We start from the raw sequence: 144,179 nt of genomic DNA on the forward strand, positions 1-144,179 counted from the left end.
TATTTTTAAGAAATTAAAAAGCAAAATGGACAATAAAAATTAAAAAAAATGCTAAAAAATGTTATTTGTAATGACGAATATTCAGCCCTTTCTTTCTTTCTGTGGGTGTTTTTATCTCCTTGCTTCTGTCATTCAGTATGGTGCATGCAATTTTTTACATTGCCCACCTTTCTTGAAAAATTTAAGCCTCAATCACACCAAAAATATTTTCTTTCTTTCTTGCTTGCTCATGCCTTCTTGTCTGGGCTTCATGTGGCATCCCTGTGTATGCATTTCTTGAGATTAATTGCTATATTAAAAATAAACCTATAATAACTGTCGGTTTAAAGTAGATTTGAAATGCAGAATATAATATAACATTAGCATCTGGATCTGCTTCGATGCCCTTAAACATACATTTTTAAATTGATTTCACAAGAATTTTGGTAGCTAAAAGCTAAAAAAAAAAAAAGCATAAAAAACCCTACAATGTTCAGTGCAAACAGCCAATCAGAAGTGCAGAATGAAACATATCAAACTGATGATGATTGGTGACTGGATCTAACCAGCTCTTCTCTCCTGCTCCCCCCCGGCTCGCATGCAGCGCTGAGCTGTAACGAGAACGATGGCGAGTCCATGGACCGGGACTCCCAGTACAGCTCCAGTCAGAAGACGAAGCGCATGCGGACGTCCTTCAAGCACCACCAGCTCAGGACCATGAAGTCCTACTTCGCCATCAACCACAACCCAGACGCCAAGGACCTCAAGCAGCTCGCCCAGAAGACCGGCCTCACCAAGCGGGTCTTACAGGTAACCACAGCCGTCTTTCCCCCTCACACTGAGTCCACGCTTTGCTTTGCTCAGGGGGGCAGGAGACCAACGCCAACAGGGGTGAAGGAATTTCACTTGTTTCCAATGCAAATCAGCCAGCGTCCAACTGTAAAATATATGAAGTGAGGTTTTCCTCAAAGAAGCCAAATCAGCTGCTTTATTTTAAGATAGTGCTGCTTTTCATTCCAGTGAAATTCTTGGAAGACTTTCAAGAAACAAGCTGAACAAAATCACAAATGGATTCTCTTGCTTTCTTTTTTCTCCTTGGTGTCAAAAGTAACTCTTTGAATGAACTTAATAAAGTCTTGGAAAGTATTTCCACATAATTAAATGGCTGTCTTTCAGTGTTAAGCAAATTTGTTGGCGCAATATAATTTTGTTGATTTGGAAGAACTCAATTTAGTGTAGAAGTTTGACCAACCCTAATAAATTAAGTTGACCCCACCCAAGGAAATCAAGTTGGACTGACAGAATTGCTTAATGCTAAAAGAAAGACATTTAACCATATGGTAATAAGTTCCACGATTTAATTAGATTCATTCAAAGAGTCATTTTTTGAGATGAAAGAAAAAAAGGCAAGAAAATCGTGTTTCCACGTGAGAAAATGGTATTCTCTCAGCATTAAGCAATTCTACTGGTCAAACTGAATTACACTGGGTTGGCAAATTAAGTTGAACCAACAGAACTGATTAATGCTTAGAGGTCATTAGAAACACTGTGATTTAAATAAGTTAGTTGAAACAGTTGAACAACTTGAACAAAATCAAAAATGTAAACTGTAACTAACTTTGAATGAACTTGATTAAATCATGGTACATATTATCATATGACTAATGGCTTTCTCTCAGCATTAAGCAACATTACCGGGCCAACTTAATTTACCATAGTTGACTTTACTAATTTATTACGGTTGGTCCAACTTATTTTTTATGGTAGTAAAATAACACCAGTAAGTGAAGGTCATACAACGCAAGAAAATTAAGTTGTTACAGAACTGCTTAATGCTGAAAAAAAAATTAATTTAATCACATGTACTACATGTCTATGATTTAATTAATTAAGTTCCTTCAAAGAATAACTTTAGTGTGTCAGGTAGGACTGCGTAAAAAAGTACAACGTTTATTTGTGTTCATATATGACGGATACATTTATATTCTTCTGCTTTCCACATGCTTTCCAGCACATGAAATATGAAGTTATTGTACAGTTTATTATGTCTACCTAGCTAAATCCAATGCAGTCAAACATAATCAAAAAAGAAGAAAGTAACTTACTGACTTTATTGAAAAGAGTTTCTAATTTCCTCTAGGAAGAACAAACTTAAAATTCAATGTGTGTGTTGATATTAGAATGCAAATTTACCTGGAAATGAAAAGAAAGCCATAAAAACCAAAATCTCACCTATTACAGTGGACGATGTGGTGTTATGGTGAGGACTGAGGGATGAGAAACACAAAGCTCTGTAGTACACACCAAGAAAGAGAAAACACAACAGAGCGTTTGATTTCCACAAAAGACGACAGCAAATTATCTAGGGGACTGAGGAGAAGAAAAATGAGACAAAAAGGTTTCCGAATCAAAATTTTTCTGAGAAGGAAGAAAAAAAAAAACATCATCCCACTGCTTTAATTAACGCTCCCAGAAAACAAAGCAGTCGTTTTGCTTTGATGCGTTCGAGTTTTCATGCCTGTTATTCCAGCTGAAGCGCTTCTCCCTCCGCCCGTTTCCCCATGGCTCCGTCATGATTCCATCGCTAACACGCCGCAACACGGTTCGCCGCCTCACTCACTACATCTCAGATTTTTATTATTGAAAAAGAGAGCAAAGATTAAGTGTTAAAAAATTCAAACGTGAAAATAAATGAACATCAGGGACACTGAGGAGCTGGATGTTGGTTGCAAAATTTGGGTTCACGTATGGGTTCATGGGGTCCTTCACAAAATGACGAAAAAACATTAATTTCATTTCCATTTCAAATATGAGAATAGACAGGTGCATTATTATCTTTTCACAGCCGGGACTCTATATTTTCATGTGCAAACATAAAAGGAAGGGTCTTATTTTTCTGAGGCTCCCACTTTCTTTTTCTCTGTGACTAGCCTTAAAAAGTAAAGTCTTTTTGTACACAGTGGAGGAGCACCCTGGCTTTGTGTTTTTAAGTGTTCTTCTATCCTTGACTCCAGTCTGAGCATCTGCAAACAGACTTGAAACAGACACGAGGAGGAGATGCTCACTGGTGTGTGCTCTTTACTAACAGCAGAAGCAGGGAGGAGGGGTGGAGGTGGAGATAACGTGGCTCTGCTGAGGGGTCTGTGGCATCAAAATGTTTCGAGGACAATATCAGTATTTTCTTTTTTTTGCATATTTTAGCCATTTTGCTGCAAAATTTCTCAGGTCTAAATTAAACAACAAAATGTCTTTCATTGTCTTTAAAAACGTCTGGTGAACATTTTTAGATCTGATGTTCCTATCAGCAGGACGAAGGTGCATAGCATAGTATAAAGGGCAAGAAAATCCCAGGTTCCCAAACTGCAGTGTCTTTATAACCCTAACCAAGACGTTTTGGTGCTTAAACCTAACCAAACTGTGACTGTCACCTAAAATATTTCTCAGCAAGTTGTAAGTTTTAAGTCTAACCGCATGTTTATTATTGCTAACCTGACCCTGGATTGAGAACATGTGCACTTTTCATGGCCAGGCAAGGCAAAACATGACACCGTCACATGTCACAGTGGACCAGTGGGTCCATTACATGATTTGGTGTTATACCAACTTCTCATAGACTGTTTTTTTCATCTGTGGCAACTTGGGTTGGGTTTGGTTGAGCTGAGGCACAAAAATGTCATGGTTTGGGTTTGGGAAAGAACATGATTTGGGTTAAAATGCATTAAAACTGGCCACAAGAAGGCAGGACTGACTGTACACATGTGACATATTACATACTTATAAAGTAGATTTGGTTAATGTATTAGCAAACAGCTGCTGGTGACTTTCAGAATGTCAGTCCATTATTTGCTCTTCGTTGTTTTTCTCTCCATTTTGGTCTCACCCAGTGCCTGAAAAAATAATCTGGCTCTTTAGCAGCTAATTGCTCCATTATGTTCACCAGCTACTTGCTAACTTTGTCTGTCCGCTCTTGGTGCTTGGCAGGTAGGTCTTACCAGAGCTTTTATGTTGAAAACAACCCTGGAGAAAACAGCAAGATGCTAAAATGATCCATAGAGTAGAGAACACGCAGCCATTTGAGGCATTGTTCATTAAAAATGTTGTTTGGTGCAGCTTTTCAGTTAGAGACTGACCCTGGTCATGGGTAAGCTGTACCAATGTTTACTGGTAGGAAACAAAAACAAACATTCCAATACTACCATACTATAAAGTATGCCAGAATCCTAATATATTATATGGCAAAAATACCATGATGTTCTATAGTACTCAGTCGCATTTGGCAGTATGCAAGACAACATGCTCCTCTGGGTATTCTGACCCACAATCCCCTGCACAGTGGATGATATGTCACATTGACTAAGCAAATGACAGCTCATTAGCTGCATTCCAAAATTACATCAAAATTCACTCTATGAACTGTTACAAAAAGAGAGTCAAAGTTCAAGGGAATGTCCCAATAAAGTCACATGTCCCAACTGTACGCATACTGCATGCAACAGTGCATACTTTGTAAGGGCTGCAGTATGTACTAAATGTAAAAAGAATGTGTGCAATTTTTTGAATGCAGCAAAAAAAAAAAAAGAAAAAAAAAAGATCTGCATGAAGTCGAACCCATCCATCTCATCCATCTTTTTGTTTTGAGGTCACACTTCTTCTGCCTTCACCCCTGACACAGCTGCTAAAGATCCTTGTCAGAAAAATGTAAAGATAAGTCTTATTTAAAGGGGCAGTTCACCCCAAAATCAAAAATACATGTTTTCAGCCAGGCTTGTAGTGCTGAGTTTTTGAGGTATCGGCCGTCAAGATGTCTGCCTTGTCTCTGGATTAAATGGCACTCAGCTTTTGGTGCTCAAAGCAACAAAATAATGAGTTTGAAAAATTCAAAACCAGTGTCTTTCCAAACATCATGACCCGGTTGCTCAAGACAATCCACAGGCCTTGTTGTGAGCAGTTTCATGGAGGAACTGCTTTCTTTCTGCAGTAGAATCTATCAGAACTACATTAAAATCTACTGACACTACTTTCTTTCCTCAAGAGAGAAAGTAGTTCCTACATAAATTTGCTCACAGTACGGTCTGTTGATTATCTTGAGTAAAGACACATTGGTTTTTATACATATTTTTGATTTTGGGGTGTAATGTACCTCTAAGCATTTGAACAAATGGATGATGCTGTTTTTCTGAGGACAGTCTCAGCTATCATGACCTTACAACTAACAGTTCGCCAACACAAACCACAGAGTATGAGACATGTTTTTTCCACCTCTCAGGCAGCCACACAGTGGGCCTCCTTTCATTTTATCACAAAATTATTCAGACTGAAAACATGCTTGAGACCCAGTAGTTAATCCATCATGTGAGCATCATGTCTGCTGTGATTAGTGTCACTTTCATTATGGTTGTGTGCGGTGACGTAGTTATAAAGTGCAAACAGAGCTGCAGAGCCTGCACTGTGTTAACATGCTGCACAAACTAACAGGAGTAATAGCAGACGTGATGTTCTGTGTGGTCATCAGGACAAAATACATTTCTGTAAGAAACTTCATTTCCATACAGAGTCTTTAACCTGCATGGAAATTAGAACGGTGCTTCAAATAATAATAATAAATCAAATAGCATGCTTTAGAAAAATGGTTGCCAGTGCTGTCAAGTGTGTAAATGATTTCTCAAGTGTGGTCAGTTTGGATTGGCATTTGTGAGTCAGGGACATGTAAATGTGTTCTCAGTGCAATGGAAGAAAAACCACAGATAACTCAACACCAACATGTCTTTTTAGAGCTGTGTCCTGGTTACTCTTCATAATCCACAGACCTTGTAATGGACAGTTCTCACTGGAAATAAAAAAAATAATCTCTGTGGGTTATCTTGAGCAATAGACAAAAATGATACTGCAGAAGTCTGATTTCTATTGGTATGAGCTCCACAAATGGTGGAGTGGTGGAGTAAAACAGTAACTTTCTGCACAGCCAGTAGATTTTGTGTAGTTTGGGTGAACTGACCCTTTAGGAGCCCCTGGTAAATGCTTTCATTTGAGTGTTTAAATGTTATTTTGTTGAGCTTTACATTTTTTTGAGGTGGGGTGCACGCCTGCAGTTTGGAGAGGCAGCAGGAGTACTGGTGTAGGAAGCTAAGCAATGCCCTGCTGTGGACGGGGTCAGGAGCAACATGTTTTTTAGTGATTTTAAAAAATAATCTATATCAGTTTAAGTGTATGCTATATTAAGAATATTTTCACTGTTTTACCTTGCTGTCAGACAACCTTTTCAGATGGGAAACTTAAGTTTTATAAGCTAAACATCGCTTTCTCCAAAGCAACCAAACTTCATTGGCAAAAACAGTAATTTTACCTCACAGAACAGTGAGAGAGTTGCTCATCCTCCACTGCCTTGATTGGTTACTTATTTTGTGTTATTGTGTGACTTGGTGAACCTGAACAAACCCTTTTAAAACACAGAAGTCACAAGATAGCACAAACAAACAGCAGCGGGAGCTCAGGACAACTGACATCTACTGAACGCAATACATTGACAGTCGATAAATACCTCGTATAGCCACCCTTCAAATAATCTGAACTATCCCTTTAACACAGTATCAGAAATGTCATGGCTGTCATTGAGTGTGGTTCTAACAGTTTGTTATTTTATTTCTACAGGTCTGGTTCCAAAACGCTCGGGCCAAGTTTAGGAGGAATCTGCTGCGGCAGGAGAGCACCGGGGTGGACAAGACGTCCGACGGCTCCACGCTGCAGGGCGGGACGCCGTCGGGACCGGCCTCAGAGATCTCCAACGCCTCCATGAGCCCCTCCAGCACCCCCACCACCCTGACAGACTTGACCAACCCCACCATGCCCACCGTTACCTCCGTGCTCACCTCAGTGCCGGGCGGCATGGACGTCCACGAGTGCCGGAGCCCGTCACAGACCACGCTGACGAGCCTCTTCTGATGGACGGAGCCCTTCGCCACAGCCTCACCCCTCAGCCCTCCCCCCTCACCTCTCCCGGATCTAAAACTGAGCACTGTTGACTCCTTCGAACATTAAACGGATTAGTAAAGAGAAGGTAACGGAAACATTAAAAAAAAGATTTCATTTTGCTCTGAGCCCATTAGAGACTATTTGCATAGTGAGGCGGCCAGCCTTACAGATGGAACAGTTGTTGTTATTTTGATGTTGTTGTCTTGTCGAGAACTGAGGAGACTTGATTTGCATTTTTCAATGTTTACAGAAAGAGACTGCGGGGGGAAAAACTGCTTAATTTTTGGAAATTGTTTTTTTCCAGCACAGTATTTATGTTGTTGTACAAGAGTCACTGTTAGAAGGATTGTAAAAAATTCTTTTTTTGAAAATCTGAGATTAAACACAGGTTACAATATCCTACGACTGCCATGTGCCTTACAGTCCATTTTATCTCTTCTCCGAACTCGACCATGGTCAGAAAACAAATGACAGGACAGTGGTGAAGACCTCAAAGTGTGTGTGTGTGTGTGTGTGTGTGTGTGAGAGAGAGAGAGAGAGAGAGAGAGAGAGAGAGAGAGGGGACAAAAGAAAACACATTCTTGACTCAATTAGAAGTACAGATTGTTGTGTTAAAAATATTCTGGTAAAAGTAGAAGTACTGATTCAACTTATTCTACTCAAATAAAAGTGAAAAAGTACAGGCTCTGAAATGTACTATAAAAGTAAAAAGTAGCCGTCTTTTATGTATATTTTTTTCCTGTTACATAATTTTTTGTCCTGTTACATTTTTTGTCTCATTACGCTGCTTTTGGTCGTTACGTCTTTTTCATTGTTTTTCGTCTTTTCACATCTCTTACATAATTTTTGTGTTGTCACATCTGTCTTATTACGTCTTTTTTGTCTTGTTGCGTCTTTTACTCCATTTTTTGTCTTGTTATGAATTTTTTGCCTTGTTATGTCTGTCGTGTGTGATGTGCATTGATTGATAGACCAAGGAATCGTCTTTTCTCTGCGTTTCCATTCATCTTGGTTGAAATCAGTCTTGATGTTAGGAAGGTGACATGCATTGATGCAAAATAAAAAATAATCACTAAGTCAAAAGCATTAAAACTAAAATGATACACTAAAGTCAAAAGCTGGAGGTTATCAGAGCTTAAATGTTTCATGTGTTCATTCATTACAGTTAAATTGAAATTACTGATTGAGTCAACTCAAATATTTTCACTAAATGCTCGTTCACCCCTCTTGTTGAATTTTAAATATAGAATTCCATTATTTACGTTCAGTAAAGTTCATATTAATTTTAAAGTCTGAATTTAATAACCACAAAAGAAAGACAGTTCTACTGGCACTCAAGGTAGTAAAACGTCTAAACACATTTTAAGTTTTCAGTGGTTATAACAATTAATTAAGTTGAGTATTCGATTTTACATGTGGTCGTGAGCGCTGTCAAATCTCCAACCTAAAGGATAAAACAAACCATGAAGTAGTCAGACTTCTTGATCTGATTTGTATGGGATGTAGTTTATGTAGTGTTTTACACATTTTGAAGGAATATTTGAAGTGGGACTGAGAATTTTCTCATAGTATTTTGACAGTGTCGATGCTGTAGGAAGATATCTAATATGATAATCTAATATCCTGCTTGAGTTTGCATCAAAACATCTCAAGTTAAAATAAGACAAATGTTTCACTGTAAATCATTTTGATCTGCCAAAAAAAGTGAGTCAACTGACCTGAGGTTAAATAATTAGTGTAAAATTCTTGAGTTTTCTGAATTAACTGAATTAGAGACAATAAGTCCAATAAGCTTAATATATTAAGTTGAATCACTGACTTCAGTCACACAGAGAAACACAACTTAACTCTTAAACAATGCATGCTGGGAAAGTGTTAGAAGAATTCATGCTTATAAGTTCTTAAGTGATCTGAAAATAAAGAATTTTTAGTTAAATTAACTTTAATGATTAAAACTTTTCTATTTACATCAAGTCAAGATTTTAGTTGATTCCACCAAATTCTTGTATGATTTTCTATGATTCTTCCTTGCTCATGGAGATTTTTGTCTTATTCTGAAACAAATTAGGAATATCTACCATCAGGGTGCAACACTGTTATGTCTCTCAAGATAAGGCAGATCATTCCACTGAAAATAAGTGGAATCATCTCACTTTATTTCAAGTTTTAAAGGAAGTTTAAAGGAAGTATTTTAGTTTATGCTATGAATGGGAGGAGACAATAATCAGGCTCAGACTGCTGTAACATTGTGCTGCTTCTGCACATTCTCACATCTCGCTTCACGCATTACTGTGGTACCCTATGATATATGAACACTACCAATTATAACACTTCTTTTCAAAGATAATTTGTACCTCCAAGTGGAAGTGTACTTCATCGACTGACGTGTATACACACAGTGGTGCATTGCTCTGATTGGTCAAAGGGATTTGTGGTAGGCCTACAGTGACGCCTCTAAACCAGAGCTATGAGCAGAATTGCAGTTAAGTTCAGTCACTGAGAGCTCCTAAAAACATGTCAGTGCAGTTAAAGTGAAATCCACTCTACTTTGTTTATGCATTTTTACTTCTGGTATTTTGACACTTGCATGCCTGCAGCTCAGAATTGCTCACCTGTTAAATGCACATTAAGTTTGTTTCGTTTTAAGTGAAGTGAAAAAGTTGGTGCATAAATACAAAGTATGATGAAGGCTTTTACCAAAAATGATGAGTTAGGGCTTCCTTTTCTTCACTTCTCCTTTTACTCCTGCGTTTCTGTATTCAGTTGCGTTTTCTCTATCTGTGAATACTCCTCCAGAAAAATGTAAGTTTTTGAGATGGAATTCCTGCATTCTGGTTACTTTAAAAGAAAGAAAATAACAAAATAATAAATGCATACATATTTTTCCTCTTACCTGTAGTGCTATTTATCCATCATTTTGGTGTGAGCTGCAGAGTTTTGGAGATATCAAAAAAAAAAAAAATTTTGAAAAACCCAGTGTCTTATTTCCAAAAATCTATCTAAAAAGATAATCCACAGACTTAGTTGTGAGCAGTTTCATGCAGGGACTACTTTCTTTCTAGTAGAAAGCAGTTCTGGTAGATTCTACTGCAGGAAAAAGTAGTTTGTCTACAGTCAAAACACTGCAGCTCACACTGAAACTATCTAAATGGATAAATAGCACAACAGGCCAGGAGGAAAATATATATTTTCTATTTTGGGGTGAACTGTCCCTTTAAATACTTATACATACTAATTTTACTCAGGAAAGAATACAGAATAATTCCCCCTCCTGTGTGAACTTGGGTGAATCTCTGGCATCAACTAAAATTCATCAGTTTTCATTCATTCATTATTTTTTTTGCCCCTGTCAGTTGTTTTTACAAAATACAACAAATGAGTTTTTCTTTCTCTTTGTTGTCTCCTTTGCGTGCTAGGAGATTGCGAATGTATTGTTGTCTGGGATTAAACAGTAGACTTTTAGAGTCGTAGGGCTTATACACTTTGTACAGTATCAGAAACATGTTTTGATAAAGAAAAAGAAAAAAAAGAAAAATTTCACATAAGCTGGAAGAAACAGGAGAGAATTGTGTGACCAGGAGTGAAAAACAGGAGTCTCCTGGGAAAATCAGGAGGGTTGGCAAGTGCAGTCTGGGAATGAAATCACTATCACTGTAAAAGAAGGCAAAGCAGGTTTTGGAAAGTGGGTACACCAGATTCTTATGAAAAATACCTCTGAAACTGCAGATACGATAGAGATGTTTGTTCGTGTAAGAAGATATTTAGATTGAACTAATCAGCTTAAATGTCATAAGCGCATAACTGCACATACACAACCAGGCCTTGACCAGGTTCACTTATTAATCTTCATAGTCCTTGTGCATATCTGACCTGACCTCTGCAGGCTCTAAAACCTAAAAAAAACATGAGATTGACTCATTTATCATGCATTCCATACGGTGAGAGATATATATGTCATGCATCACAGCAGGAAGTGTGTGTGTAGGTGTGTGTGCATATTATGTTTGATTATCCCATTTCACGAGGACCGTTACATCCAACCGCTTTCACCAAATGTGCCACTAAAAGAGAGAAAAAAGAAACTTCACTCCCCCGATCACTTAAAATAAGCATCTGTGCCAAAGCTGCGAGCGATAGTAGCTGACAGCCTTCCCGAAAGTGTAATCATAAAAAATCTGTTTTCATGAGCAGCTTTTCCTCACTCTGCTGGAGCAAAATGTGTTCAATTTTCTCCTGGCTCCACGCAGCAGCGAGGACTCGGAGCCGATCATAAAGGTAGGAATATTTTCCACTTAAAAACTATCACTTTACAATGCGTTCCAACACGGAAGTTTAACAAGGAGGTGGTGAGTGGGTGGTGGAGGGAGAGGTCTGGAGAATAGCAGTCTTTACACTTTGTAAGCAAAACATGAATTATAAAAAACAGACTTTAACTTCCCCTGCAGTGCATAATTAGAAATGGGTGTACATAAAAAAAAAAAAAAAGAGAAGAGTTCCTCGCAGCACACACACTGGGTAATTATCTCTGCAGAGGTGTGAGCAGTTTGAGGACGTGACCGCTGACAAAACAAACTCTGAGCGACAAAATGTGTTCATATTCTGTCCAGAGCGTCGATCTCTACAGGTCTGTCTGCATGTTCAGTAACAAGTATGTGTGTATGTGCATGTGTGTGTGTTTGGAGCCCTCACTCCAGGAAATCAATCAGGTCAAACAAACATATGGATGTGTTGGCCGAGCCGGCTGAAGCTGCATCTCTGTGTGATATAGGGACAAAATATAGTTCAGCTATAAATTATCAGTGTTGAAAAAAAACATATTTGGCCGCCTGCTTCATGTTAATGTGTGATGTGAATTCGATCCAGTAATTGCAGAGAAGGAAGAGCCTTGGCAAGCGTCACAGAGAAATCACACAACAGGCTCATAACTGAAATTTTACTGTGTGTTAATGGATGTGTATGTTTTTATTTTCCCAGGAATTGTTATTTTAAGGACAATAAACTGTGTATTAAGGATTTTCCACAGCAGATGGGGAGGGTTCAAGACAACGGCTTTTACAAAACCTGATGCTTTTTAAAGCCAACTCTGTCTACTCTGTCTTCAGTATCAGTTCAGTGCTTCAACGGTTTCAAACGCTGCCTACTGCCAGTCTGTCTGTCAGTTCAGTATGAGACAGCCATCCATCCAGATTTGACCTTTCACTTTTTATTACTGAAATCCAGGAAAAAACAAAGATAAAGCAGAAGATATTAAAAGATCATGCCAAAGTTCTTCTGTATTTTATTTTATTTCTAACCGATGACATTTTTCTAGTGTTTTAGATTTTTCTGTGTTTTTTTTTATCTACCTTCAAAGAAGTGAGAGGTTTCCATTCATTTCCCTACGTCATGAAAAGATGCAGATTCATTTACCACCCAGGTGTCAGTAGCCGACTATGCTATTTGCACCTGGGTGTATATGACTGAACATGGCAGAAAAAAGCAACCAAGCATAACTCTAACCAAGTATTTTGTTTGCTAAACTTGACACTGAAAGTAAGTTTTAACTATTTACATTTTTTAAAAATTATTCTTTTCAGTTTTCTTTGGTTAACTTTGGGAGAAGATCACGTTCAGAAGATCATGCCATGCAGTAAAAGCCACATTTGCCAAATAGCATCTGCCAAAATTAAAATTCAATACTGAAGCTAAAGTATAAAGCTTCAACACTACAGCATTATGAATGCATCATGTCCACCACATATAATATCATATAACTTGCCATGCATGATTCTAAACATTTATGAGGAGTTTTATAAAGCATTATATACTTTACAATGTCTTATGAATTTGCTTATAATGCATTATAGACATGACCTTCATAGGAAGTGTTGCCAAATGCTTTTTGGGGGATGTTCAATCCCCCAAATGACCTATAACTTTGCAATAAGTTGTGGTGCATGATTATAAATATTTACAAATAGTTTATAAAGCCTTACAAACACATTATAACATCTAATGAATTTTGTTTATAATACATTATAGACATGACCTTCAAAAAAAGTGTTATCAAATGTTTTTTGGGGGGGTATTTAATTCACCCATATGACCTATAACTTTGCTATAAGTTTTCATGAATGATTATAGCTATTAATAAATAGTTTATACTGTCTTATAAACATATTATAACATCATGTTTTAATGCATCATAGACATGACCTTCACTGGAAGTGTTACCAAATGTTTTCTGGGGGGGATGTTTAATCCCCCCAAATGATCTATAACATTGTTTATGATCTATAACAAGTTGTCATGTATGATTATAAGTATTTACAAAGCGTTTATACAGCCAACACATTATAATGTCTTATGAATATACTTCTGACGCATTATAGACATGGCCTTCATAGAAAATGCTGCCAAAAATTCTAATACAATGTGATATGCATATGCAAATATTCTGCAGTCATGTAAAATACATGTTTATGCAAAAACACAAATATAGAGCTTTGAAGGTGTATCATTAATAGACCAAAAAAACAAAAACATCCAGAGGTGTTTAGGAGAATTGAAGCATTTAAGCTAATAGTTATAAACAAAATAATAACAATTGTCATTATTAATCGTTACGACACTACCATGGATTTGATTGCATAAATTGACCCTCCTAACTACCAGTCTTCTCTGTGGGATCTGCTTTAGTCACTGTGGAACTGGAGCCACATTCACATTTGCATTTCAGGCATTCAGCTGGCGCACGTCTGCAGAGTGACGCACAACCACTTACAGCTACTTACAGAATAGCAGAGGAGGCTTAAATTCCTGGATCACCAACATTACAAGCAACCAACAGTAAGTAGAGCAAGGGTCAGCGTGTCTCTCTTTCTCACACACACACACACAGATAGAGCTCTCCAGCCCGTCCTGATTCACGGCCTGTTCTCCCAGCCCAGCTTTCCCAGAGGAGCGGGTGCCAGGCGGGCTCGGTGCCGAGGGCTTTTAGGTCTCATGTTAGGTGTTTGAGCCAGAATCTACGGAGGATGCCAAATACGTTGGCCAGATGTACCCACACACTCCTATAAAGTGGTGTGATGAAGGCTTTAATAGAGAGGGGCCAGTCTTAACAACACATGTCAGGCAATATAGAAACACTGGGCCCTGTAAAGTTTACTATGCAGGAGCACTGCCAAGTTTTTTGGTTTGCTTTTTTAATATATATTTTTATTTATGTAACAAAAACATGACATAAATCACCGGAAAGCAAACAGAACAATAAACACAGAACAAACACAACACCAATTTCATACTACAACAGACCAAAATACACACACAAACACACACAACATCAGCAGGCCTAACAAAACATCAAAGGACATATATGAAAGGAAATGCCTGATCCTACTTAATATATACTGGACAATAATGTCATTATTATATGGAAAACTTGATGGACTCTGAGTGTACTGAAAAAAAAAAAAACCAAATATTTTAACTAACTAACTACATTCACTGTTATTCATTAACATTATCTTTTCTATTTGCAATACATCCTTCAAGAATAAATATATATATAAATATATATATAAACAATTATTTAGCTTTCTTTCATGTTTTGCATAAAACGTTTTTAAGACAATAGTTACATACATAAGTTTTGTACACTGGAAACAAATCTAATCTTTGAATAAATTAGTTATTAACATTTATAAACAAAACATCTTATTCCTGTGTTTATCTGACCATCTTCCTGCTTCAAGGAACCTGGGCAAACAGGAAAAAGTTGCAAGCGTTTTGACCAGTGGCTGTGCAAAAACACATCTGCACTGGTGAATTAATTAATAATACACATTTAAGAGTAAAGTAAAGAGTAATCAATGTCACACATTGATTATTTGTAGAGTTTAAGCCTTAAAACATGAGTATACCTGTGAGTGATGATCACTGTTTCATACCCTGACTTGAGCAACGTAACCTCCATGATAAAGACATTCAGTGCCTCATTATCAAAGGTGTGACAATGTAATTTATTATTTTACAAAAAGCCATATAAAATCATTCTTACAAAAGTATTTTCTAAACCAAAATATAATAAATATGAAAAATACCATCACTTACCTCATGGCCAGTGTCTTTGTCTATGCACACCACCATTTAGGAATTCTATTAAATGATATAATATAAATATTACATAATATTGTTTTTGAATGATGGCATGGAGTCAGATGACCTGAGTACTTGACCCCTCCCCTGTCAGTGTTTCTCATGATATAAAGTTCAGCCACCTCATACTTTTCAACAATATTAATATGAACTCTTTTCCTGCCAGCCAGCATGACCATTTTTGACAAAATTCACGGATTTTTCAACACTCACAGAATATTTACTTCTTTGAATATGTTAACATGAAATATATCAAATGCAAAAACAGATCTTCAACTTTCAGAGACAAAAAACGTTTTATTCTAGCTTCATTCATTCTTTTTTTTTATAAGCACTTAAATTTTGGTTGGTTGTACTCCATGCCCCGCCCATCCTCCAGGATACATAAACCATTTAAGGGTTAATAATAATTCAGAATCAAATAAAGCAGCAGTTTAAAATATATTTTTTTCTCTCACATAATGATCAGAATTATATTTATGACTGTTTGTCGCTGTACCATCACCCAATACCACAAAGAAAAGGTGTAGTTGAAAGTGAAGTTTCGTAGAAAAGATCTAAGACTAAGATTCCATCTGACTCAGCAATAATATTTTCTTATCAGGCAAATAATTGAAAATAATTTTTACCTGAAAGGATCTGATAAATATGCCCACCGCTGTTTTATATATCAGCTTTTATTTGTCTCATTTCTTTTTAACCATCTCATATTTCTTGTAGTAGACAGATATACAAACAGCTCATTCATTTTTTTGATTGCAATCTCTTTCTAAAACTGAGATCAACTGATTACATGAATGAACAGATCAAACCATATGTTTTGGTGATAGGTTGTAACTCATGTTTCCCCATTTTCACTTTAACACCACAATCAACAAAAGTTTTTGTTTCTTTTTGCAAAATATAGTTTTCCCTTCATTCACATGTCAGAGTTCAACCATATTATTTGCTGCAGTATTTCATGTTTAATGGAGGATGAAACTGAGAACACAGCCATCTCTCCATACATGGATATGTTTCCAACCACATTATTCATAGTGTATATGAGCTGGCTCAATCTGTAGGAAGGGGAATCTGTGTTTCTTTCTTAACAATAGATGGGTGCTCTCCAGTAACATATTGAACACCAGTCATCATTCAAGCAGAATTTTTGAACAAAGGAGCCATTCAAAGAGAAGCATAGAGCTTCCAAATGTAACAGTTTTAACTCACCATGATCATGATTATCATAAAAAACTAATGTTTTGATTTCTCCTGGTCTGTTACTCAAGAGAAATACAAAAATATTTTGTTCATGAGATTTAAAGGAGGTGATGGAGATGGAGGATGTACACACATAGGAAATTGTGGTACAGCCAACAAATTAACTAAGAAGATGTTCCCAAAAAGTGTTATTTGTTGAATCTTATGTATCCATCTCAGTGTATTTTTATAATTCTTTGTGCAAACATCTTCTAAGTTCTTTGGAATCATAATACAAGCAACTAAAACATTAACTGGCCTGTCAGTCCAGATTATCAGGAGTTTACATTTTATAATCTGTGTCTTTCAGTCCCCTAATTGTAAGAATCTGATATTTTTCATACTTACAGGCAGTTACAAAAAAATCCAGAGAAGTTTTCAAACAAAATTACACTTCATAGGAAATTGTAGTGTCATCTGCATACAGTAAAATTTCCTTGCATATTCCCAATTTCAAGCCCCCTTCAGTCTCCATTAGACCTCACTTTAATGAGATAAGTAAAACAGTTTAAGTGCATGCTATATTTAGAATATTGTCACTGCTTCACCTTGCTGTGAGACAGACTTTGCTGAATGTTTTTGCCAAAGGGTTTGCTTTGGAGAGAGTGATTTTAATTAACATAACGGCACTTTCCTGTCGGAAAAGGCTTTCAGATGGTGAGGTAAAGCAGTGAAAATATCCAACCCCATTTAAACTATTTCTTTAATATTTCATAGCAAAAATAAATAAATGTGATGGGACATCTTTGTTTTACTGTTTTTAAGGAGGGCAAAAACAGAGAAATAAAACTAATTAATAACCCTACAACTAGTGTCACATTGTAACCTAATTAACCAAAGATTTAACTATATTATATCAAAAACAATGAAACTGGCCTTGTTTATTCAACTTATAATTTTCAATAATATTAATTTTAAAAATAAGGCACTTTATTAATCACTCATGAGGGAAATTATTCTTTTTACACTGTTGTTATCATTCGCACAGATTGAAATACATCCACATACACACACACATAGGGCTGCACGATATTGGAAAAAACTGACATTGCGATTTTTTTAACCCTGCGATATATATTGTGATATGATTTTTTTTTTTCCAGATTGTATCATGGTTTTGAGGATCAGATCGGACCATTTTTCAGATCAGCAAAAAAGAAAAAAGTGGTGGCATTAGGGTTAAATTATTTTAAAAACGCACTTGTCTTTGATCTTTGTCTGTCTGTAATTATCACCATAGTTATGTAATGTAATAATAATGATAATAGTAATGATAATGGTAATATTATTAAAAACTTCAAAATTACACAGTGCTGTACTATGTATATACTATACATATATTAGATCATTATACACTGTACAGTATAATACACAACTACGGTCTATAGTCTGGCTCAATGTCCCGCCTACAGCAGCACATATGATTGGTTAGAAGTCATGATCAATCAATCAATCAGCAGACACACTGTGTCACAGACGGGGTGAGACAGAGCTGCAACGGTGAGCAGAGAGGAGCTGTGTAGAAGTTAAGACAGCTGATATCACCAAAGTTTCAATGAACATCACAGTTTTATGATCTGTTTCTTTGGTGATAGCATAGTTACATCAGTGAAAAAAGTTATGGTCTGGATTTCACTCAAGGCGATGTGACGACTTTTAAATCAGTCGCTCTTCACAGAGATGAGCTGCACACAGCAGTATCTGTCCTGTCTGTTCACTGTAACTCTGCATTGAGATTTCAGGTATTATAACTTATACAAAAGTAACAGTGACAGTAAAACTATGATGCTCACATGTGGTCCGATTCAGATCTGGCTTTGCATTCGTTGTAGTGAGCTGTGTGGTGCCAACGTAAATGGTCAAACAAATTAGTTGTGTTACCTCTCGTTGTGGCAACAGGTGCAAGGCACTGTCGACACAGAACATGTGTTTGGTCAATACCATCCTTCTTGTAGCCGAAATAATGACGTTGCTTCTCTTTTTTGCACCAAGTCTTCGTTTTCGGCGATTTTCTCTTGTTCGTTGCTCATTTTTCAATGTTGTTACCAGCGACTCACTTCATATGCAGGGGCGTGGTCCGCTTTGGCAAACTGATTAAGAACGATTGTGATTGGAGGATCGCTGCACGCAGTGTGTGTCAGGTACCCTTTAAATTAGATGAGAACATGTTTAGTTCGTTTGCCTCCTATATCGCAGGACCTGCAATGTGACTATTGTGCACACATACATCGTGCAGCTCTACACACACACACACACACACACACACACACACAAAAAACACACACACAAGACCTATGCATTAGTTGGATGTGTAGGTATTACATAGTTGGCACCAAGCCATGTCCATATTATATGTACATCATTATCAATATAACAATCCTGCAGAAATCCTGATTGATGTTGATGGATGACCCTCGCCAGCACGCTCTTCAGTCTATGAGCTCTACGTTTACAGAGTGCCTTAGCATAACACTGGAGTGCTGTCGGTCTCTTGGGTTTTCTGCTTGAGTAATAAGGAGATAAGAGCTTCTTTTTGAGAATCAAATACCCAATACTGTAAGAGAAATTATAACAAGAGAGCAAAGGTTTCTTAACCAAATCAAATACCCTTTGATAGACCTCAATGGGTATTCCATCTTTCCAGGTCATTTCCTTGGTTTAAAGAACAATGGTTTGAAATATTCTCTCATTTGTTCCTCCACTCGGCCCTCTTCTTAGCAGCTGATTTGCCCTAAATGCTATAATTCATTGTTTATTTTTCAAATCATTTAGCTAATCAGATTCACCAGCCAAATTCTCAATATTTAAAATCAGCTGCTCAGCTCTGTCGAGGTTTTTCCTTCAGTTTTTCCTACAAGAACAGTGAACATTTGCTTGTCCTCTACAACTACATTATGAGTCTAGACTTTTTTTTTTTTATTTTGGATTCAACTTCCAATATCTGCTCCACAAACAGTTTCCAATGTTGAAAGCTTGAACCCAATAGAATTATGGTCAGACTGTAATTTATCCTCTATTGATGCACCAATTACTGTAGAGATAAGAGAAGAAGAAATGGAAAGAGTTGGCTGATCAATTCTGCTTCCCTGCTTTTGCTTCCTTCAAGTCTAATTTGGGTTTTTAAATCTCCAAATATCAACTCTAATGCATCAACAAGATTATAAATCTTCAGAAGTACAGGTGGGTGAAAATTAATTGGAGCATTTCTTTCTCAATCTACCAAGCTGGTCAAAGCAACATTAAAGTCACCCACCATAATCATTTTCCATGTATATCCAGCTTATTAAATATTTCATCAAAATATGTGGGGGTCATCTACACAAGTTCATAATGCACAGCTTTTCTCCTTGAATTATTTAATTTAAAAGTAACTACCTTCCAACCAAATATGTGCACATGGAACACAAGTGGAAATTAAATTCCTTTTTCAGGAGAATTCTTACACTTTTTGAATATATCTGACCATGTGAAAAACAAAGTGGGCCCTCTCACTCTTTCTTCCAGTTTATCTATCTTATTACTCAATCTGAGTAATGAGTTATGATCTCTAGTTATAACTGGCAATTCCTATTTCTTTATTAAGTCGCACAGATTTTTTTTATAATTCATGAACAAGGGGTTACAGCTCAGCAGAGGAGGACATCATTAATGTTTACTGCCCCTGCTTTCACAAACACGAGCCTCTCATCAGTGAGAAGATTCACACGTTCTTCTTCCTTCTATCATGATACGGTTGGTGGTTGTAGTTTGGTAGGAATAAAATACAAACCAAATTAAAGCTGCACGCAGCATTGAACAGGCCCTCACACCCATTGTGATGTGTGCCTGCCGTGACCACATCACCGAACCGGACAACAAGGCTCTTAAGTCATGTGGTTTGGACACCACAGGAAGGAGTGTGATGCCACTTCCTGTCTCAGCTAGGTGGCACTACAGCACAACCACTAATTTTATGTAAATCAGATGATGACAGCCACACGAGGCTTGCATTCTGTTGCAAGTAAGAGGAAATTTGAGTTAATTTGCTAACTATTTACAATTTTATGTTCATAGCAGCAAATGAGAGAAATCAGTAGAGGTAGAAAGGAGGACATTTGGTCTCACTAGTTTCAACAGGACACAATGTATAAACCTGCTACAGGTGATGTGGACATTATGGACTACAGGAAATGGTGGGACATGTCATTTTATATTGCCTGAGAGTGTGAAGAAGTCTGTCTTGTGTAGACTGGACAAAAACTTTAAATACACATGAGTTCAGACCAGAGAACCAATAACATTTGGAGAAACTACAAAAGTAAAAGAGGTTATCCTCCATTTGTCTCCTCTAACATTAACACTCATAAACATTTCATAGAAGTAATTAATTAAATAACTAATCCTTGAATGTACCTGTGAGTCCATAAAAAGCCTCTCTCATGGAGCAGCTGTCTCTGTGGCCGAGGAAGGAACAAAACTGTTGTGGAGTCAGTAGTGAACATATATAGAGACCAAGTCAAACCAAATAACACACAAGAGGAAAACAAGATGGATGCCAGCTACAACTAATACAAGACAAAAACTAACTAAAGCCTGACCCCCCCTCTGACTTGGCAGCACATGGTTTGGTCTGATGAACTGGCTTTCAGATTTAAGAGGCTCCACCCCTCAGACACACCTTTGACTCAACCAGGAAGTGAATCGCCCCCAACAACCACAGTAAGTCCAAGACCGTGTGACAATGTGTTCACTCCATTTAAACAGAGTGAGGATACAAACAGATTAATAAGATTAACATCAAACAAATTGTGTGAATTGTTTGGGTGTGTTTGACTGCAGAGGAAATGAACCTGTGCAGGTGACTGTGAATGGCTATTAGCATGTGTGGCTGTTAGCATTGCTGTTAGCATGTGTAGCTGTGGTCATCAAACATTTAGCACTCTTTTTAAAGACACCACTGTACAGAGCAGCAAAATATTCTCCCCAACCCTGTACAGAAATGAACCAAAAAAATGGTAAAACTACTGGTGTTAAAATGTGTAAAGGGACATTCATCCCCAAATCTATTTTTCCCTTCTCATAATCCATGTAGACAGTTTTGGTGAGTTGCAGAGTTTTGTAAATGTCTGTCTTCTCTTGATTATAATGGAACTAAATGAAACTCGACTTGTGGTAAAAAATTAGTTTAACATCAATGTTTCTTTCTCCAGTTTCATGTAGGAACTGTTTTCTTCCTGCAGTTGTATCTACAGCTTTCAAGAGAGTTACTTTAAAAATGCATTCCAAGTTACAAATTACCTGATAAAAATGTAGTCAGTAAAGTAAGTAAATCCAAGTATCACAATATTTGAGTAATGTAGTTTGATTACTTTCTGTTACTTTTGAATTTGGTGTAGATTGTATCATTTGTACTAAACTTGAATCAGTTTGGTATTTCATGGCAATACATCAACATTCAACGCCACACCTTTCAGTGGCACACACAGATTTAACAACTAAAGTTGTTATGATGAATTCTGTAGGAGTTTGTTAAAATTCAATACATGGAAAACACCAAAATTGACCACTAAATTCAAAATGGCTGACTTTCTGTTGGGTTTAAGTTGTGGGTCCCTACAGATTTTTTGTGCATCTGGGCATGTTACACATGTGTTCTGATTTTCATGCATGTCAATGAGACATGCCACAGGGGTTGCTGTTTAGAGGGTGTGGCCAAGCCATTTGACAACGCCCACTGTCAGTTGCTATATCAGACAAAATTTCTCACCACGGCTAACGTGTGTGCCAAGTTTCTTGTGCTATCGAGCATGTTTAGCCCCTGAAAAATGCAACTAAAGAGGACAAAAAAGAAGGAAAACCCAAGCAAATCCAATAGGGTCTCACACCATTTGGTTCTGAGGTCCTAATAATTTTTCTTCTTTCTCTGGTTGGGTGTTTGATTTAGTTTGCTTTAGGTTAAGTTTGGTCATGATTTTGCATACTTTAGATCCCATAAAAATCCTGATTAAGTCCAGGAGTCACTAAAAAGTGATGTCACTCATGTTTCACTCAGGGCCTGTACCTTACGTCCTGCGTGTGACTGCTAGCAAAGCTAGAAAAACCAGTACCAAAAAAGCTGTTTATTAACTGGATGTTTGCCATAACTCTTAGGTTAATCATAGACCTCAGAACCTGATCATAACTTTTTTTAAAATCTTATTCTGATCATTGATTTACATAGGTACACTTAGATTTTTACTCCTTGTACTGCTGGTTCAGCTGCAACTGTTATACTAGAAATATGTACAACTAAAATGTATTGACATTTAGATGGATTTAATTATGCCCAACAACAAAAATCTATTCAAATCTAGGGTCTGTAATCTGCAATGTGAGTTAGTATCATTCAGCCAGTAAGGTATTACACCATCCACATCGTAATGCTAGAATCCACGTGACGTAAACGTGACGTTTGTTGTGATCATGCAGACTTGTCACCAATCTATTGTGCATGTGTGGAACGTGTCCTCCAGAGTTTGAATTATATGGGAGCTAAGGGGAGCTCGGCTCCCCTGAAAAGGACATGAGCTCCCCTGAAAGTTTACTTTGAGACACTTAGAGGGAGCTCTAAAATACATTGTTCATTTACAGTGTTACAGAGTATATTTTTTCTTATGTCTTATTTGTAGTTAAAAAACACAAGTTTGTTAAATAATGTTTAACAAATGTTCAACTTTACTGTGTAATTTATGATCCTTGAAGGAATATGAATGAAAGACAGAAAAGCATTGCCTGTGTCCCGCAGCTGATTTTGTGATTTTTATAATTTTTAAAAATGTCTCCCTCTGATAATTCTTTGATTTTGAACAGTAGCCGCATGTTGTTGTTATGTAGAATTAATTAAATGTTACTGATGGTATTAACTCTCTGTACTAGAAAGAGCATAACCGTTTTTTTACAGTAACCCTACTGCTTGACCACACTGCTGCACTCTTCCATGTATGCATGTGCATGTGACATGTTTTAAAAGCAGTGTGCACCAGAAAATAAGGCAGAAAGCCACTGTGTTATTCGAAACATGGCATCCTCAAACTCCAGAAAGAAGTATAAACAGATCTACTATGAGCCAGTGATGTCTGCAGCTGTCTGTGTACATGTCTGTTCAGGATCATAATCGAGTCCTTACAAGGCAGACTATCAATTCTCATATACATAGGTGTGAGATCAAATATACAAATTATAGAAAAACTACTGTAAAATATCACTACTGTAAAGTAAATTCGATACATCTTCATGTGCACTAAATGAGCTTATCTCATATTGCATGCATGTACTGCACAGACAGTCATGGAGCATGGAATACCAAATTTTTAGGTTGTCCCAGTTAAATCCACTTGGTCAGTTCAGTTTCAGACATATCAGCCAAAAACAAAAGGTGTAATGAAACCATTCCTGCATATCTGGGCTGATCAGTCCTTTTCCTTTCAGACGAGATGAGCCTGCTGGATGAGCCATGATTCCATTTTCATCTTTTTGAGGTGAGGTTATGCTGTCCACCCTGGCAGACAGCCGAGTGTCTGATGAAGGGTGGACAGGACCACAGCTCTAGCCCGGATTCCTCGGAGAAACCGCAGTCAGTTGGGTGGTAGGGGAGGGGTGAAGGAGTTGGGGGGGTGGCGGGGAGGGTCGGAGGGTGGAGAACTTGAATGTAATATATAATGAAAATGAGCTGGGTTCTGATTCCCTCTTCCTTGGTCATTATGTGGCCATTTAGGCCGGCTTTAGCCCCTCGCCTCTCACCCTGAGGGCCTCTCCATCTCAGGGCTAGCAACTAATTAGCATGAGGAGGCTCAGCTAACGCAGAGACGGCTCTCCCTCTGATCACATTCACTCAATGGCTGAGGACGCATGGAGAGATGAAATTAGAGTGATTAATTAGGCTTTGACACTCCGCCAAAGGTTCTCAATTTAGCGCTGTCACATCAATAAAAAAGGCATCCCCTCAGCCGCACGCCGAGGCAATCTAAAGCAAAACGACGTGGGGGTATTACCAACAATTAAGACCAATTAGTAGGAGCAACCCTCCAATGGGAAGACATACATAAACACATGACAGAGCACTTGGAAAGTTATTCCAAAGTAGCCTACTAAAGCCACCACATCTATCTCAACCTCACACTGGTACAAAACAGTATGTTACTGTTTGTGTTATAGTTAAAGGGATAGCTCACCCAAAAATGACAATTCAGTCATTATGTACTCACCCTCATGCTGACTGAAGGTCAGGTTTAGGTTTTTAGTCCATAAAGCACTGCTGGAGTTTCACAGGAAAACAATGGAAGTGAATGGTGACCAGTTTTCAAACATAAGAAAAAAGAATAAAAAAAAAAAGTAAATGCCTCCATACTGATCGTTTGGTGTAATCCAAGTCTCCTAAAGCCCCAACATGCCAAGTTGACTAAAAAATGTGTTTTACACCATGTTTTTAGCCTGAATATTCACTGTAGATCCTTAGCTTGGAGCCATGTTCATGTGTACATGCACACCATCTGAAATGGGTGTGTGTGGTGTGACGGTGTGCAAATGGCATGCAGGGACTTTAGGAGACTTGGATTACTGACTGTAAGAACAACAAGAAGACATGACATGCAACTTACAATTGCAGTTGTTTTGATAATGAGTTTCCTCTGTGGGATAAAAACAACATGGTTGTTAACAATATCTGCTCAGCAGGAAGTAGTGTGATGTTACTGTATTGTGTTATGCTTATGGAGGAGGTCAGAGGTCACACTTTGTCTCATACGAACAGTCAGTCTTGGTTTCTTTTGACCATGAAGGCCATTTTGCTCTGACAAATGACCCATCTTCTTCATGTATGAGAATGAATGTAGATTGTCTGAAAGGATTCTGGTTCAGTATAAGCTGAATTGCATATTTTGTGGGTTTTGCCCTCGTTTCTATGATGATAACATAGTACATAAAAAATTTACTGCTGACATCTTGGAACAATCTCATGGGGCAATAAAAACAAGCAGCCAGATGAACAGACAGTTTATAGAGATGATCTAAACCACTTTCAACAAACTGAAAATGAGTGACTCGGAAATATCGGGAAAACTGTGTGCATGCAACTACAGTAAATACAGCAGGTAAAAAAGTTAAGCAGGAGGAGTTTGTTGACCGGTGGACGTTTGCCACATGCTGTTTGGGTAGTCATTTATCGGGTCTTACTAATAAGTTCGGCCATTTGTTTCCAGTCATTCTGATTGTCTCACTGCTAAAGTTTTTTGCCTTGCCAGACTTCTCTGCCAGTGTCAGACAGTTTTATAAGCCTGATGATATACCCAGAACTACAAAAATGAGACCCAGGTTTTAGCCAATCAGTATTTTCCTTTAAAGAACCACCCTAAAATAAGTTTTGCACTGATTGCTTTTGCCATAATCTGTCACCTGTTTTTGTAGCAACTGTAATGTAAAGAGCACACCATTTAATGTATTTTCTATATTAAAGTCATGATGAAATGAAACATGCCTTAATCCTATTAGATCACATCCCTGGTCATATAGAGTGGTGCAGGAATGAGTCCTAAAACCTGGAATAAGTTAGCATTATAGCACCTGAGGTTCCTTTGTCTTGAAACCAGTGTGCTTTTTGAATGGCTTTTTGTCTGAAATAAAGTCTGTGGTTAACACAAGAGAAGAGAGATTTTCAAATTTGATCAATGAAAAATGAAAAGTAAGTCAGTAAATACTCTAGTCAAGAGTCATTGTTTGACGAGAACAATGTCAAAACGGGTGCAACACTGTTTCTGGATATTTATCATTGAAAGAACAGTTCATGTTCATGTCTGTCTTAAATTTCTGCGTGTCTTGATTGGCAGGGAAATATTTTTGAATGATTTTAAAGGACACTTCCGTAATCTTATTTGTGATGAGGTATTTACAAGGAAGCATCCGGACCTTCTTCCAATATGCTACATGTTAATTAAAAACTGATTCCAGTATGCTGTAACATAGAGATGATGTGTCGTCCCTGCCTGTCCTGATCTGGACTTTAATAAACAGAGGCATGAGTATAGCACATTTTACGATACGATATACTTTATTGTCCCCATAGGGAAATTTGTTTTGGACTCGATTGCTACACACAACATGCCTCCACATTGTGATAAAACAAACAACGTAACAAATAAATTGCACATAATCCACATTGCACATTACAGATATTGCACATACAAATACATTACACATATTGCACATACCCTGTGATAAAAAAAAAAAAAGCTCACTTTACTGTTAACAAAATTCCACTAGACTTGCATATCTATTACCTGGTCCTCTTAAGATTTGCTTTGACAGCAGAATTGGCTTTGACTGAAACTATCCACAGACAGTGCCTTCAGTCAAACACATACTTTTTTCATTTTGCGCCTTAATCATATTCATTTAATACCCTCGCAGCTTAAAACAAAACCTAAACATTCCACAGATCTCAACCATCCTCACCTTGACAGACAAGGAGGAGAGCTCATTTAATCCAATCCAGCCATTACCATGTCTCCGGAAAAGGACTGCCTTGAACAACCAGAGAAGAAACACTGCTTCATTATCCTCCTTCCCAGGTGACAAATCCTCCCTGAATGGAGCAGAATGTAAAAGTTTCCCTGGGACACGCCGGGCTCCTGCTCTATTTAGATATACAGTGAAGTGCTGTCAGGGCGACGCGCGGCAGGTTTGGGGATCTGCACTTAGCATGGCGGAGCACGGAGCTGGGTGGGGAGCTGCCGGGCTCTCCCCGCGGGTGCCAGTGTGAGTGCGGCACAGGCAGCTGTCAGCAGAGAGGTGGCATTTCCTGGTCTGACGCTGACAGAGGCTGTCTGCAGGCAGTAGGAGCACAGCTAGACTGACACCCTGTTTATTCACAGATGACATCCGGGCCGGGGATGGGTGTCACTGGCATTTTGATTCACCTGGCAATGTGAAAACTTCCCTGAAACACTGTGTGATGAAGTCTTTGTAGAGTACACATAACCAGAATAATTGAGGAGCTCCGGCGTGTGTGGGCCCCATCATCGCCGCTACCCGGCTGTGAGTGGAGCTAGCATGGAACTAACACGCATGCACAAACACACACACACACACATGCACAGAAAGAGAACACATTTTCTCACATAGTTCCACCCACACATTGAGTGTAAAATCTGTCCCAGATTTGCTGCCCCAAAAAACACAAAGTGGAAACCACAATTTTCTCTATAAGAGCTGTAGATATCATGAATGTTCCATATCATATCCTGGAAATAATATACCCCCTCCCCCTCTCACATGGCCTGTCGAACACCTGTCAGTGTCAGACAGAATTATCATAACAGCCAATGAGAATGTGCATGATTTAAGTTTAGGCAGATAAATATAGTGCAGGGTTTTCCTTTCTATTTATGCACATATTATAATTTTAATGTCAGCTTGAGTACTTACTATTATTGAGGTAACCTGCACCTCCATACACCTTTACTTCACTGAATTGGTCCAGGCTCCAAGGGACAGTTCTGCTGTAGACTTCTTCTGTGGGTAAACATCATGATTCTTTTTGTGGGCGGAGCTTAGGCAGAGGCAAAACAATTACCTAAACATGTTAGCCAACATTAGCTAACAAGTTTTGTTGCCTTGTTTCTAAACAATGCCTCTCCAGGGCCTTAAGTGTAATTTGAAAAAGTACACATTAACCAATAAGTGCAGACTGGCCGACCTGTACACGCTCACTCAGTGGATGGACCATCTTTCTACAACTGTGGACTGGGCGATTAGACAGATAGGGATGATTTTTGTTATTTTATTTAGCGAATTTAAAGTGGCAATGTGTCATACTTGTGTGTGCAAAAATGAGTACAGCAGTCCAAATAGTGAGCTCTAGCCATAGACTGTATAACAAATACGTTGTTACAAGTCCTGTTTAATATACAATCTACTGTTGAAGTGAGTTGTTTCTCCTTGCCCCTTCCTCCTCAGACTCTGGGAAGCTTGGATTGGCTGCAGGAGCTCTGCAGGATGCATGCAACATTGTAAATTGAGAATAACAAGTGATGATGACTCCTCCACTGTTTGGAAACAGTGTAATACAGTTTATGTACAGCTAGCTGCTGCTACGGGTCAGTTAGCTCTCTGACATGTCTCCTCTGTTTCTTCAAGCTTGGTGCCAGCTGTTGTAACAGTGCTGAAACATGTGATGAAGCAGCTCTGGCACAGTTTCAGCTTAACAGTGAAACTAACCAAGTTCTCCTCACTTTCTCTATATTGGGTGCGTCCAGATATGATGTTTTTTTCTTATTTCTATCAAGTAAAAGGAGCACCACATTATCTAAACTTGATTTTGATTCCATCTTTTTTTGGCCGCAGCATGATTTTCTTAAAAGAGAAATTTAAAACTTTATTTGCAAAATTGCATCATGTGCAATGTAGTCAGGCATGTGGACAGTTCACCTTCAATTTATTTGCATCATTGTTGCTGTTTGAAGGCCTTTAGGGAACAAAACAACAACAACATGATTAAGAAAAAATCATGGTTTGCATTAAAGTATGTGCATAAGTTATGTAACATAAGTTAATATAACTTGTGTATGGTACATTAGGGATATAAGAAAATATCAGTATAATTGAATATCATGATATTATGTTTTGTGATACTGTTTTGTGATATTTTGATACATGCAAAGACTTATGGCAGTGGTTGATTCAGTGCTGTTTAAACCCCACACCACTAGATAGTACTGTTGTTATCTGTCTTCACTGTTTTGACTGTATAAAAAAGTTAACTTTTCTGACTCAGATTTTATGTATATGGTGGTGTGTTCTTCATACAGTAAGTTTTCCTAAAATTAATTAAATAAATAGCAGTACATCACCTTGCTTACAGTATCACAATATATACCAGTAAACTGACTCCTAACCTCTGTATCGTGATTCGTATCATATCTCCTGATTCTTCAGTTGCACAAATATATCAATCATTGTAAATTATCATTGTAAAACACTGATCAACTGCAACTGATCTGAAAAGTCATTAACATCTGCAACACACCAAGATCAGCAAAGCTGTCACTTTTAGGCATCTGAGTAAGTTTATAAAGACAAAGGTGATGAAAAGGTCAAAGGTCACTGTAAATAGCTGAGCTCTGTTTGCTGTCTGTTTCATCATCATTCACAAACATGTTCCAGTGAAAGAGGAGAAGTTTATCTCTGCATTGGCAGAAACGCTATTTTTAGGTGAACTGAGTCATCCCCCAAAGCTGCTGTAATGTCCAAGTCAAACATTCTAAAGTGAAGTACTGCACTATACACACACACACACACACACACACACACACACACACATAGAGTGCCCAGTGACCTGGTGAGTTTGCTTCCGGGACTTAATGAGCTTGGAACAATCTTCACCAGGTTCTCAGTTTGGATTGGATTCCTGCGCAATAATGTACTACCAGGGCTGTACCCGACTCACAATTTTGTCTCTTAAATCAGATTCTGACATTTGATCAGAACTGTTGACGATTCGTTCATTTTGTTTAATTTCACACTAAACACCTATATCAGCCTATATGATTATGTTTTACAAGAAAGACCAAGAAATGCCTTTTTGTATCAACTGAGATGTGAAAACATCAGATTCCCACACTATTGCACCCTTAGTGTGGTGAGGTCAGAGAAAGTGAAAGTGTGTGTCGTGCAAATACTTCAGATATAAAATCCCAGTGAGTGTGTAGTGCAGGTGTCATACTGTCAGCCACTGTCCTCTATCACTCTTCTCTGCTTCCATCACAGTCACTTCTGTGGTTTGTGGTGATTTAGAGACTCAGTAAAGTTTACAGCTAAAAAACAATGGCTGAAACTTGTTTGCTGACCGCTCATTTCACAACTGCTTCAGGTTGAAATCTTGTTTCGGCTCAGGACAACGTACAGTGTGTGGGGGTCATGTTAATTTTTGTAAATCTGCGCTGGTTACATCTGGCAGTTGTGGTAGCATTTGCAGTAGGTGCTTCAGCTGTTGCCTGATGGGGTAGGACATGATTTGTCACAGTTCTCAAGAATGGGTGTACTATTATAACTCCATGCATTTTCTCCACATGCGTGTGTGGATTTCTTCTGGGGGTTTTTGTTTCATCCACTATCAAAAACATGTATTCTAGGTCAATTCTCCAGTCAGTGCCTGACCAAGGTGCTGGCTGGGAACTGGACTCAGTTCATGCGGGCTGCACTGTAGCTGCCCACTGCTCCTAACACTGGACATTAATTCAACTTGTACTCAGTACTGAATTATGATGTCGAAATTAACTACTTAATAAATGTGTAATAAATACTTAAGTACAAGTAAAAGCATAGGCTTGAAAATCTACTCATAAAAGTACCCAAAAACTACTTAATTACAGTAACTTACGTATTTGTAATTAGTTACTTCCACCCATGTATATAACAAAACTATATGATTAAAACAAGCTTTTCTCGTTACAGCATATAAAAAGAGAAGCTGGTGTGTTGTTATAACAAGAACATTTTTTTTTGAGCAAATATGTTTTTGTCATGGTGGCAACAATATGATGCTATAAGAGACATGACCCCGAGTGTCCTCATCGGTACAACAGCCCCGTCAAGCAGCACTTAGACATCAGAGCCGTGCTTTGAACTGACTAACGTGATACAACTGCATTGAAAAATGATTTCAAGCAGATCCTATGTGAGATGAAAACACATCAGAGCGTAAATAATGAAATGCAGCTTTAGCGTCTAGCTATCCACTCCGTCTGTTTGATCATCAGCCGTTGACTTTGGATGAGCGAATATACAACTGTTTCATTCTGATACAAATATAGCATAAAAGCAGAGTTTTGTACATGTGATTCCATGTAGTGTTAAACACTTACACTTAATGATTATGAGGGAATGGTTTTAAAGCTGCACTGTAGGCAACTTTGCACATTTGAAGCTCCACACAAGCAGCAAGAGGATAATTGCTGGAATAATCTGACGGCAATTTTCAAAACTTCTCAAATTCTTCAAGGTGACATTTGTAAACTGCTGAAATGCTGCAAAAGGAAAGAGATTTCATATCCTCCCCTTTTTGTTTCTTAAAGCTTGTTTTTGTAACTATTTGAAAAAGATTCTAAATTGATGAGTCCAGCTTTTTCCAGGCGGAGACAGACTATTTTCACTTGCTCTGAAGTTTTGACAATGTCACCGTCTGAATGAAGATTGTACAGTGTCCAAATTAATACAGCTGGGAGTCTCCTCTTTGCTCTGATTATGTTCAAAGCTTAAAGGGACAGTTTGGATGTTTTGAAGGGTGATTGTATGAGATACTTATCCATAGTCAGTGTACTACCTACAGTAGATGGTGGTCAGTGAGGTGCACCAACATGTCTTTATTTGTATCTGTATCTGTCCAACCAACAAAATGATCTCTCTCTATATATCTATATTCAGACAATAGACCAGAAGTGGGCGTTGTTTATACCAGAAGTTACATTAAATGACGCAAATGTTGTATTTTCTAACCTAATATTCATTGACAATTCAATAACCAGCAGAACTGAGCAATTGGAAGTAAATGTTTTTAGAAATCAAAAGATTCTGTTTAGAAATAGTAACTCTTTACAGTAAAGATATAGAGAGAAATATATGCTGATTCAAGAGAATATTGATAAACTGCAATGATGGCTTATATAATAGAGGTTTGCTGTCAGAAAGGTCTGTCTGACAGCAAGGTAAAATGGTGAAAAGATTGTAAATATAGTGTACACTTAAAGGGATAGTTCCCCCCAAAATGAAAATTCATTCATTATCTACTCACCCTCATGTCGACTGAACGTCAGGTTTATTTTGTTAGTCCACAAAACACTGCTAGAGTTTCACAGGAAAACAGTGTAGAATCTCCCAAACAATGGAAGTGAATGGTGACCAGTTTTCAAACGTAAAAAAACAAATGGAAATAAGCCATAAATGCTTCCATAATACTCCCAAATTCTCTGATTTCAGCTTCTTAAATGTGAATATTTTCTGGTTTCTCTTCTCCTTTCTGACAGTAAACTGAATATACAGGACATTTGAGGATGTTATCTTGGACTTTGATGAACATTTTTCAACATTTTCTGTCATTTTATGGACCAAACAACTAACTGATTAATAGGTAAATTGATTGACAGATTAATCAACAATTAAATAATTGCTACAGGAAAAAAGTTTGAAAATATTTTTTGACAGGGTTAATTCACTGAGAAAATTTACTTAGAAAATAACAGACAGATTAATTGAAAATAATCGTTAGTTGCGGCCGTCTACCTCATACAACCACAGTTCAAATCACCCAAACTATCTCTTTAAGTTTTGAATATGATCACAGCTGCATTAATGAGATGCTGTACACTCCAGTATTTAGGAGAAATACACCTGACAAAACTCAATTTTTTGAGAGAATTTCGTAAAACATTCATCACTCTGACTTACAACATGGGCACACTTACTTACACTTACAGCATGACTCATTTTTAAATATATTCACTATAAAGAAAGAAACGCCCAAGACAAAGAACAACATTCAATATCAGGTTAAACTGTATAAAAAATTGAAACCAGACAAAAAGAAAACAAAAAAGAGAAAAATGAAAAGAGAAATAACTCACAGGTGAGGAGAGATAGGGGAAGACCGGAATAATTACATCTTTCATTAATTCCCTTTAGACCTCTAATAGGAACATTATTTTGTCTAATGTTTACACCCAAGAAATAAATTAAACAATAAAGTTCTGTTATATTAGAGTATTGGATCCTTTTGGCCCAGTGTAACTCTAACCAACTCACTCGCAGCTTTAAAGAAAATGTAACTTTTCCAGAGCATAAATGTCCTTAATGATTTCAATAAATTCTTGTAATATAGGTGATTTGAGGTGTAGCCATTTTCCAGTTATAGCTTTCTTACTCACATCCAAAATTATTTTAAATAAATACTTACAAGCACCACAATACAAGCACTATTACCACATGTACATCCTACACTGCAGTGACAAAATGATATCTGTTCTGCCAGATAAGAAAATAAGGGTGAACATTTGCTGTGCAAAAGAAAGTAAACAAGAAGAAAATTAAGCCTGAACAACTGTGTTTCCTCAGTACATAATACAGACACACAGCATGCACAAAATGCACAAACACACACAGGAGGAGCCGGGCTATAAATAAAGTGAGCTCACAGAGCCAAGGAGCAGTGGCATATGATTGGAGGGAACATGCACATGAGAAAGGTTACAAGCAGCCAGTGGCCCATTTGTCTTGTTTGGATACAAACTACTTGATTCCCCAAATGAGTGGTGAGGAATCCCTTGACATCAGCACTTAATCACAGCCTGTTCACCATTATAAATCAGTTGAACTACTGACACCTGAACTTTATTCTGTGCACACTGTAAAGGCCACAGGCGCAGGCTCACGCTATTAGCAGCCGGCTGATCCATTGTGTGTGCATTCAGGTCAGAAAGCAGGGCACGGGATACACGCCGCATGCATCACCGCAGCTTTGTGAGTGCACAAACAATAAGATGACGAGAGAGAAAACAGCAGAAAGGATGAATGATATCAACATAGAGGATCATTTAAAAAAAAAAATACATATATATATAATAAGGCTGGAAAAGTTGTAAAAATAAGGAAACAGTCATACTATGTGCAGCTATTGTTCAGTATACAGTTTGTCATCCATCTCCAAATATTATGTTTCTTATTAATAAGACGAATAAACCAATTTATACAATAGTAGCATATCATTGCTGCTGAGGGGAAAACAAAGAAAAAATGTATTAGCTTTTAGTATAATGCATATTTAATGATCACTGTGTCATTGTGTTTCATTCAACTATTAAAATGATAAAAGAATATGAAAAACATATTTTGCTCTTGCATTACTAATTCAGATTACCTCATATGTTATTTCTAATTAATAATTTTTACTCTCACATTACTTTTGTGTTCCCAGACCACTAGTTTTGTTCTGTCCAGTGGCACTTCTAGGCAGCTAGACTGGAGCCAGTTATTTGTCAGTGGCACAAAGTTATAGCGCATGAAAAACAACATAAAATACTAATATTTGTTTAGATTTTGGCAAATTAGCACCTTTAAAAGTAGCCAAATTAGCTATTAGAAGCCCCTTTTTGCAATGTGCAGGCAGCTATCACTGAATTACTCTGATAATGTTGATTCTAAGGAGCAGATTTTCTGTGTTTTGTGATCTCAAGAAAAGATTAAATCGAAGGCAACTGGACTTGTTTATATGTTCCCTTTGATTTAATCCTGTCTTGAGATTACAGTGACCTGGACGAATGAGAACATCCATGGACATGTGTTTTGTGATGTGATAAAAAAAGATCCTGTAAGTCATCATAATGAGATACTTATTATTGCAGAATAATGATTTATTATCTCAAAATAATGACTTATTACTTCAACATAATAAGAAGCTTTCTCATTATTATTCAGTGACTATTTTGAAAAAGTTTCTCATGATTATTAAAAATCATTATATAGTGCACACTATCTAGTATTAAAGACTATGGATCAGTCATCCACAAACTTCAGATATTTGAAAATCTTCTGTGGCTCACCCAAACCTTTGATCAGAACTTTGATCAACACACAAGACTAATTGTACCAATGATGAGATATAAGATATGTTCTCATGTCAACAAATACAGTGTAACATCTGCTAAACTAGCTCATATAAATGAAGAATAACACATCATTTGTTTTATTAGTTCTGATTAAAGTTTGGTAATTTCAAATGTGTAAAATTTAAACTCTTTATTTATTTTTCATGGCATCTTAAGGTTCACCTGCACCAGCAGGCCATGGCTCACACTTTGGGAATCACTGCTATAGACTATAATATATGAACTAACTGACTTCCACTGTTGCAGTATGTAGTGTTAACAAATTAAGAAAAAATAAAAATAAAACGATCCATTCATTACATTAGTACTGTGGAGTTAAAATAATTGTTTTGATGGCCTTGTTGTCCTGGCATTTGTCCTTTGTTACCTCAAAAACTGATAACACCAAAGGCCAAGTGGCCTTAAAGTGAGAGCTCACCCCAAAATTAAAAATACATATTTTCTTCTAGCCTGTAGCACTATTTATCTGTATGGATTTTTTTGGTGTGAGTTGCAGAGTTTTGGAGATATCAGCTGTAGAGATGTCTGCCCTCTCTCTAAAATAGATGGAACTCGGCCGGTGGTGCTCAAAGCACCAAAAAGAAAAAAAAAAAAAATCCAAATCAGTGTCTCCAAAAATCATCTGTCACTCAAGATAATCCACACATCTTGCTGTGAGCTGTTTCACACTATTTTTTTTCTATTAGAAATAAAGTAGTTTTGGTAGATTCTAAAGTAGTTGCAGTAGATTCTGCTGCAGAAAGAAAATAGTTCCCACATGAAACTGCTCACAACAAGGTCTGTGGATTATTTTAAACAGCTGGGTTATGATTTCTGGAAAGAGACACTACTGTTATGTATTTTCAAATTAATTTTTTGGTGTTTTGAACACCACAGGACTAGTTCCATCTTGTTCTGTTATATTCAAGAGAAGGCAGACATCTCTGTGGCTGGTATCTACAAAACTCTGCAACTCACAAAACAGTGTAGACAAATAAACAGCAAACAGGCCAGTGCAAAAATATGTTTTTTTTTTTGTTTTTTTTTTAATTTTGAAGTCAACTGTCCCTGCTGTAAAATACCTTAGAGTTTTATTACTAAACCTCTAAACTGCTGCAAAAGAAAAAAAAACAACAACAACAACAACAACAAAAAACCCATCCCAAATAGAGCCTTCGGTTTCAAGAGTCACTTACTTTCATGATTTAAGCTTCAGAAATAAGTGTTCATATCTAAAATATTTTGCACTTTTAGGCTGTTTGTTTTGCACCTCAGAGCTCTGACTGGTCTTGTGTTGATCATCATTGTTCTCAGTAACTTGACATTGTTTGACCGGACACAGAGGAATGTGCAGCTTTATTTTTTATATTATTTCCATGTAGAGGCTGGGATTTGTTGATAGTAATACACCCTTAAATACAGAAAAGAACCAAACCTACTCATGTGTGCAGAAACAAAGTAATGTGATAGCACAAATTTATGTAGTTAAAAATCACATTTAATTCTGACACCTGCTGGGTCTCTGTGTGCCGCTGTTCACTGCTTGATATCCTTATTTTAGTCTTTTGACATCCCCTCTTGAATGGAAGATACCTGAGTTGATGTATACAACGTAGTGGTGCTTTAAAAAGGCTTTGATAAGAACTAAGATGTCCACACTGTGTCCACCCATAGAAGGACAGCGCACTGCAGAACAACAGGTTTCATGTCATTCATTGATTTCATTCATTGTGTGTCGTGTGTTTAGAACAGACTGCTCAATAGATGAGTGACAGCTCTCTCCTTTACTCACATCTGATAGGCTGAACATGAACCTGTGTATCAGAGCCAACTCCAGCTACACACAGTCTTCAACACGCCTATTGCAGAGACAAAGTGATGTCTCACTGTTGTTTGGAGACAGACTGGAGAAAAGGCATGGAATTCCATAGAAAGATTATTAATCATAAAAGTTACACTTTGCAGTAATGTGTGAGAGATGATGTTAACACTTGTGATTGTTTGATTGCACATGTGGAGATTGTGTGTGTGTGTCTTTGTCTCAAGAGCATCAAGTCTCTTGATGCATCAATGACATGGTCTGTGTGTGTGTGTGTGTGTGTGTGTGTGTGTGTGTGTGTGTGTGTGTGTGTGTGCGCTCTGCAGCAGCTTGTCCCCGGCCTGTCCTGCCTTTATGTGGCTCAAACAATAGGCAGACCTCCCAGCAATGCAGCTGGGCCTGGCCTTCCATACAACAGCACCCGTCCATACACTGTAAAACTTCACCACAGTCAAATTTACTCATCACACATGAGTGTGTGTGTGTGTGCGTGTGTGCGTGTGTGTGTGTGTGTGTGTGTTGGTCCAGTCTAACAATGTAGATGTAATGTAGTTTTATAAAAAGATGGCAGAGGGTCTCTGAGCTGCTGTGTTTCACTGTTTCCTCTTGGAAACAAGACTCTAGTTTAAAGCTCTGCTGTGGCCCCTACAGGCTGAAATACATCACACCACACTGAGAAAGGTTTACACAAAACAACTCTGATATTTTTATTTCAAATTTGTCACAGTTTGCGAACATTTTTTTATCCTTTCGGGAGAGTGGATGTGCTGAGAAAACGTTAGTCTATTCTACCCATCAGTGATATTTCTTGTGGAAAGGTATTATTTATCCTCTGCAAAGTATAAAAAACACAGAAAAATGTATGGAAATACAGATATTAGATACTTTGTCCTCAGTTTTGCAATGTAACAAAATATTTTGAAAACTTTTTTTTTCATCCCACTACATCTAGTCCAGTACATCTCTGTGGAGTCACAGGAGTGCCATTAAAAATAATACATCTGTAAAAGAACAAGAAAATAAATGTGGAAATATAAATTAGAATAAAGGAAAGAACAAATAAATGTGCAAATATACATTTGAACATTTAAAGGAATAATTATAAGAATTTTCATTTATTATCACATTAAATTTGTTCATTTATTGATTCATGTATTAATCACCTTATTTTCCCTTATTTATTTCCTTTTTGCTATTGCATGAATTAAATACATGTATTCTTATATATTTTGTTGTTTGTTTTATTATTTCCACATTTTTTTATTCTTGCTACTTTTTCCTCCACACTTTGCCTGATGGCTTTAGTAACTAGTTAGATGAATGAAGATTTTTACAGACAAAACATATGAAGAGTTTATAAAATATGATATTTGTTTTAAGTTAAACTACCCAGCAGTTCATACAAGTACAGTTCAAACCGTAAGTCCATTAATCAGTTAGTTCACTGACAGAACATTAAATGGTAAGTCATTTTTAATGTAAAACATTTCATGGTTCCAGCATCACAGATGCTGTTTTTTCCCCCTGAATAACTGTAATAAGTGTGATGTATTAGTAATAATGAGGTTTGGACTGTTGGTTGGACAAAACAAACATTGTGAAGGTGTCAGTTTGTTCTCTGTCTAAATGTGATGACAATTTCACTCTTTTCGGAATCTTTAATGTCTTTAATCTGTGTTAATGATAATAATCAGCAGATGAATCCATAATGACAATAATAATTAGTTGCAGTCTGATACAAAAATGAGCTTTCAACAACCTCAACAGTCAAATCCTGCTTTTACATGAATAACTGAGTGACAATAATCTGATGAGATCAGACAGAATAGTACAACACAGTCACAGGAGACATTTCACTGCTTTCACTACTTAAAGTACATTTTCCACAATATACTTACATACATTATCAATGCAGGACTTTTACTTGTATTTTACAGTGTGATATCACTTAAATAAATGATCTGAGTATTTTCTTCAAAGCTGTGTGTTGACCAGGACAAAAAGTAGTGAGAGGAAATGTTTGGAATGATGGTGGCAGTATGTTGTCCAGCATCGTTACTGTTCATTTCAGTCAAAATAGCAAAATGTGCCACTGAACGAGACTTTCTAATAGTTATGTACGTTTATTTTCGCTCACGTTGTTGTGTATGCTTAATGACAGTCAACTTTGACTTCATGTAAGCATTTTACTATTTCAAGTCAAATTTCCAGAGGCTTTAAAGGAACGGTTCACCCTCAGATCAAAAATACATGTTTTCCCCCTGGCCTGAGAGATGTCTGCCCCATCCCCAATATAATGGGACTAAATGGCACTCAGTGTCTCTTTCTGAAATCACAACCCAGTCACTCAAGATAGAGAGAATTCAGACATCTCTGGGGCTGATATCTCTAAAAGCTAGCTGAAACTCAACCCCTCCAAAAAATCTAGATGGATTAATGGCATGACGGGCCAGGGGGGAAATATGTATTTTTGATTTTGGGGAGGAGGAACCTTTGAATATTGGAAGTGGCCAATCATCAGACTGTACCAAGTGCCTGCCACACCATGTGGTGTATTTAGTGTTTGTCTCTGTGTTACTTCATTTTTTTTTGCCCTCCTTCATGTTCACTTTGTGAGGTCAGTTTTGTCTTTGTTGGGTTCAGTTTTTGTCAAGTCAGTGCAGCCTGAGTTTAGTTCTGTGTAGATGATCCCTTATTTTTGAAAATCCACCCGTGACTCTTCATTCCCAACAGCTCGGCCCTTGACACCCTGTTAAAAGTACTGCTGTGTGTTTGTTACACTGAGTTCCACTATGTTGACACACTGTAAATGCAGTTTGGATTACTTAAACTTTAATTCTCAACTTTCTAACACTCTTGTAAACAACGCATATATTTGAGTTTTGAAAAAATATTTTTACAGTGTAGTCACCCAGCTCCTGTACTTGGGAAAAGTTCTCGGTGATTCAACTGTCACTCATGGGCGGCCAAAAGCCCGGTGAAAGGCTCTGTGCCGGCTGAGTGGTGAGCATTTCTGAGGCCCAGGCGGGTGGGGAAGAAAGGCCTTTGTTCAGGGCTTCCCACTCCACCGGCCTGCTTTTGGGCTCTCTGGAAATGGGGCCACAGTAAACAAACAATACGTCCTGATGAATGGATAATGATGCACATGTTTACTGAGTGAGATTTCTGCAGCACATTCTCTGTTCACTCAGCAAAAAAGAGGCGCACAGATAAAGGCTCATCTTTTATTTGTGTTACATCAAAGAAAAAAAAGAATTCTTAGTCTCCATTATCAGCAGGTTCAGTTTAGTCAGAGTTTAACTGAGGGTTGATTCTTTGGTCAGTTCACATCTATTATCTAACCTCTCTGTAACAAAAATGCAAAGTTAAGACTTTTGACTCAGCTTAGACACGTAGACAATGTCTTTGTCTTTGAGTGTTTAAACTGAGACTAAAACCACTGCAGTCATAACTGGTTCAGATTTAATTTAGAAATGCTCCGATCATTTTTGCTGCTGATACAGTTGCGATCATCCATGAGCCATTCCATTCATTTTTTTGTTTTGTTTTGTTATAGCAGCTGGTGTAGCAGTGTTATAGGTCAGTGTGATATGAGGCTAAACCAGACCAGCAATACCAAACTTTACCAGTAGATGTCACAGGTGGCTCAGCTACTCCAAAGTGGAGCACAATAAGAGCCCATGAATGAGAGCAAGACCGGGAGTTTTTCACAACAGGTTCTTGCAAATGTTTCACAACGAAAGTCTTAAGGTTGTTTTATCCACTGAACATTTATTTTTATTTTTTTCTTGAGTTTGTTTTTAACATTTTAACACAAATATCTGTGCTTTCTACTCCTTATAGTTTCAAAACAGGCTTATTACTTTAGTTTTAATGTATTTAACAGGAATTAATAATAATTTTTATTTTGCACCACTGTGCACAGCCTTCCCAACATCAAGACTGATTCTAACCTAAATGAATAGAATAATAACATAGAAAAGATGACTTGTTAGTGTATCCATCAGAGCATATCACATGACAAACGTATCACGTGACATGACAAACAAACGTACAAACAACGTAACAAAAAGAAAAAGAGACAAAAATAACTCGACAAGATGAAAAAGACATAAAAGATGTAAAAGACGAAACAAAATGAAAAAGACAGGATAAAAACTATTGTAACAACTAAAAATGATGAAGAAGACAAAATAAAATGAAAAACAACGTAAAAGACAACACAAAAACAACACAAAATGCGTTAACAACATACGTAACACACAACAAGAAGAAAAAGACATGGCAAAAAATGATGTAGAAGACATAACAAGACAAAAGAAACAAAAATGATGAAAGATGATGAAAAACATAATACAAAAAATGTAACAAAACAAAAAAAAGTAAAAGATGAAAAGATGTAACAAGATGAAACCGACAGAGGGAGACGCAACCCTGGAGAAGTGAGGTTCACTTAACCTTTGCAAAGAAACAGTCAGTAGAAATGTTTTAGGCAAAAAAACAATCAAATATTTCAGCAATGAAATGTCTCAAAATGCTGGACGTCTTTTTAAATTGTGTAAATATATCATATGTGTACGGCAATGTTCAAACCAGAGAAACCCATAATTTATTCAAGGTAATGGTGCATTTCCTGCTAGCTGTTTCTAGCTAGTTGCTAGTTGCTATAAGTTGTGGGAAAACACTGTGTGATGAAGTGAGTCTGAACTGAACTGTCCTCACTAGATAAATGAGTCCAGATCAGAGCTTGACACCCGGCCGGTTTGGCCTTTATTGTTATTATTATTATTATTATCATTATCATCAGCAGTATTATTATTTATTTATTTTCATTTCTCTCTTTCACAATTTTGTCATTGCCGGTTCAAATTCCCCTCATGTATTGTCCCTGTGACCACCACCTCCTACTGTTTGGTACATAGAAGGAAGTTTGTTAAGAAAAATCTTGGGCTTTACTCGAGTTCAAGCTATAATATGCTATTGAAAGACAGGTTCGAATTGGGTTTGGACAGAATTTTGTCAGGCTTGGGCCTTTTCGGGCTCAACTTCTCAGGCCTGATTAAAGTTCTAATCCAGATTACATGTGCAAGCAGCTTATCCTGACACATATTTCCATTTAGTGGGCGTAGTAGTTTTGACAGGAGAAGTATAAAGAAAGAGAAAGTGTGCATTCAGAGAATGGACAGTGGGTGGATGCTCAGACAAACACAGGACCAGGATCCTGAGGTTCATGTCCCTTGGGACATGGAAAGTACTTGTGGAGTTATTAAGTTTTAAACTACTTAAGTTTCATGATGTATGTCACATGACATTGTAATATAGTTATCTTAACCCTAGTTTTTATTGTTAAAGCTAACCAAACTGTGTCCATTTTACAATGTAAACAACATATGTAATTTCACGTGACTTAAGTCTTAGCTAACATAGTTGAGGTCTGGTAAACCTGTTGCTGCCAGTATTCCTGACCTGTAACATCAGTCATCGGTCACTGACCTCTTCTGTCCTGTAGGGATGAGGATGTCTTGAAACATTACTTTAATAAAACTTTAACATTACCTTGTTCATGAACATGATTCATGGCTGAGTCATGTGAGAAAGATTTTCATGGAGATTGTTTAACAGTGAAGACAACAACTCCCATGATCCCACACTACTTCATAACATCACATTACATCTTTTGTTGTCAGCAAGCCAGGTTTATTTATACAGCACCATTCAGAAACAAGGCAATTCAAAGTCCTTTACAGGAGCATAGAAATATGTTAATATGAAAATTTTAAGAGCACATTGAAGAGACAAAAGAAAGTCAGTAAATAGTTAAAACATTACAGTTACACTTACAATACCACATGTCCTGTACATGTGGTGTTGACAATAAAGAGACTTTGACTTTGACTACAGGAATTGCATTTGAAAGACATAAAAACAAATCAGTGGCCTGTGATGCTGTTTGTCATCTAGATTTTTTTGGTGTGAGTTTTAGATCCAATAGAATGGGACTAAATGGCACTCAACTTGTGGTGCTCAAAGTGCCACAAAGAAAAAAAAAAAAAACCTTGAAAAATTGTAAAGTAATGTTTTTTGTTTTTCTAATTCATATAATGATCATGAGCCAAAGGCTTATTTGTTGACTTAATTTTTTAAATTGACAATTGTTTTGATAATCAATTTATCAGTTTGATGCTTTTTTATTTCTTCTTCTTCTTCTTCTTCTTTTTATAACTGCATCTCAAAATAAGTTATTACTATTGTTATTATATTATATTTACTGTATTAGTATTACTATTAATATATTATTATTATTATTATTATTATTATTATTATTATTAGTAGTAGTAGTAGTAGTAGTAGTAGTAGTAGTATTAATTACTACTACTACTACACACACACACACACACACACACACACACACAACCTGACAACCTCACATCCTACAGAGGATCTCCACCCTGGACTCTCACCCATATCATCATACACACCTTTCTGTATGTCTATTCTGTTCATGTCACTTTATTTTGTCACACCTTTTTACCAATAAAAGGAACAATGTTCTAGTCCCATTATATTGGAGAGAAGGCAGACATCTCTGTGGCTGATATCTCCAAAACACTGCAACTCACACCAAAAAATCTAGATGGATAAATAGGTCTACAGGGCAGAGGAAAAATGTGTATTTTTGATCTTGGGGTGAACTGTCCCTTTGAATTAGAAATCTTAGAAGGACTTTGCAGCAGAGGCCTGCCAACACTGATTGAGTTCTTGTGCACTCCATCTCACTTTATTGTCATGAAACACATGCCTGTAGGGAATAGAGGTGTTTCCCAGTTTATCAGGAGGGATTAAAACATCAGGTAGACAACATCAACAGATTGGAGGGGACTGCAGAACATCTCCTTTGTCCTGGACAGACTGGGGGAACTAGGCTGTATTGTTCTGTGCGCTGCACATTGGGAGGCTCGGGGTCTTTGGCGCACCGGAAGAGAGCCTGGGAACAATAGGCCGCACACAAATCCCTCTCCTCACCTCACAAGGGCCTCTACCTCCCATTCCCATGCCAGAGAAGCAGCGGGCTCAGGGGGCAGCCCATCAAAGTCACTTGACTCAGGAGAGCTCCTCTCACAGAGGCAGGGGGCAATATCCTCTCTGGGGCCATTAAACACAAGCACCACAGAGGGTACTTGTTCCAGGTCTGAAGGAGTCCGTCTGCTCGTTAAATTCTGGCTTCCTCATGATTCTTCTCAAGTAATCATCGGAGACATTTTCATAGAGAAAGGTGTCTCTGCTCCTACTCTCATATAACACAAGAGAGGTTTTTACATTCTCTGTCCCATAATGCTTCATGTTGGGTCCAAGTGGTCCAAGGTATTTGACCAGTGGAATGGTTAACCTTCCTGTTAATGTTTGAAACTGACATCAGGTAAATACTGTATGTATTGTGATCTCAGTCCTCCAAATTAAACAACAGAGTATGATGTCCCTACAGACAGGGGCAGTTTTAGTGTCTTGGAGGCCCCGGGCAAAAACCAGTATGAGACCCTTCTCCATTAACACAATCACAGCTAGTGAACACAAACTATTTGGAGGCAGATCTATTCATTTAACAAAGCCACTGAACTAAAGGGCCCAAACTTTGAGCTGTTGTCTGATCTCATCTACAAAACTTTTTAACTCATCAGTGTTCAGCAGTGGGTTAACGTAAATAAGTACATTTACTAAAGTACTGTACTACAAAACAACAATGAAGTACGTGTACTTTACATGACTATTTTCAGGTTGTGCTACTTTATCAGTCCCTCTAGGATTTCACGGGCTTTTTGGGGGGTTGTTGCACCTAAAATGCCTAAATTCAAGGCAGCTTTTCTAAAAACTGCAATGTATGTTGTGATGTTTTTAGGTGTTAATTGCAAAAACATTTGCAATTTTTTAATTCTTTTGATGATTTTTGGTATCATTCATTAAAAATCAAAGGCATGGGGAGAATGAAACCACACTATGTGTGAGTGTTCTATTGAAGCTTACCACAAAGGCTCAAGATTACAACATTTCTAACAAAATATACTAATTATTATTCCACAAAGAAGCAACATCTTTTTGGAGCACAAAGTTAAAACCAGCACAACATTATAAAAAATATGTGTGCACAGAGTGTTGATAAATGTCAGTACTATGATAAACCTCTTCCAAACCTGTGAAGTACAACAAAATAGTAAACAATAAAACTGAGTTGGTACATTTAGATGAACATGTATGATTTTAGTCTGGGGGACTGCTGTGATTGCTGGAACTTGCAGGAAACTACAATTATTGGTGAAATTTTCAAAAAAGTTGCAGTGATGCGAGGTTGTGCATTAATTGTTGCAGTCACAACACTGAAGCCTCCTGCAGGGACTACTTTATGCTTCTAGTCTCCTTTGTAGACTGAAATTAACAATCCAAAATATAAACAACAAATACATCATGACACATCATTAAACTACCTAGCAATAGACTATATAAAGTAGGTCACATCAGCTCCACATTTACCAGCTACAACATTAAACTGATGAACACATTCATGCATTAATAACTAGTCATTTAATTTAGTTAATAACTAAATACTGCTTATCTGGTGTAATCCAGGTCTCCTAAAGCCTCAACATGCCAAGTTGACTAAAAAATGTTATTTACACCATGATTTTATCCTGAATCTTCACTGACTCTTTAGCTTGGAGCCACGTTCACATGCACACTGTCTGAACTGGGTGTGTGTGGTGTGACAGTGTGCAAATGTCAGACAAACAGTATGGAGGCATTTTATGTTTTCTTATTTTTTTCCCAGTCATTCTTCACATTTGAAAACTGGTCACCATTCACTTCCATTGTTTGGGAGATTCTGCAGCGCTGTTTTCCTGTGAAACTCCAGCAGTGTTTTGTGGATGAACAAAATAATAATAATAATAAAAATAAAGAGAAATAAACCTGACCCTCAATCAGCATGAGGGTGAGTAGACAATGACTGAATTCTCATATTTAGGTGAACTATCCCTTTAAGTCCCATTCTGTAAAACATCTTTTGCTCAGACAGCTTTTTTTTTTTTTATTCAGCAACAAACAAGTACTCATGTTTTTCTTTTTTTTAATGAAATGTCTTTAATTGCTGTATTGCTTTTGGCTGTACTTAGTTTTATGTTATTTTGAAGTAGTCAGTTTACCATCTCATGTTGCAAATTAGCATTCACTATAAACACTAGAATACTTGGCTCAAATATTTGTTTTCAACTCGTCTGTCTAGTATGTAGTGTCCTTATCAAATGAACATAATAATAATAATAATAATAATAATAATAATAATAATAATAAACAATAATAAGAGTAAATAAAGCACAAGCTGGTTATTACAAACACAGATAACAGTAAAAATTCTATGACCCTTTTGCGTTCAAAGCTGACTGAATTAACTTAAAATGCAGTCAGAGAGCTGGAAACACTGCTGCTCTTTGTGCCTGAAAAGTTGACAGTTTGGACATGATGCTTTCAAGTACATAAAGAATAGCAGAGATGCTAGAGAGGATACAGAAACATAGTTGGGTTTGGAATCTGCTTGACTAATACTGATCCAATCATTTACACTCAATTATCATTATGGAGGGCCTCATTATATTGTGCAACATTATAACATTGCATGTTTGCTCAGTGTGTTTTGTCACGCTGATAAAGACAGACAAGCAGGCAAATATCTATAGAAAACACACAAACACACTCTCTCAGTCTGTCTCTTAGGCTCTGCCTCTCACATACTCGCACACACACACACACACACACACACACATACACACACACAGACACGTGAACCTCCTGTGCAAACTTCAAAAGGTGCTTTGATCAGAAATCTGGCACCCAGCTCTCTTGGATTCTCTTTTCTGAGGTGTATTATGTCTTTTACGACTTTATCTTCTGTTGGCTTATGAGCATCAGATCCACGGAGCTGTGTAGGCCTTATGTTTGTGTTGTTGTATTTTAAGGCTTTGCCATATGCCAGTCACCCGCCATCGTTAGGAGTACACCGAGGATCGGAATCATGTCAGAGGACAGAGATGGGAAGACACCACAAAGATTAACTCTATTTCAATATGAGATAAAATAAACAAGTGAAGGAAAGTGTTGGAATTGTGATATCCACCTTTTATATATATAAGAAGGCACTACCATAAGGTAATTATGATGAGATGAACAGAACACCTCTAATGCAGCATATTGCCATATGAGGGGCTGTTATACCTATACACTTTATATACCCATGAGTCTAATCATCTGCAATATGTTATGTGTCCCTTTATTGTCCAGATCAAGCTATTAGCTGAGGGAGGGGAGTGCAGAAACAGGAGCGGGGTGGTGGGTTGTGGGTATATTATTCACGTGAAAACATTGTATCACAGAAACGACTTAATCTACCTGAGCTTCTCCCCAAAGGTATGAATTATGAAGGCATTTATGGGCGCCCCATATATAGCCATGTTTATTCTCAATTTATGGCTGACAGAAGCAAGAGCAGGAAAGCCACTTTGAAACCCTTAAAAACCCTGTGTTTTATTGCACCACCGCAGCACTGCACAGTTACAGTAGGACCACAAACGACTCCCCGTGGACCTGCCTCCGCAGCCATCCTTACATTCTTGATTTCTGAGGCATAATTCTTTTCAGAAACACTCAGCCTCTGTGGAAGAGCACGTTTATAAAGGTGATGAATTACCCTCATAAAGCGAGTTTTTTCCTCATCAAAAGCACCGGCTGAAAATCCAGTTTGAGGATTCAAATAAAGAGGAAACCCCGATGATATGGTGAGGTGGAAAGATCTGCTGGACAAGAGGTAAAATATTTTAAGGATATACTAAAAAAAGCTGGACCACAGAGTAGGAATAAAGTGTCAGAGGAAGACTCTGTTTACATTTTTTATCTTTATTACGTTTTTTATTTTTTAGAATAACAATCTATCAGCTCTGTTGGGCGAGTATGTGTACACAAACAAGAAGTTTGACTTTTCATTGCTTGTATTTTAAGGGGGGTTTACACTTTAATTATGATGGGAAAATCAAACTAGATAGAAAATCTGACAGTCATTACTTTTTTTTTAATTTCACAACAAAGTTGTAGTGAGTGGCCATTTAATTTTTTAAAGTAAGTAATATTATTTGATGAATTTATTAAAAATACAAAGCTTGCCAGAACTTGAGTGGTAATCCTGCCATTTCCAAACCAGGAAGTGAGACAGGGGTCCTTATGGTATAGCCAACCCTTTTGTGATTAAACCATGCTTTTTTGAAAATCTGACAGAGTTGATGGAAATCTGGGACATAAGGGCTAACAAAAAACTAATTGATTTTAAAACAAATGATGATTATAATAGTACAATTATAATAAGTATAAGAGCACATTTTTATGCCCATGTTAACAGTAAGTATTCTTAATTTTAGAAGGCTGTTTTAATTGTATAAAGTTGTAAATTCTTGTCTGGGACAAGGCTGTTTTCTGGTCCTGGGCATGTTTACAAATTAAAGCAGACATAAAAGTTTAATAAATTACATATATTGCATATATATATAAATCCATAAAGAATAAATTTTCACCAAAAATAGGAATTAGAATGTTGGTATAAATAATTTTACAGTTTTCTTTTTGGTAAGATGTGATTTGTTCCAATGTTAAGAAAAGGTGATGTTTGTCTGCAATGGAAAATGTGTAGACTTTCTGTTGTCCTGACCTGATGTCAACTGGGATCTTGTTCCACCACTGTGGAGTCAGGAATGCAAGCAGTGGTGAACTAGTTTAACCCATAGTCAAGGATGCATAAGCACTCTGGCAGCACCAAAACATAGTGGATGAGTTGGGATGCATAGTTTGACCATGTCCTGCATTAAGGATGGACCTGAAGCATTTGATTTCACAGCGCGGAAGTACCAGAATCAGGGTGGGTTCCACAACTCCACAACCACCTTCACTGTCTTATGAGCACTGAGCGCTAAATCTCCCACCTTTAGGATGACTGATCCCCACCAGAGGTGGTGAAGGTGCTGTCATTGGTGACCGATTATTGGAGGTGCAGCTGTTGGTGTACAGGGAGAAGAGCACAGGGGAACGGAGCATTGAGGGGATCCAGTGTTGATGTTCTGATAGTCAGAGACATGTTTCTGCCTCTTGACAGACAGGAAGCATCTTGTATCTTGAATCAGATTTGAGCAGCCACTGGTAGCCAGTGCAGAGTTCAGATGAGTGGTTGACAGCCTGCTGGGCTGCTGAATTCTGGAGGAGCTGCAGTGGTTGGACGGGACATCCAGGCAGACTACGTGTGAGATGACAAGAGCCTGGACCCAAATCTGTGTCAAGTTCAACATCTTCATGATAGTTGTGGAAAATTAATCTGCAGGAGTGTGTTGTCACAGCAATCTTGGTGACAAATAACAGCTAGTCCTGTCACACCCCGGGCTCTGTGGAGTCCAAGACGGAGACACTGCAGAACTCTCAATGGTAAACTGGAGGTTGTGGACAGGAGATGCCTCTTTGGAAGAACGAGCAGCCTGGTCGTGTCAAGGTCCAGCTTCAGGTGGTGTGCAGACATCTACTGAGAGATGTTAGCCAGAGATTTCGGAGAGGATTACTTGAGTGTCATCTGTATAGATTTGGTAGGAAAGTGAGTGTGAGTGAATCAGTGCTGAATCAGGAGGGGACCCAGAACTGAACTCTGAGGAACCCTAGTAGTGGATTGGTGTAGTGGACTCCTTCATAGAGTGGTGTGGACGAAACCACCTACAGCTCATCACCAGCAGGACAAAGGAGCCAGTTGTGGACATGAAAACACTCCCTATACCCATATACATCCAGGAAATGGACATGGGAATGGTACCGGTTCAAGGTCTGCAGTACCATGCTGAGGATGTTCTATCAGTCTGTGGTAGCCAGAGCAGTTGACACCTACAGAATCAGTAAGCTCATCAGGAAGGCTGGTTCCGTCCTGGGGGTGGACGATGTGCTGGTCATATACAGGAGCACCTTCAGCACCATTATGCAATACAGAACCCCATAGGACATCCTTTCTTCCTGTGGCAAACAAACTTTACAACTCATCTACCTCAAGGAGAGACATGGACAGCAGAGACATAGGCTGATGAGATGGCTTCAGCCTCCATTTCAGCTTTAAATGAACCATAAATACTTTCCTGTAACTCAGCTGGATATTGTATTTTTATACGCCTCTTTCAACATTGATCATCCATTAATATCTTGACACTGTATATATTTGGATTTGCACCTTACCTAACCTTAATCCTTCCCTTTTCTACCTTGTGTTTATTTACTGTAACTGTAAATTTAATGAACAGAGCCCTATTTTGTCTTTTCCTATCTTGTCTTGTCTTACAATCTGGGAACAAAAAGCAAGACCCAAGTCATATAAATATGGGATTTCCCTTTACCTTCAATATTCAGTATTAATAAATCAAATACTTAACTATCCTTGAATGTATTAATAAAGTTCTCAATCATTTCCTAATATTTAGAGGATACCTGTGTGTCCCACATGGTCCAGTTGTCATCAGTGACTTGGTACAGAGTTATATAACTGTACAGTGGGTGTTGAAGCTAATTATATCAGTAAGACATGTTCTTGCTGTTGTCTAAATGGGAACAACTATTCCTCATTTAGTCTGGGACAGTCTGGGAGCCTCCTGGGCCCCTTAGGTGCTCACTTTACATGATACTTTGCCTTTGGTGACGGAAATAATTTTGTGTCTTTTAAACTTGACTTGCTGATCAGAGTTTCAAACTGCTACTACAGTGGAGAACTAAATAAGATGAAGGTCTTAAACCCCTTGATTGCCACTTGAGACTGCAGAAAGTGTATTCACATAAATGAATACAGAAAAATACTGTTGTGTTGTTTCCTCTTATATTGCAATTGAATACCCAGTTGTTTTCGGTAAGGCTTTCTTCTTCCATGGGTGGCGCTGTTGCAAATTGTCCACAATTCAACTGTTGTGTAGTTTAGAAAACCATAAAACAGTACAACCTGAAAAGCAGTGGATTTTCTTTGACATCATGATTATACTCTGTAAAAATACAGACTGAGTATCAAGAAGGAAAAATATGTCAAAGAGAAAGCAAAGTTCATCGCTCGCTAACTTTGGATTCACTTCAAAAAACTGAATTAGAATAACAACGTCAACATAGCGGAGACACCCGGAGCTAATGCTGCCATTGGTGTCTCTGCAGCTAAACTAGCACATGCACAGGCGAGTTGGGGGCTCCTCTTCCACCCACTCACTCCAAGAACCAGGTCATGTTGAGGCTGAGAGCTCCTATCAGAGAGATGGAGTTGATGTGGCAGCTGCTGGTAAAGGTGACCTGCCAGCTAGTTGGGCAAAAAAGCAGGTGGGCGAATGAAATCATAGAATACTTTTGATCTCAAGCCTATGTTTGCTTAGACTGAATTGTGATAGACCTGCTGTGCATAAGGTGAAAAGTTGTATGATAGCGATATTATCCTCTGTGAAGTGTTTATAACCTACCTGATTGCCTTGGCTTCTATCCATGAAATCGTATATATTGCATATGAGACCGTTCCGGTGCTATAAACTATGGCCTTTAAGTTACCATATAATTAAATTTACATCAGAAATTTAACAATGTATGCTTCATAAAATTAGTGTCTGCAGTGGATTGCACTATGCTGTACAGGACTGTAATTTGTCCAGTCCTTGTGCATGAAGTGCACATTGTTTCATGACTGACTCTTGTTTGAAAAAAAGGGAAAATACCACAAAAGAAAATGTATTAAATGGCCTACAGGTAATCAGTGGATCTTTCACACCTTGAAAATATCTGAGTCACATTTCCATGAGATGCAATATGATTCCCAGGGATCACCAATGGGGATTTCTAGTTGAAAACTGGTTGCTTTTTGGCTGCTTCACCTTAGACCTCTTTTTGCCCTCTTTTCAGCTGTCTTTCTTTATTTCCAGCTTTGATGCAGTTACAACATCAATGTGTCACAAAACACAAGTTTGTTTGATCATTTTTAGAATTACTTGAATGGGAAAAGATGATTTAATGTAAAATTGCACTTCTTGCACGCACACATATAGGCATATTGGTTACAGCTTTGTTTGTGATAATCCAAGACCATCAGCACCCCTAACCCTAACAATGGCAGCTCCTTAAGAGGTTAGCATAGATACTGTGATAGCATCAGTTATAGCAGAACTGGAGAGTATTTATTCATTGACAGAAGAGCAAAGAACAACATTGAAGGCTTTTCTCCATGAAAAAGATGGTTTCACTCTTTTCCTGACCAGCTTCAGCAAGATGTTGATCTTATTGGTTGAAGTTAGACGTGATGGACAGATGGTTCATCCAATCACCTGCCAAGTGTTTTTAAAAGTGTCTGCCCATTTCCAAATGGTTTCTAAGGACAACTTCCCAGATGGTTCTGTGTAACAAACCATCTGGTGTTTCAGGTTAGCAAGTGTAAAAAGCTTAGGCTTGTGACCTGAGTGTCGTCGGTTAAATCCTCGACCAGCAGGATAAATCTGGGTGGGGAAAGTGAAAGGTAGCACTTGCCCTTCCCTCATTACCACCACTGAGGTGCCCTTGAGTAAGGCCCTTTACCGCAACCGCTCCAGTGGAGCTGCTCAGTGGCCGGCAGATAAGGCTGTGGTTGTACTGGGCAGCTTCCAGATGTCAATATGTAACTATGTGAATGTGATCAGGGGGTTCTTGCAAAAGAGAGCATCACTCTCAGTGTACCTGCTCTGAATAAATAAAGGTTAAAAAAAAAAGCAATAAAAGACACTCAGTCAGACTAGATGTGGTAGATGAGCAGATTAAGACTTCAATTCAGACAACCAGGGTTTGATTTATACATGTGGTGTTTTCAATTTTTAGCGAGGGTCCAAAGTGACAATAGGTTACTACTGACACGCTGTAGAGGATAAAAGATAGAACTGTTGCAAATCCTGGTGAAATATATTCTAAATGTGATCGTTCAATCAACGTCTTCAGACAGTAAGAGAAAAAACTTTAACTTTTGAAGCTGTTCTGAACGTCTTCTCACCTGTGACCATAGTCATTTTTACATATTTTCATTGGAAAAATGCTTGCTGTGTTCTCTAAACTCATTCACAGTAACTCAGTCAGTGCATTAATGATGAATTTAATAAAATAAGAAACACTGTTATGAAATGAATTTGACAATTAAGCTTCAAAAGGAATTTGTCGTTATCACATTGCACACACTGTATGTGACTTGGTGCATCAGGTAGAGTAGCTGCAGGTACTGTACATCACACAGTGATAAATTTTTCATTACCAGTGTTCCTCAGTAAAGCAGCAAAGTGACTGGTGGAGTATCTGTTTCTGCACCCTGGGGAGGACTGTTTTGCTCTGCAATTCACTCACTTTCATAGATGACTTGGCTCAGTCCTCCTGGGGAATAGGAGCACAGAGACACCCTTTGGAGAAAATCCCTGCTTCCTCTCTGTGATTTAAGGGAGTTGTGTGAAGATCAAAGCCTCTTGTCCCAGTCCCCGTAGTCTCCGCTGTTTAGGGGGGGAAAGTCAGGGGTGCTGGGAAATGGATGACCCCAGGGGATCCGCCAAACAAGTGAACTGAGGCTCTCCAAAACATACTGTAAGGTAACTGTACGTTTGTAGTTCTGTATCTGTCGTATTCTGTCTGTGGCTGTGTTGTTGTTGGACTTGTGTCAGCTTCATATGATGTACAGTAATTTAGAAATGTGTGTGTGTGAATGCATGGACTCTATTGTGTGTGTGTGTGTGTGTGTGTGTGTGTGTGTCTGTGTGTTTGTGTGTGTATGTGTGTGTGTGCTTGGGGCAAGGTGTAGAAAGGTCAGTAAAGGATAACAAGTATTAGGAAGCTTTGCTTTGTTTTTGACTTCATATAGAAGTTGATCATTAGTTGAAAACTGGAATTCATCAACCTCCAGCATGTCCCTAGTGAGGAAGCCTGTGAAGTTCATCTTAATGAACCCCCCCATCCCCACCCCCACCACACCCCGCATCATGCTGTACAGCCTTTCACAGGGATGGAAAGTGGGAGGCACATATCATGCATGGCAGGAAGCGATGCACTGTTGGTTATTGATTCCATGTTGCTTAACAATTCCACAAGTAGCCCAGAGTGTTGATCTTTCTTACCTTGATAGGTGTGTTAATACCATCTGCATGGTGGGTAACCCCTACCGCCTGTGAGGAGCACACACACAGCATTCACCCCCCCCCGCCCCCACCTCCCCACCATCCCTCTTCCTCTCCCAGGGAGCGCTGAGGGGGAGGACCAGCCTTGCTAATTAATAATTCACCCCAGGCCAGACTTCCTCCCTGGTGGCTCCACGTGATTACAGCAAGCAGCCAGGAGTCAAGGTTAGTGGTAATGATAGAACGGCACACCAACAATAACTAGCCAAGGATTGGCCTTCCCACTGGTGGATAGGAAGGAGTCAGAGACGAGTGGAGAATGAAGCCTTCGGTGGAGCGCACAGAGAGGGAGGTTTAAGGGTGTGGGGGGGATTGTTAGGAGTGCTGCATAAGGCCCTTTGCAGGGTTTTTTTAGATGGGCCCTCTTAGAAGTATGGTGTAAAATTAATGCAGAGGTCTTGGAGAGTAAATATTGAATAAGTGCAGCTCAATGGAGTTGAAAATCAAAAGCACCTCCTCGGGAGCTGTTGGCCTCCGAAAACCATGTGCTGGTTTGCTGACCTCTGCATTAGCATTGCTTTAACAGAGGAGATGGGAGGTATGTTGGGAGAGTAGAGGAGGTGGTGGGGCGAGAGTGGGGGATGTGGGGTTTGGGATGCAGCGTGCACTAAGAGAAAGGAGCAAAGTCTGCAAGGCCGGGGTCCTTCTGCTCTGCCAGATCCTCGCGATGCACTCGCAGAGAACAGGAGAAGGAAGAGGAGGAGGAGGAGGAGGAGAAGGAGGAGGAGGAGGGGTTACTAGCGGCCAGCAGCCATCAGGAGTGCCAAGGCCCGAGGCCCTGACTAGCAGACTCACTGAGTAAAACCTTGACTCTGTGCACTAACACAGCCCACACTCTGGATGGGAGACCTGACCCAAGACAGATTTTTGGCAGAGTGCTGGTTTTAGACGAAGAGAGCTTGGCCAACTTTTAACCTTGGACACACAGCTTTTAACTTTAGATACCAGGCTGTTAAAGATCTCAAAGAGCATGTTGTTCCCGCTCACATTTCACAACGTCTGTCATGATCGATTATAAAACAAGTGCTAAACCATGTATGTCCAGGAGGCAAGTTCTGCCTCGAAATGATCACAGTCATTTCCAGTTTTCAAGTTTTACACTTCTCTGTGGTGTGGTCACATTTGGTACACAATCGAAGTAAAATTTCAAATTCACAAGTTGCTCTTTTGTTTGCAATCATTCTTCTTTTTAAACTAGAAGTGATTCCACCTGTGATTTCCTCCGTTTGCAGAGATGGCATTCAGGGCCCGATCAGGAGATACTTAGAAAGTCTTCTTTCTAATAAATCCAATGGATTCAAACTAGAAGGTAAGATAAGACAGATGTCACTTTACGGACTGTTACAGCAACACAAGAACCAGATGAATCAAAATCAACACATACAGATTACAATTCCTTACAACATTGTATTTAAATGTACTTATGTGAGAAAGTAGTTCTGAATAAGTTGAAAGACATACAGGGTCAAATCAAAATAAACTAGGGCACTGAGAGAGTGCAGACCTCTGCTGAGGCCAATAGTTCAGTCTTCTATGAAATCTGCAAATGCAACAACTCTATATGTCTGGATGTATTTCCAAAATTATGTCAAAATATGGCTAAGCCTCTCTGAGGCCTCATTATCTCAGCTGTGTATTTATTATGTACTTCTAAACTGGAAAACCAGAAAACACTTATTATGGACGTACAGTATGTACAAATGTCAAATGCAACCTAATATTTACATAAAGCAAAATAATTGTAGTATCTGTCATACAGTGTAGAAATCAGAAAACATTATATTAAGCTACAAATATAACTCCAAATACATTAAATTGAAACAACAGAACAACACTGTATTAACACACATGAACATCATCTATACCCTTTATAGAGGAACTGGACATTACAGTGGTTTACTGGGAGAACAGATACAAGTGTAACATCTCCATGTTTGTAACATTTTTTTTCTAAAACTAATGTACACATATACACATATCATTCAACCAATTATACTCTCATGCTCGCACCCAGGTGTAATTCATCCTCAATAAATTCAGAAGTATTTGATGAAAATGTTCGAACTTCACAAGAAGCAATAGTATCGACCCTGAAGTTTGCGCTTGCAGATCTGCATATCATATAAGTGTGGACTGTTGGAAAAAGCTACTTTTGATGCATCTGATGTCTGGGCAAAAGAAGTTCTATGAACAACATTTCCCATTATGCAATTTGTTCATGAACATGAAACCACGAGATGACCAGCATACGTCACTTGACATATAGTATAATACCTATGACAACAGCACAAATTAGTTTTGCAAACAAGAAGTGTACTAGTATTTAACATGCATAGCAGAGGACAATATATTAATTTTGCTTCCACAGTTAGCAATGATGATAATATAAATCTCACACATAATGGCATGGAAAGAACAGCACTGACTGGACTGAATGACTGGGTGGTACTCCAGGTGTGACATGAATGTGTGACCAAACAATGCCAATCATAAAGGAAGACAGGATGTATACAGAACATTTCTTTGACATTGCTATGCTCTTAACATCATATTAACATCTGCCTATGGATGCAGATAATTTTTAAAAACTTTAAGAAAAAAAGCAAACTCATTGTCAGACCCTTGCCAATAGGTTCCAAGATGCTCAAACGTGATTGGTCAATATATTATTTAGACTACCAACAAACCAGAACACTTCTGATACCAAAATTTTGTCATTTGCCTACAAATTCTGCACAATTTTATGCAAATAGCTCTATAGATATATGGGTTTCGGTCTTTGAAGGCACTGTCAAACAACGTCACCCTACCAAAAGAGGTGTTGGATCAGAAAATGCTTGAACGTATCTTGTTAACTGGTCTGGACTCAAAGCACAGCATGATCCATTATAATACATGTCCGGTAGGGGGTGGAAACTAAACTGAACTCTCTTGCAACTGTCAAGTTATCTGGCTCTCAACCAAAGTGTTGTGTGGACAGAACAAACACAAAAAATATTGAGTTTACCCAATCCCGAATTTACAAGAAAGCACAAATAAGGGAACTTGCCATAGCCATTTTTCAAAGTTTATTAACTTTCTCCTGACTCAACAACTCTGAAAATTGCACTTTTTTTTTAAGGGAGTCTGAGTTTATTGCAGTTACTTGTGTGTTCCCAAACATCCGCTGCTGATCCTGGCATAGTGAGAGACCCAGACACATAACACATTTACTTTACAGTGAACTACATGATGTACTTAAAGGATGTCTTTTTGGTTGGTGGGCAGTATGACCCAGGAAACATTAAAGACACACTGCTGAAAAATTTGGTCACAATCAGGCCACACCAACTCCGATGGTCTATGGTCTGAGCAATGTCATCTCAGTGAATCCTCAATGCTTCATGGGTGCATCCACCTCCATGTATGTAGCTGTTCACTTCTGATTGGATCACCCCGAACGCATGTTAACACCTGGCATGAACAGCCTCTAAGCTCTGCTACTGTTGCTTCCAGTAAAACTTACATAAAAGTAACTCTACCCAACTTTTTCAGATGCGGTTGCTTCCTCTTTAGTGCTGCAGGAGCCATAAGGAGAAGTTGCAGACTGGTTGTAGACTGGTCATGTGACGTATACTGATCATGTCTCCACATCCTTTCTCCTAAAAGGGAAGAATGTCAAGCAAATCATTGCAATTATCTGAGCGCCTGTGGATTTGCACTATAAAGAGCAGCATGTACAGCGTGGCTATGAGTTTCATCAACATGGAGGGTGGTCCTTACCCGGTGCTGGTCGTTTAACTTGCGCTCAGTGGCAGCCATGTTTTAATCCACCAACGAAGGGTAGTTCCTTTAAAACAGATGAAAGACAAGATATGCAGGAGTGTTTAAAATTTCATGTCAGATTTATAGACTTAGGCCTTTTCTTTCATGTATTAATAAGCCCAGTGAACATCTGAGCTGAGAGATTATGGACTGAAATCAGCCTAAATATGAATAAGTCAGCTCGTGTTAATGTGATTTGGATCTGTGCTTTTCATCTTCCTAAGTGTCAGAGCAGGAGAGAGGGAGTCATTATACGGATCGGGTGATGAGGCCCTTGCTATTTCAAACAAACCTCCTCCCTGGCTTCTGCTATGGGGGGCCCGGCGTTCAGATGCATGGTGTTGGGAAGAATGTTTTTGTTTCCTGCAGTAATTCTGTTGATTACATGCTGGAGGTCAGCAGGGGTTTTAGTTAGAAAGTTCAGAGCAGCAGTTGTGAGAGCAGGACAGTTCAACTCTACAGTTGTTTTAGTCTCTATTTACTAAGAGAGGAGGGCTTTTGCTGAATTCGCACAGTTGTTTTCAGCCTCTCTCTCTTTCACACAGTCACACTGGGAGCTGCCCAGTAACACCGGCAATCTGCTGTTATTGGCCACTGGGAGCTGACCAGGAAATCCACATAAGCACAGAGTCTGGTGATAACTATAATCTTCTCGATAAAGGCCTTGTCTTTTCAAAAGTAAAAAAAAGAAAAACTATTTTTCTTCCCACAGTATTACAACTAAAATTTATATTATTATAAACCTTGTGTTTCCCTCTTAAACTGCAGAGGAATGACTAACACAAGAGAAACAAAAAGAGAATTATACTAAAAAGGCTAACTTTGGAGGATGGGGGATAAAAATCTGATAAACTAAACTAAATCAGCCACGGTGCACTGACTGTTCTGCCTGGTGGCCTAAGGGGGTGCTTATCAAAGTTACACAATGTTGCCAAGCAATTTAATTCCTACAGTCTGAACATTTAATTTATACACTAAATATAGCTAAAGTGTTACCTTCAGGGCATGCCTGTCCATTAAATGTACTTACAGCAGCAACACATGCAAACATACACACAACAGTGCCAAGGATCACAAAGCAGAAGTGGCTTCTGTATTACAACAAAGCTAACACAGCTTGTGCTGCAGTAGAGACTTCCACAAAAAGCAGCTCGAAGAAACAGTTATTTAGTTGCCTCAAATGAGGCTTAACGTTCACAGTTTCTCTTGACTGTCCCTTAATATTATCACATTAGTCCAGCATCACCCCAGCCTGTGTGCCTGTGGTAGTATTAGCTGTGCAGCAAACTAACAAATTCAACAGGTTAACCTAAAAAAATCAACACTAAAACACCAAAAAAATAAAAACATGTCAGAACATACAGCTTAAGTTTAAAGTCAGGTCACAAAAAGCCACAAGGATCACAGAGCAGAATCAGATTCTGTATAACAATAAAGCTAATGCAGCTTGTGCTGCAGTAGAAATGTCTGCAAAACACAACTCAAGGAAACAGTTAGAGGACTCCTCTCATTATTTGGCTGCTTAATGTTTACACATTTTCTCTTGACTGTCTTTAATCATTAACAACGGTAGTCAACGTCACCCCATCATTGAACTTGAACTGTCATTGGCTCTCATTGATTAAGCAGTCCAGCAGAGTAAAATGCACATGCATGTTGTCATCAAAAATAAGCTTTTTATCTACCCAGCTTTGTGTCTTTTGAAGCTGGGGGCTGATGTAACAATATGTGCTCATGCTTTGTCATGGCGTCAAGTAGTTTGGAGCCAAATGTCTTCAGTAAATAGCCTGTCACACATAAAATACATAAAGTCTGCATATGTCCCAGCCCCTATAGTAATGGATTAAAGTCTATATAAAGGAAAAGGAGTTTTTGTTCTAAACACGTTAGAACATAGTTGTTGAAAATGTGAAAAGAATGAGAACTATTTAGTTCTGAATTGTGGAATATGACCATTAAACTGTTCACAATTTCTGTGTTGAGGATTTTTTGGGTGGACCTGAAACATGTCGTAGTGATGCGCCGGAGCTATGGCCCCCCAACACTATATAAGCCCCACGCACCGACTCACAAATGACCACGCCTCCCCCTCTCCTCACTCTCTCCAACGGTCAGTTACCAACGTACCTTCAGCGACTCTCTCAGTCCAAATCATTCCAGCAGTTCACTTCAGCTCACTTCAGTTCCAACAACCTGACACAGAAGAAAAAAAACCTTTACTATCCTGTCACAGTCCTCTGGCTCTGGTGGCTCAAACATATTTGGACATGTCCAATGAAGCTGTTAGACACCACATCCATGTTTCAGTACTGTGTCACAGTCGTAATGGTGTTTGACACTGACACAGCAGAACAGACACACCCCCAGTGTTTCAGAGCAGAGGAAAGTACTCATTTTTTCATGATTTTGAGACCTAACTTTATATACACAGTGATTTTTTATCATTCAGATTTGTCTGGGTGGTTAATAACACGTGTCTGTGTTGTCACAAACACAGGACACACATATTGTTATTGAGTGTTCATGTGATCACATGTGATCACTGTGTGTATTGTTTTAAGATAGACTTTAAAAATTCCTTTAAGAAAAAAGTCCTTTGATTGAAGATGCATTCTGGTGATGTCAGACAGCTAAACACCAACCCACCACCCAGACCTCCACAAACTCCAACCTTCCCACAGCAAGTTGAAAGTTGAAAGTGTTGTACAAAAACATAGAAGGTGAAAATATTGGTTATTCAGTTTCTTGTAGTTATACCAACAACTGCTGTTCTATCGATCGATTTTTTGGAATAAATTAAACAAGCATCAGTAAGTTTTTTTTGTTTCAAAGATAGTCTAAAAAAATCCAAACTCTAGCCAAAATGATTTCAAGACAGCAGAAAAGTAGGACAGTGACTTTTTTTTTTGCTCCACCCTACCTGGACTGCTGCCTCACAGATACTGACTTCCTGGATAATGACGGACTGATTAATCTTGTGTCTAATTGGTGAGGATGGTGGGTGGCTGGCTGTTGGGCGGTGTGAGTCTGTGTGTGTTGGTGGGGTGTTGTCAGGCTGCCCTAACAGTGCCTGGAGCGCCCCGGCCCAACCCCAGCTTACCCCATCTCTGTGATACCCCTACCAAGTCCCACAGGGAGGCTTCTGCTGGTGGAAATCAGCGGAGATGGAGCTTTCAGGGGACACAATGTGAACTGCAGAGCTCCTGTGGTTTTAAATAGAGTGAGTGCCCCCGGCTCAATTACTGTCTCATGGAAAGTGGAGGAGCCATAATTGAATGTGACACAAGCAAGCTGTGTGCACTTGGCTGTGGCAGCGCCTCTCGCAGTCAGAACGCCGCTCTGACAGCGATCTGCCGCAATCTGCACACACCAACAACATTCATGTGCAACCAAATTGGTGGAGACGTCATTAAAGCAGCACAAAGCAGGTTTTTTATGTGAAGACACACCTGTCCTTTCAACCTGAGACAATAAGGGAAACTGTCTTCTGAAAAATGACTTTAAGACAGTGGCAAAACACTTGGTCCACCAAATGGAGAAACAACTAGTAGGCCTACACAAATGTGCAACCTTGTAAATGTCACAGGTACAGACAACAATTTATTTTTCAGCTTTATTACATTTTTGTTGGTCCTTGCTGTCAACACATTCACCTTTCACTAGATCTTGGGCACAGATCCCTGGAGTTATCGTGCATTTAAAAGAAGCCAACCCTAAAAATTTAAATGATTCACAACATAAACTGTCTCCGCTGTATCTTTTCCACTCAGTCATAACCGCATACATCACTTTCCTGTCATGGTGTGAAAACAAGCGTTGCAGTGCCGGGCCAGTCAATATGCATCATGTACACCGTGGCAAACCGTTCATCACAGGTCAGGTAATGATGTTACTAAGTAACATCATTACCTGACACATTACTTGTGTACTGATTGTGCCTGTAGATCAGAGTGAATAAGAAAAGAGTGATGATGCAACTGAAGTTTTTACTGTGAAAAAACATGTTTCTACTATAAATCAACTGCTTTTAGAATTTAGTTTGTCCAGGGCTGAAATTCACCACTTTGCTTCCCCTTAGTTGTAATGAGATCTGCACCGTTGCACTTCATGCATATGCAGGTTTGTGGTTTAAATGCACTGTAAACTAGGCAGAAATTTGCTAGTAGCACAGTTGCAATACAACACATATAATAATAGAAGGACATGACTCTAGTTTCTGGCTCCATGTAGAAACAAGTCAAAGCAGCTCAACTTGGCTTCCAATCAAACCTATTTTATTTTTCTTTTTTGTTTTGTTGTTTAGTTTCACTCAAAGATGATTGTATTCCTCTGCTGAGAAGTGGAGAATGTGGATACATACACACACTGGTGGCATAAGCATGATTTTCTCTCTCCAGTGCTAGGCATATTTGAAGTTCAGTGCAGACAAAACTTCTGTCTCTCCACAGGATGCATTTACATTGACTAAATCTGCATGCACAAAGTGCATGTAAACAGTCTTGAAGCAAAGTATGTTTCAGGTCGTGGCTACATGGATAAAGAATGTGTGCAACAGGAGCATTGTGGCCTGTGTAGACAGTTGTACTGACTGAAATAGAAGTGTATCTCCTCTACCAGACATGTATGAAACAGACAAATGAACAATGAAACACTTAATGTGTAGAGCTGTCCCCGACTAAGATTGTCTTTAGTCAAATCAGATTTGACCGTCTAATATGAATATTCAGCATTTCATCCTTTTTCTTTTACAACGCCGTACGCCACACTAAATTCCTTTATGAGCCTTTTTTACCAGTAATGTTTTAATGTCTTTCTACATCTTCTGTGATGTGAAAACATCAGATTTATTTGGAGTTGGTGATTAAAGGAACAGTGAAAATACAAGCCAAGACATTTTTGGTGAGTTTGATTTTTTAGTTTGAATGAAGCTGACGATGATGATGTTTTATGGAGAGAGTCTGGTTAGTCTGGCAACAGCAATTACACAGCTGTTTCTGGTTAAAGGGATAGTTCACCGAAAATCAAAATTCAAAATCTACTCACCCTCATGCCAAATGAAGGTTTAGTTTTTCAGTCCACAAAACACTTTTGGCGTGTCATGGAAACTACTGCAGATTCATTTTAGTGGGAATGAATGATGAATTGTACCCTCTCCCACTGAAGACAAAAGCCAGATGTAAGGGGGTTGGTGCGTTTTGTTGTCCAGTGTAAAAAGGGCTATACAGACATTCATGGCCTTTTTCCACACGCAGAGCTGGCCTGGCTCGAATGGGTTTGAGTCGGCCCATCAGCCCAGCATGGCAGTGGTTCCATTACAACAGGGATACCTGCTTGAAGGTGTGTCTTTTAACTGAAGAGGAGCTCAAGGAGATCAAGTCAAGCTCAAGTCTCTGGGATGAACACAATATTTCCTTAAATTCTCCCTTGTTTCATTACTTAAATGCAGCACAAACAGGAAATATGTTCATTCAGGGTTTCATCAACAGTAACTTAACACAACTCTGACAAAGCTGAAAGCGAATATGAAATGGTGAAAATAAAGCAGATACCTGAAAGTACAAACAGTGACACAGGAGAGAAACTACATTTCAAAGCACAGAGATTCAGTTAGAAGCTACAAAAGTACTTAGAGCTGAACATAAAGAGACTTTAAGAAACATTTTTCTCTCTGCTCTCCTGCACATACATGAGCTCAGTATCACAACACTCACTTGTTTGAAGGGGAGAAAGGAGGCTTTTTGAGATGGCCAGATGTCACCACAGCCCACTCGGAGGTGGATCAGGCTCGCTCCAGAGGAAGTCTGTCTCGGGCAAAGCTCGGCACAGCTCAGCATGATAAACGTGGTCATGGAAATGCAAATCAGCTTGGCACAGTCTGACAGTGGTGGAAAAGTCCCATCATGTTACCTTTGCATCCAGAAAAGATGCAGAAGGACATGACAAAGCATTAGTATATGATGACCTGGGAATAAGAATGGACTGTCAAGCCTTAATAAACAGCATGTTCATACGTTTTCCTTTGTGGTAAAAGGGACTGCTCACATCACATAAAACATGATGGGAGCCCTGGCAGAAAATCTCAAAATTATTTTTTACTCATATAAACAGAAAGTCAGTAGGAATGGCAAAATCCATCAGAACGAGCATTTTTTCATTTACACCATGAGTAAATTTTTTATATTATTAAGCCTCAGAATGTCCCATCAATATGCTTCTTATACTTCACTCTCCTCTTTCCTTTTATATACAGATATTTGTTGTGTGTTGAAAACCTTTGGACATCCAGACAAAAAAATGTGAAAGAGAGTGAAAGCCAACCAAAAACAGCCCGAGGTTCATTACAACACAAAGCATTTTGAACTTTTGAACATTTTTTGACACACGTTACCCTCACTATGTTCCACACAGAACCCTGCGTCAATCAGAAACCCTTTGAATTATGGAAATAAGATGCAATGGAAATGCTGTTTCCTCGTGACTCAAAGCATCATGAAACTCTTGCATGAGAAGAAGTGTTGGATGTAAGAATGGGTTAAAGAGTCGGTGTAAGTTAGGCAGGTGTGTGTGTGTGTGTGTGTGCGTGTGTGCGTGCATGTATGTGACTGCTCTCACTGCGGCAGGTGTCTGTCTGACAGGCGTGTGATGAGTTGAGCCCTGCATTGAGCCTGTCTAAGCCCAGTGACTGGGCTCCCTCTCTATCCCAATAAGCTGCCCTGGGTCTGCTGGGCTGATTCTGAGTCCCCTCCTCAACCCTCCACCTTTGACTGCACCAGTCGCTGGAATACCAATGACTCAATGTCCCTCACTTCTCACCGCTCCCTGCCATCTATGCATATTTGATGCTCGGTCCCCTGATCTGAATTGCACTGGCGTTTTCAAAATGCCCTCTGTAACCTGTATAGAATACAGCTTTCCTTTAGAGTTTAACCAGCAATACTTAAAGGCAAATTCCTGTTTTTATACTTCTTTTATACAATCGGGATATTGTGTTTTATGGTTTTGGCCATCCATTCTATCTGTAATACTAATACTGTATGCACTAAGTTCTAGGAATGCAGTAACATTATATATGTAGTATATTTCTTCTCACAATAACCACCACATCAGGGCAACTTGCACAGGACTCGATTTTTCTGCCCAATAAAGTCTTACTGCAGTAACTAAGGGTAAGCAAAGAGTAAAACTAAGAAAAATGGCTTTAAAGTTTTTTCATTGGATTTTGTAGTTACTGCAACATTTAAACCATTTTTTCCTCTAAAACAAGACTGAAGATTTGGACAGAAACCTCTTTGATTGAATGTATTAAACATCAACAGTAGTTTTTTTTGATGGGTACTTTATACTTTTACTTAAGTATTTATCTAACATCAGTACTTTTACTTGTAATTGAATAATATTTTAGTAATGCAACAGTACTTGCACTTGAGTACAGATTTTCAGTACTCTTTCCATGATTGATTTTAACACAAACCATGATTTTTTCCCTAAACCTAACCAAGTAGTTTTGTTGCCTAAACCTCTGTTGTACAATGTAAACCACTTAATGTTCTCTTTCCTACCTGTTCATACCTTTGAGGCAGCCAATGAGCACTTGCTAGAGATTCTGATTGGTAATCTTTTTCAATGTTTCATGTACTTTACTAAGAATAACAGCATTCTTTCAAAAAAGATTAGCTTGAATAGATTTTTTGTAATCTCAGAATTAATCCAGATGTTTCCTGCTGCAAGAAAACATATTTGACTGTGAAGCACAGCTCAATAAAACTCAAATGCTCCTGATTATGCATCTTCTACATAATTGAAAAAAACAATAGTTAGGTAGAATGAAGCATTGTGCAAATATCCAGACTTTTGTGTTATTTAATCATATTCCTCTTCTTATTTGAAAAATACAATCAGGAAATAATGAGGTCTAAAAGTCAGAATCATGGCTGCTTATTACTGTCAAAGTCATGTTATCCTCATGTGATAATGTAGGCATCTGAAGACAAAATAGTCACCCCTAAGAATTGTTTTACCATCTAATTTTTGACAAGAAATCAGATTTCCAGGTATAAATGACCAGCTCAAAGTAATCATTCCTCCTGCTTGTACAGGACATTAAACATCAAACAACATTAAACATTAAAAATCATGTCTTTTTAGTACCAGATTCCCTTTTGTGTTTGTTTAGACAGTGTTTGCTTTGCTGAGTTACAGTGGAGGGACAATAACACAAAAAGGGAAATGACTGGAATTATGAGGATATCTAATTAATCTGGTTAACTAAGACTGCCGAAACCTCATATTGGCTTGGGATGTATTTTTGCACAGATTTAGGTCTGTGGATTTTGTGGATTTATTTTATGGAAATTGGATACAAGGGAATCTCAATGTATAGTATGAACAGCAGGAACGAATTGAGCAAACTATTAACTGTTTAAAATTATGCATGACTGTTAAAAATGAAATCTGCAGGTAAACTTTGAAACTAAACACACAAAAACTACTTGGTTAGGTTAAGACAACAAATTAGTTAAGTTAGTTAACATGTGCAACGTAATTTACATACATAACTTATGTAAATAGTACAGATTGTGTACTTGCTTGTGTTCCGTAAGTTAAAAGCAGTCAACATTGACTTCTGATTTGTCCCTACTGAAGAACCATTTCTGGTTCTTGTCAGAACTTTTTATAAAAGTTCACTTGGAACCCTTTTAAAGAGTTCTACCTAGAACCCAACATAAAGGGTTATATCTAGAGCCATCGGTATCACCGAGAAACCCCTGTAAGAGGTTCTACAGAGAACCCTTTTATGGTTATGGTTTATGGGTTTTTATCTAGAATCAAATGAGAACCATTTTAGATTATGGTGCAAAAAAAACCTTTGAAAAGGTTTTTGAAGGATTTCAACAATCCTTGAAGAACTCTTTCTTCTAAAAATGGAATTTGGATAAAAAAGGGTTCTCAGTGGAACCCTCAGTTTTACAAAGAACCCTTGACAAACCCTTTCTTCCACAAAGGGTTCTTCAGAAGCAAATTGTTCTAGGTAGAACCACAGACCTTCAGGAAGAACCCTTTGGATCCCTCATTTCTAAGAGTGTAGCCTGAAAACAGTAGATCGATTACATTTTACACAATCGATTAACTTCTTAACGATCAATTAATCAATTATGGATTAATAGTTATCCCTAGTCAAGAGGCATTTTGGCCTGCAGGTGTTGATGAAGCCCCTCAGAAGTTGAAAATAAGTGGAGACATTCCAGACTGATTCACATTTGTGAATTAGTATGGCAATGCCAAGCTAACTAGAATCAAAGTCAGAATCAATTTTAGTATATTTTTTTACATACAGGAAATGTGACAGCTTCCTACAGCATCAATATCATGTAATCAGGAATAAAAAAAACTTCACCATCATTATGTCACTCAGTGCTCTTGGCCTGCAAAGCAAGTGTTTAAATCGGCCTCTTTTACAGAATATATTAACCCCCACCCGCTCTCCACCCCCTACACCCTGTGGTTTTGTAGCTTGCATGCACGGCGCAGCATATCTGTTGGCGTGGTCTAACAATAAGAAAATGCTGCATTCACAACAATATGAACAATAGAGGGGAACAGTGAGGCTGTGAAATGTTTATTCAGCACATTAAAGAGTAATGAGTAGCCTCCTCCAATGACTGAGACCACATTACTAACATGCTCACAGTTAAAGGAGCCTCTCTCCCAGGTTTAATGGCTTACTTGGGTAAACATAAACAACACCATAATGAGCTAAGATCCATATTTTCCTCATTTTCTGTTGATAAGCAAAAATGGTTCTGGTAAGCAAAAATTAGCCCCTCGCATCTTTAGGCAAAAAAGATGTACACGCATACAGTGCAGTGCACGATGTTCGCACACACACTAATTCGGAGCTGTTTTTCTTAGCCCACAATTAGCACCTTTACAGAGCTCATTTGCACCGTAACACACACAGGTTGTCATTCCGTCTCCATCTCCGCATCCACTCCAGCCCCGTTGTTCCACCAGCGCTGGCAGAGGTGCAGAGAGGGGAGGGTGGGGCGAAGGCGGCTGGAGCGTTTGTATCCTTAACCACACAGCTGGCGATGCTCTCGTAGTGGCTTGTTTTCACTGCTTCATCAAAAAAACAAGGATCACAACTTTGTCGGCAAAAGACAAGCTTGCAATGTCATCATATTTACTGCCATGCAAGTGGAGTTTTTGTTCACGCAATCTACATTTTGCTTAGGCAGCCAAAAGGCGGCCTCTTCTCCTGGGCAGTGGGTACATTAAGAGAATGGGAGGTGAAATCCCTCGCCTATTAAAAGTGAACGTGGTGCAGAAGTGCGGGGGGAGACAACTCTGTTGCATCCATTCAAGCGCTCATTTTCAATGTATTTTTCAGACGAGCTGGATATTAGATCAGATAGCTCCCAGTCATTATGCCATGTGCTCGGGATGAATTTATCTAGATTACATAATTGGGCTCCCCCCCATGCGAGCTAGTGGCTGAATCTTTACCTGCATGAAGTGGATGATTAGTTCCGTGCTGCACGGGGACAGTTGGCATCTCGACTCACAGCCAGAGCCTGATTGAAGAGGCTCAGACCTGGAATCACTAGCAGCGGGAGAAAAGGCCTTGAGCTAATAGAGCATCACTGGAGCCACTTCAGATGCTCAACCAATTTACCATATTAAGTCGCTTAGTCACATCCACTTCCCCGTAATTCATTCACTGCTAATGCCCCGATGCTGTTTGGGAATTAAGGTTAATCATCTCCTTATTCATCAAAGCCGAGAGGGCAATTACTGCATGGAGTGCAGGGGTGGCTCTGGCTGGAGAGCCGCAGCTTAGTTTTTGTCATCACACACAGTGGACGTTGTAATTACATCATAATAAAGTGCAATTAGTTAATGAATGGGAGCATATGCTGCTAATGACAAGCAGTAATCTAGCTGCGTCTTTGCCCCCCGTGCGTGTACCCCCTCCTCCGCACCAGCGACACACAGTCACGCTCTGAGCAGCCAATGTGCACATGTGCCTTTGTGCTGTTCAGCTGCCTCACAAGCTTTTAGTGGTGTGAGATCCTCCCAGTGTACATGTGAGTATCAATCAATCAGCTGGTGATTGGTAGCACTAAAAATGCAAGGTATCGAGCAAAAGGTTCAATTCTCCCAATTAAAAAAACAGTTACACTGATAGTAACTAGCTAAATGATTGCTGTGTTCAGCTGCATGCTCTTATTTATTTATTTATTTGGAATATTTTATTTTCAAGTTTGCAATTTAGCAAGACATACAGAACACACACACACACACAAATCTGCCTCCAAGTCCCATCCCTGTCCCGCTCACAGACAAACTAAAAGAGGACCAGGAGGCAGTAGTCAAAAATAAAGAAATAAATACTAACAACAATAACAAAGTAGAACAAATAAATACAACATAAAGTAATGTAAATAATCTTGGTTTCTTCTGACAACTAATGGTGTTTCAATCTGGTAACATTTTTATGTCAAATCTGATAAAGGTGTTGGCAAAGTATCAATGTAGGTCAATTAAGGCTGACAAATCTTCAGAAAGGTGCTGTATTCATTCATTAAGTTCCAAAAACCATCTAGCTATGGGGAGATGGGAGATGGGAGTCAGACTTCCTATTTCCAAAAACCTCTTTTGGAAGTTTCTTAAATGTGCACTAATGCTGGTAAAACTCCCCATAAGGAATTGTGGATCCAATGGGGAATAAAATCCTATAAATTCAGTCATGATGTTTTTGCATTTTTTTCTCATGATATTGCACAAAGATTAAACTCAAACTGTTGTTTCTGAAATATTACAAAAAATAATCAACCTGCATAAAACTCTATTCTAAATAATACTAAAATAAAGTACTTTATATGTATAAATCATCATTTTAATATTAAAGCACAAAAACTACCAGTCTAGGACATATATCATGGAAACCACATGATATTTGGTCGCATTACATGATATTTTCATGTAATGCAAGTTCAGACAAAATTTACAGGCACAGAATTGACCACCTAAACAAAACAAGCTAGCTTCCCACAAAAAGGAACTATAAAATATGTTTGTAGAAATTTCTCAGTATTCATTGGTTTTCTGAGCTCATACCACATGATGAAGAGGTTTTTCTATTCCAAATTCGGGAATTAGGGAATTTGCTTTCTGCTTCCACTAATCCTTGGCACACTGGTATATAATGAAACTTCCTGTATTGACCTCTGACCACATGATATTTCATAAAATGGACATGAATGAACAAAGTTTGTTTGTACATTATGATGAAAATATGAATAAAAATGCTTTTGCTGCAAACTTTTGAGAGAGCTACCAAACCCTGGTTACTTCAGAAACAAACCTGAACTCATGTGTCATATTTAAATGTGATGTCTCTAAATGTATGCTTCATGATATCTTGTTGTACTCAGTTTACCAACTTTTTTTTTTAATCTCAGTTTTCTCTTTTTATTATAAAAGCCCCTCTAGGGACGGGAGTTGCACATTATCTTCTCATATAAACACTCTGGTACTTACACTGGATGGCTGTTTTCAGTTTGTCTACATCTGTCCCCATCAAATAAATGATTAAATTAAAAAAATGTATTAATATAGTTAATATTTCAATAATAAATAAATAAATGTGTAAGTATACAGTATGTTAATTGTTTATTTGGATTCATATTAGTTGTTATCTTTCATCCTGGGACCCATATGTAAATATATAGTATCATTCCCAAATGTCTACACTAACATCACATACAGTAAGTACAGTGATACAGTATGGGTCTAATATCATTACTCCAAAACGTGAACCAAATGTGATGTAAAAAAAAAAAGAAGAAAAAATAGCTTGAACAATGCTTATTATATAAGTATACTGCTGATTTATTTTTGCACAAACATCTTCAAGAATAACCTCATTTAATAGAGTCCTTACTAGAATTAAATTAGATTTACTTTTAAACTTCAGTCTATGGTTGAGATAGTGTAATGTGCGCCTCCTCTCCTGCTTGTTCACACTGTAATGAGAAAATGGAATGAATGATCACTAGAATGACTAACTTTAGCTTATAAGGCATAGAAGTTAAGTTGATATAACAAAATTCAGACCAACATCAGTTGATTTTAAAGTGTGGCACTGACACTGTTGTCCATTGTAAGTTTCCTTGCTGCCTCAGGAGACTCATACAGTGCAGGATTTTTGAATGACTTGGTTTGGAATCTGTGTGAAAGAGTCAGTTCACCCAAATTATAAAAGATATTTCCTCACTTTCCTTGAGTAGGAACTATCCATTCAGATAGTATGTTTTGTTTTGTTTTGTTTTTTTTGTCCAGTTTTAGTTTGAACCCTAGTTTTCTGCCTCCATCCAACACAATATAGGTCAATGGAATTAAAATGTGGTGCTCACATCATTGATTAAAAATGACATTTAAAAAAAAACAACAGCAGTATCTCTTTTCAGAGACAGTCTTTTGAGCTAAATCTGGTCAGTCTGTCATTGCCTTTATTTAACTCAAAACAAGGAAAACTGGGCGGTGTTTAGTCTGTCTGATTTGGTCCAAATGTAGCCTAAAATTAGATGCTGAAATTTGGATCTTGTTTGGTCGGTCCAATTTGTTTCAATTCTAGCCCAAAAATAGATGTTGAAATTTGCGCTCATCTTTCAGTGACAAATTTTCACCTTTCACTTTCATCTAAAACCAGATGTAGATGGATGTCCTTAAATAGTTGTCTTTTCAACAACCTGAAAAAGACATCTTTTCATCTTGCACTTTTTAACCAAACTCAAACGTTTCTTATACGACTGGCAAAGCTGTTTTTTCAACCACATTGTACTCTGTACAATCTACAGAAAACACTGTGAACCATTTCCATAGAAAATACTGTATTTCTTCACTGTTCACTGTACACCACTGGTGGTCACACAAATCTTAGCTATCTCAACACTTTTTAAAAATAATTTTCAGTGAACTGACCTGTCCTTATCCAACATTTACTATCTACTGCAAATTATAAAATAAAAGTAAATATCTTAAATCTCCTTTGGTTTTGGGGGATGAACTGTTTAATTACGGCTCATCACAACTTCACCCTCTTTGCTGTCATTGTCAAGCCAGTGAGCAATCAACCTGAGAGTGGCACACAGTCACACGCAGAGGTTGTTGTGGTCACAGGGACACGCTGGACAAGCATTGCTTATCTGGGCTGCTCTAATCAGTGTTGATGGAGTGTGAGGAGGGATGCTAATCTGGGTCATTGCATATGTAAATGCACAGCTGGGATCTTCGCAGTGCCAAAACACATCAGCCAGGGTGTCTGAGTGTCACCCAACATTAGCTCCAACACGGCGAGTGGACAGGAGCGATAAACACACCCCACAGTGGGCTGTCTTCCGATGGTGGGGCGGGGTGGGGGGGGATTAGTGCGATCACCAGCGGTGTCAATATCAAACGTCCCATCAGTCTCAGCGGAGTACAGTCCCAGCATGCAATACAGCTACACACATGCCATCAAAATGAACTTTTGGAGGACTGAAGGGTTGATTCATTGCATATAAAGCATATTTTCTCACACACCTCTCTCAGTACGTGTGCATTCACAGTTTTAGTTTTATTTGTCCAGGTTTTTACATGTGTGTCTCTTAGATTTCTGTCCCTACATAACAGAATCAACTATTTTTTTTCATGAACTTAAATTGTCTGTTTTTTTATTTCCAGAAAACTTCACTGCTAACCACCAGTTCTTCTAACTTGAAGGCCTTAGACTTGAAATGATGAGTTCAATGAATGTCCTGTACAGAGTTAACTCTGTTATATAAGTCAACAAGCCAACTCATTAAATTAAGTTTGAAGTTGGGTGATATGTTAGAATTTTCCCACTGGCTAATGTCAGCCAAGCAACTGAAACCAATATTGAAACAAATACTACTAATGACACAAATACTGTTTCTGAAACAAATACTGTTACTGTAACAAATATTGTTACTTTTTCTGAAACTAATACCAATCATGGTATTTCATGTTTTTTTTTTTTGTTTGTTTGTTTTGGGGTTTTTTGTGCATGATTACTATATATATACTGAGCAAAAAATTTTGAAAGCTTGAACAGTATTACTTTCTTTGTCTCTTTTGTTCCAGGTCAAATGTGGCCCCAGCCCCCATAACATTTCTGTTTTACCAAAAACACACTTCCTTCAGATACAACACAAAAACATGCAAAACTCATCAAAACTTCCTTTGTTACTTGTTCCACTCTTCTAACAATCACTGGTTTGGTCACAATAAATCCTTAATTCATCACATTAGATGTGAAAAGAGCTGATACCCTGATTAAGTTTCAAGAATCATGATCAGGATATTGTCAGACTTCCCAGCATGCATTTTTTGAAAGAGATCTCCTGAGACTCTTGTCTATTTCAGTTTGAAGAAAACATTTGTCTCTAATAAACTTAAAAATATGTAATGATCGCTTTTTTCAAAATAATGAAAACATTGTGAACTACGATGAATGTTAGTATTGAATTCAGTCACTTCCCCCTTACACTTAAAATATAATTAATTCACAGTAAGCAGTTTATCGTCTTTGTGCTAATGATGAAACAAAGAAACTCCATCAGGAGCAGCTGGAAATTTTTTGCATGAAATGAAGAACACTGACTCTTCAAACTATTTGTGATGTTCGTCAGTGCGACTGAAGAGTTCTAGGGTTCTACTTAATATCTTAAGCTTACTGAACATGTTTCCTGAAGAACAGCTGAATTAATATAAGTTTAGCTGACTAGAAAAGCTTATTTGTTTTGAATCATTACAATCTTACCTCAACTTGTCTTTTCAAATTCAGTCCATGTAGGACTGTAAGGCTTTAAAAAGCTTTTAAAGTTAAAACAAGTAGTTAATTTTACATTAACAAATGTAAAATAATGACATAATGTCAAGCAATACAACTTTTATGTTCTGGTTTGTCTGGACAGACCTCACAATGAACAGTGTCACAGTGAATAGACGATAGACAATAAAAAATTGCTTTGCAGTTCATACAGAGATATTGATTATTACAGCTTCAAAGACATGCAGCACTTCAGAGTTTAGCTCGAGGATATTTTGACACAGCACATATGGTCGTTCCAGGGATCAAACCTACAACACCAATCTGTCACTGGACCATCTTGTGGGGAATGTTACAGAAAAAAATGTGAGGGCTAGCTGTCCCTCATCAGAGCCTCTTCTTGTAGCTGAAGTGCTGCCATCAGTGGGCACTTGAGCTGCAGAGGGCTGTGTCACTCACTGGCCCCATGCATTGTACAGAGAAACCCCTTTATATCCAAGCAGCACTAATTACCTCAAGTGTTTTACCCCGTCAGGGCTCCACTACAGTGTTAGCAGTCTTAGAAATCTCCCACCCTGTTTTGTCATTTTTTTAAAAATCTTTTATCCAACTTAGCTCAAAGTAAATCTAAAATTAGATGGGCATTTTGAGTTTTGATGGACAATCAATATTTTTATATTGAAGACATTCACCCGTAATTAATAGTGCCAATATTCAATTTCTTTGTGGCGATTTTCATGCCAACAAATGTTTTATTTTATCCCAAACATTTATTCTTGGCAAGGTAGACATTCCTCTCAAAATAACACTTAAAGCAGCATTTAATCCAGAATTTAGTGTGAAGCTGCCAATTATTATATTGTTGGAACTGCATCCACATTTGTCAATAAATGTGTGATCAAACAAACTGCATCATTTCTGACATAACTCGCAATACTTGATCCAAACCAGTTGACAGTGTTTTCAAGAGTGGTCATTTCACTGAAACTGGCCTGCTGTTAGTGATAGAAACCCTTAGTTCAATGAGAAGGGATGCTCAGTCATCGGTTTCATCTTGCGCAACCTGTCGGAAGCATTTGACCACCCTATCTGAGCTACACAGGTCTGATACAGCACTCCTCTTGTTTGAATTGTACCTCACAAAGCAATCATTCAAAGTGGCAATGCAAGGAGAAGAGCTCAAATGTCACTTTCTTTCACTGGGGTACCACAAGGATCTGTGCTCGGTCCCCTTCATCTTTACTGTTATGGCATTGCTGGTCAATTCTGTATTATTCCTGTCTAGAGCACGTACACATGGACAATAAAGGGAACATCAAAAAAATACAAAGACAATATAAAGTGATACTCCATTAGTAAACACACTGAACGCTACCTTTAGACTCACTTTTTCTTGCAAGAAGCACTCCTGTTTAAATAAAGTCTTGGCACATGCACAACTCTCACTTAGTGTGTGTTAGTGTGTTAGGCAAGTCCTGGTTGCCTTTCTACCTCATGTTCTTAGTTTGTTTTGTTTCTGTTTTGCTGTTGTTTAAATGAGAGCTTGGTTTACTGCAAGCATTCATAATAGCCTCAGTGCTAATTCATAAACATGGCAAGGAAAAGGATCCAACTGTCACTTTCTTTCCACTGTGGTACCAGAAGGATCTGTGCTCGGCCCCCTTCTCTTTTTCACTGGTGCAAGTATCCGCTCACATGACTATCATACCACTTCTATGACGATGATACCCAGATCTATATGTCTGTCGTGCTAGATGACCCAGCTTTCTGGATCTCAAAATGGATAATGCAATGCCATCACCAACTCAACTCCTGGTGATCACGCCAGTCCTTCTGTTTTGCACATTAGCATCCAGCTCAGCTCAGACTCACTCTTATCAACAATATCTGTTTGAAATCAAGGCATTATGATTGATGACAGATCTGGTACTATATGACTTGGTATGCTGGTCAACTCCACGTACAGACACTGGACATCGCTCCCCTCAATTACTGTAACACTGGCAGAGGTGTCAGCAAATAAAGTAAAGCCTCTGCAATTAGGCCAAAATGGTACAACACATCTGGTCTTCAACCTTCAACCTTTTCATTCATTATGGTTTGCAAATGAACAATGTCTAATCCTATGCAGGAAATCACTGAAACTATTCTGTCTGGTCCCTCAATGGTGGAATGAGTCAAAGAACTCTGTCGTTCTTCAAAAAAGCATTTTCCCAAGCACTTATATTTTACGTCATGCACCTGAAAGCTTTGTGGTATTTGTATCAGGTGGATCTTGTAACTCAGACATACTTAATATAAAAGGCTTCTTCTTGATCAACTGTGGCCTGGATGGTACCCAATCTGTATGTTGATTTGGCCAGAACAGTCTGCCAAATGAATAAATGTGAGTAAAATATCTAGACAATGATTGGTCAGATTGCCAGCTTATTAACAATTGGGTTAGAAATGTAATAAAACATATTACAGTTGTACCTTTACTGGTCAATTATCTTGTGTTGTGGTACTGAAAGGAAAAAAAATACTCCTGGCAAGTACACTTAAATATGGACAACAAATTGAAGGTAAAAAGATAAAGAACACAAAGTGTCTTAGCAAGATGAAGCCAGTGGTTGCCATGGCCACCATACACTGTCCGCTCCATTAGTGAACACACACAACACTTTGCTTTTTCTTGCAAGAACCACTCCCAGAGAAACAAACTTTTGGCACATGCACAACCCTGACATAGTGTGTGTTAATGTGTTATGCAACCAACTCCCAGTTGCTCTTCTACTTCATGTTCTTCTCATGTTCTTTTGTTTTTGTTTTGTTGTACGTTATTTTTGTCTTAATAAGGAGTTGGATCATCACACGCAACCATAATAGCTTCCATGCTCAGTCATAGATTCTCTAACAGTGAAGAACTTGTCTTACTTGTCGAACACGTCTCTCTGGTGTCTGTTGTATGTAAATGATTCACATCATTTACATATTCATCAAACCACTCAGAGGAGCGCTTGTGTCCCATATGAAAGCATCCGCATTTGTTCTTCCACTCATTCATTATTTTTCCTTCAATTATCACCCATTTGTACAGGTTAACTTCTTACTATTGTCAGTGTTTTCCACTGTCATAGTTTAGTTTAGTCAAACAGCTAATATGAAATGAAAACGATGAGAGACAGATGTGTTATCTAATCTCCTCTCTAAAAACATCAGTCAGATGAATCATCTTAAACTGCCATTTATTTAAATTTACATAGGATTGTCCATATTATATAAGCCTTACATAAGGCTCATATGTTGTATTATTAGTATTATAGACATTGACAATTACATTAATAAATGTTTATTATCTGCTTTCTACAATATACTGTGTAATAAACCATTAATAAATGTTTATAGACCCCTTTCTGATAGTAAAAATACTGATATTTCTGTGGGAGGAGCTTAGGTGGAGGCAGTATAACTCCCTAAACACATTAGCTGACACCAGTTGGCAAGATTTGTAGACATGTACCTATATTGGTATAGTATATTTAAATATTGTATAAAGCAACAATAAGTTTGTCACACCACAGAAACATGTGTTATTAACCACCCAGCCAAAAGTAGCTAATTATATAAAATTTTAAAGGTTTCAAAATTATGAAAAAATTAGCAGTTTTCTCTTTTTTGAAACGCTGGACACGTGTCTACTCCACTTTCTCAGTGTCAAACACCACTACAACCTGAAAACCACCTGAAACATGGACGCTCCATCCAGCAGCTTTATTGGACATGACCAGGCATGTTTGAGCCACCAGAGCCAGGGGACGGTGGCAGGATATTACTTCTTCTTCTGTGTCGGGTTGTTGGAACTGAAGTGAGCTGAAGTGAACCGCTGGACTGATTTGATTTGTACCCGAGAGAGTCGCTGAAGGTATATTTGTAACTGACCGGGTGAGGCATTGTCATTCATGTGTGCATTTGTGGAGCTTATATTGTGCTGGTGGACCGTGGCTCCGGCATGTCACCAAGCCATGTTTCAGGTCTGCCCAAAAATCCTGAATACAGAAATCGTGTTTCAGCAACTCCTTCTAACATGTAGAATGTGTTTAGAAGAAAAACCTTTCTCCTCTACACAGACTTTAATAGCACCAGGATGAGTCCCAGTTAACATATATTAAGATAGAAAAGGTCAGGTACTCCTACAGGCTCAAAACGCCAATGGCTACTACACTTGACAGTGAGTTAGCGAGTGAACCATGTCCTGTCTTTAACTCATACCCCACGGTCACCTGCAGCGTCTCTCTCCTCCGCCCCACAGTTTACTCTCCTCTCTTCCCACACTCAGCTGACTTAGTTGAGTGTGTGTCTGGTGTCAAGTCTGATTCTGTCCAGTTGATGATGGCGTGAGGATGGGGAGGCGGTGACGAGGGAGTGGGGCAGAATGATGATCAGAGCAGCCGGTGCCCTTTTCTTCTGATCACACATTACTGTGCAACAGACTCGTGTCAGAACAGCAGCAGCGCTGAGATGCGCACAAAGGCCAGCGTCAATCAAGAGGGCTATTCATCTGTCTGGGGCCGTAACCCCCACACCTCATCTGTTCCTCCTACCTGTTTGTCTGACAGCTGGATGTACAGGCCAGCCGGAGCTGAGGAGCTGCCAAGCACGCTGCAACTGAGATGAATGAAGAGTCTCACTCCACAATGAGTTATACACATTTTAAAACAGTGACAACTGCTCATGAATAAGTATTAATAAAATGTACCATTTTAAAGCAGTAGGTGGGCTACTGTAGGTAATAAATTACATATTTTTAACAGTGGATCAAATCATATTTATACCTGAAATATTTGTTTTTTTTTTTTACTTCTGATCATTTGGAGGCAAGTCAATGAAGTGTACACACTCACTTTATGTACTATTACTGTCTGAAGTGATATGGAAAACCCGTTAACAAAACTATTTATGCAACCAGCAGACACAGAGCTGCATTGTCATTCCTTTAGAGCCATGTGATAATTGTTTGTGTTCATCACTGTGAGAGACACCTTTAACATTTTTTACTCATAGTGATTTTTACATACTTTTGCTCACAGGGTACAGTAGTAGGTACAGGTGATATAGAGCTTCTTAAAATAATATGACATTTATGGAGAAAGGAAAAATTGGACTTGTTTGGATTAAGCAACCAGGGTTTCCACTATTCCTTAAAGAAGCAATATGTAGCCACTGTGCATGCAAAATGAGAGTTAAACCTGTCTTGGTGACCTTCCTAAAGTGGCACTTTATAGGCCCCATGAACTGACTCAGAAGCAACACTGCCTTCTCTCTTCTAACCAGGGATTTCCACCAGATGCGGCTTTGTGACGTTGTGTGTGCACTGCGGTTTTGTTCCATCATATGAGCAAGTGCAGTTCCCTCCAGCAGTGTTTAAGATGCATTTTAGCAGCGGAGCGTTTTGCCCGTCTGATTATGTTAACTTGCTCTGATTTTGTTTAGGTCCTCTTTTCTTACTCTTTGTGCTTCTACCACGGATAAGCAGGCTACATAGTTAAATAGTTTATTTTTTTCTGTCTGTATGATCGTGAGTCTGCATGGGGTCTTTTATTTTGAAAATTAACTGGATTCTCCTTGCCTTTTCCGTGCCTGACTTCCTCCCGTTTGACCTGCTCTGTGCTAATTGATGCGACATCCGTCAAAAACAGACTTGGCGTGTATTCTCAGTGGAGCGGAGCGCCGAGCCGCTTCTGGTGGAAACACAAGCATTGTCTAGAATGGCTGCGAATTGGGTTGAGTGCCGTGCCTGTAACAGTCAGTTACAAATGTACCCTCAGCGACTCTCTCAGTCCAAATTAGCCCAACCAGACACAGAAAAAAATACCATCCTGTCACCATCCTCTGGCTCTGGTGGTTCAATCGCCTGAACATTTCCAATAGAGCTGCTAGATGGATTTTTCAGGTCATTTTCAGGTCATAGTGGTGTCCTGCAAACCGACACAAGAATGACGCCCCTCTTCTCACCCTCCCCAATGGTCAGTTATGAACATAAATTCAGCAACTCTTTCAGTCCAAATCAGCTCAGCAGATTACTTAAGCTCACTCTAGTTCCAACAGTCTGACACAGGAGACAAAAAAACTTCCTGGCTCTGGTGACTCAAATATGTCTGGACAGAGCAGAGAAAACTGCTCATTTTTTCACATTGGGACCTAATTTTATATACTAAGCAATATTAATAATCATCCAAATTTGTCTGGGTGGTTAATACCACATTTCTGTAGTGTGACAAACTCAAAGCACACATTTATTGTTGCTTTATATGATCTTTAAGTGCAAATTCAACAAGTTCTGGCTCTAGAACAGCACATTTAGATTTAAGCTGTTGCCTGTTCTAATTGGCAAACTTGAAGTCCACTGTGCTTTGTGCAAAAACATGCTAACATTTGGAACTTTGTGTGTAAAGGCACTAAAGCTGCTATAAAAAGCCATCAACAACTTTTTGATCACCCAAATTTGCTTTGGATTCAAATCGGGAGCATCACCCAATCAGGCCACAGTGCATTCCACTGTAGACACTGATGCAGCACATGGAATGAGCAACATTTAGAGACCCCTATTACAATAATTTGACGCTGCTAGCTTCCTCAATTAGCGAGCAAGGTTAGCAAATTTCAATAGCAATGCTGCTGTAAGAATGTTGACCAAACTGCTGCCATGGATTCATCTGCACTGTGTTTGAGGGATACTGAGAAGACCAGATGATGTCTTCTATTCTCTGTAGTATTCTGTCTATATTTCATATCATTGTATAAGGCCTGTGTATTCTAAAGTCATCTTGCCAAGTGAGACTCAGGCAGGTTTGTATGAACGTCTGCACTCGGTGTTGGGTTAAGCCTTCATTCCTTTGCCAGGGAATTAATGCTGTTATTCACCCGCAGGCAAGGTCACTGTCAGAAAATAGAACACCTTTTGTGATAATGCTCTTGCCAGTAGATTTGAGGTAACAACATGAATTATGATGTGAAGGACACTACACCTCTAGATGTTTTCCCGCAGGTGCTGCTCCGCTATCAAACTAAATGTATCCTGATAAACACCTACCTGCATGGAGAAAGAAGTAAACTGTCATTACAAAGTTAAATATTGCTGAATGTTATATTGTGAAACTGTTCAGTCACTGTCAGGATTATGATCTTTGAGTCCACAACAGAAAATATATCTGTGAAAAAAAATAAACATTTTTTTCAGACTTTGAACTGAACAGGTAACTGACTTTATGGCAGGTTGGTTGTGGTGGAGTGTTGAGGATGAACTGAGGTGTCTCATAGCCTGAGGGAAGAAGCTGCTCTTCAGTCTGATGGTACAGCAGTGGCTACTTCTGTATCTCTTGCCAGAGGTCAGAAGTGTGAACAGGCTGTGGCTGGGGTGGGTATTGTCTTTTAGTATCCTTTGGGCTCTGTGCTGACACCTCACCTCACCAATATCACTGATGACACCTGCAGAATCTTCCTTTCCTGTCAGGATGCAAGATGAAAGTTACCAAGAACTTGGCACAGGAAATATGCCCTCCTAAGTTTCTTTAAGAAATACAGCCATTTCGGAGTCTTCTTTACCAGGATGGAGACGTGTGATGTCTGTGACAGGTTTTCTGTGATGTTCATTCACAGGAACCTAAAACAGCTCACCTGCTTCACCTCAGCTCCACTGATGTAGACAGGGCTGTGTGTCTTTGCCTCCTTGTTCTGAAAATTTACAGTCAGCTCCTTGGTTTTGCTAATGTTGAGCAGTAGGTTGTTTTCTGTGCACCACTCTACAGGGCTGCTGATTTCCTCCCAATATTAAGTCTCAACGTAGTTTAAAATCTGACTGATGATGATGGTGTCATCCATGAACTTCACAAATGTATTCTCTCCATGTTGGGGACTGCAGTCATGGGTGTAGAGTGCGAACAGAAGGGGCTGAGCAGACAACCCTGGGGGGCTCCAGGGTCTGTTTGTGAAGATAGTCTAATGTCCAGTTGCACAGTGTGGTGATCAAGTTTGCCAATCAGCTTCATGAGAAAGACTGTGTTGAATTCTGAAGACTGAGTGGATCTGTTCATCACAGTGTGATATGTGGGCTCATATGACATCTAAGTCAAAAAAGGTACTTCTATAAGTAATAAGTTAAAATTGTTTGCATCTGTGAAACTGTCCACTGCTCATCTCACATACTAGTGGACCTACCAACCTAATATAAAACCCACTTAATTGACTGTCTCCAGTCACAACAACTGCTAGGCTAAAAACAAGGCTTGCCTAGTCTGTTGCAGTCCACATGTTGGCTTTTGTCATGGCTCAAAAACTGACATCCATTGAAATTCCATACTCAATATGTTATGATCTACTAAAGTTCGGGTGAAGTCCTTGAAAATAAGAAAACAGTGCTTGAAAAAGTACATAAAAGTCCCTGAACTTATATATGAACAGTGCTTCATATCCTTCATACATTATTTACCCGCATGGACATAAAATAGGTCTTAAATACATGTTGTGTTATTAATCAATGGTTAAAAGTCAGTATATAAAGTTACATCTCTTCAATTTTTTGACAGATGCAGGCCTTTAGTGCAAATACTCTCAATTTGTACCCATGATAAGTAAGGTTCAGGTGAAAACTAGTACATTGCAGCTCTAATTTAAGCAGCCCAGAAATACCATTGTAAATTGGGTAATTGTAAGTTACATCTCATAATCCTGAAAAAGAGCAGTTTTCAGCAACCTGAAACATGGAAGCTCCATCTAGCAGCTTTATTGGACATGTCCAGACATGTTTGAGCCACCAGAGCCAGAGGACGATGACAGGATGTTTTTTTTTTTTCTTCTGTGTTGGGTTGTTGGAACTGAAGTGAGCTGAAGTGAACCGCTGGACTGATTTGGACTAGCAGAGTCGCTTAAGGTACATTCCTAACTGACTGTGAGGGGGAGGCATCAGTTCCTGGGGCTTGGGGAACTATGGCTCCAGCATGTCACTGAGCCATGTTTCAGGTCTGCCTAAAAAATCTTGAACACAAAAATGGTGAGCAACAGTTTAACAGTTTCAGTCCACAATTCAGTACTACATAGTTCTCAGTCTTTTCACATGTTCTTAGCAACAATGTTCTAATACATATAATGTATTTAGAAGTAAAAGTCCCTTTTTCCTCACAGACTTGAAGACATTTACATTCATAATAGTCTTAAAAAGGTATGTAAAGTCTTATATTTACCTTGTTGAAACCCTGATCAAATAAACAACCAATAAGGTACAATAACAGTAGAAACAGTGGCTAGCTTGGTCCTTTGCAACAATACAAAACTCCCTTAGCACAATAATGCAGGAGGAGGGATGAGGCATGGCAGTGCAGCATCTCTGGATCACTATAACCATGGCATGTCATTCTGAGCAGCATGAGATAGAGAGTCCACCACAACAAGGTATGCACAGCAAAAGTGAAGGGGCTCTCTACTGAGACTGATAAACTTTCCTTGATAGCTGCTGGTCATATGACCATGTCATGTGACCATGTATGCGGCAACCACATACAGTCCCATACTATTCAGGAGCTTGAATTTTCTAAAAACATTCTGAGGTATACTCTCTGTAGAGGACTACTTCTACTGAGAACTGTGCTCTCTTGGAACAAGATGCACTCCAACCCCTGAGAGGGGTCAGAAGAACTTGGTATAAAATGTAAAACCTCAGATCAGTGAGGCTAAAGGTGTGAAAGAGAGGTGTAGAGTGATAGAGCTATAGTCATAGTAGGGAGGTTGAGGCAGAGGTAGTGAGGATGATTTAGGGAATGAGAAAAAAGGAGAAAGCACTTATAAAGAGAGCAAAGGAGGTGAAAAGAGAGAAAGCTGGTGGAGAGCTGGTGGAGGCAGAGAGGGAAAGAGGTGGAAGGAGAAGAGAGAGGTTAAGACTGAGAGCCAGTGTGGGTGAGTGTCAAAGCTGGGAGGCAGAGGTAGAGAGGAGGAAAGTGAGAAGAAAGACGGAAGGATAGAGAAAGAAGAGAGCAGAGAGGGGGAGAGGGCAACATGATATGTAAGGAGAGAGAGGGAGAGAGAGAGAGGGCTCCCCAGCTGTTGTCAGTGTCGTGCTCCTGACGGCCTCCTCCTGCCTCCTCCTGCCTCTGCTCCTCTGTAATAACTTGTCAGATCGATGGCTCCCCAGACAGCCGGGCTTTTTACTGCCGCACAAATGAAGTGTGTGACATTTCTGCCACTTTCTCAGGTCACCGCTGCACACTCCTACACTTACACGTTTGTAAAGCCAACAACAAGGAGCGGTAGAAGGCAGCTCACATCTGCCGGGGTGTGCGCCCCCCTGAGGGAGACACCAGGGAACTGCAGGGCTGGAGGCATGGCTCAAAACAATCCAATGTCATTTTACTCCTGAATAACAGAGGCTGAGAAGGTGCATTAAGACATTCCATTAAAATAAAGCGAATCCCAGTGATTTTGGATATTCAGACCCATTTTCAACGAATCATACACATCTGAGATTATAGCTACCATTTTCCAAAGCATACCATAAAGTTTTAGATTTTTTTTAACGTATCACTCATTGTATTTCATTCCTTTTGTCACAGCAGTAATACTGTCTGTGTGGACAAAAAATGTATGTGAGCCACTGCAGTTTAGCAAGTAGCTGTCACGCACAGGTACAAGTATGCAGGGTGGCAAGGCCAAGTCTTTGACTGCATAGTAGTCCAGCTTTAGACCTATAGCCCCTGTAGAGTACCAGTACATAAAGTTATGACAGGAATGAGCTGTCAGAGTTCAAAATTAATATTGTTTTTCACTTGGTAGGCAGGGGGGACAGAAATCTACTTGCCCAATGTCAAGTTCTACTTGCTCCTGTGCAAATTATTTTATTTATTAGCAAATATGAAATAACAACAAAGTTAACTGTCATGATAAATCTAGTGTTGCAGCGTCCATAAAATGTCCATCCTAGTTTTTCAAAGCCCAAGGTAATGTCTTTATGTCTCATTTTGTTGGTCTAAAATTCAAAGAAATTCAATTTAAAGTGATAACACATAAAGAAAATGGGGGAAACATAGGTTTGGAAACACAGCCAGCACTTCTACTCCTAATATAACAGACCCTGTCTTAAATTTGATGAAAAGTCCACATTAGAACAGGATAAGGACGGAGAGAGAGGTGTGATTTGTTTGTTCTTACCAGGGTCATTTTATGTGGCAGACGGTACTGTTCAATTAAAACAAATGATTGCAACTGCCATCCATTATTATTATAAATATCGCCACATGTTGGTCAGTACATTTTATTGTTGTTTTGCTCATAGACATAGTGGCATTGTTACTAATATTATTCTTACCCTAATTTTAATAATTAGACATTTTATTGGAATACTGATGATCCTACAGTCTTTGAGAGCAGGTAACTATGAAATATCCAAAGTGATATGAAAAAGTATTCTGATTATTATTAGGTTATGATTATGATTGGGTCATTTTGTCTGTAAGTACGGAACTGTCCTACATTTAACAGATCTAGTCCTATTATTGAACCACATTTGAAGCGAAAGCATCCCCACTCTTTCATCACTCCGATGAAGTTGATGCCCTCCATATGCCAGTGAGCGGCTCTGGAGATGGTGCTGGTGTTGAAGGGCAGATGGTACAGTAGAGGGAGAGGAAACAGGTTCAGGTGGGGAGGGAAAGCAGTACAGAAGGTACTAGAGGAGCAAGCTGGGGTGAAAGCGGGGCTGCAGGGGCGTTTTGCTGCATCTCTCTGTAGCAACTGTCAAAGACGATTTTCCTTGCCTCCCACTGTACTACTGAGATGGAGGAAGCAGCGATATGATCCATGGACCCGCATGAAAATCAATGTGGGCAGCCCAAACATGAAATCGATGCGGCCGGCTGGCTCGGCAGAAGTGGGAGCGGGGAGAGGGAGGGGGTGTGGGGGGTGAGGGGGGGTGGAGGTGTAGAGGGGAGGAGGTGGGGCGGAGGAGTTCACTGAAGTCCGCAAGAGTGGGTTGCTCTCCTCCTGAGCTGGGCCACGCGGGGGAGTTGGGGTCGGGCAATGTGGGAGGGGTGAAGTTAGTTGATGTGGTAATGGAGAGGTGCTACAGAGAGTTCGACCAATAGGGGGTCTGAAGGCTTGTACCAATGGATAGTTTTGGATTAAAGCTCCTGGTAAATCATCATTTCTGCGGGTTTCATGCCAAAAAATAACAAGTATTCAGCAGTATCCCCAGAATTCACTTTTTTTTAGAGTAGAAAACAGAATTTCTAAACATCACGTGAGAGTAAAGCGCTCCAGAGTCTTTCCTTTGCCCCATCGTTGAAAAGTTGTTTTATTAAATCCCAAATTCCTTCGATTTGACCAGTGTTAGCTTTGAAAGGCCAATATCAATACAGCGCCATTTCATATTCACAAGCACACTGCAGTGTGGGCCAAACTGGGCCGCAAAGCATTTAACACTGACTTCTATACTCACACTGATATATTAAGGCTTGATTTCAGACCTACACTAAACTTAGGAAAAATAGCATTGTATATTAATGTAGAAAAAGCAGACAAGAGAGATGAGGAAACAAAGAGGAGACACAATTAGAACCACTGTTTCACATTGCCCAAAATCAGAAATGGACAGATTGTGTGGTTCTGTCTGGAAGTCTGTATGCATGGACATGCATGTCAATGGACTACATTATATTTGTCATGCGCACACACATGTGTAAAGTTAACATTTCAGATGTTGAGTCTTTTGCACATGCATTATTTTAAATGAAGGCACACAAGAAATGCCACCACCATTGTTGCACACATTCATTGCTTTTTTTGGTCGTGTAAGTCTTTTGAATGCATCAAGTGCGCTGCAGTTATATGACTAGAATTAACCAATCATCTCCACAAGACTTGTTTCACCCTTTCTGTCCAAGGATGTCACAATGTCTGGTCAACCCAACTGTAGATGGAAGAACCTATAATTATATCTATTGAGGGATACAAGGAACTGTGTGACCTGTCATGTTGTTCCTACTTTCACAACAAAAGACGGAGCAATGCCTGAAGATATGTCAGCTCAGAACTTTGGATAACTTTTGGATGATGTGCTGTTGTTACAGTACTAGTTTTGCTAGTAACAGCAGGCACAATAGTAGTGCACACTCCCAAGCACCTTGGATAAAAAGATGGCAGTGGCACAGCTGGCCTTTTTCGCACATTTTTGGGTGCAACATCTGATCAGCCCTTAAGAATGCCATTTACAAATACAAAGTAAATGTAATTTAATTATTTATGTATCAGATTTTATTTTGCACATTATTTGATTTGTTCCATTATTAACTGGACAAAAATGATGTAAAAGATATAATGAGACAATAACAACAAAAAAAAAAAGCATGACGAGACAAAAGATGTAAAGGACGTAATGACAAAAAGACGTAGAAGACAAAAGTAATGTAAAAGATGTAACGGGACAAAAATGATAATGATGTAAAAGAAGTAACGAGACAAAAAACAACTTAAAAGTCACAACAAGATGAAAACAACATAAAAAGATGTAACAAAGCAAAACTGATGAAAAGGTGAACAAAAACAAAAATGACATAAAAAGACATGAAAAGACAAAACTGAACTAAAAGATGTAACAAAATGAAAAGGACGTAAAAAAGACGTAGGAAGATAAAAACAATGTAGAGGACGTAACAAGATGAAACTGACAGGGAGATTCGACCTGGGAGAAAAGGTGAGGTTCAGATATCCTTCCAAAGAAACAGTCACTAGAAATGTCCTTCAAAGGGATACCTTTTACTTTCATACTAGGAGTACATTTTAGAGCCTGTATTTTTTCAATTTTACTTGAGTAAAGTTAAATTAGTTCTACTGGAGTCTTTTTTACACTTGTGTGCTGACATTTCAAAGTCTCATTGATGGAAACTTATGACCAGTTGGGTAAATGAAATACTGAAAATACCTTAAATGAGCTCAAACCTGCTGTGTCATGAAGGAAAAACGAGACTGTGGTTGTTGGCTCTTCACTCGACAGCAGTGACATGGCTGGTTGATCTTGTGCTTAAAGCTGGAGCCCTTCTCTACAGCTGCCTTACAGTAACCCAGCTTGTCAATAGCTGTGGCTCTGGCGGTGAGATGACCCAGCAGGCCAGACAGCAAGCGGGTGATTGATTTCTTATACAAGTCAGCGTGGTCGAAAGGTCTCCGGAGCCGTGTGGCATTTCAGGAAGGCCGAGCTCACAGGTCAGGGGTCTCTTGGCTGCTCCGGGGGGCCCCTGGGGCGGGGGCGGAGCGGGGTCTGCGTTACGGCAGAGCTGAGGGCTCGTGCTCGGGGTCTCGTTAAAAGAGCCCAGGACCATGTTAATAATGGGACAAGTCAGGCTCAGACACCTGGGTACAGGGCTGTCGCTGCCATTCCCCCTGCCTCAACCCGAATGACTGACATGACATGTTATGAGGAGCTGCTCAGCATGTCGATACAAGGAAGCAGCTTGTATCCTATCATTCACACTACAGGCAGAGCAGGGGAAACTGCCACCAGCTGAATGCTGCTGAATTTAAACTGTTGTTAGGGATGAGCTTGTCTCCTCTACCAGCCAGTTCTGCGGGTGCTTCAGTGTCTATCTTGCATTCAAATCATCTCGTCCACACATTCTTTGATAGTGTTCAAAATCCCACATTTACCACAGTTCACTGCTGTATTGTTTTCTACTGCTGTTGTGTGCAGCTTCCCGAGAAGCTGGCAGCTGGTTGGTATTCAGCGCGGCTTCTCTGCCCCACTGTGTCTGGAGCGTGCAGCGGCCGGGGCATCCTCCAGGTCAGAGCAGGGGTAAGGGGGTTTGCCAGAAGCATTGCCCCCAGCAGACTGAGCCCTCACTGGGCACGGCTCTCTGATCCGCCGCCCCTCCTCCTCCTCATGCCTGAGACAATACCAGACTATTGATATCTCTGAAACGCACAGTCTAGCCTGCTTTCCCACTTTTGCTTTTATATCAGATTTTTGATGTTGCTTTGGCTTCAATTTCTAGAAACTTCAAGTGTTATTCTTTGCCTGTTTTGCTGCTCAGTTTCGAGGCAGACAAGAAAGTGGGAGTGGGGTAAGGGGGGGAGAGGAGACCAGGCGCCTGCGGTTGTGTCCTTCAGGGTGATGGAGGACAGTGTGTGAGCTTTGATTATGGTCAAGCCACGTCCATCTGGGTGCCCTGATGCCAGGGGCACTTTGCCAGCCTACTTAGTGCCTCGGATGTCAAATCCGACACTGGGGACATGTCAGCCAGACTTGAAACATGGACTCGAATGGGGTAGAGTACCCTTCAACTCTTTTGGCTTATGCATATCTACTAAGAATTAAATTATCCGAAGCGATCTATAAAGGACATTCCATAATGATGCCATAACAATTATGGTGTGAATCAGGCCTGGCAGCTCATCTCTCCTCAAGCCCAAATGAAGGCCTTTATTAGGAAAGTCAGGGTCCTCCTTTGCATACAGCTCCATGGTGCCACAGAGTAAAAGGGCAGCGTGGAGGAGCCACACTGCCCTTTACTACCACAAAATGAGAGGCCTAATGAAGGCCACAAGCAGCACAACTATATATAGCCATAATGACCACAGTCACTACAGTTGGATGTGGAGTGGAGAGAAGCAGCATTCCAGTCTTATTGCTGTTTTCTCAGCTTGGGTGTAGCCTTTATTGCAGGGATAATTGTTCCTTTGTTCCACAGTGAAGGCGCCATTTTTCTTCCATGCGTACACTCCAGCTCAGCATCGATGATATGATTCGATCCAGCTGCAATTTATTTGTTTCATTTCCAATTTGATAGGGTTAAGTTTACTTGTCTTTATAAAGGTAATTAAAAAAGATAATAATCACATCATTTTTATTTCAAGTACTGAATCAGAAATTTAAAAAAAACAACAACAACAATGGTACAGGTGAGCTGTGGGTAATAAAGTTGGGCAACAAGTTAAAATTTTCCAACCAGACAATATCAGCCCATCAACCAGTGATTGTCGATACATTCATGCTGGGAGACACGCACAAGCACCAACTTTACAATATTACGTGTTCACACCAATAAATTAACCAATAAATGAGGAAATAACCTTTTAATTTTCCTTATTAAACAAAAAAATACAAACAAACGCCCTTTGAATTCAAGTCCAAGACGAGCTTAATGGCCTTGTTAACTCATCATACACTTCATTCAAACTTGACAGTGAAATAACATAAATCCCCAAAATCACCCAAAATGTTCTTGGTTCATCTTTCCACTGTCTCAACAATCAACAGTCCTTGTTTGTTCAAAATGGATCCTTAATTCACCACGCTGGATGTGAAAATATTCTCTCTCTACAGGCTGTTTTCTCTCATTCACTTTGTAGTCAGTTTAAATTGTGACAAGGAATTTTAATTTAGTTTTAGTCTTAGGTACTTATTGAAAATTTGATTGGGTTTTAGTCACATTTGCATTTGTTTTGTCTTAGTCAAGATTTAGTCAGTGGAACTTTTAGTCGTACTTTTACTCATGTTTTACTCCTAATCTTTTTTATCACTTTGTTCGCTTTGTAACTGTTTATTCTTTATCCTTATATTAAGTTATTTCTTAAATTGGATTGTATGGATAAGCAAATTACTTCTCACTGTTACATCTGTCCCCAGCTAGTGTTACCCCAAATCCCCCTAGTGGTGGGGTTGGTGGTAACAGTGGAACATAATCAGTGATTGTATAGTTGATGTCCAATAGAGTTTTATTTGTAGCAGACAAATGCAGGAACTGTGTATAAAAATTTGGATTTTGATACTGATGCATACAAAAATTGTTACTACCATCCCAGGTCCCCTTTGTCCTATAAGAATAAATGCATAAGTCATTACTGATCCATCATTATTGACAATGATGAATTACTTTTTTAAAATATGACTTTTATTATATTTTTGTGCTCTATATGGAGCTAAAACTAAAACTGAACTCTGTTAAATGTTTGCTGAACGAGTTAGTGTCTGTTAATTAGTAATAAGAAATCATAGATGACCTGAATCCACACAGAACTTCGGCTACACTAACATTCCTTTAAGTTCTAAAAGAGAATTAACATACACAACAAATCAATCAATTAATCCACCACTCAATTAGTTAACAGTCTTTTGTGTATTTTGCACACATCTTTAATCCACCAGGCGCTCATCTTAATTTGGCATGATACACTCAGTCTTACTTTCAGTTTGAATACAAGTGCCCACAGACAGGTTGACTCTCCTCTTTCTTGTCTTGGCACACACTTTGCCAGATTTATTATTGTTTTGAGATGGCTGATTGCTCCTAATTAGGTTGTCCGCTCAAACAGAGCCAACTATTTTATCTTGTCTTTATTCGTTGGGGCAGAATGAACATAATGTGTCATAATATTTGTTATTAATATTTATGCTATTTGTCACTATCATGAAATAAAAGGACTTTGCTGACAAATTGAACACTCTTCTTTTTGTTGATACTTTAAGTTGTCAGTGGAACTAGAAATATACAACATAATGTTGAGATCAGTGATTGTTTTCCACAGATTGCACTGGTAAATCTAAGAAGAGGCCTTCATAAGATTGTGTTGGGAGGGAGATCACATCACATAATCATCCTTATTGCTGGAAACAGGAGCTGTTTTCTTGGGGGTAAATATGCCAAAGAGTCAGTAGGAGGACTGACCAGGTCCCACTAACTTTTCCAGGGTAAATTGGACAATTTTTCCTCATAAGTTGCCAAAAACACTACCTGTTACGACATAACTGTCATTTGTTCCAACATAGCTGTGTGTGTTAAAGTGTGGGACATTTTTAAAGCTTAGCATTATCCAGTGAAGGATATGTTGTCGTCAGAATCTGAATGATGACTCAGGAAGCAAATGGAGAGAAACACTGTGACTCATATAATCATTGTATGCATATTACATATTAGTGTTTTTTCTTCAAGGTATACTCTGCAACATTTTCCTACAGAAAAACAATGTATAGACTCCTATGGAGTAATCCCTTTCAATCATTAGTTAAGACTCACTGGAAGTGTGAGGTGGTGGCTGTATCTGCAGAGACCCTGCAATCCTCTGAGACCCTGCAACCCTCTGTCCTGGTTTTGTCTCATTATTTTGCTGCATTTGGTGCTTTTTAACAACCCAAAATGTCTGTATCTGGCATCAAGATGTTAGACAAATCCTTCAGACTCTACCTTTAAATGTGTTGACTCAAACTTGGTCCAAAAAGCTGCACGTCATAACTTGGTATCGAAACTGTGTTTTGTTTGAGTTGAGCAGCAAAATGCTCATTTAATAGTCTCTCCCAGTAGCTGTGATCACAACAATTGACACATATTGAACCAGTCCCCCTTATTTCTACACAACCTTGCAATCTTGTCCAATCATCACAAATTTGACCATTATCTTAGCTTAGCGAGTTCCACCAATCAGAACAGTTCCCCATGTGAATATCATACATGTTGGTTCATTGCCACAGGTACTGAAAAGAGCACGAGGTTTGTCATCGTTGTCTGCATTTATAAATTCCCTGGTCTACTTTTATATTTGATAGTTTTGCGCCTGCTTTTGCTGGCTGCACTTTTTCATTTACAAATGAAGCATTTTGTCAGAATTTTTGTGATCCTGTGCCTTTTTGGTAAGTTTACTCACAGCAGAGTGTGGTATTTACTCTCAGGAACAAGTTGCCTTTAAATTTTTATGATTTTTACAAAAAATATGCAACTTTTTTTCAATTCTTACTTACTCCTGCAATTTCATTGCAAAAAATGCCTAAAAGCACTGCAACGTGTATCACATTTTTTAAAGAAAAGGCGGTGTGAAATCAAGCAACAATCCCCAAAAAAGTCCACAAAATCCTGGATGGACTGTTTTAAGTGAGGATTTTCAGTGAACTGCAGCAATATACTAGCATTCTACTATATTATTGTTAATTTTTTTTTACAGCGTCAGACACAGTAGAATTTGATATTTCTGTCAGTGAGACAAAGTTACTCTGAAAGATTGAATTCTGACAGCTATATGGATTTTGGTTCAGACTTGTTGTTGTGTACCCATGTATCCATATGTAGCTCTGACTTTGTGTATCACTGTCCAGATATGTTTGGGTTCATTATCACAGCCCTGCTGCATGATGAATAAAAATACACTGTAACATTGTATGACTGCATGCTTTAGTTTGGATTACATGCTGACTGTACATACACACATACTGTTTTGCTGAGCAGCCATGCCAGTGAGCTCCCTCCTGCTGTCACACACAACACACAGCAGCCATGTACACGCACATTATCATGCGGGGCGGTGTCTCTGGCCCGCTGCATTATGCATGGAGCTCAGGGGAGCCAGGCCAGTGGAGTGTGAGAGAGAGGCCCAGGAGCGAGCCACACTGTCGGACACATGTCAGCGCAGTCACACCACCTCTCCGCGGACCTCAAACACACACGCACACACACACACACACACACACGCACACATGCACACACACACAATCACACAACGTACATCCTCACACACATCGCTCAGTAGCCTGACAAATGTGTACACGGACTCACTCACCCGAAGCCTGTCAGACAAAAGTCAATGTGATCCGTTCCGTGTCTCGATTCCACTGTTTGTGCATTGGTTACGCTAATGCGATACAACACAGGCTCGCGTCAACCTGACGGACTTGTGATCAGTTTTGCACAGAGAAGCTGCGCCACATGCAGTCGGGTGTCGTGCAGTTGCTTTAATGCCATTTGTGTTAATTATGTGGAACATTCACATGCTGTCGAGCCTCATTACACTACAGGTACTAATTGGCCTCTAAAGGTGGAAGGGAGCAGGTTAAATTTCCTGCAAAAATTAATAATTCTTTTGATGTTGAGCTGCATTCTGGCTCTTGTGCAAAAGTCAATAAAAAGTGCTTGCATGTATGTATCGCGGATTAGTGCATCCACAGGAAAAAAAGCGCTATACATATTAGTGTGTTTGACTGTCACACGCTGTTGTTATGCTGCTGGACGCTGGAGCTGTTTTAGTAGACAGACAGCATGCCAGTCCTGTGAGAGCCATATGGAAATTTCTGACTCTGTTTGTTTACACTGCCTTGAAGCACATGTCTGCTCTCCAGTCGGCTAATGCACACAGGTAAAGCCGGCCTTCCCTCAGCCACACCGTCCACCTCCTGTTATGGGTTTTGCCCTGCAGGCCTGCCCCGTTGTTCCTCCAACCCTGTGGACAATGGACGGGTCCGACTGTCAGCAGCCTAAGGTGAGAGCGGGTCAATGAATATGAAACAGAGGAGACTACTGTACAATCAACAGGCAGCAGCACAAGGACATCACTACTGCAGTGCCACTGTGTGTTTAATGGATCTGTGTTCACAGGTGGGTGGGTGTTTTTCGGTTACATCCAGCAGCCAAACAAAAATTATTCAAGCATTAGAATTATTATTGACTTTAACATTAGGATTATTGAAGTTTTTATTCTATTATCAATTAAATATAGCAAAGCTGGAATCTTTTTCATGCCAAATTATGAAGTACTCAGTGTTTGCCTCAGAGTTATATTCTAGGACTATCACAACACAAGAAAACTCTTCTTACCAAAATCTAGACTATTTTAAAGATTGTATAGAGCAGCAACAAATGTGTGTTCTAAGTTTGTCACACCACAACAACATGTGTTATTAACCACCCAGCCAAATTTGAATGATTAAATATAAAATTAGGTATAAAAAAATCATGAAAAACTGATCAGTTTTCTGTCCTCTGAAATTCTAGGGGTGTGTCCACTCCGCTGTCTCAGTGTCAAACACCACTACGACCTGAAAATCAGCTGAAACATGGACGTTATGTCTAACAGCTTTACTGGACATGTCCAGACATGTTTAAGCCACCAGAGCCAGAGGACAGTGACAGGATGGTATTTATTTTTCTTCTGTGTCGGGTTGTTGGAAGTGAAGTGAGCTGAAGTGAACTGCTGGGCTGATTTGGACTGAGAGAGTCACTGAGGGTATGTTTGTAACTGACCGTTCAGGAGGGTGAGGGGAGGGGGAGTAATTCATGTGTCGGTTCGTGGGGCTTATATAGTGTTGGGGGACCATGGCTGTGGCACATCACCGAGCCATGTTTCAATATAATCCTGAACACAGAGATTGTGAACAAACTTTTACTGGTGTAACTCAACTTTTCAACAACTATTTTCTAAGATGCTGATGTGTTTACATGAAAAACTCACTTTTTCTTTATATGATCTTTAATGTATTGAAAGTTGTCATCAACATTGTGATTTTTTACCTGAGTTGGGCTTCAGGTAGTCATAACTAGAGGTCTTCCTGTATCCACTCTGTTAGCCAAACATGGGGTCACATTAGAGACTAGACTAATTTGGCCAAACAGGGTCCGACTGTGTTGCCACAGGTCCAGAGCTGCATCGAAGAGTTTCTGCCCATTTTCTGGTTGCAGCTTCTTAAATTTGAGGATTTGCTGCTTTTCTTTGTCATTTATTGCAGTAAATGAAGAGTGTTTGGGTTTTGGACTGTTGGGTGGGTGAAAGAAGCAATCTGAAAATATCACCTTTGGCTTTGGGAAACTGTGACGAGCATTTTTCTTTTTTGTTTTACCTTTTACAAACTAAATTATTAATCAGTTAATTGTGAATAATGATAAAATAATCAGCCGTGGGGCCACTCTGGTAGCTCAGTTGATGTGTTCTCTACAGCAATCGCCTGCATTGCACAGACCTGTGTGTCAATGAATGTCTGACACCAGAATAGATCCCTATCAGGTCTGTTAACATGATATCAAAGTAGAGGTAAAATGTGAATTTTGACACAAGATGAGAGTGATCAGCTGAGTTTAACAGCTTTAGTTTAACATCTGGATGATTTGAGGGGTTGAAGTGTTTGTGATCTGGCCTTACAATACTTCATAACTAACAGTTTGAATATATGGCATGTGTATTGGCCTTCAACTGTTGGCATTTCTTATCATAGACTGGAGAATTGTATTGGGCAGAGCCCTGTCTCCCCTTACAAAAGGCGCAGAATGGTTTAGTCCACCTCACACTCACACTTTGTCTTTTGAGCTGAGTCTTTTTTCCCCAAGAGAAGGAAAACAGGAAATCTGATTTCTTTCAAAAAGAATGTGTCCACAACTGACACAATTTAAGAAGAGAGCAGGTTTAAACTAATACCAGCAGTTGTTTGATTGAAGGCCAGAAATGTAGCTTGGAGCATATTTGCTTTTTATTGCATAAAAAAATATTTTTAACACATGGCTAATGTTGTGAAACAATCACAGTTGGGGTAGGTTTAGTCACAAAAGATTTAGGAAACAAGAACATTTAAATAAATAAGTCAATTATGTTTTATTATGTTATGTATGCTATTTGATGTGATGTCACTGATGCAGCTCACAAGATAAAAGTCACATGTTGCAAAGTCATTTGGTACATGTAACATAATGTACTGTACCTTAAAACATTCTGGTTTCACATGGGACACAAACCCACGGTCTTCTGGGTCGAAGTCCTGTATTTGTTTGAGCCATCCCTCCACCTCACCTCCTACAGATGCAGACTTCTCCCCCTTTATACTACGTCGAAAGCTGAGTGCGTCTCATACAGACATGGATGGTTATAAATGAGAATTGCTTGAAAGCCCTGTGTGGCGCATACAGCTGCAAATGGTACCTTGTAAATTGTACATACTACAATGTATAGTATTGCAAAGCTGATCCTTTTGTCTTCTTGTTTCTGTTACACAACTGTGAAGTACAGTTCAGTTGTCTTTTATTATATAGTATAGCAAGCATTTTTCTGAATGTGGGGGTTAGAAAACTGAGATTGTATTTTTTTTTAAACTTTGTCTTAAACCTTGGGAATAATGAATACTTAAACATGAAGAAAATGGCCATTTAACCAACATAAAAATATCACAGTAATTGTACAGGTTGAAAGGCGCAGAGATTTCAAACTGTGTAGACTCGAGCACATATCACAGATTATTATCACCTCTTAAAGTGGTATGAACAGTTCATTAGTGACAACCCCAATAACCACTACAGATTCATGTGTAGTTGGCTTAATTAAAAAAAAAAAAAAAAAGAAAAAGAAAAATTGAAGAAGACATTGATCAAGAGAGGACGTGGGGCCACAGACTTAGCTTACGTATAGGGCTTAAAGTTTTGTGCTACGCTCCTGATCATAAGGACAAAATGTCATTTTGACAAGTCAGTGATTCAGCTGACAGTGTGTGTGATGTATCTTTTTCATTTTTAACCTCATCACTATGGCCTCATGTCTCAGAGCCAGAGCAGATTTTCAAACATTCCTTCTACTCACAGATGTTTTCTCATCCTTCAGTCCTGCATCTGTAGTCCTCTCATCAATTTTTCACCCAACCTTTCTCAGTAGAAGAGAAGCAAACTGTACACTGTAGCAAGCATGCCACCAGTTGCGTAGTAATACAGCACCAGTGTAGGGCTGTAGCCAAGCAAAGAAAATCTTAGTCAACTGAAATTCTCTCTGCTCCTCAACCGCTTTATCTCTGGATGAACTCAGTCAGCCACAGTGCACTGAGTGAACTCCACCTGGGAGCCTAATTGGGCACTAATCAAAGTTCCAGTGTTGCCAAGCACTGACTGGTCCAACATTGCTGCCGTCAGTGGGAATAGCCGCATTAGCAATGCTAGCACCAAATTCTACAGGAGAACCTAGAAAATAAACATTAAAGGGGTAGTTCACCCAAAAATGAAATTTTGGTCATTGTCTACTCACCCTCATGCCGATTGAGGTTCAGTTTTATTGTGTTAGTCTGCAAAACACTGCTGGGGTTTCACAGGAAAACAGTATTGCAGAATCTCCCAAACAATGAAAGTGAATGGTGACTAGTTTTCAAATGTAAAAAAAAACTTGGAAAAAAAAAAAAAATGCCTCAATACTGCTTGACTGGCATAGCCCAACACAACTAAAGTTCCAACATGCTGTTTGCACACCATTATAACACACATACACAGTTCAGACAGTGTGCATGTACACATGAACATGGCTCCAAGCTAAGGGTCTACAGTGAAGACTCAGGCTAAAACATGCTGTAGATAACATTTTTTTAATCAACTTGGCATGTTGGGGCTTTAGGAGACTTGGATTACACCAGATGAGCAGTATGGAGGCATTTTCTGTTTTTATTCTGTTGTTTTTTTATGTTTGAAAACTTGTCACCATTCACTTCCATTGTTTGAGAAATTTTGTAATGCTGTTTTCCTGTGAAACTCCAGCAGTGGACTAAAAAACTAAACCTGACCTTCAGTCGCCATGAGGGTTAGTAGACAATAACTGTATTTTCATTTTTGGGTGAACTAACCCTTTAAAAAAACATTAAAATGACAAAACTCACAGCTAAAACTGTTACCTTGAATACATTATGAATTTCTCTGCATTTGAACAATGTTGGAAATACTTGGAATAATGTAAGTACAAAATCTAACAAAACATATAACATGTCTGGTGTTTTAATATGGTAATGTAACATATTGTAGCTTTAAACTCAATTACATCATACCCATCAGCTCTCTTTAGTGAATAAATTAGCTTCCTGAAGACCAACTGAAACTTGTCAGAAACATCACATATGAATGTTCAAACTCAACAAATATAATATTCTGCACTAGTGGACAGACAGTACTCTGGGTGGTTGGTTCACTATCATGTACCATCATCAGCCAAGAGGTCATTAAACTTTATTTATACATATATATTGAGAGAAATCTGTCAAATGTTGCCATTTCTATTACGTTCATCTAAGTCGACACATCATACCGTAAAAAATACTTGGAACACTTGCTAATGAAATTTTAGACATTGTTATCTCGTCTGTGTCACCCAAGTTTTGCATTTCAGCCAGTGGGTGCTTTGTGCTGTTTTCTATTCTCCCTCTCTTCGCTTTCTCTCTCCCTTTCTCATTTTTCTCTCCACTTGTGTGTGTATGTGTGTGTGTCTGCGAGCAGGCTGGTGGATGAGGTCCCAGGGGGCTGGATTACCCCTCTGCATGCCCCAGGCCAAGCAGCTCTTGGGGGGATTACTGTGAGACCTGCACCCTGGCTGGATTAGAGCGCTGGACCTCATTTCCATCTCCTTATTTACCTCGGCCCACCAGAGGAAACGCTCAGCTGCACAAAAACATGCTAATTGATGCTGAGAAAGCCACGGAGAGGTGCAGCACTCACTCTGTAAGCTTGTTTTTTGGGAGGGTTAAAGGTTTAAAGATGAGTTGTTGAAAAATACTTTTTCACTTAGTCGCTAGATACTGGCGGGCTATTAAAGTGTGTACGTGTGTGTGTCACTAGGCTGCACATGTGTGCACGCCTGCATTTTTTCATGCTTATTGATGCTGGTGGATTGGTTTTGTGTGTGTTTGTGTATTTTTAGGGGGGGTTTTTTTATGCTTAAATAGATGCATGTATCTGTATATGTGTGTATTGTTGGTCTGTGATATGTTGTTTTGTGTGTGTGTGTCTGTGTGTGTGTGTGTGTGTGTGTGTGTGTGTGTGTGTGCGCGTGCGCACATGAACACGTGCATGTGCAATTGTTTGTATTCTGATTTTTTTGAATGTTGTTGTGTGTAAGAGTTTGTGCAGGATGCTGCTTTTCATGCTTCTTTTTGTATGGTGTGTGTATGTGTGTGTGTGTGTTTGTGCATGGGCGTCATGGCAGAGGTCCTCATTACTTGGCGGGGTCGCATACAGACATGGCCACAGCACGATGAGGACAGTTGGCGGACCTATTCCTATTCCCGCAGCTCTTTAACGAGCTAGTGATGGGGAGAACAGCCCAGTTGCCCCGGCAACCAGGGTGAACTCCGACCTCGGAGGTTGGCAACCTGTATATATTAGGATCACAGGCGTATGCAAATGGCCCGCCGGTCCTTTCCCCCCTTCTTTTCTTCTGCCAGAATGTCCTTCTTGTTCCATCCTGGACTTGACATGTGTGCTAACAGTGCCCTTGCTCTGAAGGGCGGGGGAGGCGGAGGAGGGGTTGCTGGGACTTCCATTAGTGATTGCTGGGGTGACAGGAGCTCACACTCTGGCTCGGACTCCGCCGACGTATGACCCTCCACCCTGCAGAACAGCCTGAGTAGCAGGAAAGTGAATCATTAGGAGAGAAAGTGTTGTGAGCTTCAGTATGCTCTCAGTGATTAGACGCTCTCTCTGCCTCTGTTTTCTGCCCACTTTTTGTCCTTCTTCTGCTTTTGTTTCTGTGCTTCTTCTAAATGTTACCGTCCATCTTCTGTTGATGGATGATTGATTTAAACATGTGTTACCTCCTTTCTCATCAAGAGCCAATTAATCAGTCAGACTGAGAGTCCTGATTTCTCTGTTCCTGCATCACACTCCTTCATGCAGTTGAAGCAAAATATTAATGCCTCTGGGAAGTTGCGATGTTACAGTCGCAACAATTAACGCAAATTCAGCCAATCCCCATGAATTCTGCACACCATTGCAATTTTCTCCAATCACCAGCTGCAACTTTTCTGCAGATTTGACCAATCATCATACCTTCTCACAAGTTCCACCAATCCTAGCAGTCCGTCATGCAAAATCTCACATGTTCATCTCAATAAAATCACTCAATGTTTTATTATTTACTATTTTTTGTATTTTTATATTTTTGTCGCATGTACTGAAAATAACACTTGCCCTTGTTATTGACACTATTGATGCTATGCGAACTTTTGAACATTTTATAATTTTGTGCTGTTTTGACTGAGCTTGAACTCCAAAAAGATGTAGCTTCTTTGTGGAATACACCCCAGGCGCACTTCTTCATGTACAAATAAAGCATATTTTGTTAGATTTTTTTATAATCCTGAACCATTTTGGTCATTAGGGTCATTTGGTTATTTTGAAACAGAGTGCAGTTTTATTCTCCTTTGAACAAGCTGCCTTTGACTTTTTTAATGAATTATGGAAAAACTAAAATTGAAAAACATTTTTTTTTCTTTTTTTGTAATTTTCACTTCATTATAATGTCATTGTAAAAAACACCTAAAAACATGGCAATATGCATCACAATTTTTAAGAAATGCTGCTGTGAAATCAGCTATTTTAGGCTGCAACAATCCCCCCAAAAAGCCAACGAAATCCTGGAGGGGCTGACAGGTGTCAAATTCAGTTTTTTAGCAAAATATCCGCTTGGCCTGAATTTTATTCTTAATGTACACCACAAACATTTCAGAGAATTCAATAAACATTCTTTCTGAATTCTTATCCCACGCCAGAGGATAATTGGGCAAATTTTGGGTCAGATTCTGACATTAGCGCGGCTGTTCTCAAATCGAGGCTGGTCTGAACTGATCATCTGCCCAAATGATCCTGTAGTGTGAGGGGTTTAAAGACATACTCATATAGTGTTGCAACTGGAGTCTCAGAGTCAGAGTCTCCCAGATTTTGAATCCTAAGTGTGAAAGTTGTTTGGAATTTGCAGTTTGAAATCCTGTGGTGTGAAAGAAACAGCGATGGAATATTGAACAGAAACCTGCAATAGCAAATAAGAGCAAGCTGATGGGAAGCGTCGCCAGATGGATGTTACTAGACTTGCACCGATTAATTGGCAGTGCTCGGAATTGGGCCAGTTTTCACGTGACTGGCCTTGACCGGTGACCGGCCGGTCAGCGTCACAAATCCGGTTCTGTGCCCGTCATTGTCACACACGTTCTGCACGATGGTCACGTCATGCGCGCAGCAGACAAACTGACCGTGACGTCAACACAGCGCTGATAACAGCTACACACTCAGACACACGTCTGCATGAAGATGATGTCAGCGACAGATTCCAAGAACAAGATAAAGAGAAGACAGACAGTCTACAACGAAACAGAGCAGCTGACAATGTCGCAAAACAGCCGTAAACTCTCTCGCACTTCAGGCTAATGCTAGCAAGCCAGCAGCAGACTGCTGTTCACAGAGGGACAGTTAAAATCTCACCTCCTGTTCTGGCTGAAGAATAAACAACCTGTGTTGATGCGTCTCCTCAAACATTTTCTCATCCAGACTCGTTTAACTTCTATGTTTGTTTTTCTCACGCAAAGTTTTACTTCAAACTGTTGCACCCCATTAGTCTCTGGTTTGTTTACATCCGCTTCCACAAAAGATCACGTGAAATTGCGTCCCACGAAATCCCACGAGATGATATCGCGAGATCACGTTCACCCAATTCATAATCTTAATATAAAATTATAACAAGGCCTGGTTGTAATCTGGATGATTTTGGAGAAAGTATTAAATTAATATTTAATAGTCAGTGTCTTATTATGAACATATTTACAAGAAAAGTTGCAAAAATGTTTGTGAATGCTGTCAATTACAGTTCTTAGAAAGACTGAAAATCGGAACCGGCCAAAATCGGAATCGGTAGGTCAGACCCCTCAATAATCGGAAATCGGAATCGGCTAAGAAAGTTGAAATCGGTGCAAGTCTAGATGTTACATTTTCCCCAATCTCTCATAACGGATATCCAGAAAGAGTTTGTCTTCCTTTAGCACAGGCCTCTCATAGTTTAAAGTCTATAAACTCTATAAACAGATATATTTATAAGAATGCAGATGCATTTTTAAAAAAGCTAATAAAAAGCTAAACTGTCATAATAACACTGTCAGGTTTTTTTTCTACACAGACACTGTGGGGGGTGGACTGAATACATACGTAAATAAATAATGAAAATTAAATTAATATTTTCACTTTCTTTTAGAATTATTATTGTTATTGCCCTATGTTGGAGTGAAACCCATAATGATAACTAGATACTTAACTAGAACAAATTAGAAAATGCTTTCAGAGGCAGGTCACTGAGGAGTGGAGGTTCAGATCTGTAACCCCTGAATCATACTTGCAGAATGCAGTCCTGATTGGCAGGACATGTTAATCAACTTTAAGCAGTTTTCACGCTGTGATCTGATTTTATGCACATTGTGAGCCCATGACCATCAGGGCACCTGCACCTGTCACCTGCAGCTCTTCATTACTTCCTGCAATATTTCAAACTGATCCACTGTCAAAAAAATGTCAAAAACGATCGTTGTCTTGTTTTGAAGAGGCAATTTTGATGAAGATTTGCAGTCAGTATCAAGCTGGTCTCACATAGCCAGACCCCTCTCTACAGTGCTCAGTGCTGGAGAAACATCTGGTTCCACACGCTGATATTCTGCTATATGGGAAAAAAACATCCTGCCTTGTTTGCAGTTCTTTAAACCAATCACAGAAGTCTTAGGTGGAGCCAAGTCCACAGGATGCAGCGACAGTGCTGCTGCAAAATAGTGTCTAGGTGGAACTTTTTTTTGGTGGAACATTTGCATGTCAGGAGGTAAGCCCTGAGATGAAAATGATTACATCACTGCTCCATTTTGGCATGTAGGTTGCACCTCAGAGACTGTTCGTTTCCCAGGAAATACTGCAAATTTGTAAGTATTGCTATACCTTTATCAATGGCTATTCTACATTTTCAGATGCTAAATATTGCACAACTAGCTGATGATGACAGCACCTCCGTGTTTGCTTTTTTCTAAACTCACAGTTGATCAAGCAAATTTCTGTGAGGTCCCAAGTCCCTGGAATGGTCACTGAAATAGTTTAATATAAACCAACCAACTCTGGTAAAATATTCCACGGATCTTCTGCATATGGCTCCGTATCATTCAGTCCAGGGACTGTCAGAGTGGAGTGTGCAGTGCTCAGTGTTACCTTTTGGTCAAGGCTGCTTCAAGCTGTGGAGGTCGCATCAATGTATGGACGAGAAATATGAATTTACTGAATGTTCCTAAGCTGACACTCAGTGATAATTATGTTTTGATTGTTTTACTGCCTGGTTCATATTTTAGTAATGTTTGACGTGTTTATCCACCTTCACTTAGTAGCTGATGGTAGAATACTACACTGTAACCGACCCTGCATCAAAGCACTTTCTCATGTCTGTACCAACAACACACTGTGAGATCTGACATCTTTTGCACTCGTTCTGTGTTTGTACCTTCACATTGCATTGAGCATCTTATGAGATTTAAGAGCTTTATTTTTATATGTTGATGCTGGACGTGATTAGCGCTGTGTGAAAGGATTATATTACAGTGGGGCTTGGTGTATTGTGCATGAATCCAAGGCCACGTGAATAGGAGAGCCACAATTAGCTGCATCTGATCTGCCTTTCCCCCTCTTTTATCTTCTGCGCAACAGTTTCACCAAGAAAACAAAAATCCCTTTTTAATTGGAAAACAAATACTAATCATATGCAATAATACAGATTCTCATATTGACTTTTGTTGTTGTTTGAAACCTTATTTCAGCAAACTCACCATATGTCTGCCTCTTATATGAACATGTAATTAACATTTTGTGCATAGTTACAGGTTATAATGCTGAAAAATGGAACAAATAAACAACCAAAGAAAACAAGATACCAGTAAAATAAAAATACATATATTTTAATTGATGTCATGGGAACATTGAAAAGTAAAAAGGCAAGACAAAATAAAAATCCCTAAAAAGATTCAGAGGATAGTCCAAGGTTAAGTTATTGTACATGTCCTCTTTTCTTTCTTTTGCTGCTTGTGTTCCAGTTTAGCTCTTATTAGTTTTTAATAATTATTTTTCTTCATGTTCAGAGGCAGACAGAGGCTCTGATACACACTGTATACTGTATGTGTTACCATACTCTACATCTGCATTCACATCTTCTAATTTTTAGTTAAGTGTGTAATTGCATTCTCAAGACGAATACTACTCTGTAATCTGTCTGTTAATTATGAAGCTTAACATATACTTGAGTGTCCATTGGTTGCCTGGCAACCTCAGTGTGACAACAAACAAACAAAGGAAAAATGTAGTAATTAGCTATCTTTAGAGGCTCTAATAGGTGGATTTTGTTACCTTTTTTGTTTTGTTAAGAAAGCAAATAAGCATATTTTGCAAAATGTCAAACTATATGACACTTATCAGACATGATGCACGGGAATGTCCATCATATACTTACAATATATACAGTATATATGTCAATCTGCTCAAAGCAGATCGAGCAGGCAGTAAGTCAGACACAGAAAAAGCAGAGAGAATCTGCTTAATTTTCAAAATAAAAGACCCCATGCAGACCAATGACTGTAAATAATGATGGATGACGCCTTTGCACTTCCTCCCATGGTATAAAACTAAAGCCAAAATATTCCGGATACAAGCACTGCCATCTTGCACTGGTGACATAATTTGCAGCCGGAGTCTAAGCAATAGTGATCAGTGTTGGAGCTGCGGTATCGAGTTCCTGCCCACACAGCTGAGCTGTCAATCATGTCATAAAACCTTGTTTTGACATAATCAAAAAAAGTGAAAATGAACGCTTGAACAAACATCGGCATGATAAGAACTGCCTAAAATGAAAGAAACCATCTTTGGAGGCAGGATTTCTGACTTGTACTGCAACCTGCCACCGGGTGGTGACTGAGGTGCTTTGGCTTCACTTTTGGAACTGTGATCCTGTCCACTTCTTACATATATCATTGGTGTTGACTCGCTATCATAAAGACAGACAGAAAACAAACTATTTTACCACTACTGGTAAAAGCACAAATAACAAGGTAAGACAAGAAAGCTGAGCACGTATACATAATCAAACAGACAAAATACTACACTGATGAAACGCTGCTGGTGGGGGCGTGCAGCTGTATGGAGGACGGCACACCAGTGAAATCAACTGGTAGGCTTTTATAGACTCTAAACTTTCAAAATTGGAATAGGTACTCAACCCAAACACAGTGTTTATTACAAATTTATGACAGTACTGAGTGGTATGTCAAATTAATCTTCAGCTTCTCAGCTCTCAGATGTGTATACCACATCCATGTGGCTTCTATGAGCCTCTGTCTCCTCCCCAAAAAAGACAAAGATGGGTCTATGGTTGGGAGGGGGGCAGTGGAACACAACAGTCCTGAAAGAAATCCTATCTGCATGTTCAGTTTTTGAGCCAAGAGAGAAAAGTCGGTACTTGTATGTGAACAAAATAAAGATTTGTCTTTCAAAATATAGTTGAGTACAAGTGAAAACCATGCTGCATGAAAATTATTCAAAACTACATGCAACAAAATCATCTAAACTCAAAGGTCTGGTTACAGTAAGGAGCTCCACTGGAAGGGCATAATGCACTGAAAGGTTCCCACCCCCCTTTTTACAGACACACTGACCAACCAGTAGGAGTCACTGGTGCAGCAGTAAGGACATGATCCCGCACCGTCTTCCCACCCACAAACACTGTTCATTATGATGGATGGAGCGCCTCGCCAAGCCAGCAGCGATGCTGCAGGACTGAACTATAAATTGGTCTCTGGGGTGGACGCTAAGAGCTCTTACCCACTTTTGGCCTCTGTTTTTAAATGTATGGTGTTGATGGACACTATTATCCCACAATACAATGAGTACCAGAGATGAAGGTGCTACTCACAGCTGGTGGAGCAGCCGGCCACTGCTGCTGGAGCACTCATGAGTCCATATAGTCAATATAATATTAGGTTTTTGTGTATGATGCCTGGTAGTTTAGTCATCAACATCCTCTACAATGAGAGAACAGAGCCAGCTGTTCTGATCAGATTGTCCAGGACCTACTGTCTTACTTGTTGTGGTGAATACCCAGGTTTTTTGAGACTGTGATCAAACCGACTGTAGCACTGCATCAAAAAATGCACCCTCCTCACTCATTTCAGTGAGACCATAGAGGGCTCCAGCAACAAAACTAAAAAACAGATAGTCAGTCAAATAAATGCAAGCACACGTTACGGGTTGATTACCATAAAGTTAGCAGTGTACTTCTACTGTTCACTGTCAAATCATGGAGGCAGAGGAAACAATGTGCGGTGCTTTATGATTTGTTTGATTTTGATAATAATGATAACTTTGATAATGAGTTTGAGTAAAATCCTGTCATCTATGAATTCCATAGTGGTGCTGCAAAATGAACCCTTTTACAGTGTGTAAACAACGAGAAAGCTGCATGCTCATTTGGGCTGCTGCAAACACGAGCAGTTTTGATCACGTCCTCAGTCCAGTCAACACAGTTAATAGCTTGCAGCCATAGATGCCACTGATTGCTCTGAAACAGTTGTGACCCTGTCGGAATTCTGAACAACTTAAGTCGAGCAGTGGAATATTGATTCGGACGTATCATATATGCAGCAATCATACATTTTGGTGATTTTGGTGCTGGTAAAATGTTAATTTCAGCATTTGAAGCTGAATAACTTGTCTGGATGACTGGGCTACTTCTGCTTCTAACTTTTCAATAACGTTGGCTGTAAAACGGTAAATAGGGCTGTAACTAATGATTATCTTTAGTACTGATAATTATATCGAATAACTCTAAATTTAAAAAAAATGGTATGAATGTGATCTCATGGAATAGTATTAAGCTTGTCATGTCTACGCATTCACAGCTATATAAGTTTAGCCCAGCACAGTTTATGACTTTTGGACATGGTAACAATCAGCCCAGTCTTACTCCCAACTTGTCACATACCAATGATTTTTCACTCCCCCTCTACAAACATAGACAGTATAAACCAGCCGCAGCTGTATAAGACGCCCCAGGTTGTTGATGTAGTATAAAGAGGTGCACAAGACCACATTTTGCACATGCAGGGCTTTGTGGTTAAGTTAGCAATAATAAATATGCTACGTCCAGGTAGACTTTCAAAATCAAGCAAACAAACAAACAAAAAAAAAAATGGTTAGATTTATAACTTTGTGGTGCAAGTTCACATATGTAACTTACATAAGGTAGGTAACTTGCATTGGCTATACATAACCTGTGTAGGCTACGCTATGAGTCCAAAAGAAATCAAGAAATCACTTCCTCCATATGTGGACCTTCTGGCTCTTTATACTTCATCACCTAATTTTCAAATTAAAGCCTAACAATAGCGTCATAGTTTGAAACATTGGGGAACTGATCAAGCTGCTGTTTTTGATGCATTGGGAGTGAGAACAGGGTTGGGTACTTTTTTTTGGAAAAACAATGCCATATGATTTTCTGTCAGCGGACTATGGACTAGCAGAACTTAAATCATCCCTCATTAGCCTGAACCCGATTACAGCCCAACACTTTTCTTAACAAGCTTCCTTTTATGTACAAAACAGTAGGAGTTGGCGGTGACAGGGACAATATATGGGTGGAATTGGCAACAACAAAACTGGGGAGAAAAAAATGAATACTAGAAATATGGCCCAACCCAACCCCAACCTGTCAGGTTCCATCAGGTTCAGGCACAGTTCTCAAGCTCAATTGATTAGGGGGGACCTGTACACAGTATAGGAATTGGTGGGGACAGTTCTATTTTCTGCCTAAATGTCTCAGATTGGACTCTTTCTGTGTCCACTCCCTGGAGGTGTTTCCCTTTGCAAATCCACCACCAGCTCCTTGGTTTTGCTCGCACTGAGCTGCAGGCAGATCCTGCTGTCATTACTACATGAAGTTCTCTATCAATCCTGATGATGGCTGAAGAGAACACAACAGAAGAGCCTCATTGATTCTTTGACATCTGAGTATCTTCTGTACCATTTTCTGGTTGTGTTCAACAGTAGCATGGATTCATTTAAGTATTTATACACATTACTTCACAGTATGTAGCATGTTGTCTGGAACAGAAGATTTTCTTTTGTTGTTTTGTATACCAGGATAAAAGGTGATTTTATTGATTATTTACAAAAAGGTTGTAAATTGTGATTTGATGTGGTTCCTTTTGTGATTGGTTGATTGGTTGGAACTGTCTTTTGGTATTTGCTGTCCTATATTAGCAGATTTAACACAAACAATGATGGAGAATGACTGTATTATTGTTGGCTTTTATCTTCATACAAATAGAAACAAATGCAAACTGATTTCCAGGCGTAGTCTCGTCCCGGCAGCGCGGAGCGTTGGATTTGTTGTCAGAGCCTCGTTTCGCTGCTCTGCACTCACCTCTCTGGAAGCGGGACTAAGTAAGAGTTTAATTCTGTTAACAGACTGCTCTCTGCACACTGGGCAAGCCGGGCTCAATGGGGCCTGATTTATGTGCTGACAGGCTGCGGAGGCTTGGTGTGTTCTGTGTGCATTGGAAGACATATCACTGCTGGAAGCTAAATAAAAAATCAATGAGAGTGAGGCTGGTTGGTTAGGGAGAGCGTCCGCTCGGCTGGAGTTTAACAGCGTTTTAACTCTCCGCTGACTGAGGCTGGGGGAACGGCCATCGATTTTACCCCCCCACCCAGCCTCCATCACCCCCTGCTTTTAATAAATCAGTTTGGTGTGTGTGCATGTGTGTGTGTGTGTGTGTGTGTGTGTGTGTGTGTGTGTGGCATACTACCATTTCCTTCTATATCAAACATTAGGATGAGGGTAAACACACCTTAAACTGAGTTTAGCCACCTCTTCAGACTAGCTAACAGGCTCATTAAAGGGATAGTTAATCCAAAAATTAAAATTCAGAATCCCCCAAGCAATGGAAGTGAATGGTGACCAGTTTCCAAACATAAAAAAAAAAAAAAAAAAAACAGAATGAAAACATAAAATGCCTCCATACTGCTCATCTGGTGTAATCCAAGTCTCCTAAAGCCCCAACAGGCCAAGTTGACTAAAAAATGTTATTTATACCATGTTTTTAGCCTGAATCTTCACTGTAGATCTTTAGCTTGGAGCCAGGTTCACATGCACACTGTCTGAACTGGGTGTTTGACAGTGTGCAAATGGCATGTCGGGATTGAGGAGACTTGGATTACACCAGAGCAGTATGGAACTATTGTATGATTTCTTTCCAGTTGTTTTTAATGTTTAAAAACTGGTCACCCTTCACTTTTGAAATGCTGTTTTCCTGTGAAACTCCAGCAGTGTTTTGAAGGCTAATAAAATCAACCCAGGCCTCAATCGGCATGAGGATGAGTAGTTAATGACTGAGTTTTCATTTTAGGGTAAACTACCCCTTTAATACATGTATATTATTCAGTGTAGACAGTTATATATAACTGAAGTCATGCTTTACAATGTGTTTCCAAGTTTCACCCCAACTGTTCATCTCTCACCAGCCCACACACAGCTTAGTGTGTGTTCTACTTTGTATAGAATCACTGTATACGAGCGTGATTGTTGACCAACTTAGCAAAACACTGAGGCTTCCTCTCTGAGCCAGCGAGAAACAACAGAAACACATGCACAATGAACAATTCCACCTCTGTCAGTTTGGATCAAAAAGAGTTTACAAGCATCCTCCAGGTCCTTGACAGGGAAGAGGATGTTTCTGATCTCATGCATCATCACTCCTCCCTCATTGTCTTCTTATCAAATACAGTCGAGAGGAGGTGGTTGGCCACGTGAGAATGGGTGGAATTTGGGACAGGGAGCTGTTGGTGGGTGTGTCATGTCAAAAAGATTTAAAATAGAATAATTTAGAGCAGGGGTCTGCAACCTGTGATTCTGGAGCCTCATGTGGCTCTCTGTAGCCCCTCTCCAGTGGTTCCCAGTGACTTTGGTCAAAAATTATATGGAAATGAATAATGGTTATTTTGAGTTTACTGCCCAACTCAAACTCTTGAGTTTTGAAAAGGTTTTACCAATTAGTAATATTTTGTTGAGATAATTTACTTTTCTTCTTTAGATAAACTTAAATGTTTGAGTTTTAGATTCCCAAAAAAAATGTACTTAAAATAATTGAGTAAATTCATTCAAGTGAAACTGAATAATGCACTGAATAAAAGAAAATTGTTGGTCCAACTTAAAAAAAATTACTTCAGTTGGCAGCACACAAATGAATCACGTTTTCTCAAATCAAATTAACAATACAATTGCTTTGAGTCTAAGTCTTTTAATAATTTGAGTCATTTCAAATCAAAAGTTTTCATTAGTGCCACTGAAATTTAAGGTGGGTCAACTTAAAATTAAATTTTTCCGACTCAAATTTTTGTTTTACCATAAAGTAAAATACTGCTTCTTAAGAACCTGACAGTATGGTTTGGGAAAATTATTTTTTATAGTAACCTTTGTGTTTAAATACTTTCCAAATAATTAACTATATAAGTTGCCTGGAAAGAAAAAGACATACCAAAATTATTTTTTTTATACTTTATTGTATTAACTTTGGTCAGAACAGTACTTGACCAAAACATAAGTATAAAATACATAAAACTTTATAAAATTTAAGTCCTGTGCTTTAAAACAAATATGCACAAAATGCATAACAGTTAGGACCAACAATGTTATTTTGCTTTACTGTGATTTAGAAGTAAGTGCAACAAGCATTACACAAATATGCACAATATGCATTAACAGTGTTCAATACTGTGATGTTCTCTCAAACTGGACTGGTTGCACAGCAGACTTTTTGACTCGTTGGTGTAATCCAAGTCTCCTAACCAAGTTGACAATCAAAAATGTTATTTAAACCATGTTTTTAGCCTGAATCTTCACAATAGATCTTTAGCTTGGAGCTACATGCACATGCACACTGTCTGAATTGAGTGTGTGTGTTGTGACAGAGTGCAAACAGTATGTCAGGACTTTAGGAGACTTGGATTATGCCAGACTAGCAGTATGGAAGCATTTTATGTTTTTATTTTGTTGTTTTTTTACATTTGAAAACTGGTCACCATTCACTTCCATTGTTTGGGAGATTCTGCAGCACTGTTTTCCTGTGAAAGTCCAGCAGTGTCTTGCAAACTAAACCCGACCTTCAATCAGCATGGGGTCGGGTAGATAATGACTGAATTTTCAGTTTTTGGGTGAACTATCCTGTTAATGCCCAGGTCCACATCCAGAGGCATGTGTCCTTGAATATGTTCCAATCAAGAGTCAAATCTTTAAAAAGATGATTTAGCAGTAGCTGCTTGGACAGAGAAAAAACTCTTATATAATCTGAACTACAAATAGAAAAACAAAACCATGATTGTAAAACCAGACAAATGATTCATGCCACATCATGTTTTTTATTAGTACAGATTATATGGATGTGAATACACTGAACTTTCAACACATCAAAATCAGCTGCATTATTAGCATCATTAAATAATAACTCTTGTTATTCTATGGTAGGAAAAGAATAAGCAGATATGAAGGAAATCCTACACACATCTGCTCACTGAAAAATGTATTTATATAGAATCAACCAATGAAACAGACCAAAAGATCAACCAGAACAAAAAAACACACATAAATAAACAAAATCACAAAATGTTATGTGGACTAATTTAGTCAATGTGTTCAGTCACCACAGCCTGACTCTTCACATTGTGAAGTTAGGGTTAAAAATTACTGAACTACCAGCTGTTAAACATACTGTCAGTCAGATCTTTTTTATTGCTTTTTTTGTCAGTCAGGTCATTATCACTGCCTCAGAACTGCAACACTAGTAACAATAAACCATGCTCGCATAACTCTCTCTATGCTAGCAAAATTTTAACGATCACGACCTCATTAAAAGTTGTGCATAGGTATTGTCAAATGAAGTCTGTAAATGTGCGACATGTCAGATATTACCTCTTACTGAATCTTAGTTTGTTGCCATAGCTGACTGTCATCTGTTATTTCAAGCATCACCATATATTTCCACAAATAACAGGATTTCCTGGACACATTTCTTTCAAATGTTGCACAAAAGATAAGTGAACCTGCAGTGATGTTAATGATGTTAATGGGTGGAAGAAATAATGTACAATCCTTTGAATTTCTCGCTCTCACAGTGCTGCAACATTTTGAATAAAGATACAGGGGAAAGAGGTGGACAGAAGCAACTAAATGCTTCGCATACTCTACTGTAGTGGTTCCCAAAGACTGGGTCGGGACCCACAGGTGGGTTGCAGGAGATTTTATTTGGGTCTTCGAATAAATAAAAGACTATGGAAGAAATTCTGCAAATTTAAGATTTATATCTGCAGCACGCTTTTCATAAAGCACGTAAAATTGCTTTACTGATGACAGGAAAAGATGATAGCCTGTTAAGTCCGTCTAAATGCACTTATTTTGTTTTATGAAGAAGGCTAAAATGTCCTGTGTTATTTTCCTGATAAGAGGAAATTAAAGCAATAAGATGCCTGTTAACTTAAATGAATTTCTAATTTTGAAATTTTTAACAATGTTTTAAACAACATGTCACGTGGAAATGGTAGTAAAAATGATCAACAACTTTCATTATGCATTTATGCACAAGAATTTATTAATAAGGCCTGGGTCGCAATGGTTCTCAGCAGGAAACCAGTGGACTCTCTAGGGAATTAGTCTTTGCCCCAGATGAGGGAGTTCAAGTATCTTGGGGTCTTGTTCTCGAGTGAGGGGACAATGGAGTGTGAGATGGGCTGGAGAATCAGAGCAGCAGGAATGGTATTGTGTTTGCTTTACCATACCATTGTGAAAAAAAGACAGTTGAGCCAGATGGCGAAGCTCTCGATCTACTGGTCAATCTTCTCTCATACTCTCACCTATAGTCATGAAGGGTGGGTCATAACTGAAAGAACGAGATCACGGACACAAACAGCCAAAATAGGTTTTCTAAGGAGGCTCAGTTATCCCTTGGGAAGCCGCTGCTCCTTTCCATAGAAAGGAGCCAGTTGAGGTGGTACGGGCATCTTGTAAAGATGCCACCTGGTCGCCTCCCTAGGGAGGTGTTCCAGGCACATCCAGCTGGGAGGAGGCCACGGGGCAGACCGAGAACCAGGTGGAGGGATTACATCTCCACCCTGGCCAGGGAATGCCTTGGGATCTCCCAGTCAGAGCTGGTTAATTTGGCCGGGTAAAGGGAGGTCTGGGGTCCCCTGCTGAAACTGTTATTTCTGTGACCTGACTTTGGATAAGCGGTTGAAGATGGATAGATGGATGAATGGTTCCAGCAGGACTACATGAAAAAATCGCACACAGTCCCAATGTCGCGTTTCTAAAGTATTTCACTTCCATGCTCAAATATAAGCGTGCAACCACCACTGCAACCTCTGCAACCACCACAAACCAGACATGGATACGTTTCAAGCATGGCTGAACATACTATGAACTGATCTTTGTCTTTGCATGCATTTTGCATATGTATGTGTGTGTTTGTGTGTTTCCACACAGTATCTCTCTACTGCTTATGGGATTATGGGTCTTGATAACGTCCACCACTCCAAATATATTGTCTCCAGCCTTTCCACATAAGAGTACACTCCTCTGTTGTTCACAGGAAAGATTTGGAAAACAGGTCCACACGTACCAGAGCACTTTGTCACATCAGTCCGTTGTGTTCCAATATGTTTGGACCTGTTTTCCAAATCTTTGGTGTGACAGGAGTATCCAGCCCTACCCGGACAGGCCTGACTCGTCCTCCAACACTTACTGTTGTAGTTGTTGTAGATATTTTGTTTCTTGCTGAGCAGTGTTAGATCCAAGGATGGAAGTAACTTACAAATATTTTATTACAAATACTCAAATGACAGTAATTAAGTAGTTGTTTGGGTATTTCTATTTTTATGAGTACATTTTTAGTCTGTACTTAAGTATGCATTACGTGATGTAATCTATTTAGTTACTTTTAAAATCATAGTTGAATATTGAGTATAATTTTAATTAATATCCAAACCTTTCATCTGCATTCTAGTAGCCAATCAGATGATCTGATCACAAAAAGACCAATGAAAACAATAACATACAAACATAAAAAAAAAAAAACCAACAAACACTGTGGGGACGTGCATTTGCAAGTAAGGATGTTAATGATTAATTTTTAATCGATTAATGCCTGAATTTAACCAATTAAAAATGTATTCAGGATATATACATATATATATATATATATATGGCAGAGCCTTTTGTTAAATAAGTACAATTTAAAAAAAAAAAGAAAAAAATTAAAATGAGGGAAAAAACATGCTTTGTATCTTATAAATTATTAATGATTAATCAGCTGTTAGGGTTTTCGGTTACTGTGACAACGGTTAAAGTATCTAATAGTCTGAATAGTTTTTGAGATGAATGCTTTGTATTTTTACTTAACTATATTTGTAACACCAGTACTTTTACTTGTACTTGAGTAATATAAAGTAATGTAAAGTTTGCTCACTGGATGTACAAGTTTCTAACTTCATCCAATACCTATTTCAGTATGGACCAAAGTGATGGACCGACTGACATTACCATTCTGAGAACCACTGTGGCTACAAACATCTCCTAATGATATTGACAGTATTTCAAAAATAAATGCCTTTTTTCCAAAGAACTTTATTAAACCCTGACCCCTAAGGCCCTAAGTGTTTAGACCCAGTTTTGTGTAGAATAATAAGCAATACTCCTGATCATACAACCTGTCAGATTGTGTCCAGGTCAGTCAGGTTTTAACTCAGCTAGTTAGACATGGTTTTGGATGAAAACTCAACCAAAGCATTCATGGTTTGTCAAAAAAAGATAGTAAGTGATATTTTAGGCAAAGATGAAGTTGTCTAAATGTCCCTAAAAGAAAAAGATGAGGTTTTGTTCTAAAGACTAAGACATGGGGCCTCATTTATAAAGATGTCCCTAGATTTGCACTTGAACTTCAGATCATTTACAGTAGTGTGCTTTAGTTTGATTCATAAGAGATACTGAGCATTACACGGTTCTGAGAAGACATTTGTAACTTTAGCAGCTGTAATTTATAAATCTCTACTTAACTTATTGACGGCTCATGTCTGATAATGAGGATTTTGTCAGCAACATTGTAAAAAATTAAGCTGACAAAACTCAGAATTTCAAGGCAACTGTCTTCACTAAATTGTTGAGTTTTGAATCAAACTCAAACTCTTGAGTTTTTAAATAAATTTTACTTAACCTCCCTGTAATCTCTTGTTGATATAATTTACTTTTCTTCAGCGAACAACATGAATCTTTAAGTTTTGCAAACAAAACATTTTGTATTTTTTAAAGGTCTTAACTAAAATCAAATTAAAGGTGGTGAAATAATGGTCAATAATTTAATATTTTCAATTTCAACCAATTAATTATTCAGCATCAAAATTATGAGAAATCAGGTGATTTTTTGAAACTTCTAACTTCTAAAATTTAAAGATTTATCTTGAAAAAAAAGTAAATAAATAAAAAATAAAAGATAATAAGTCAGCAAAACACAAAGCTTGCGACTGTGTTGCTATTAATTCCACACATCCTTAACTGATAATTCTTGTCACATTGTTAAAAAACTAATGCAAAGTTCACCACAGGCTGCATCCAAACTGCAGGATGCTGACATCACCAGCAGAAAAATCTCTTAAATCAAGTCAAGACTTCGCTTGCAGATTAGACTGTTTCCAAGTCAAAGTTTTATAAATAACTACAAATACATGGTTTTACACTTAAGTCAGATTTAAGATCAGAACCGGTCATTGGTCCATTTTATAAACAAGGCCTCTGATCTTAAAGTCACAAACATTAGATCAGCTGGAGGTCATAATGTTTACCCTCCTGTTCACTTCAAGTTAACTGTTTATACAGTAACACCTCACTTGTTACAAGTAAAAGTGAATAAGAGACGCAAATGTATCTAAATACATGAAAATAAGCCTTTGTTAATAAGCAGAACATGCACTGAATCACCCGATGTCTATCTTCAGTTTGTGCAAGTAAAATCACTGTGCAACATTTTCTTAACATCATTACTGTTTTAAGGAAAATAAAGAAAAAAAAGTTTTGGAAGGCCAACAGACCATAATGAAATATTTCCATGACATTCATCCTTAGATAAATAAGTGTGCTGTGTTGTGCCCTCTCACCCCAGCTGTAGCCCTCTCTGACTGGCACTCCCTGATCACCCTAATGAGGCTCGGGCACAAACCAGGGCGAGAGGGCACCGCCATTATCTGGTGTCTCCCCCATTAAAATCACCTCCAACAGCCGTGACCGTCCAACACACAGCCATCCTCCACTACAATTAGCGGGTAAAAATTATGCAAATATAAAGCAGAGGAGCTGCTGTGAGGATGCAGAACACAGAGGCATGTAAAAGCAGGGAGGTGATGTGAAGGAGAACCGGGGAGGCATGTTGTCCAGAGGGCAGCCAGTGATTAGTAGCATCAACCTATCCATCGCCACGGCGATGATGTTGTTTGGGTGGGGACAGAGCGGGGTGACAGAGTGACAGGGGTAATTACTTAGGAGAGGTCACCCTGGGGTGAGGGGGGGGGTGAGACAACACTGCTGGAGACCCGCCGGCCCCCCATGTCACTGACAGCAACCTAGTGAACTCTGCTGCACGTTGCTACAGAGAGGTCGCTGTACATACACTATACTACACAACAGTAAGCAGAGTCCTACAGAGGAGGACATCACATGGAAACTTGATGTCACACACACACACACACACACACACACAAACACACACACTTTTCCTAAAGATTCCTGCAGGAGTTTTATCTCTAAATTGAACTAAAAGTAATGCACACTTAATATTTTTGAATGGATGCTGCACAGATTTCCATTATATTTGTTTGAACATTCCACACATCCATTGGTTTCCATTCATTTCCATGTGGTGTGAATATAAATGTTAGCAGATAGCAGGAGAATGAATGAAGGTGTGAGCTGGACAAACACAACACAGTCTCACTTATGCAGTCAGTTGTCCTACACTTCACTTTCAAATTACTGTAATTAGTAGTTTTTTGGGTACTTGTTATTTTATGACTAGGTTTTCAAGTCTGTATTTTTTTTACTTGCAATTTCTTTGCAATTAAGTATTCACTGCAAGATGTAATCTACTTAGTTACTTTTAAAACCATAGTTGAGTACTGAGTACAATTTGAATTAATATCCAAACCTTTGATCTGTATTTTAGTAGCCAATCAGGTGAGCTGATCACAAACAGGCCAGTGAAAACAAAAACAAAGAAAATGCTGCAGCAGCACATATTTTGAGTAAGGATGTTCATGATTTATCATTAAACGACTTAACTGCTGTTAAAAATTTAACCAATTAACAATGTATTCATGTATGTTCATATTATATTTTCACATTATTTTGTTTGGTGGAGCCGTTTGTTGAATAAGAACAATTAAAATTAGATTTCAAATGATCGAAAAAAAAACACAAACAAAAAAATTAGGAAAAAAACATGTCTTGTATCTTATAAATTATCAATGATTAATCAATTGTTAGCATTTTCAACTACTGGTTAAAGAAAACACATAGAGTTTGCAACCCTAGTTTGGAGAATTGATGATGACATCAATGGTTAAGTAAGTAAGTAATATTTTGGTAAGAAATACAAATACTTGGTACTTTTACTTAAGTATATTTCTAACACCAGTACTTTTGCTTGTAATTGAGTAATATTTTAGCCATGTAACAGTATTTGTACTTCAGTGAACAGTATTTCAGTACTCTTTTCACCACTGTCTGTAGGTAACACTCTCACATCAGTTTTGTACATGCAGGACTCCACAGTCAGTTTTGCAATAACAAATGTAACTTCCAGGTAGAGAAAGCACAAACATGACTTGGGTAAGTTTAGGAAAACATCCTGGTTTGAGAGAAATGGGAAATAGAAATGGCAATAACATATATAAGACACATATAAAAGAAGAGTGGGAAGACGGATGTAAAAGAACTTTTAAGACAACCAAATATTGGAAAAAAATTGTTTGCAGGGTTTTTGCAACACCAAAAATCATACAGTTTATCAGGTAGTGCTGAATGCTGGAGGGAATGTTGGGAACAAGAAACTCATCATTCAATATTTTTTATCTTTGTCTCTGTTGAAAAAGTTGTGTGGGTCATTTCAGGAGAAAACTATATTTTTAATTTAAAGAAACCGCTACAGCCACCCCTGATATTAAATTAGGTATCATTCCAGTAGAAATAGAGACAGGAGATAAATATTTGTATAGAATAATGTGTATAGCCCCATTAAAACAAATTACATGGAAAGTGATGAATTTTAAGTCACTGTCTATTAACACCTGGAAATTAACAACTGAAGATGTTAAAGAAGTGGAAAGAATCACTTGACTTCATAAGAAACTGGAGTAAATGGGTCAAAGGAACAGATGGAGTGGAATAGCAAAACTTAAATAAATAAATTATACTTAAGGGAGTACAGAAGGACCCCCCCCACCACCACCACCACCACAATTTCCACTTGTTTTCTTTTTATCTCTTTTTTTCTCTTTTTCTTTCTTTTTATTTTTTCCCTTAACCCTGTTTATAAAACCAAAACCTATAAATGCGGCAGGATGAATAAAATAAGTGATGAACTTGATCATTTGTAATAGGAAATTCTGCAATAAAGGAACAATAGTTTGGGTTAAAATAAGTTCTTATGCAAGTTAACATACTTAACATTACTTAGGAACACAGAACTTAACATACCCATGTAACATAACATAAGTATGTCATATAAATTACCCTTCATGTTTGTTTGATCCATCCATCCCATCTCCTCAAGACATGGATTGTCTCACTCTTAGAGAAGCCTTTTCACTGAAATGTGACGTTAGGGTGTTCACCAAACACAGTATCTCTGTAGTACTACAGTAATTCATTGTAATGTTGTTATCATAATTTTTCCTTTATCAAATAATTGCTGGGTTCTGTGATTTGGATATTGCACTTGCCCATATTACGATTTTGATGATATTGCATTTAATTGTGCAGCCGTACTCATACTGCTCAGCGGTTTAGGGGAGTCTGCAAAAATGAAGCTAGAAGGAAACCTACAGCATCACAGTTTGACAGTATACATGTGTGAGGAGGGCCTATACAGATACAAGAATGAAACACCATGGATGTCAGTAAGGGCCTATAGAGAATGCCTGAGGAGGGTCCAGAGTTTTGTGCTACACCCCTGGTTACTGTATTTGATGCAGTAGGACAGAGTACAGGCTGACTAAACAACCAAACAGGTGAGGTGTGAAAGCATCCTAAGAGAGAATTAAACCTATGGCTTGTTTGCTCTGCTCAGACTTAGTTTATGAGTTTGTAAGCTGGTTGTTCTTTTTTTCACACAGAAGAACAATTCAAGCAGAACCGAAATACATTAGTTGTCACTCGTTGAGGTCAGACCTCACTCCCCAGCTTTCTAAATTAACAAGAAGTAAGGACTTTGAAGGGCTAAACACAATCACACTTTCAAGACTTCTGCAAAATGATAACATTAGCCTAGCTATGATGCTAATCAGTGCTAAGAAGTAGTTATGACTGAGTGGAGTGGTGATTCAGCTGAGCCCTTCACCTTAGCCTTATACCTAACCTAAAGGGGGTTGTCACTTCTAGCCTCTACAACCACTGCATACAGCTGGTGCCCTTTTGAATTTTTGTTGCACCTGCCCCTCAGACAACCTGAGCCCACCACTGGTTACTGTTATTGTTAAAACTTTGTCCTGTTCTTAAACTATCCTTTGAATTCTTGAAAAATTGAGAACCAGCCAAAGTGTCCTCCCTCCAAAAGTTTAAAACTGGCTCTTACAAGGATAGAAGCACAAGAACACACTCACACACACACACACACACACACACACACACACACACACACACACACACACACACACGTACTGAGAGACAAAGCCTGAGGGGAAGTGACAGAGCCACCAGGAAGCGTTGCAGAGCCTGCTGTGAGTAGAGGAGTGGAGCTCTAGCTCTCTCCACAGATCAGCTCCACAAAGGACTCTCTCTGTCAGTGGTTTACCTCTCTTCATACGACTTGTCACCACGCTCTTCCTCTTTAGCGCTTCTCTCACTTAGATGAAGCCATGTTAGAGTGAGGGTGGGAGCGAGGCGCTCTAATGCATTCAGAGGAGATTGGTTGTGAAGTCTGGCTCCCCCCTATGCTCTTCCTCCGAGGCTGGCCTATTGATTGTTGTGTGTGTTGCTGCTTCCTGAGATCCCCGTCAAGCCTTGTTATGGCGGCGGCGTTCCTCTGCCTGGCTTTGGCAGGTAACTACAGCAGTGCAGTCTGGGATTTTAACAGCTCCGGAGCTTCATCAGACACATTTGAGCTTTTTTTCTCAGTTTTTTTTTTTTTTTTTTTTTCGCTTTGGTTCTGAATGGACATTGCTTTGGAGTTTCAGCACTACTTTTGTCAGAGATCACTTGTTAACTAGGTAACTCTCAGACTTATTTTTTTTCTAATTTTTGCAAACAAACTTTGAGTTTCTGTGGGTGGTGCTCTTTGCTCCTCGCTGTGTCTGTTCAACCTTACTGTACTATTTTCCATTAAGGTTATAACCTCTGCAGCATGCTGCCTCAAAGCTGCGTGGTCCTGCTGAATATAACAAGAATCTCTGATTCATGCCTCAAATAATGTCTCTGTAACAAACCTAGCATGTCAGAGATGCAAACATTCAATTGTAAAGCTGTACAGTTGTGTACACCTCCTGTGGCTGTGCTGTTAAAGGTCAGTGCATAGAGGGTTCAACGAGTGCTTAAGTTGAAAAAAAATTCAGTTCAACATAATGGTACAAATACAAACCTTTTACAGGCTAATGAGCTTAGCTTATATGGTGACTAAAACTTTATATTCAAAACGATATAAATATGGCTTTATATAAAAAAATGTGAATGAATATATGCATATTGAGTAGGTGAGATGGATGGATGAGTGTAACCTACAGTAACTTATCTGAGCTACAATACATACATTAACTTACTTTACACCACGGTCTGGGTGAATCCTCTTTTCTGATTGGCCAGCAGGTATGTATTAAAACCATTCAATGCACGCGGCTTGAGTTTAATCACTGTTCAAAATTCATCCAGTATCTGACTTGTAACCATATTATCATTAAAGAACACTGCTGTCAAAGCTCACAGCACGTCCTAACTGGAGGTGATGCGAACAAGTGAGCAAGCTGATTGGTTCAGTTTTCCAAAATGAGGATGTTCAACCAAGTTTCAAGCACCTCCAACCTATCATATCTGGTTAAAATCAATGTGACATCCCTGTTTCTGTTTTCCCTCATCAAAGCAGTCAAAGGGAGGATGAGAGACTAATGAAGCTCAGCTTAAGTTCAATCAGGTAGGTAGGTGTGCGTTAAACGGTTTGCATCAGGTGGTTCTTTGCCTCCACGTTGAGCCTTCAGATCGTACTCACTGATCATCTCTTACTTAACCCAAAATATGATCTTGTTCTAAATCTATACAAATAGTTTTTGTGACTTTATTTTGAAAGTCTACCCAAACGGTACATATTTTTCATTGCTAATTTGACTGCAGAGCCCTGAACGTGCAAAACTGATGCTCAGAGGTAACCTACAATGTCAAAGTTTGAATTCCCAACTCACATTTGAGGAGTTGGGAGTGAGAACATGTTGGCACATCAACGGTTCTGTTGAATATCTCAACCATCGCAAAGCCCCATTTCCACTCCAACAACTAGCTACAAATGGAAAGGTTCTTAATCACATTTGCATGTCATTTCTTTCTTTCTGCTCCACCACTTGATAATCACTGAAAAGATTGGCAAAGACGAAGTGCAGTTTCACTGATTGGATCCAAATGGTGACTTTCTCCAAAAACACACCGGTCAGTGGCCTTACACTTCAAACCATGAAGCTGTAGGTACCTCTCAAGAATCAGTTTTGCAAACGCAGGGCTCTGCAGTCAAGTTAGTATGAATAAATATGCAAAGGCACTACTTGGGTAGGCTTAAGAAAAGGTCATGGTTCAGGTTAAAACGAGTGTGTTACTTTTTGCAAGTTCACATAATTTAACGTCCATAAGTTACATCATGCATGTAAAATCTTAAAAAGAAGTTAATGTTGACTTTTTGTCTCATGCAGGACACAAACAGCAGTCTCCTAAGTGAAATTCCTGTGTCCTCCTAACACAAACTCTCTCCCTCCTAAGCCTTTATTACCTGGAACATTAACACATAAAGCTAGAGCGATGCCACCAAAATGATGCTACAGGGGTACCTACAGCGTCATACTGACCAAACTGTCCTGTTTGACACGTTAGGACTGAGAACAGGCTGTTATTGCGCCTCTACCATTCATTTATCACATGTACCTGTATAAACCATCATTGGCAGTGACGTCTCAATCATAAAACATCAGAAAGGCGAACAGTGAGATCAGTAGATTACAGAGCTCATGTTGAAACAAAGTGCTTCCCATTTGAGGATCTGTGTCATTTGCAAACAACTTTAACCAGTCTGTCACCTTATATTTTATGTCCTCCTTATATCACCTGCAGCTGGCACTAGACTGAGGTGTGCACATTGTCACTGCACACTTTTCTTTTATAAACAGCACTTTATGTGTGGGAAATGGCTCATGCAGGATTTTCATGTGTACGCATCATTTATACATCTGGCCCCGAGTCCTTCTGACTGCCAAAGTAAAATCTCTCCTGATCTGGCTGTAGGTTGGTTTAGATCAATTCACAACAGAGACGTTAATGTATCTATCAGGTTTTATGCTCATATTGATGTTAGGTAGACTGCAGGGGGCAACAAGGCAACATAATAATGCCATAAAATAATGCCTCCATATTGTTCATCTGGTGTAATCCAAGTCTCCTAAAGTCCCAACATGCTATTTGAAAGATGTCATTTACACCATGTTTTTAGCCTGAACCTTCACGGTAGACATTTAGCTTGTAGCCATGTCCACGAGCACACTGTCTGAACTGGGCATCTGTGGTGTGACAGTGTACAAACGGCATATCAGGATTCTGCAATACTGTTTTCCTGTGAAACTCCAGCAGTGTTGTGCAGACTAAAAAACTAAATCCAACCTTCCAATCAGCATGAGGATAAAAAGATGATAGATAATGACTGAATTTTCATTTATGGGTGAACTATCCCTGTATATCATGAACTTTACATGCAGTACCAAGAATGTGATCATGTCCATGTCTCAATTTGTCAACCAATTAGCTTGCTTGATGCACAGGCCCATAACATCTGTCTCCTATTATATTTTGATATTTCTATGATAGAAATTCTAGAAATATAAAAGCAGATTGAAGAAAAAGCAATAAATGAATCTTTTGAATGTATTTCAAGCTGCCTAATAAAAACAGGTTTAGATTTAGAGTACTGGTTAATGTTTTACAATATGTTACATATGGTGCACTTACACAAGAGTATTAAGGGGTATCAGGATCAGTCATAAAGAGGGAGGTTTTTTTATGTGGCCTTTCAAGAATTATGTTGATGTTGAGAATAAAGTAGAACTTTCAATATTAGTACCAGGGAGAAGAAAAAATAAATCAGTGAAGAGAAAGTTCTTTTGTCTTTTGCATGTTAAGAATAAAGTTGAAATGTTGAGAATGAAGTTGAACTTTCAGGAATAATGCCAGGGAAAACAGAAAGTAAAGTTAAAATGTTGAAAATAAAGTCAAAATGGACAGAATAAAGTCGAAACATTGAAAAGAAAGTCAAACTTTCAGGACTAGTGCCAGGCATGAGAAAAAGTAAATCATAGAAAGGAGATTTTGTTTTTCTTTTGAATTTTGAGATTAAAGTTGAAATGGTGAAAATAATGTTGACATTTTAAGGATACAGTCAAATAACATGGAAAATAAAGGTAAGAATAAAAAACTGAAATGCTGAAAATAAATTTGAAATGTCAAGAATAATGTTGAACCTTGAGAATTAGGCATTAGAAAAGTAAATCAGAAGGGAGATTTTCTTTTATTTTCTTTTGCATTTTTAGCATTGAGTTATCTGTCTCAATTAATGTTGGAAGGTCTTGAATGAAGTTGAAATGTCAAGAATAATGTTGAAACATCGAGGCTAAAGTTAAAATGTTGAGAAAAGTCAAAATGACAAAAATAAAGTTGAAGTGGTGAGAACAAGGTCGAAATGTCAAGAATAAAGTCAAAAAATTAGAATAAAGTTGAAGTGTTCAGAGTAAAGTCAAAATGTTAAAAAATAAAGTCAGAATGTCAAGAACAAAGTCAAACTTGAAGTATTAGTCCAGCATAATAATTCCACATAAGAAAAAATGAAGTGTCAAGAATAAAGCTGAAACACCATTTCACTTCATTCTTAAAATGCTAAATTAAAAAAAAAAAAAATCCTCTCTCAATGCCTGACACCTGTACTCTTCTGTATGCTCTACATTTACTGTCCATCGTATCATTTGAGTCTGAAATGTACGCTCTAGAAAAACTCAAACATTAGAACAAGATAATGATACAGGGCATGAACACTCAATGTTTTCTGCAGATATTTTGCAGAGCATTGTCTTAGCAGACACATGAAGTGACTGGCTGATGCTGGGGACAAAGTTATTGAGTGTTTTGAGCTCCGACTGGACGCTCTGTTCCCACAGCACGCTGACTGGACAGCCTCGATACTTGGCAGGGAGCTGTTGAAGAGTTAATCCCAGTAAATATTTTATGCAGGCCGTTTTTGTGTTTGATTACCCAGCTTGCTCCTGTGCGTATGCAGCCCCTCTCATCCCAGCCTGGAAGAACAAGGAGGACAAACTCAGCCCTCCCTTTGCCACTCATCCGATGCACTCATCCATGCAGCCTCCCTCCTTCGCTCTCTCACCCCGTCGCTCTCCGCTCTGCCCATTAACTTCAATTAATGTGATGGTTCATCAGTGGTGGAGGACTCTGTCACGGGGCCGTACCCCACTACTTATCTGATTACTCTTAATGGGAGAAAATACGATAAACAAATTCAATTATCCCTGACCTATTTCCAATGGTGGGGACAGGATTATTATTCATGTCATCTCTGAAGTATGAATATGAAGAGAACTAATTACCTTGGTGTCACGTTATGGATGGACAGGGTATGTAAATATATTTCATATTCATGGTGATGAACTACTCTGCATTGTAAAGGCCAGAGAGGGAGTGAGAGATGCCGAAGATGAACACCCCCTGTTGTGTCCTCAGTGGCCATCAATTCTTCACCGAGAGCGGCCCGTATTGATGACGGGAGCGCCGGCGCCGCGGATTCCTCCAGCAACCACACAAATGATGAAGACAGATGGATATAGATTTAATTAAATCCGGACCTGACTATATTAAGATTGAAGGGGGTAATTGAAGATGAATGCACGCCATGGCTGCTAATCTAAACCCTTGTTTGAATCCTCGTTCTAAGAATTTCACAGACATGCTTCACAGCAAATGAAGATGTAAAGCTGGGGTTCACATGTTTTCATCCTTAAATTCATAATTGCACAGGGCTCTTGTTCAAATCAATGAATGCACTATTTATGACAATGTCATGCAAACATGATGAGGCAGATGTAGTTTGCTCTTTATGGAAGCAGCTTTTCTGAAAAACTGAGATGCATGTTGGGAGGTTTCTAGGTGTTTTTAGTAATGAAATCACATGACCAAGTGAAAACTGCAAAAAAACCCACTTTTTTTATTTTCAGTTTGTCTAATTCATTAAAAATCAAAAGAAACTTGTTCCAGGGAGAATAACACAGCAAAATAAAAATAAAAAAAGGCAAATAATAAAGCTGGTTCATTGAGATGTGGGGAACTGCTATGAATGGTGGAACTCACTGATGGAAGCTATGATGATTGGTCAAATTTGCAGAAAAGTTGCAGTGACTGGACAAAATTGCAAGGTTGTGCAGAATTAACAGAGATTGGTTAATTTTGTGTGATTGTATCGCAACATCGCAACTTCCAGGAGGGGCTATAAAATCCCTGATTTCACTGCAGCTTTTCTAAAAAATTGTGATGCATGTTGTAATTTGTTTTTTGTCTTGTGATCAATAAATTTTATCTTATCTTAAAATTTATAATGCAACCAAGTTTTTCTAGTCTCAGCAGCTGATTTCTATGAATAGAAGCTCAGATGAACCCACTGTTCATTACCTCCCCAGCACCAAACAACCGACAGCAGCTAGCTGATGAGCATAGTGGTGCATTTAGCAGCTAAATAGCCAGACATCTTTCTCAGGAGTTGGTGGAGACCAAAACGGAGCTAAAGGCAGAGTGAATGAGGGGCTTACATTCATCACATGGACACAAACCCAACTTCAAATGAAAGATGCTGCTTCAGAACTGGTGTGTATGTAACCGGATGACTGTTTTCTAACACATTAGCCATACTGTAACAGCTTTATAAGGTGAGAATGTGTCAATATTGTGTTTTCAGCTTGTTCCACTGCCCCCAAGTGGCCAAAAAATATTTAATGTAGATTTAAGTTGCTTAATAACTGTTAACCACAGTATCTTTCATTACATTTTCATTTGCTCCTGGATGTAAAGCTTTAAAAAACAAACAAACAAGATAATCAACAGTACATGATATTAGTCCATTAGCAGGTGCTTGTTATTAAGATAAGCCTCAGACGGTGTGCAGTATTAAATGACTTGTTCATGGGGGTGCTTGGCTCGCCTCCTCCTGGCATCATGTCTGTGGAATAGCATGGGCTCCCTCTGTTGGCTGCTGGCCGGCCTGTGCTCTGCCGGTGATGGAGGAGATATGGGGCCAGTGTGACTGTCACTGGAGATAAATGGGGGTCCAGAAGTGTTAGGGCCACTGTTCCTGCTCCGTTCCAAAAAAGAAAAAAAAAACAAAAAAAACACCCATCTTCAGAGATGAAGAAATTCACTTGATTTAACCTCCGCTGAGAGCCAGTGACTGCTATTCTAAGGACATGTGCTTCCTTATATTGAGCTGCTGACTGCTGGTGTTTAAACCCTTGTGTGCCTGCCTTTCTTTCCCTCTTCTCTCACACACTCTTCCCTCGCCGGCTTTCTGTTTGTGTGTGTATGTGTGTGTGTGTGTCTGTGAGTAAGAGTGTGTGTACATTTCCCTCTCTGTCTCTGAATACGCTGGCGCTTGTGTCTCGGAGAGTTCACTGACTCTAAAGGATCGATGAAGGGAGGAGATTCAGAGCCAATTATTTTCAGCTTAATGGTCCCTAGGGTGCAGGGGTGAGCAACAACAAAACGCCTTCAAGAGACATCAATTCTGGACAAGCCAGCTCCTCCATCTCTGCACTGCCACAGTGTGGGCATCAACTCCCAGCTCTCTGGAGGAGAGTGAAGCACACACTGCAACACACACACACACAGTAACAGCAGCTGGAAAGTACAAACTTAGAGCGTCACTACAGCACAGTGACAGAGGATGCTTCACATAACCATCAGCACTGAACCAGGAAAGCTGCTTGATGGCAAACAGATGCAGAGATAAAGAAAGGAAAATGAATACAATCAAAGGACCATTCCTATGTTTTTTGTTTCTTGTTACAGGCTGCTGTTGGTCTGCACTCATTACAGTGTGACATGGAAATCAAACTGACACCTGCTTGAGATACATAATTCACCACAATGAACATCTGCTCCACTTTATTATTTTTTTTCTTAAAGTTATGTCATTATTTTATGACATACAGTAACTCGCAAGCAGTAATTGTTTTGAAGACACTTTCTTGGTGGTGTGTTCATGTGCTTGTGAGAAGCTCTGACACCAGAAACTTGAGAGTTTATCCAGGAACTGCAACCTTTTAATACAAATACATTAATCTGCAAAAATGTGGTCAGACGAAGCAAGAAACTTGAAGCTGTCACCATTGGGCAATATGATGGGCATTTCTCACAATTTTACGTTATCAAACAATCAATCAGCAGCCAACTTTCACATATTACATGTTGAGTGCACCTGAATGCACCACCGTGTAAGACTTTTCTAAAGAGTCTGTGGACCCTTGCTATGATACTTACATTACCTACATTAAAAACCTGAACAGAGAGCCACAGAGCAGAACAGTCTGCTATGCCTTGGTTTCAAGGTGTATAGGTAAATACATTTTTTTCAGTGCCTCTTTGCTGGGCATCACATTTACATGTGTCAAAAAATGGCAAAGACATGAGCCTGCACAGATCTGCAGACATGAGGTGACTATAAGGGCATTTGTAGAGATCGAGCTATGAAACAACATTACTCTCTCCCATCTTATACTGCCTAGTCACACCTCTGCAGTTATTTTGGTGAAAGTAATGCAAAAGCAGTGGACCACATTATTCTACAAAGACACTAATGCTGTAAAGTAAATTATTACTTTCAGATGACAGTGACTAGTAATATTTACTGTATTTTGCATTTTGCCTGCATTGTGAAAGTAACTTGCCCTTCGCTGCTTGTGCTATTTCTCGCACATACAATGGAGTTTGAGGATGGAAAAAACTTGACTGAGAATCACAGTAGGCTGTAAGGCTGTTTTGTTCAAGAGTCGCCATGTTGCACTGATCATATATGAACAAATCTATGACCTTGTGGTCTGTATCCCGGGTACGATTCATCAGTTTTCATCATTCACAAATTGGTCTCCTATAGGGGAAAATTCCAGTGGGGAACAATTGGGTATGTCAAGTCAGTCTGACTCTTTGGACCCCTATGTGCTTCTGCAGTGCTGGAACAGTGTCAGGCTACCTCCACCTTCACTTCTTAGAGAAAAGTCCTAGTTTCTAACGGCCACAAAAGATTGTCAGATAAACACAGGTTGTTTCAGGTGTTTGAACAGATGCTGTTGTGCAGTTTATCATTTTGGATCCTGATTTGGCAAAAAAAAAAGTTACTTTTATGTAGCCTGGGAACCAGACGAATCTGTGAGCTCATGTTTCATTTGCTCTGACAGATACTCATGGCCAACAGATTTCCTGTCCTGCATCTGGTCAGGCCAATCACAAGTGTTTATTTAATATGGGGCTTGTTTATTACAATGACTGATAGAAGAGCCTCACTAGTCCAGATCTGACAACACACCTGGCTCAAGAATCTCAGATCAAACTGTCAAACGAGGCAGTGCTGATCAAATATGGATCAGGATTCTTTTACTGCATTTGCTATTTCTAACCTCAGTTGTTTGCATAAGATCAGTTTAGTAATGCAACATACATATGTTGTTCAGCACTACATTACATGTTTTTGTTGCTCTGATTGGTTGTGGGTCATGTTTCAATGCTCTAATTGGTTTTAAGGTTATCCAGTTTTGCCCAGATGCATTTTGGTCAAAGACAAATAGTTGAATGACAAAGATTAATAAAATAAATTAAAAGGCAAATACAACACCATAAAACAATATGAAACACACAAGAGTAGTCACCAACAACACATAAAGGTACTCTAATCCTTCAATGTATAAAAGCTGAGCTGTTCCAGATTCAAATTAAGAGGTATCCCAGTTTCCAAGTAAATCAGAAAAGGCATCCAGACTTCAGAGACCATAATATCCCTGATCCATCTGACATGGGACAGCAGTTTTGAGCTCTACCAGTTCAATAGTGCTCAACGTCAGGCCAGTAATGTGGTGAAGGCCATTACATTATATGTGATTAATGGCCAATCACAGTCTTCAGGTCTTATGCCAAATATAGCAATTAAAGAATGTGACTCAGCAATAAGTCAGACTCTTTTGCAGTGTGAGTTGGCCTCGGTCAGGGCTGCACCTTGTCACTGTCCGGTTCATGGACAGGATCTCGAGGCATAGTTGTGGAGGGGAGCAGTTGCAGTTCGGTGGGTTAAGTATTGCTTTGCTGCTTTTTGCAGATAATGCAGTCTTGATGGCAACAACAATCTGTGACCTTCAGCACTCACTGGACTGGGTTGCAGCCAAGTCTCATGTGGCTGGGATGAGGAAGTTCAAGTATTTTGGGGTTTTGTTCTTCAATGAGGTGACAATGGAGCGTGACATGGGCCGGAGAATCGGAGCGGTGGGACTGGTATTGCACTTGCTGTACAACACAGCTGTGATGAAAAGAGAGCTGAACCAGATGGCAACACTCTTGATCTGCTGATCACTCTTTGTTCTCACCTATGGTCATGAAGGATGGGTCATGACCAGCAGAATTATATACAAGCTGCCTAAATAGGTTTTCTCATGAAGGAGGCTGGCATCTCCCTGAGGGATAAGGTGAGAAGCTCAGTCACCCATGAGGGACTCAGAGTAGGGCCACTGCCCCTTTGTGTAGAAAGGGGCTAGTTGAGGTGGTTTGGGAATCTTGTAAGGATGCCACCTGGCTGCCTCCCTAGAGAGGTGTTCCAGGCACGTCCAGCTGGGAGGAGGCCACGGAGCAGACCAAGGACTAGGTGGAGGGCTAGGGCTCCACCCTAGCCTGGGAACGCCTCAGAATACTCCAGTCAGAGCTGGTTAATGTGGCCAGGGAAAGGGAGGTCTGGAGTCCCCTGCTGGAACTGCTATCTCCGCGTGGTGTAAACTTTGCTCAGGGAACTCAACATTTCTTGTGTAGAGCAGGGCATGTCCAAAATGTACATATTAAGGTATCCGGGGTATGCTGAACTGAGAGATCTGACTGAGTTCTTCACATCTGTGAATTAGTTTGACAGCACAATCTTCTCACCTTTTCATCTGATGGCTGCCAAAAGGAGAGATGTAGGAAATTACTAACTGAAGCAGCCAAGACAGGTTGAAGGAATATGTGATCACTAAAAAGTCAGTTAAAACATCTCAACATAGTGAGTGTGTACAGTGTAACAGTGTAGGAGAATCAGTTGGAGTCCTTTCTCAGACTCTGCCTGCATACGTTCCATTCATTTGCACTTTACCTCCATCGTCTGAATGGAATAAAACACAGCTGTGTCTTCTGATAATTATCTTAAAAGATTTGGGAGGTGAAGAACCTGCTGGGCTCGGAACCGTCTCCTTTCCCAGGTTGCCAAGCAGCGGGAAGCCAGGTTGTTTAAAGCAGTCCCACTGGGCGTCTCTGAGGCGCCGTTCAATGAGGCGCCGCCGGCGACACTTTCCCCCAACAGCTTAGTGCTCATCAACTATTTAGATTTGCACTTAACGCTCCTGGGGAAGCAAACGCGTAGCTGCCCGCGGGTGGAGTGAGAGGAGTCTTCATCATGACGGTGAAGAGGTAAGAAAAGGATCACTCTTCTCAGGATGGTCAGAATCGAGCCTGATATGGTGGTTTGTTTCTGCTACATGAAAATGGAAGGGAGAGGGAGGGAGGATCGTTTGTGGTCCCATGGGTGCCCTCCCCAACTCCCCCTCCCCCTCCCCACCCCTCTCTCCTGCCTGTGAGTCAGTCCCCAGGCATGGAGCTATGAGGTTTCTTCCTCTGCTATAAGACAGTATCCCCTCGCCTGTACAGACACATCCCTCTCTGTTTGTCTGCTCACACCCCTCCCTCTCTCAACCAGGCTCTCAGAACCCCCCACCCATTCTCCAACACCCTTACCACCCCCGCCCCTGCACCACCAGCACACCTACACCAACACACCTCCTCCTCCTCCTCCTCCTCCTCCTCCTCCTCCTCCTCCTCAGTCCTTCCATCTCCATCGCATCCCCAGACTCCCACAAGCAACTCCATGAGGGGTCGCATGATGAATGAGCAGACAGCCAGCAGGACCTCTGTGTGTCTGTGTGTGTGTGTGTGTGTGTGTGTGTGTGTGTGTGTGTGTGTGTGTGTGCGTAGGGGGAGTATGCACGTGCATGCATCTATGTGAGTGTGTGTGTGTGTTGGTCAGAGAGTGATGACCACAACTGCCAGAGTGATCACAGTGGGATTCATTACGGCGACAGACAGGGCCGCCTCTAAAACACTGACCGTGCTTGTGTGTGTGTGTGTGTGTGTGTGCATGTGTGTGTGTGTGTGTGTGTGTGTGTGTGTGCGCATGTCTTGACAGGCCCTCCACTAAAATGGCGTCTAAGGATTACACACTGACTGGGATGAAATAAACAGTGTGTGTGTCTGTGTGTGTGTGTGTAGGTTTGATAAATTATTTACATCATTGAGAAAGCAGCGTCGACACTGTTTATGCCCGCACCTGCTCTTCTCAGTGCTTAAAAGATGATTTATGTGTTATGGTCACATCGGATTTCAGCAACTATTGGTCCGGCGTCTTTTGGGACATGAAGTGGTGGTTACAAAGTGCCGCAGGCTCGTTTGGGAGGCGGCACAGCGAGAGAAGAGCAGCATCATATAACTGGACCAGGCAAACTCCTGTCCAGAGAGCTGTTACAGCAGTTTGTTTGCTCTTACACTCAAATGAGTTATGGACACACTAAGGGAGGGAAGGCTGGCGATGCTCGCCATGAATCTTGCAGTGTAAGAAGCTATCATCAGGATAGGTTGACACTACTAGAAGTTAAAGCCCCCACAAACGCTCAACTTAGGAAAACAGAAAAATCAGGCAATTCTGAGCACAGCATCTGAAAACTTCTAAGCACTGCACCGAGAGAGGAAGGACCCGATACATAAATACACATGCAGATAGACTCTTTTCAGCAGTTATACTGGAAGAGCAGAATGATCCCTTTTTCCAGATTTTGACATTGCACACATATTTTTCCCCTGGCCTGTAGTGCTGCTTATCCATCTAGATTTTTGGGGCGCAAGTTAGAGAGTTTTGGAGATATCAGCTGTAGAGATGCCTGGCTTCTCTCCAATATAATGGGACTGAATGGCACTTGGCTTCTGGTGCTCAAAGCACCAAACACTACATTTGAAAAATGCAACAGCAATGTCTCTTTCCAAATATCATGTCTCAAGATACTCACAGATCTTGCTGTGGGCAGGTTCCTGTAGGAACTACTTTCTGTCTGCAGTAGGATGAAGATTTCTTTTCTACTGGAAAAAAAAGTAGCTCCTACAGGAACTGCTCACTTGTAGTCTTGTAGTCCGTTATATTGGAGAGAAGGGAGACACCTCTACAGCTGGTATCTCCAGAACTCTGCAAATCACACCAAAAACCATCTCAATGGACAAATAGCACTAGAGGCCAGGAGAAAAATATGTATTTTTGATTTTTTGATATACTGCAAAATGTATTTTTGAACCCTAAAAAAAGATCAATATCAGTTTAAGTGTACGCTTTTTTTTGTATATTTTAACTGCTTTACTTTGCTGTCAGACAGACTTTTCTGATGAGAAACTGATGTTGTATAAGCCAAATATTGTTTGTGTTATTGTGAGATTTCTACGTTTTAAAGAGTTAGTTTGGATTCACAGACATCACACAAAAGCACAAACAATTGAACAGTGTATTAAAACGAAAAAGATCTCTGTCCAAAGGGGCATTGTGAGACCAATTCAGGAATAATCTCCATCTAAAACGCACCTGAAAATGCAAATCACATGACCATTCATGTACACTGGGCATTGATGTGCTGCTGTAAACAGGAAGCGGTCAAAAAACAGGGCATAAATAATGAGGCAGGGAAACATGACTTCACATAATCCTCCTAGATAATACTATTTTTATTCAAGCCAGCAGATGCATTGGCAGCTTAGTCTTCCCTCATCACTCAGGTAAGCCCATGAGTGATGCTGAACTGTAGATCAGTTGTTGATCAGTTGTTCAGCTTCACTACAGAATGGATGAACGCCTCTTTTCTTAGCAAAACACCAGCAGCAGTAACATTGGATATAATGCTCTCTGGCTGCATAGAAGTTGATTTGGCTGACAGCAAAGTCCAGCGTGGGGTAATCGAGGCTCAGATGAAAAGGCAGATGAAGATCAGTTACGAACTCGACATCCAGAGACATGAACTTTTGAAAGAGCGTTAAAATTGAAGTGATGAAGCATCAACCAGCCTCACAGTTACTGTAAGAGCCGTACAAGCCAAAATTTTGGATTTAAATAAGGACATATATCATAGGGAACATAATGTCTGCTTTTACTGTTGTTAAAGTTAGGTTAGTGTCTTAAACAAGGTGCAGGCATGGATTGATTTGTAATGTACTAACAAGAAAAAAACAGACTTGATGATCACTGCGAGGAGATGCCAGGTCAAGACAAGTCTTTGTGCATTGAAATTCATATTGTCCAAAGACCAAAACCACTAATGTGTTTGTCTGTTTCACAATATTTTCAGACATTCCTACCTACCCTTTCAAACCCTGATCTGTACTACATGGGATACATTTAAAAAGTATGGGTTTGTGGGATTTAATAGTCATTATCGATGTCAAATTGAGTTTTAAATTAACACAATACAGTGATATGCATACTATACCAGTGGCAAAATAGTACAAAATATGTAAGGTCCCTCATGTGTTCACCATGTAACCCAGATGAAGGCTTTTATTAACTCTGCAGGAAAAAATAAATTGGCCTTTTTAGTCCGCTTTTTGTAATTCATGGACGAACCACACTTTTGCTTCATATGCTCAATTACCTGAAGTTTTACCCACATCAGTGCACATCTCATCACAATGCTCGCCTTCACATGAATTTTGTTCCAAAGTTGCACAGGCATTGCTCTGCTGTAGTGAGCAGAATGTGAGACGCAACTTGTCTGGAGCGTCTTAGCTTCAGATTGCATCATTTTCCGTACTATCTCCCAACATGTCCCAGATATCAGTCTCCCGCTGCAGACAGGGGTGTCACAGCCGGATTTACATACAGCCCCAACAACACAGACACCCAGCGGTACCACATCGCCACACACCAGCTCAATATTTCATAGCCGTATGAAATATGCCTGAATGTGTGCACGGCATCTGCCATCTTTGGGGCTTTGCAGCCCCCAGGAGGCCTGTTTGATCTGTAATTGGGAAGTGTGCTGAATTAATCAGCAGTTTATCCACTTTTTAATTGAAATAACACTTTCAAAAAACAGTGATAACACAGAGAACAGCACCACTGATCCTTCCCGTATTGTCTTTTGCCTATTGTCAATGCTCACTAATGGCCCGCTGAGATTCAGGCGAAAATTACAGCAGTGACGGGAATCAGAAAGAGCTACTAAAGAGAGAAATAGCTTTACTGTGTAGACGAAACATTGTCTGACTGCTCCGTGGAGAATTCATCTGATGTTTTGATTTAGATTTCTTTTTCAGTGTTCTTTTTTTCTGGGGGGCTTTTGTTGATTTTTCATCATATTTCTCCTCAGTTAAAAAAGCTAAATATTACGCAGAACAATTATATATAATCCATATGGTCTATTTTGATTTTTGCTTAGTGATACCGGAGGTAGTGAGCGCCTGGCTGTACTGTGACCCACCAGTGTTTGTCCTGACACTTCTGCCTTTTGTTAACAGAGAACTGTAATGCAGTAATATGTATCTTATTTGAGGGTTAATGTAATTTTAAAAAACTGAAAGGAGAAATCTGTAATTCAGGTAATAAACTGTAATAAATCAGAAAATAATCACGATGTGCAATTAGAGATTAAGGAAACATGTTAAATTGAAATACTGAGCTACAACCATTGTGTTCTCCTTTGAAATTTCTATAACTGTATTGTATGTCCGTTTCACATTAAACAGAGTTCAAATCAATGCAGAATGTTTGCCAAATGAGTACGTATCTGTTTATGACTCATAAGAAATAATTAATAATCTTGTAGAAGGCGTAGATGTTTGTAACTGTTAAATTGAGTAAAATGTTAACGGAGTTTGGCAGGCAGTGAGACTTACTGTTTTCAGGATAACAGGCTTAGCTTTACATTGACAGACAACTAACAGTTATAAACAGCTTCCAGCGGAGGACTCGTCCTCGCTTATTATTGTCAGTTTATGAGGTTGCATGCATCCTGTGCTCCTGCAGAGCTCCTGCAGCCTGCCTGCCTCTGCCATGTCTGGTAAGGAGGGGGCAGAGATAAACAACCCGTTTCAACCATAGATTGTGTATTGAACAGGATCACAACCTATTTAATATACAGTCTATGGCTCCAACTCGCTATTTGGACTGCTGTACTCATTTTTGGCAGGTGCAGTGGCTCCTGTTTTTATGCACATTTTAAATTTGGGCATAAAAAACATGGTCCATATAATATGGAATATGATCAGTTTTGACCTACACAGGTGCAGTCCTGCAGCTCAGTTGGTAAAGCATGCACCTCACCTACAGCAGACGCCGCTTCGCCTCCCACTTGCTGCCCTTTACTGAGTGCCATGCCCTCTCTCTTTACCCTATTTTCTGTTTGCTCTTCAGGTGCGGCTATCAAATTAAGGCAAAAAAGCCCTCCAAAAAAGTCTAAAAAAAAAAAAAAAGACATGGCTTACACAGGTATTTATAAAACCAAACTTTGATGTGGAAATCATCTGATCTCTAAGCAAAGTCTACACTTGACTGAAGCAATTTTCCTGCTAGTTGAGTGCTGCAGTTTTGGACACATATGCACCAGGCCTGTGGTGAACTTTGCATCAGCTTTATGAACAGTGTGAGAGGAATGATCAATTATAGATGTGAGGAATTAATTGTGACACACTCCCGAGCAATGTTCTTGGCTTTGTTTGTCAACCCACTGGCTCATCCACTGAATAATACGTGCTGCCTGGTTTCAGTCTCCTCCATAATCCCGTCATCTAATCTTCCAAAGTGCTTGTTCAGCCACTGACAGGCTCAGATTGTTATTCTAAGTGTCTAGAACACTATGGACAGGATCTCCACAGAGAGAGCTTTTTGTTTTACCAGAAAGCTAGTTATAATTGCTCTTGCCAAACTCACCAGACTCCCTTTACAGGAACAGTCATTTTACCTCTCTGTTTTGATCAGTTTTTAACCCTTTGAAACATGAAAACAACAAATTCATGCAGTAAGGATACAATGTGATTTTTTTATCATTTCATAAATTCACCAATTCAATAACTTTCTAACTTATCAAGGCAGCAGTAGACCAGTGATGTAAAATCACAGTTTATGTCAGTGGAGTCTGGTGGTTGGCTTTAAACTGAGGCGCAGCATCTGTTTAACATCTGTTACTTACTACAACAGAAAAGCAAAATAGTAAAAACATGAGATCTGTGCCGAGCAGTTAGGAAAATGTAACCCCTCTCAAATAATAGATGAAACACACAAGTAAATCATGTTTTCCACATCCATCAATCTTTGAGTTGAATTCTTTTAATTGAATAATCTCATTATGTCCTCTTCTTCTGCAGTGGTTTAATGGCACACGAGTGGAGAATTAGGGGAGCCATCACTGTACATCTTGATGCATCCAACTCCAATATTTGCATAACACGGGCTAGGAATGTACATTAATTCATATTTTCTGGAAGTGCATGAAAAATGTATGCTATATCTGGATGGAAAGAGAGAATTCTCATCAACGCTGTAGTTTCCTTCAGCTCTATGAAGCTTGTTAGCCTCTTTTAGCTAATGGTTTTGGTTGTTGCTGGTGAACACAGTGGAACATTTAGCTGCTTGAGAACCAGACATTTCCATCAGGAGTCAGTAGAGACCAAAACAGAAGAAGAGGAGAGAATGTTGAACTGTAGTGGACACAAACCTGTAAAAATGAATGCTAATGTTTCTATGGGTGTGTGGATAAAGAACCGTCATGACAGCTTTATAAGGCAACATCAGATTGTTTTCAGCTAGTTTCACCTCCATCACATGGGCAACAAAAAGTCAGTTATTGCAGCTTTAAGAGCAGCAAAATGACCCTAATATCAATATCCTTCCACAACAATTATCTCATTAAGTAAAGAAAAATAAAAAAAAAATGTGTGCTGTCTTAAGCTCTACGCAGCAACTTCATTTGATTAATATGAAATTAATATCATGATATTGGAATTTTTTCCAATATTAATACAGATCACAGTGCTCTAAATTGCTATTAATAGTAATATATTAGTCAGAGGTGGACTGACTTTTAATTTTTAGGTCATTATAAACTCAGTATCGCAGTATAATGGTCCCTGTGGGTGCAGTGCAGAGTGTTGCTGGATCAGGCCATGTCAGGCCAGGCCCCCGCGTCCCCCACCCTGACAAGCTGCCTGGCTGCTGTCCCACCACTGCACAGCTCCAGGCGCCTGGCAGGTGAACTTGTAGGCTGCAGAGTCTTGGCCACTCGCTACAGTGCAGATGCCCTGCAAGCTGGGCCAGAGCACAGTCCAGATAGCAAAATATGACAGAACCAACGGTGAAATGTAGAAATGAATCTGCATTGATGCTGGACTTTGAAACCAAACTTAAAGTGCCCATTATGTTTAATGTTGAAATAACATCAGGTTTTCAACTATGACACTGAATCAACTCTGATTCACAGATTACTGAAAGGGTTTCCAGTGTGAATTTAAGTTTATTTTGAAATGTTAAAAAGAATCTGAAGAAATTAGCAAGAAAACAGACCTTTCCATGACATTTCAACAATATGTGTACATGATATTAGAGAGCTTTCTGAGGACTTTACATAAGAAAATGAATTAATGTTTGTTGTCTTGGGTCAGGTGCCATCAAACCAATGCAGAAGAAGACAAAGAAAATATGGGATTGAAAAAGCATGTCAAAAACATGCTGGCAATGTGTCTGTTTTTCACACAGAATTCCACACAGATCTCATGTTTTCATGATGACTTAATGACTAAGTGCATTTCCATTGCAATTTACAAGAGCTACCATCTAAAGAGACAGATGTATTTTCTTCTCAGGAGTTGGTGGAGGCCAAAAACTGAGCAAAAAGAAAGTGAATATTCACTTATTTATCAGGTGGCCAGAAAGACAACTACTAATCTGATGCAGCTTTACATACATGGTACAAGCAATAATCCGTCATCTTTAACTGTGACTGTCTTTTTATTATGTTAGTCATTAGGTCATAGCAGCGGCAGACTGCTAAGACTGGAAGGGCACCCTAGAGGGCACTTCATCATGTTTTATCCACTGAAGGGGCACTTTAGTAACCATGTTTTGTCCAATGGACAGAAACTCTAGGGGGCATTTTACCATATTTTGTCCACTGGAAGGGCATTTTCGTCCACCAGTGCTTCCTACCATACATCCAGCTGTATATGACTGATGTAATTTTCACACAAAGAGAAAAGATGGACTACTAAAAATGTATCTCCCAAGCAAATATTATCAATATTTTGTTTTTACATTTTTACATTTAAAATGTGTACAGCTTTTGAAATTATCAATAAAAACTTTTCAAAGGATAGAAATTCTGAGAATATATTGAGTTGAATTTTAATGAGTGGTTGGTATGTATGTAGAGTCAGAGGAGCACACTGTCTCAATGCTGAACAGGCTCACAGGTCTTTTTAAATACAGTACAAAGTATCCATATGCTGTCAATAGAGCACAGAGAAGGCTGCTCTGTGTTGCCTGTGATGTTGCTATATTTATAGTGATTGCACCGACCATTAAACAAAAGCATGGAGGTGTCTCCCCCAACCCCACCCCCACTTGACAACAGCCCAAGCAGAGGTGATATAATAAATTGTTGCAGTGGAGATCAATGTCTGTGAGAAGAGGCGAGGGAGGCAGGGAGCGGGTCTCATTGTTCCTGCTCTCTGTGTTTCCGCTCTTTAAGGCAGATCCCCGGCTGCCCATATGACGGATGGCGACCATTCTGGAGTGGCCGTTTGGTACTTGGCATCACGGTGGACTGGGAGCCCGGGGCCGTCAGGTCTGAGACGGCGGCTGTCCCCAGCGCTCTCCAGACGGGGCCTCTAGAGGCCTCCGCTCTGCCTAGATGGAAAGGAGGCACCATAAATCAGCCCGTCTGGGGGGCTATGCTCTGCCTCGCCATCCATCTCAGCCCCTGCTCCCTGATGGGGAAGACGGGGCAAGAGGGGTTGGGAGGCAAAGGGTAGAAGGGGTCCACATACCTGGGGAGAGGGAGGAGGAGCTGCAGGGAGGCAGGGCAGGGCAGGGGTCTCCACCAACCCAATGATCCAGTAACCCAGGGGCCAGGAGCCGCTGTGAAGAGAAGAACCACCAGAGAGGCCACACCAAGAGTCAGAGAGGGGAGCAGCTACTGTACACTGCAGGACTGAAAGAGGCCTTCAGTGAAACACAGGAGAATTCCAGGTCTTTACAAGCAGGGTCTTATTTCGATAGCTCTACCATAATTTCAACTGGTAATAATATCATTGTAATCAGCAATTTAATTGCTATCAGCTGTTATCAGTTATAAAAAGTCAAATCCCTCTTAAATTCTGTGCTTAGTGTCCAGCTTGTATTCATTGTGTTCTTTTTCTGCAAACACTTTATATTAAGGTGCTTGTAATAACAAGTTAATAGGTGATAAGGCCTTTATGGGATGCTTATTAACATTTTATAAGGTATATAAGTGTTAATAACAGCATTATAAACATGTTATAAGAACTGTATAGCACTCATTAGAAACCTGTTAATTTATAGTCTGCTTAAGAATGTTAATAAAATCCTCATGAGATTAATTTAATTGTTTATAACAGCATTACAAACACATTTATTGAGTTTAACTAACTTACCTATTATATCATTGTTAGATCTTCACTAAGCTGTTGCTTAGCTGCTTTTGAGGCAAAATGGTTAAATGATATTTTGTTAAAACCAAAATTACGAACATATATCCAAATCAAGCACAATTATGGTCCTGAATTTTATGTTACAGCAAATCTTACAAGGAGTCAGAGGTCTTTGGTTGCACAGTTGATAAGGCCTTTATGGGATGCTTATTGACATTTTATAAGGTATATAAGTGTTAATAACAGCATTATAAACATGTTATAAGAACTGTATAGCACTCATTAGAAACCTGTTAATTTATAGTCTGCTTAAGAATGTTAATAAAATCCTCATGAGATTAATTTAATTGTTTATAACAGCATTACAAACACATTTATTGAGTTTAACTAACTTACCTATTATATCATTGTTAGATCTTCACTAAGCTGTTGCTTAGCTGCTTTTGAGGCAAAATGGTTAAATGATATTTTGTTAAAACCAAAATTACGAACATATATCCAAATCAAGCACAATTATGGTCCTGAATTTTATGTTACAGCAAATCTTACAAGGAGTCAGAGGTCTTTGGTTGCACAGTTGAGAACAGGAATCCTTCCTCTGAACCTTTAAGTTGGTAGATTTAAAAACATCCAGGAGGATGACAGATTATGTGAGCTGTGTGATTTAGGAGAAGTTGAGAACAAATTACATTTTCTTCTTTTTATGATGAGTTAAGAAAACCTATATTCAATGAATGCTCTGATATTGACAGAATGGAATGGCTGTTTAATTTTAATGTTTATAAGCTGGCTAATTTTGTTTCTAAAGCTTGGAAAAAGCATCAGGAATTTAATTAACATTAATTGTGAGCTATACTGTGTTTTGTTTTGCTTTTTTCTGGTTTCTGGTCTGTTTATCTAAATAAATGTGTCTTGTAAGCCTGTTTGGGCTGGGCACTTGCTGGTGCATGACACAATAATAAAAATTTCATTCATTCATTCATTTGTTGCTTTATTAAGATTTCTACGTGCTTTACATGCATTATTATTGTCATTATTATTATACAAACTATTATGCATTTATTAGCAGTTAACAATGCATTTTGGGGGTAATGGATCTAAAGTAAACAATGCTTATTTAGGTTAGCGGTTGGTTATTACTATATGGTGCTGGGGTGGATGGATGAGTTGAACCAAGACAGGACTTTCATCCAGGAGACTGAGGTTTCTGTTCATTATCTACTAAACCTAACCCAGTACTTTTGTTGCCTAGACCTAGCTTAAACTTAAGCAGGTATGTGCATTTCACATGTTACCTGGTATAATTAGTTGGTAAAATGAAAATGAAGTGTTACTTCTGTAATAGCCACTGATGCTGCCTGGTACTGAGCTCAGATAGGCTCGGGGTCAGAGCATATAGTACATATCAAAGGGTGACAAGAAGAGACTGAGACTGATTTTGATTGTATGAGTGGCAGTTGGAGTGTCTGTGAGCAATTCATGTGCATGTATCTATGTATGTATGTGTGCGCCTGTGGCAGTAGCAGGGGTCGAGCAGAGAAAGCTTTCGCTCCATATCTTCAAAAAGCGGCATGGTTCTATGCAGCAGCACCCTGCAGACGGTGGCAGTGCCGGGGGCTGCTGGGGTGGCTGAGAGGAGTCACACTGCTTCAAAGAAACAAGACTCAACTGCAGGGCAGAGCATCTGATCCAAGTACGCGCCTCCACCCTCCAACCACCGCAACAAGGAGGAGAGGTTTGGGGGGGGGTGACTTCTCTATTCGCCGCTGCCTAACTCTCTCTCCAGTGCAAACAAGAGAGAAGAACTGAAGAAACTACCATTATAGCCCGTCATGCAGCTTAAACACCCTGCTCCATCTCCCTCCGTCTCTCCTCCTGGGACTGGAGAGCCAGAAAATGTGCCAAAAGCTACAGAATAAACTAAAAAAGATACATTTTCTTAAACCAGTGTTCACACAGAATGAATAAGTTCACATGTAGTGCTGACAAGTTTGAATCTTCGAAGTAGTAGTAGAATGAAAACATAGCGGCAGTAGTAATACATGGAGTAGCTGAGATAGTAATATTAGTATAGTATATAATAGTATAGCAACAGAATTATGTAAATTTTAAGCACCACTGTAGTACTACAAGTTTCATTTATGCTGAGTATGCTACTCACAAACCAAAAACATATATGAATGAATGCATGGCAGTGTGAGAATGAATGAAGCTGCCCTCTAGTCTGGTGGTACAACAGTGGATACTTCTGTATCTCTTGCCTCCTCTAGCCAGGTAAACAGGCTGTGGCAGGGGTGGGTGTTGTTTTTCATAGCCTCTGGGCTCTTCGCAGGTACCTCCCCTCCCTGATGCTCAATAGATGGGGACCAATTTATGTTCTGGGCAGTTTTAACCACACACAGTTTGTGATGATTCCCATCAGGATGCTTTCAGTTTCTCCTCTGGAGAAGTTAACAAGAATATGGCACAGGAGTTTTTCCCTCTTAAGCTCTCTGGTTCCTGGGACAATGGAGACACGGCAGATTCAGGCAGGAACAGGAAGTGTGACATGGTCAAGGAGCAAGTTTGTAATCTAGCTACTTAATTTGTAAGGACACATTGTCCATTTTGTTGATAAGTCCATAAGTGTTTTGTAAGTTATTTATTACTGTGTTGTGTGACGTTATGCTGAGTTGAAATTACTTAATAGTATGTTCAGCCTCCTGCTAGTTGTTCTGACACATTCAGAGGCAACACATCCTCATAGCTCAATGCGAGAATAGATCAATTGTCAATTACTCCCAGAATGACATCAGACATTAACTATATTACATAGGTCACAGGACATAGTTCACGTGACATTACACATGGAGTTTACAACGTAAAATTGTATATGTTTGGGTAAGTTGAGGCAATAAAACTGGTTATGGTTAGGAACCATTACCAGCAACAAAATATCTGGCTGCTGCGTACATGATACATCAGAATCTATATTCCACTGGTCAGTTTAAGTTGTAAAGAATTCTAACAGGATCACAACCATTTCAGAGCAATTGGCAGCATCTATGCAAGCTAATATGCAAGCTATTAAACGTGCAGACTGAACTGAGGATGCAATCAAAGCTGCTCTTGTTTGCAGTGTCCACTGACAAGCTGTTGTGGTCCACCATACTTTTGTTGTCTGCCCGCGCAGCTTGGTCATTGTTTACAAACTGTAAAAGGTCTAAACTTCTCCTGTCATACTTACTACATCCACTCGGGGGTGCCACATAACAATAAAAGGACATCTGAGTAAGAATAGGTTGCCTGCACTTCTGACCAACGTTATCCTGGTGAGAAAGTTGACAGTTGACAACTACTTGAAAGTTGACAGTGTTATATATATATATATATATATATATATATATATATATATATATATATATATATATATATATATAACACTGTCAACTTTCAAGTATAAATGACATAGTTGA

The 144,179-nt window shown here is 39.2% G+C and overlaps 1 protein-coding gene across 3 annotated transcripts in view; it reads left to right on the forward strand.

Moving 5' to 3' along the window:
- Nucleotides 1–7,350, forward strand: part of lhx2b (LIM homeobox 2b) — a 14,337-nt gene extending 6,987 nt beyond the window's left edge. For all 3 annotated transcript variants that reach the window (XM_084729304.1, XM_084729301.1, XM_084729303.1), the window contains 2 exons: nucleotides 584–789; nucleotides 6,628–7,350. In XM_084729304.1, coding sequence (XP_084585430.1) covers nucleotides 584–789; nucleotides 6,628–6,918 — 497 coding nt within the window. In that variant the 3' untranslated portion in view covers nucleotides 6,919–7,350. The remainder of the gene's footprint in view (nucleotides 1–583; nucleotides 790–6,627) is intronic.
- Nucleotides 7,351–144,179: the final 136,829 nt, after the last annotated feature.

This window comes from Lutjanus erythropterus, chromosome 10 (genome assembly GCF_056507025.1).
Source record: "Lutjanus erythropterus isolate fLutEry1 chromosome 10, fLutEry1.hap2, whole genome shotgun sequence".
Lineage (NCBI taxonomy): Eukaryota > Metazoa > Chordata > Actinopteri > Lutjaniformes > Lutjanidae > Lutjanus > Lutjanus erythropterus.